The 144,179-nt window shown below is 41.5% G+C and overlaps 1 protein-coding gene across 4 annotated transcripts; it reads left to right on the plus strand.

Moving 5' to 3' along the window:
- Positions 1–23,893: 23,893 nt before the first annotated feature.
- Positions 23,894–118,489, plus strand: EML4 (EMAP like 4). Of its 4 annotated transcripts, XM_056852568.1 has the most exons (24): positions 23,894–23,916; positions 41,152–41,334; positions 59,668–59,797; positions 64,329–64,508; positions 69,055–69,183; positions 70,178–70,203; positions 70,838–70,870; positions 76,464–76,587; positions 79,099–79,248; positions 80,596–80,665; positions 82,732–82,842; positions 84,998–85,093; positions 86,549–86,683; positions 87,678–87,813; positions 92,252–92,403; positions 94,245–94,370; positions 94,463–94,594; positions 95,253–95,320; positions 98,843–98,931; positions 101,486–101,583; positions 110,755–110,842; positions 114,976–115,074; positions 116,058–116,188; positions 117,989–118,489. In XM_056852568.1, exons 1-24 carry the CDS (start codon positions 23,901–23,903, stop codon positions 118,457–118,459), a joined length of 2,973 nt encoding a protein of 990 aa, XP_056708546.1. In that variant the 5' UTR covers positions 23,894–23,900; the 3' UTR covers positions 118,460–118,489. The 4 variants fall into 4 exon arrangements, with proteins under 4 accessions (XP_056708546.1, XP_056708547.1, XP_056708548.1 ...); XM_056852569.1 differs by lacking the exon at positions 70,838–70,870; XM_056852570.1 differs by lacking the exon at positions 64,329–64,508.
- The last annotated feature ends 25,690 nt before the right edge of the window (positions 118,490–144,179 follow it).

The following is a 144,179-nucleotide window of genomic DNA, read 5'->3' on the forward strand; positions in this document are numbered from 1 at the left end:
TGGAGGATGTTGGAGGGTTGAGCTGGATGTTGTAGGGTTGGAATGTGTGCAAGAGTACAAACTGCAAAATTCATATGGTGGACTTTTAAATATTAGTTCGAGTTGTTGTTGTTTTTACCAAGCACTAGAAGAAGAGTTGGTTTTTATACATCGTTTTTCTCTACCTTTAAGGAGTCTCAAAGTGGCTTACAATTGCCTCCCCCCCCCCCACAACAGATACCTTGTGAGGTAGGTGAGGCTGAGAGAGTTCTGAGATAACTGTGACTAGCCCAAGGTCACCCAGCAGGCTTCATGTGGAGGAGTAGGGAATCAAACCCGGTTTTCCAGATTAGAGTACACAGCTCTTAACCACTACACCACATTGGCTCTCATGCACTGCTTTCAGGATCCATTGTTCTTAGGAATGTATGCAAGAGTACAAACTGCAAAATTCATATTCGTTCAAGAGTTTTTTAAAAACAAAACACTATAAGTTATACATCATGTGCTACTTTCAGGATCCATTGTGCTTAGGTTGCCCCTCTAGAGAACAGTACTGTATTCCTGCAGATTGGAAGAAGACCTTCAAGCTGAAGGCAGGCAGTGAGAGAAGTTTGATCCAGACCTTTCTTTCCCCACCAGGCCACGTCACCTACCTGTTCTTCCTGCCTCTGAGACCTGGGATTGAGCAGAGGGTGTGGCTGCATTTACATGCTCTGGAGATGTTGTGAGGGATGCAGTCCCTCTGCTGCAAACAACAGACTGTCCTGCCTTGGTGAAAGTCTACAGCATGTCATTCCAGTATATTCTTTCATTAAAACCTTTAAAACAAAAAGTGTCACTGTTTTCACATATGCTGTGCAGGAATACTACAAACTTTGTAGCACTTAGCATTGGAATATAACATTGTTTGCACTGCTCATTTTGTCTGGAGGCAAATTCTTCCTATGATTGCCTTGATTATTAGCTTCTCGTTGAGACATTGCAGGGAGTTTTGTGTCTGCTCAGTGGCAGCTTTTGGCATGATGGCTGGCTGGGTATCTGATGCTCACACTCATGATTTATCATTGCTATAAACAACGATGGACCATTGCTATAAGCAACACTGAAAACCAGTTTATTAGTATGTGGGTTCTACATTTGTGAGTGCACAGTTGGCAGAGTTCATCCATCAACAGCATTCATTCTGCTATTGCATGCCCAGAACTGACTGGATCAAACTACATTTCCCAGGTGGCTGTGCAAGAACCCATAAATCAGATTAATACAAATGAACACATATATGCTCTGCAGGGAGGCAAAATAGACAAGGCTGGAGCACCTTTCATGCTTTTAAGGGTATATCTAATTTCCAGAAAATAAAAATGCACAAAGAGCAGTTAATTGGTATTATTTGTAGAAATACGTACTGTTTGGCAAATATGTTGTAGCCTGACACATTTTGGTTACTGTTTCTCCTTTTTATCTCTTGTCCATAGAAGAATTTAAATTGCCGTAATTATTTTCCTAATTCAATCCAGTACGAAAACTCATATGATCTCCCTTAACTCCCTGGTGATAAATAAAGTGTCTCCACCCTTAATTGTTCTCAGGCATTGGTATGAGTAGGTAGAAAGTGTCATTTAATTTATATACTAATAACTAAGTCGGTCAAATCTGAGGATTCTTAAATCTGGTGAGTGGAGCTGTGAATGGACAAGGCAGATCTTTCTACAAATCTGAAAAGGGCCCTAGGTTTGCAGAAACAAGTGAAATTTAAAAAACCCCAATGTTAGATTAAAAAAACAAAAAATGATAAACGGAGCGCCTATAGCTTTAAGCAACAGCTTCCCTCAGTGGCTGTTGGTAGGCAACCACAGATTCCAGGCTTGGTTCTGTCACTAAAAGAAGGGGAGGCCTTTGAGAGATAACTGCAGGTATTTGAAGAAGTGAGCTGTGACGCACAAAAGCTCATACCCTGACAGAAGTTTTTTGTTGCTCTTTAAGTTGCTACTGGCCTTATGGTCTTTTCTACGGCCCTGTCCCCTGTCTGGTGTAATAGCCTCCTGAGTGAGATCAGGGCCATGCGAGACCTTCAAGATTACTGCAAGAAAAACGAAGCTATTTTGCCAGGCTTATGGTTGAGGCCAGCTACGGTTCTCCCTATAAATACTGGCCTCCCTAGTCCCCCCCCCACCGCTCCTGAGCTCCTTTCCCCATTTTGGGGGGAGGTCAGTTCCATCTACCGATCTGCAGACATTAGTGATTTTAATGCCATCGGGGGTAGTATTACTCCCCCCATTTATTGGAATTATTTGGGCTATTTTAAATGTATTTAAATTATATTTTAAAGTTTTATTAATTTTATTATTCTGGATTTTGTAAGCCGCCCTGAGCCCAGCCTGGGCTGAGGAGGGTGGGGTAAAAATGTAATAAAATAAAAATAAGTAATTTGGGTTTTTTTAGGATTTCTTTTCATTACTGTCTTAGACGTATCTTGTCTGTCACTTGTCCTGAATGCAAATCCATGAAACATTTGGTTATTACTGGAACAAAATGAAACTCTGAGTTACTTGAATCCAGGAAGCTGAGCTTGCCAAAGTTAATTCTTTTGTCCTGACCATATCTGGTTTTAACAACAATGTCTTTTTTGAGCTGAACTCAGGTCTTCCTTTGTTCTTTCCTTGCAATACGTGGTGTGCTGCTTCTGCTGTAGTAAAGCAACAGCTGAGATGTATTAACAGACATTCTTTGGAATAGCACTGGAAGTTATAAAATTCCTTGAAAAGAGCACAAATTTGTTTACAAGCTTCGTTTTGCTGATTTGTAGCCGCAGGGATTGATGGATTCTGGTCCAGATCACTGTGGCAAGATCGGCAGTACTCTGATCCATTGCAGATGAAGCTTTTATCGTGGAGATTGTTTCAATAAAAATACCTTTAAAATCCTTAGTTTGGGATTCAGTATTCTGCAAATACTTTTAGGCACTGCAAAGTTCCGCATAGCTTCTTTTCCCCCTCTCCTCTGTCACACTATAGCATGAACAAGAAATGGAGGCCAAGATGGGCATATGCAAATGAGGGAGGTGGAATTATGCGGGGAGGTGGAGTTATGCAGATAATGGCAAGCAGGTTTGATTCTCAGTGGGCGAGGCTGGTATCCTCACCATAAGAACATAAGAAAGGCCCTGCTGGATCAGACCAAGGCCCATCAAGTCCAGCAGTCTGTTCACACAGTGGCCAACCAGGTGCCTCTAGGAAGCCACAAACAAGACGACTGCAGCAGCACCATCCTGCCTGTGTTCCACCGCACCCAAAATAATAGGCATGCTCCTCTGATACTAGAGAGAATAGGTATGCAGCATGACTAATATCCATTCTAACTAACAGCCATGAATATCCCTCTCCTCCATGAATACATCCTCTCCCCTCTTAAAGCCCTCCAAGCTGGCAGCCATCACCACATCCTGGGGCAGGGAGTTCCACAATTTAACTATGCGTTGTGTGAAAAAATACTTCCTTTTATCTGTTTTGAATCTCTCACCCTCCAGCTTCAGCAGATGACCCCGTGTTCTAGTATTATGGGAGAGGGAGAAAAACTTCTCCCTGTCCACTCTCTCCAAACCATGCATAATTTTATAGACCTCTATCATGTCTCCCCTCAGCCGCCTTCTTTCCAAGCTAAACAGCCCCAAGCGTTTTAACCGCTCCCCATAGGACAGTTGTTCCAGTCCCCTAATCATTTTGGTTGCTCTTTTCTGCACCTTCTCAAGCTCTGTAATATCCTTTTTTAGGTGTGGTGACCAGAACTGTACACAGTATTCCAAGTGTGGTCTCACCACAGATTTGTACAAGGGCAGTATGATATCAGCAGTTTTATTCTCTATTCCTCGTCTAATTATGGCCAGCATGGAATTTGCCTTTTTTACAGCAGCCGCACACTGGGTTGACATCTTCATTGAGCTATCCACTACCACCAAAGATAAGACTAGGTTTAACTTCATGTGGGCATCATTTTGGACATTTGACTAGATTTAAATGTATGTGACTTTGCTCAAAATACTACTTCAAGGTTATGTTAAGTACATATTATGTTCTATATTTAATGGAAAACAAGATTATACATTCGGTTTTGTCTCCCATAATTAAATTTATTTTTATTATTTTAAAAAATTAATGCATAAGAAAGTGTATTTCTCTAGAACTGCACATTCAAAACATTTCCTTTCTTATTTCTGTGGGTTATGTTGGGATAAAAAATAGCACGTTCTCTTCATTATTTCAGCTTATATCTGTTTCTGATGTTTTATAACAATTCAGAGGATAGTTTGTTAGAAGTTAATATGCTGCAGGGGAAAAATATAAAAAATAAAGCTTAGCCCCAATTTATTATAATTTAATTATTTGAGCAATAATTTAAGAAGGGGGAAATTCCCTGTTTGTTGAGTTTATGGAACTTTACATCATGATATCAAAAGGATGTGTTCCTCTTATGCCTGCAGCAGTACCAAGCAGATCCAAGCAAATGGCTGGTTTGCATGTCAAAACGGTTAGTTTTCCTATTCAAACACTTTGAAAATGTGGACCCACAGGCGCAAATATTTCTTTGCCAAGTTCATGCTTAACACTTTCCCAGCATGTCTAAACATAATTAGTGATGGGGATATTTTTTATAGATGTTGTAAAAATTGTAACAAACATCTTTTTATTCTTTGCTCAGACAGATACGAAAACTTTTTATTGTAAGGCTTCTGCTTCACTGTGGGGTTAACAGAGATTTCCCGGGGATTTATTAAGCAGACTTTGAGAATACTATTTTAAAAACAAACAAACAAAGATAACATGGTCAACCTCTGAGTTCTTCTAAGTTGACAATAAGTTTTGCAAAAATCCTGTTCAGTTGACTGCTGTTTAGTGCAATTTAGGACAACCGCAAAGGAGTTTGAAAGTCAATATTGGGGAATCTGTGAATGGCTCTGTAGTGCAGTTTTTAATGTTAAACAGCAGCTGCGAGGGCCTTAATTTGGATCAAAACTGTAGCAAAGGGTAAGGGAAAGCTACATTCGCAGAGCAGGACCAGTCTTTAATACCTAATCTGAATGGTTTCTGAACATTCAAATTACTGTTGACCTAGTTTATGAGTAATTATTTTGAAGAAGTATTTTGTTTTAGCAGAAGGGCTGTTGCTGAATGGGTAGAACATAGGTTTCACCTACAGATGGTCTAGCGTTCAATCTGTAGCTTTCCGAATTAAAGTATCTCAGATTTGCAGGAATTGGGAAAGACTGTTCTCTGCTTGAAACTTTGGAGAGAGACTCCCACTACTGGGCTAAGTACCGGTAAATTTAAGGCCTGTATCAGATTGTTTCCTATGAGTTTCATACAGCAATTCCTTTAATCAAAGTAGAATTTAGGTAGTTGCACAGCACATAGTTTTTAGTCATCACTTCCAATTTATAAAATATGTTTAAAACTTATTTTTCTTTTACTCAGTCTGGGCTTGGCTATTTGATTCCCTAGCTGGAATTTGGTTACGTTTTTGATATTGTAATCCACTTTGCAACTGGAAAGTCATTACACTGTCCCTTGAAGTAAAAGTTTACAAGGCTTACCAAATTATTCAAGTAAAAGATCATCCCAGTTCAACCCATACATGCACCCTGATGAGTGCACTGAGCTTACTCTTTTGCATGCCAATGGTTTCTCTAATACAGGGATGTCAAACATAAGGCCCACGGGCCGAGTCTGGCCCCTTGAGAGCGCTTATCTGGCCCACGAGCCAGCCAAGGCAGCCACCCTCTCCACTCTCAATCTGGGCTGGTGAGGCATGGCTTGGCCCCCACCAGTGACATTTATGTCATACCCGACCCTTGTGCTGGCTTGCTTAATTATTTTGCTTGATTGTGACATGCTCATTAACATAACAAAAAAGCTGATTGTTTTCTGTTACAGCACTGATGTGTCCACCTGTCGCTGAACATCTTGTGTTTAGCATTCAGATTACAGTTGATTTGCATGTTCTAAGAACAAGAATAGAGTAGCAGCAGGGAGCACACATATATCTGATAAAATGTCAATGGAGGAGCTAAATTTATCCTGCGAGATATTTTTTCTCTTAAAGAAGAGTACATTTATGACTTCTCAGAAAAGTCAGAACCATCAAGGGGACTATTGGATTTCCACTGAGACTCAACAATGGAAATCTGCCTTATCGAGATCAAACCTCAGAGACATAGCATCTGTTCTTTAGATATCAAGAGTTGTGGTTTTCTAAAATAAGCAATGCCCATTATGTTTTATGACACACTGGTGGGCTGGGATAAGGGGTAGTCTCTTAAAACAACGAATGTTCTTTTGAATACTAAGGTCGATTTATGTGCAGTGTTGCAGTTCATTTTTGAATATACCTACAAAGTGGAGCAAGATCCATTTTTTCTTAAGTGATAGCTTTAAGATAAATGCATTATTTTTTATATTTACAACAATAAAATGCTGTAGTGCTTAAACATTTGATCCAAATGTTTTTTAAAAAACTGTCCTGTAGCTTAAAACTTGGTAGATTAAAAAAAAAAAAAAGGCATGGGTGTATTGTTCTGATCTAGGGACCTCCTCTGGAGCACAAAGGCTCTAGCACCATACAAATTGTTCCTAAGCCTGGAATGTCTTCTCAGCTAATTGCAGTTCAGAAAGCTTGCTCTGCTCCATTCGCTGCAATCAATAATATGTACAATCTTTTATACAAATAGTTTATACAAGTAGTAATTACAAAGATTGTTACTGAGAAAGATCATTTTTCCCCACTGTGAATATTCAGTTTAAAATATGGAAAACTTTTTAAAAGATAAGAAACTAACATGCGTATCAGTTTTTCTTTGTCATTTAGTGAGTACAGGAAAGTAGCAGCAAAAAAAAGACATCCAAAATGTGGGGCTTTTTGGAGCCCATATTTTTTCTACTGCTTTCTAGCACTTGTGGAATCTCATCAAAAATATAGACCAACAAGATTTTGGGGGCATAAGCTTTCGAGAGTCAAAGCTTCCGATGTGATGAAGGGAGCTCTGACTCTCAAAAGCTTAGGCCCTGAAAATCTTGTTGGTCTCTAAGGTGCTACTGGACTCAAATCTCGTGTTCCACTGCAGACCGACAAGGCTATCCGCTGGAATTAAAAATATAGATACGCTTGTTGGTTCTTACCTTTTAATTCCCCCCCTACATTTTGAACTGAAAATTCACAGAAAAAACACGGATCTCTTTCTGTAAGAATCATTGTAATTAGCTTTACTCTCTGGTCATCTTGTACTCTTTCTGTTCACTTCTTGGCCTTTTTATCACCCTCCCACACAAATGCTTACTGTTACTTTCACTTCCTTGTTTCGGTTAGTATTTTGCCTTCCTTCCTGTATTAGCATCCTGCTTTAATACTGTAATGGATGAAGGTCAGGAGGTCTAGCTTTATCTGTTTCATTCATTCACAGAGGGATTCAATTAAAAGAAGCTCTAATCATCCATGTTTTGGCGGAGAGAGAAGGGGAAGCTGCTGCAAACCATTAATTCAGTTATGTTCCTGCCTACTCTTTTCAACCACAATCTGTTTTCAACCGCTTCTGAATATAGTATACTTAGCAAAACGGCTAATTCAGACCTGAAGAACCATAGGCTGTAGCTTTCATATAGGTGTATACGATCTATGTAAAAATCTCAAATGAATAGGATTACATTCAGTACAAAAAAATAAAGTGTGTACAATGCAAATATAGAGTGTTTGTGAGGGGGAGAAAAATAATGCTTCTCTGCTTGGTTTTTGAAAACAAATTCAAAGATGCCTGTCTCATTGGCCTTGGGAAATGGCACACACTAGTTCTAATGTGGCGGCTTCTATCTGCTTTTTATATATATACATATACACACACACACACACACACACACACACATATACACAACACCTCCAGGTGTCAAACAGTCAGAGAACATTAAAATCAACTTTAAAAATAATATACATGTGTGTATGTATAACCGTTTTAAAATATTAGCAGGAAAGAGAGTCAATACAGGAATACCAAATAAAACAAAAAGGTCTTCTCCCACTCTTCAGATCTTTTCTAGCCCCAGTGCTCTTCACATTAGGATCATCTCCCGGACTTTGGTGTTTACTATTTAGATATCATACCCCACTTTTCTCTCCATTGGGGACTCAGACTGACTTACAACTAGGGCTGCCAGGTCTCTCTTTGCCAGCGGTGGGAGTTTTTTTGGGCAGAGCCTGAAGAGGGTGGGGTTTGGGGAGGGGAGGGACTTCAATGCCATAGAGTCCAATTGCCAAAGAGACTATTTTTCTCCAGGTGAACTGATCTCTATCAGCTGGAGATCAGTTGTAATACTAGGAGATCTCCAGCTAGTACCTGGAGGTTATGTGAGAGGGCAGCATGAGGCTCAAAAAGAACTTAAGTATATATAGAAAGACAATGCTGGCTTAGAAGGCCAATACATTTATATTAGTATGAGTATCCCAAAATAAGCAAAAAAAATACACTCACAGGTGTATCGTGTTAATGCACACCTCCATTGCCTCGCAGAGCTTAAACTGAAAAATACCACACTGGGTTAAATACAAACTCAACAATTCAAGTTACAGCTCCAAAGGGCTTGATTTGTTGAGTTTGTATTTAACCCAGTGTGGTATTTTTCAGTTTAAGCCCTGCGAGGCAATGGAGGTGTGCATTAACACGATACACCTGAAAGTGTATTTTTTTTTTTGCTTATTTTGGGATACTCATACTAATAAAAATTTATTGGCCTTCTAAGCCAGCATTGTCTTTCTATATATACTTAAGTTCTTTTTGAGCCTCGTGCTGCCCTCTCACATAGTCTAACTATTTCAGCATAGGTTATTTCTTCCCTGAGTACCTGGAGGTTGGCAAACCTACTTACAACGTTCCTCCATCCTCACCTGGCTAGCAAATTACACTTTCAGAATCTTTCTACATTGGTGTAAATGCCCACACTAAATGACCTCATTAGTTTTTCTGAGGTTTGTTAGAACTGGTCAGTCCAAATATTACATTTAGGCTGAGCCACTCTAGCTACAGTTTTCATCTTACATGATCTTGAATGACCCTGGCCTTTTCTCTTCTGTACTTCACATTCCTAGTGAACACTGCATTTGTCTGTCTACATAATACAGACTAAGGCGTCCTTGGGAATTTGACTCAGGAGACGACTCCTCTCAGTCGGAGGAGCAGCCAACCAGGCTTTTTACTGGGGAAGATTATCAGGGACTGTTAGCAAAAGCTATCCTAGCCCTGGATTTAAACGAAGAGGCTGATTCCACAGAGGAACCTAGACCCAAACTAAAACGGGATCAAAGAGTGCTTTCCCAGAAAGAAAGTATCTAATAACCTGGTTCCCTTCCCTGAGCTCTTCTCAAGAAATCAGAGTGGGTTAATCCATCATCCACCAAACAAGTGCCCCTTAATATTAAGAAATTATACACTCTTGCACCATGCTTAAGGTACCACTCGTAGATGCCCCGGTGGCAGACTGGCAGAACCCAGGTCTGGTTCCGGAGGATGGAGTGGGGGCCTTACATGACCAGCTTGACAGGAAATCTGACTCCCTGGCCGGAAAGGCGCACGAGTCCTCGGCTTTAGCATTTCAATCCAGCTCAATAATGTCCATTCAGAAGGAGGGCTTGGAGCTAGAGTTGCAATAAACAAACATTTTGCAGTCTCTCTTTTTCAAAGTCCTCTACAGCTAAGCTTTTGTCGGTTAGCTTTGTGTGTTTTTGTGTGTGCATATATTCGTATATCTTTATTTGACTTGGTTTTGTTGCCGCTGGTTTATTCTGCTTTGTTAATTATTGTCATTGTCCACTGTTTGATTTAATATTGGTTTAAGGTGTTGTAAAACACCATAAATGCCTAACAAAGGGGAGAGAAAAAGGCATATACTTAAAAATAAATAAAGTGGAGGTGTGACTTCCTCTAGATTGCTCTCTCCAGCAGGGACCACTTGCCTTATTATAAATGGAGCCAATTTTTGTGATAGCATGATGTGCAGATGCTGGAATTGAAAGATAAAAGAAGCAGGGATTGCTTGCTTTATTGTATAGGGAGCCAGTTTTTGTGATAGCCTGATGTGCAGGTGCTGGAATAGAAAGATAAAAAATCTCTTACATTGGGAATATGGAAGGCCTGGCAGTATTTGAACTCTTTAGCTGTCCTCATTTTAAATTGTACCACAGTGAACTCAGACATGAACATGTTAGCTGAAACCTAGTCAGATATGTCACAAACATGTCACCTGCTCAACTTTCTGGTGCTAAATAACATCTTGGAGATCATAGTCTAATTAGCATTTGCTGACAGCTACTGTAGTAAAGATGCAAAAAGTGGGAACTGTTAACTGGCAAGTCCCCAGTTCAGATTTTGCCTCCCCTGCAGGGAAGTCTTTGTTGATACCTGTCCCGTTACATGCCTTCTGTAGCATGGAGACTCTAGTTTATCATATGGGGTTTGTCAGATGATGCACAAAATGTATTTTGAACGCTCTTTAATGCTCTACAAATGCCAAATCTCAATCGTATTAAAGGTAAGGCTGTTCTTATCTATGTGGATATGCTGTTGTGAATGTTTAACAAAAAAGAAAAAAGATTAAATAGCCAAATTAGACAAGCAGAACACTCTGGCCTTCCGTTCCTTTATATAATGGGGAGATTTGAAAAATGATTAATGAGATCTACTCCAAGCTGTATGGTTTGCTCTGGAGAAATTGTATTCTTCAGGCAGAGCAATAGGGAGGCTCGGTGGGGCAGGGGGTCAAAGACTGCCGCAACTGCTGTAGGTTTCCTGCAGGGTACAGTTGCATTGGTGGTAACAACTTAGTTTTGATTTATGATGTTTAACTTTTTGACTTGGGAGGAAAAGGAAATGGGTGACATTGGAGACACAAGTGCTACATCTTGCACAAGAACGTCTTGTAACACATTTTAAATTTATCCTTGCTCTGAGTCATCACGCTTGAGGTATAGTCTCTCTCTCTCTCTGTTCACTGGATCAAGAGAATTTGATCCTGTCGTTTTTGTATTCTATGTTAAAAAAATAAATTAAAAGACCAGATGATTTGTGTGGAGGTTTATATCAATTTTTTAGTTTCTGTTTGTGTTTCTCATTCTCACTCTCACACACTATTTCTAATCTAAAAAATGTCTAGGGAAAGAAAAGTTGCCCAAACATCACCCCAAAGCTAAAGCTATCTCTTGAACTTATCTCCTGAAATGTCTGCTCATAGGCACAAATGCTGTAAACCAGAAAAATGTTTATAAATATGTCTTTGCTCTCATGGATGCAACCTTTCATTTTTACCTTGTTGCATATTGTTGGGTGGGGGGTGGGGAGAGAAGATAATACAAAAACTGATTTTGTTGACAGGGCTGCTGAGAGCTATCACAAACCACTGGATAAATGTTCATTCTGGGCCCTTCCCTCATATATTTAAAGAAACAGAAAATTAAGAAGAAAAGAAAGCGTGATGGGGAAAAATAAGGAGCAAGTCTGGCTGACCTCAGTGAGATTTATTTTGCCTTCATTGATCTCCCACATAGGGTTGCCAACTTCCAGGTGATAAGGAAAACCAAAAACAGCACGGAGCTCGAGATGCTCTGTGAAAATACACTGAGACAAAATCAATTTTTAACTGCAATTATTCTCTTATTGTAAACTTAATTTATACAAAATTCCAAAGGTCCATAACATCAGTAGACCTAACAAAATGATTGCACAAAATAATTGCCACGTAATTACAGGTCACAAATATAAAGTGTGAATGAATGCACAAAATAATTGCGTGGCAATATGTATTTTCACAGAGCATCTCAAGCCCTGTGCTGTTTTTGGTTTTCCTTACTTTCTAGTTACAGCATAGGTGTTATTTTGTTTCTAAACTTCCAGGTGGTAGCTGGAGATCTTTTGCTATTACAACTGATCTCCAACTGATAGAGATCAGTTCACCTGGAGAAAATGGCCGCTTTGGCAATTGGACTCTATGGCATTGAAGTCCCTCCCCTCCCCTAACCCCGCCCTCCTCACTCCGTTCCCAAAATCTCTAGGTATTTCCCAACCCTACCTGGCAACCCTACTCCCACAGTATGGCAAACCATGGAAAGAAAGGGATCAGGGTCACCCACCCACCTGCAGATCTTTAGGGAACAGAGCAGGCAGAAACCCCTCTAGAAGTTCAGGTTCTCTCATTTTAACCTTTTGCTTATCTAGAGAAGTTAAAAAGTACCCTTTTTCTGCAGGAGAGCATTTGCTATGATTTCAAGTCAGGCCAAAGGTTAAAGTGAGCAGTTAGGGATTTCTGAAGAGGTTTTTAGCTGTTGTTAAAGCCCAGAGATTAGTCCAGGTCAGCAGGCATTATGCTGGCTACTCTTGCTCTCTCTCAGCGTTGCTAAATGAGGTAAGTACACTACCTGGCTTCCTGCTCTCCTACAGCAATTTGGGCCTGGGGAATTATGTACCTCTGTTCCTGCCCTCTCAGCAGCTTCCTTGTTTCAAGGGAGAAGAAAATACTATTCTCTGTCAATATATGCATAAAGAATGAATCTAGTTATACCAGTGTGTGAACTTTGCTCAGGTTGCTTCAGACTACACTAGGTATTTGCAATTGTGGGAAAGCCTAGGAAAGCTCTAGAGCCTATGAGTGGCAAAAGAAGTTGATCAGCATCTGGGAAGTTTGTAAATCCAATAGTCAGTTATTTATGCAAAAAATCTTTTTTAAAAAAACCTCTAAGCGCTTATTTTTTCACCTTTTTAGGTTACGGTGAGCCAAAAAAAAGTTTCTGAAAGTCTATATGAAATAGAATTGATTATGTTATTTTTTACACCTATAGGGTTATTTAACAGCATGGTAAAAATCTTTTGTAGCTGCAACTGATAGCAATTTTTTTCATCCAGTTTGTGTTTGCAGAGGATTTAAAAAACACTGTTTAAGATTGTGTGTTAAACAGTACCTAAGTTTTATGTTACCAAGTCACACATGCTGCGAACTCTGGAATGATTAGCAGTTAACATTACATTTCAGGGTCACATGAAGAAGAATGAACTTGCGTTCAACAGAAAAAAAGATGTGAGGTCTCAAGTATCTATGGTTTCTAGTTACTTTAATAAGGAATACTTGAAGTGTTGTGCACACTAATGCCACATCCAAGTTGCACCCCAGCCTGTGGGGGGCAGGGAAACGGCAATAGGGGTTCTTCCTTTGAAACTTCCTTTCCAGACTATAGACCAGGCAATAATTTCCAAACTGTGTGCAGTCTGAGGGGCTAAATGGAATTTTGGGGAATTTAAGTCACTATGTTGGAGGCCCCATGTAGCAATGACCCCCATCTCTGGCAATACATGAGCAGTGACATTTCCCTGTGGGAGGAAACTATGACGCATCAGGATTATTTGATGGAGCCATTGCTAGTTGATAAGCATAGGGAGCTTCCAGAGGCATCATCATTGCCCCGGAAACATTGCTTCACTCTTGAGTTGACTGTATAGCAATGTCAGGTGGCAGAGTCCTCAGAGGCAGTATGTCAGTCTGCTACAGCCAAAACAAAACCGAAAGATCTTGTGCCACTTTAAAGACTAACATTAATGGTAGCATAACTTCTGTGAGCCAGAGCCACTTCATCAGATCTATGAATTGTTATTCGTGAGCTGAAGTATGATTATGAGGAAGATCACAATCAGAAGAAGAGCAATATGGTGCAGTTATTGTAAAGAGAGAATGGAAGGCCCTGCATTTGAAGACAGATTTGTACATTACAGTACATTACAAATTTGTACATTACAGATTTGTGCATTTCAAGACAGATGTGTACATTGTGCATTTCAAGACAGATTTGTACATTACAGCATAATCAAAAGAAGAAGAGCAATGTGGTGTGGTTATTATAAAGAGAGAATGGGAGGTCCTGCATTTCAAGACCGATATGTGCATTATAAGGTCAGATGACAATGAGATCTGTTTAGAGGTATAAAATGATCCAGAGTGTGTAGACCACTCCCCACAGCAGCTAAGTTGACAAAGTAAGATGAATATGAGTAGTGCATAAAAGCCAGTAAGGAATGAAAGTTACCATTTTTGTAGAGAGCAAGCCATTCACAGATCCTGTAGAGCCCAAGTCATGTCATGTCAAATCTGCACATGAGTTTGCTCATGTTGTACTGTGAACCACACCAGTAGGTATATGGTAAAAAAAAACACAGTAAAGCAGAAAATCTCTTATTCACAACTTTCTATTTGCACTCCCACTCCCCCCCTGTAGATGTTTGTCATTTAAAATAAATGGGAATGTTTATGGCAGGATATTCTGTTTAAGTAGTTCTGTTAGATTTGTGTAGAGGAAATGGCTAAATCATCCTGTTTATAGAGAGATAAGGTAGCCCCTCAAACCTCTGGAGTCTATTACATGTAATTCACAATAAATGCAGCTGTGTATGTTCCTGCTAAAGCACTGTAACTGAAACAAGCACACCAAAAACACTCCACGACTGTCCTGTGTCTTCATATAAAAACAGTATGCTATTTTTAGTTCTCTACTCTCTCTCTCTCTTTTTTAAACCCAGGTTTATTGAATTGCTGGTTGTATGGATTATACAGGTTTAATTGTATAATTTGTTTTGAGTCTCAGGCAATGAGAAAGAAGGATTATAAATGAATAAATTCATAAAGGTTCCTTTTGGCAATCCTTTTAAGAATTTTGTGACAGGGTTGGATGGATAACTTTACAGTTAAACTTTGTTCATAATTTTAATTATTGAGTATGATTGATGGTTTTGCATACTGTTCTGCTCAGGTTTTCCCAAATAGGTTGAAATTAAGAGTCAGAAAATAATGCTTTTAAAAGGGGAGGAGTAATTCAAATGGTAATTCGCTGATAGCTCATTGAATCTGTTAAGATAAAAATGCAGCTGTTAGAGTGTAAATTTGTTTGCTTTTTTAATGATAGAATGTGATTATTGTAGCCATGTTTTCTGCAATATTGCTGGTTCTTGTTTGATGCCACGTTGAAAGAAAGTTTTAAACTTGCCCGTAATCCATAAATAGCAGTACTGCGGTCTGAGCTCTGCTCACGACCTGAGTTCAATCCCAACGGAAGTTGGTTTCAGGTAGCCGACTCAAGGTCGGTTCAGCCTTCCATCCTTCCGAGGTCGGTAAAATGAGTACCCAGCTTGCTGGGGGTAAAGGGAAGATGACTTGGGAAGGCACTGGCAAACCACCCCATAAACAAAGTCTGCCTAGTAAACGTTGGGATGTGACGTCACCCCATGGGTCAAGAATAACCCAGTGTTTGTACAGGGGACCTTTACCCCAGAAATGCAGGAACAGACTGGTTTAGGTTTTTATGAAATTTTTTGTACGGATTCTCCCTGATGTGATCAAGTATAATGGCAGCCATGAAGAAACACATATGTATCTTGGGAAGCATTGTCTCTGTCTTCGATAACTTCCATCTACCTCCAGCTATAGTTCTGAGGCTCACAGTGCAACCTTTCAGAAACCTGACATATCAAACTATCATTAGCCATATCATTACTGAGAGAATTGAAAATATTTATATGTAACACCAGCAGGGTCTATAAATCAAATGTGCCTTTCCTCCATCACAGCAAACATATTTGCTCATGAGAAAATCTATAAATGCATCCCCATCCCAATTAACGACAGATTGCATGAAAGCGAGATAGATTAATGTAAAATAGATGGGAAGGCTAGAGGGCGAAAAATCACAGAGAGGTTGTTTATGACTAATGCTATGATCCTGTATGGAAAGAACCGACCTTCTTACAGTTACATTTAGTAATGACTAGCAAATATGAGCAATAACAAGCGGAGGGGGCTGCCTAAAACATGTGGATTTAAAAATCCACATACATCAAAGTTTTGGTGTTTTTTTCCTGTCACCCCAGGAGTAGCCTTTTGAGGAACAGAGGCAAAGGTGCAAAAGTTTTGATAGTGGACTGCTGCTGACAGTGCTTTGGGTAGAGCCAGGTGTCTCAAGCCTAAATCTAGTCAGTGAGAATAATTTTGGACATAGTAGGACTAAGAATCATAGAATTGGAAGGGGCCATACATGCCATCTAGTCCAACCCCCTTCTCAGCGCAGGATTAGCCTAGAGCATCCCTGTCAAGTGTTTGTCCAGCCACTGCTTAAAGACTGCCAGCGAGAGGAAAACCAATGGCCATGAGTACAGAAAGATATATTATTTTCACAAGACAGAGATAGCATAAGAACAGTAACTTCCCCTGTGTGTCAGTTTTTGTACAACACCATCTATATTCAAAACCTTAAAATCCTGTGAATATCTGAACACAGTATAGTTTGCATGTGAAGCTCAATTCAGAACAGATGTATCCAAACTTTAATCACATTTTATTCAACAAAATACTTTAATGTTACCACCTTTGAATTTATGATCCCCACAATGTGTTGCGTAAGTATTACTTGCTTTTGCCTTCTTTTGAACCTATCTCAGAGTGATTTCCTGTTTGTCTTGTGCTTGTTACCAGAAATCCCAAAGCAGTTTTGCATGAATATTAAGTTGGCAGTTTCAGAGGGTAGCCATGTTGGGACCTGCAGTAGAACAGCTACACCTGAGTTGAGTAGCACCATTACAGACCAACTGGGTTATGGGGGTATAAGCGTTCAAGAGCCAAATCTCCCTCTCATATCTGATAAAGGGAGCTTTGACTCTCAAAAGCTTATCGCACAAAGGAGATGCTCCCTTCTGAATCTTTGTGTTCAAGTGCTCCAAAGAACGTTATTTCTGTTAATGGAGCAAGCCTAGTTTACTGTATTGATGGAATTCATAAAGCAGTCGAGTTTGTACACATGAAGGAAATGTTTGGGTATGATAAGCTCTCAAGATACTTTAAAGTTAAAAAACCTCATACTCATCATTTACCCAGTAAAGATAGTACAAATACTTCAATTCAGGCTTCACCCCAAACTACAGTGTATGTTAATCATCATTCAGAACCCAAACTATGATTGAGACCTGCTAGTCTGCTTTTTGTTTTCAATCTGCAGAGCAACTCTGAGTTGTTGATTCAGGCCAAGCTGTGATTAAACTTCCCTACCTGAATTAAGCCAGTTTTTCATTCATTTTTGAAATGATGATCTGTACTCTATAAGCTGGGGCTTATCTGTTTGGCTAGCACATCTATTTGGAAGCAAATCTCCTGTTAGTTTGTACTGAATTCTGTAATATATGTAGAATTATATTTAATAATAATGGCAAATGCACAGTATTCACCATGCTTACATGCAACCTTTGGGTAGGAGGGAAATGTGAACACTCCAATTAAAGCTTCAAACATTAAGGGTGGGCCAGCCAGCTCTCTAGGGGTAGTTAATCTTGTGATGCAATTTTCAAATGCATGAATTATGCACCTCTGTACATATATACACACGTACTTTGATCAATTATTTTTATTTGTTTTTCTTCCTACCACCCTGTCCATTCATGCATTTGTTGAGCCAGCATGGTGTAGTGGTTAAGAGCAATGGTTTGGAGCGGAGGACTCTGATCTGGAGAACCGGGTTTGATTCCCCACTCCTCCACATGAGCGGCGGAGGCTAATCTGGTGAACTGGATTTGTTTCCCCACTCCTCCACATGAAGCCAGCTGGGTGACCTTGGTCTAGTCGTACTCTCCCAGGTGTCTGTTGTGGGGAGGGGGAAGGGAAGGTGATTGTAAGCCAGTTTGAGTCTTCCTGAACTGGTAGAGAAAGTCAGCATATAAAAACCAACTCCTACTCCTCCTTTTAAATTGCATAGCTTCCCCCCCCCCTACTACAGATTAGAATGGTAAGTATTTTGTTTGTTTTCAAAAAATTTTTTAGTATATGTTCAAGTGAATGTTTGAAGCGCAGAGGCTGTTAGCATTCGTGAAGAAACGATGCAAACTCTGCTTAATGAATGTCCAACAATACAGAGTTGGACCAGTGAACAAGGAGAGTTGCCTGATGCTCATTGTCAATATTCACTGCAGTATTTTCATTTGTTGGGCGGGGGGAGGATTACCAAATGTTGTGGGAAGAATTTTCAACATTCCTGTGAGACTGTCAACTGTGTCCACATTATTAGCATTTGTTTCACCTAGACAAAGTTGCTTTCATACTTAATATTTCCCCAAAGCAGATCCATCTGGTTTACCTGTCTGAGGAGAAATGTTAAAATTGTGTCACATAGATAACATATAGCTGCTAAACTCTTTGATCAAATGAGAGAGAGTTTATCACTTTATCTATTGCAAAATGACTCCCACTGCTTGGGGAAAAAACTTGATAAACTAGAAATTCAGAACTAGTGTTTAAATGTATCTGCTCTTATGGTGGTTGCCTGAAATACCTTGTCCAGTACTATGACAGTAGCACTCACTTCCATATGAAAGACATAATCCTTTGTGTCAGATGCTTCAAAAACTTGAAGTGATCGAGTCATACATACATGACAGCAAATTCAAGCTTGCCATCCCCAGAGGTTCAATAGAGAGCCACATTAGTATCCAATACTTGTAGGAGTAACATGTAATAAGTGTACGCCTAAAAATGTAAAACATGAAATGGCCCCTACATGTACAAAGCAAAATCCTTCTGTTAAATTGAGCAGGTGATTAATGGAGAAGGAATGGGCTAATTACAGAGATATGGCAGTCATTTGCTTAGCCTTAAAAATGGATTAAATACATTAATGGTGAATGGGTCTATCAGCAGCTATTAGTTGTGGTAACTGAATCAAGCTTCCTGGCTCAGTGGCAGTATGAGAGCTGTTTCCTTGTGGGCTTCCCAGAGCCAGTATGGCACAGTGCTTAGAGTAAGTTGCATTAAGATGTGAGGAACCCGAGTTTTAATCTCCACTATGCCAGGGAAGCTTAGTGAGTAACCTTGGCCAGTCATACCCTCCCCACCTAACCTTCCTCTGAGGATGGTTGTTGTGAGGATAAAATGGAGGAGAACCATGTTGTACGCCACTTTGGGGCCCATTGGAGAGAATGGGGCCCCAAAACCTAAACTCATAAATAAGCAGTTACTGGCCATGTTGGAAAAGCGTTGCTGGATTAGAGGTACCTCAGAAGCAGCTCTTTCTCCTCAGCACTGGCAAAAAAAAGGGAGGAATGGCTACTGTGCATGGTTTTCCCCTCTTCATGGTATGCTGCTTCTGCTGGGTGGCTTTTTGTATCCCGGGAGTCACTTGGTCTGCGCAATCCATCTTTGGGCTTCTCAGAAGGCTTGTGTAGGAAAGGGGAGGTGATGCAATGAATCCAGCCTTAAACGCTTTTTGAAGCATGAGTGTTGCTGCTAGCAAAGTGTTCATAATTTGCCTAAGGAAATCATTGTTATTGAAAATGAAAATGTTTTCTATTGTGTTTAAAGTCCTGCACTAAATTTTGTTTCTCTTCTATGTAATACAAGTTCAGTAGGTAGGTACTCGGTGCTTTCATTCCCCCAAATAAAAAGCATCTTCAGCCTGAAAAGCCAACATTTCAAAGAATTCTAGTGGTCGGATCTTTGTTTCTATTAGTCTGCAGCACTTGCACTTTCAAAAAGAAAAAGAAAAAAGCATTCTCACATGAACAATTTCCATCCCACTGACTTGTCTTAAATCACAAGATCAGCAAATAATAAGATTCAAGTGCCCCATTTTATCCATCCAGTTTCTCTTGGTTCTCTTACAGATTTTTCTAATGGCGTCAATAGGTATACCAATGTGAAGCTAGGAGAACGCTAGTCTAGTTTTTGTTTGTATTTTTTAAATCCTTTGTAAGCCAGAGTAAAATTTTCTTTCTATAAGTGATGAATGGAAGCATGTTCCTTAGACTGGTTTTTTTTTTTTGCCATCGAGTCACAGTTGACTTATAGTGACACCGTAGGGTTGTTTAGTCAAGGGTTGCTTGGAAGTAGTTTTGCCATTGCCTGCCTCTGCATCACGACTCTGGTACTCTTTGGAGGTCTCCCATCCAAATACTAGCCAGGGTCAGATCCTTAGACTATAGCAACAAAAATATCAGTCTTGTCGCACCTTTATATGTACGTATGTATGTATAATTTATGTGCTTCCATCAAAATATTAAAACAACATTTAAAACAAGGGGTGTGTGTGTGTGTGTGTGTGTGTGTGTGTGTGTGTGTGTGTGTATATATATATATATATATATATATATATATATATATTTAAACTATCCAATAAAAACATAGTCACAGAAACACAACACAGCCAGGGAGGAGGGCTAGGGGTATGCCAAACAAAACAAAAATGTTTTCACTCTCTGGGGAAAGACATTGACAGAGGGAGATAGACCAATTTCAAAGGGGAGGTAGTTCCAAAGTTTTGGCACCACAACCAAGAAGACCCTGTCTCAGGTTGCCACTCCTTTAGCTTCAAATGGTAGGGGCACCCAAAGCAGGGCCTCCAAAGATGACTGGAGTGGATGGGTAGGTTCATATGGGACAAGGTGATCTTTAATGTATCCTGTCTTCAAGCTGTATAGGGCTTTAAAGGTCCATAATCTGAACTGGGCCTGGAAGCAAACGGGGAGCCAATGCAGATGACACAAGACTGGAGCATTATGGTCCTATTACCCACTCTAGTCAGCAGTCTGGTTGCAGCATTCTATGCCAACAGAAGCTTCCAAACAGTCTTTAAGGGGCAGCTCAACGTAGAGCACACTGCAGTAATCTAATCTGGATGTTACTAGGGCATGCAACACAGTGGCAAGATCTTTCTCTCCTTGGAAGGGAGCTGAAGCTGGTGAAAGGCACTCCTGGCCACCAGTGGGTGCTTATCAACAGAAGGCCAGAGTCCAGCAGCACCCCCAAGCTACAAACCTACTTCTTTATTGATGCACAAGTGTGAGTGAACCACTGCCTACATTGTTGGATGTATTGCGTGTGCGTAAGGAATTCTGTGAATTTCAGTGTGAACACACGTGGCTGTAAAAGTGTAACCTGTCCAAAGGTGATGATCACATGTGAGCCAATCACTAGGTCTTTTCAGTTCACGCTGAGCTGCTGTGAATGCCCACCAAAGTGGTTTGCATTGAGTTTTTTTCCTAAACAGAGCATGTGCAAAAATGCTGCTGATTCTAATAGATTGCCGGCAGTTAGCGTCTCTAAATACTGCTTAGTCACCAAAGGGTAGGAATTTACTGAAACACAGCATTTATCAATGACTTGTGAGTGAACTAATTGTCTATTTAAACAATTTCCTGCTAAATAGAGTAGTTCTGCAGCAAGGATGGAGGGAGGTAGTAGAACTCAGGTACTGTGTGAGAACGTGCATGCACAAAAAGCCAATTGCACTGTACTGTATGGTTAGTAAGAAAGGGGAGTGGTTCCCAGAGAGATCCCGTACCAGTGGAGGTGGTGGCAGGTATGGGGAGGCAACACCACAACTGTATCCCCCCTTCAAAAGTAAATGAGCAGCATGGGAATGTGATTACAATTTAGGGCTTAAACGTGTGTGAGTGCGTGTGTCAACTCGGAACATTTTCTTCCATTGTATTTTCTTAAGGGTTCTTTTCCGTGTGCATTGAAGCCTTCCGTTTTTAAAGCTGTGTGCTTGGAGAGATGTAAATTACTCATAATATATTAAATAGAAGGGGGGGACCCCTCCACACTGCAGTAAGATTGCTTTGTTTTGACATTTATCTTGCTGTGATCGTTCTGCCAGTTGGCTTTAGGCACGGCTACCAAAAGAGTGAACACATGTTGCATTCATTAACTTTCCTCTGGCTCTGCTCAATTTTGCAAGTCGGACAAAAGCATGATCATATTAAATGGACTGCAGTGCAGTTGTAATATGAGTGCACTGTCTCGCACTTAATGGAATGATAATCTTGCAAAAGCTACTTTTTTTTTTCATTTGGAGATACTGTGGCTCTTCAATGCAGTGCAGACTCCGGCTTGCCCATGTATCTCCTTGGCTACATTGACTTTGTAGTGAGCAAGCATCATTTCGGAATTCTGTAGTGGTACATCTGTTTCCATACGACTCAAACTTATTCATATGCTGTGCTTTCTCCAGCAACCTCAGGGCAATTACATGGGGATAGCCCATATTATTGCCATCCCTGTGAGGGTGATGAGGTTGAGAGATTGCAGTTTGGCATATCCTACTGAATGAACTTCACAGTAAAGTGGGCATTTAAATTCAGGTCTTCGATTGCAGTCACAACATTCTGTTCCCTCAGCCAAACTAGATGTAAACTGCTTGTTTACACAAGTTAGCAAGTATACTTAAGGTAGAACTTGTTTGCTCCATATATTTATCTATTGAAAGGACTCCCCCACCCCTATTCTCTGGATGTGTTCTATAGATTTATTGCTTGGTTACTCTTGGTGTACCAATTGTCTTTATTTTATTATGGTGTTTATACCCCTGCCTTTCATAGTGTTCCAAGTTGCTCAATACATCTTCCTTCCTAATCCTCCATTTACCGCTTGCAAGCGACAACTGGAGAATAGTGTGCACTATACAGATAAAATTCTGAATTCTCTCTAACCTAGTTTACCTCAATGGCTAAAATGCACAATAAACTGAGAAGTGCCAACTCATTATTGATTTCACAACTAGTTGAAAGGTGACTTGCTGTTGTTTCGGTTCCTGCCTTACATTGGCTTTTCCAAGTTATTTGTTTATTCACAGCATTTGTGGGGGGTTTCCCCCTCCAGAAACAGCTTCCAATTAAAACATTTTAAACCAAATAACCATAAAACATCTGTAAAACAGTATGAAATCTAAGACTAGATACCCAGTTCACATGCATGAAAAGTAGGTCCTCCTAAAACATTCTGTTGTTCAAAGTCCGCAGAAGGGCTGAAGGGTGGGAGCTTTCCTAATTTCCTCAGGTAAATTATGATACCAGGTGGTAGCCCTACCTGGAAGAAATGCTGTAGCGGCTATTGCAGTGCATCCTGGTCTGGCCGAAACAAAAGCCTCCAAAATAAATCTGTTTTTGGTGACTTAAACCATGCAAGGTCTTAGATGCAAAAAAAAAAAAAAAAAACTATTGTGTTGCAGTAGACTTGGGCCATTTATGCACGGGAGGTTTTGCCTTGGATTTGCCCCCCTCTGGATGTCTCTTGTTCCCATCTGAATTCTCAGAACTCTGCAGGGGGGCTTATTTTTGAGTTTTGAGAATTTGGACGAGGAACATGTGGATCTGGAGAGGGGCAAATTCTTGGCCAAACCCCCCCATGCGCAAATGGCCGTGGTTTGCGCACGTGTAAAGTGCCTTCAAGTGGCAGCCGACTTCTGGCGACCCTTTTGGGGGTTTTCGTGGCAAGAGACTAACAGAGGGGGTTTGCCAGCGCCTTCCCCCACACAGCAACCCTGCCCTTCCTTGGTTGACGGGTTCGTGGAAAACCCCCATTGGATTCCTTGATCGCGTCCTTTCTTTTTCCAAACACAGAAAACGAGCTGGTAAGCCTTGGGGAGGGGGTGCCTTGTTTTGGAGTCGCAACTTGCGCCGTGTGACAGCTTGCTGGGTCGCGTCTGCGCCGCGAAGCGCCTTGATTCGCGTGCTCGCCGTCGAGGTTTTGGCCCCTCCTCCCGGCAGCCTCGGGTCCCTTTCCCCACCCCCTTCTGCCTCGCGCGCGCGCCAACACGCTCCGAAGGCGGACGCTGCCCTTTGGCTCAGTCGGATGCAAACGCTCGGGAGGCGGCGGCGGCGGCGGCGAGCTTCCCTCCGCGCAGAATCGCTTCTGCGGCCGTCTGAACGGGCAAGGGTCTGCTCCGGAGTCGAAGAATGGTGTCGGGTTGCGAGAGCCGGGGTTTGCCGTACAAACTCTGCTAAGGCTGCAGGAGCTGCAGGCAGGACTGGTGTGCAGCTCTCGTTCCCGTAGGTGGCCAGAATGGAAGACGGCTTGCCTTGCCTTGCTTCCTCGGCGCTCATGAACTTCTGCGCCGGTAAAGTGCCGCTTCCTCTCATTTGTGTGCGAGTGCGTGAGCGGGGCATGCCATGCGATCCCTGCCGTTTCTTTTCCGACCCCAAATCGGGGGAAGGTTTCTCTCCCATCTGCTTTGAAGCCGCTCTCTGAATCGACGACAAGCCCTCCCACGCATGCCTACCGATGAGTATTGACCTTGTGGAAGTCTAGGGATTGTTCTCTTTACCGGTCAGGTTTGGGGCAGCCTTCAAGGAAGCAGATCTGTTTTTAGCGCTAGATGAGTCTCCTGTAAAATGTGAGGTCGACACCAAACATTGTCACTCAGCATGGCTACCCCTTGAATTGTGAAAATCCCCTCCCACTGAGGTCAGTTGTACAGTTTAGAAAGGAAAACCTGGCGTGTTGTGCATTTTAAAGATTCAGTGTGCTTGACTCTTGTCTCGGCATTTCTGTGAAAAGGGGCTTCCTTTAAACTGGCTGTCAGTATTACTTGTTTTGTTTTGAAGAAGGTCGAATCCCTAGAGGAAAGTTTTGGCTTGCATGGGGAGGGGGCTCAGGAAAGTAGCACAGTGAAACATCTATGCACGATAACGTATTATGTATGCTGCCTTCTTGAGCATTCAGAGAACAGTTTGCATTTCTACACATCGTGTGATATTTTGCAGGCCAACTTATTCCCGGCTTTCTTATAATTATTAATCAGCAGTTACTGAAGTATCTCTGTGTGACTGCATTTGCATACCACAATAAGTGGTTTGAGTTCTGACTATCAGAAAGCTGCCAAGAGAACGCTTTTCTCCATTATAAAGTGTGTGGTAGTTGTTAAAAACAGTGGGCCAAGATTAGAGCAAAAACCAAAGTTTCAAGTTTAATCCTATTTTAAATACACCGAAAGATCAGCGAGCATTTATTCATCTTGCTGATTTGTTGAGATCAATTTTGGCACAAATGCATATATGTTTCTTTAAAAAAAGTCCAATGCATTAAGATGAAGAGAAAATTACTTCTGCAGAAAGATATAAAATGTTAAAATAGAAACTGTTTCATGTTCTAAAAAAGAGTTATCTTTCCACACTTGCTTTTATTGGTTGGAAAAAATGCTGCTTTATTATAAATTCCTCTAGGAAGGTTCAGTACTTTATTTGCTACAGAAACCACTGTAGTAAGTACAGACATTAAAAAGCGTGGTGTGGCTTTTTAGGTGGAGAAGGAATGAGAAGTTGAGACAATTATGGCACTTTAGCATAATTAACTAATTAAGCATTTCCCTTCTGAATTAAAAAAAAGCTCTTTCACGTTATGTTAATGCACAGTAGTGAAGAGGAAGAGGTAGATCTTAATTGCATATGCATAATTTCTGTGGAGCGCCAGCATTGGGAGCAGTCCAAAGCTGACTGACACTAATGTACATGAGTTGCATCCACAGATTTTGATTACACTTTTTAAAAGCCATTCCTTACAAATAAATGGTTTAGGCGGATTGTGTTCAGTCCTTGCCCTAAGAGTAGACGTGAAGTCAAAACACAAAATGCTTGGGTTTTCTTCTGGGCTGGGCTGGTGACTTCAGGTTGGTCTGGTTCAAGTCAATAAGGATTTGGTAGATGGTTCAACACACCTGTGGATGTGCCATTCAGTGCACAGGTATGTCAAGTTTATGTGTATCACACATTCGTGATAGTTGTAACACATAAGTACAATGAAATATGCCTTATGTGAAAATAACTAAAATAATTAGTGCATTTGCAATGTTTTTAATTGGAACTATTTGAACTGGGTTGAATACTTAACTCTTGAAGTACTCCTTATCTGTGCCCTAGCCCTTTAAGAGAACAGAAACCTACATAAGCGTGTACTGTGTAAAAATGCTCCCTGGCATTTAATTTAACATGTTACCAATTTTTGTTAGGACCATTTAAGTGTATATCTGTCTGCGCGTGTGTCTTAGTAGAACTCTTTATTTTGTGCCTGAATTTATTTTACGTTTTTCTTCCACTTCAGACTAGCAAATTTTCAAGAGAGTTCCATTTTGGGGGGGGGGGAATAGTTAGGGTTTGGTTCAGAATCATCTTGACTCCCTATATGTATGCATACTTAGTTCTGCAGCCACAGTTAGCATGGAGGAAATATGGGGCATTTCCTGTTACACAGTTTTTTTTTCACTTATCCATATACCAATAAAATGGAAAGGTCATCTCTGTATCAGTATTATGGGAAATCAGTTCAACTATGGAAGAGTCAGGTAGATAGTGCAAGAGCTTTGCAATATGATCTATAATTTTATTATAAAGTTGCAAATGAAACAAGGGACAGAACAAGAACATTACCAACGATACATCAATAATGTTACTGTAGACAGATGTGCTCATACTGTTGCCTGTTGATGCCTCTTTTCATTAGGCTACACTTAATACTGCTCAATTGGAAAACATGAATCTGCACATGCACTTCTTGTTAAGTAGAGATTTCAGTAGGACATATATGGTACTAGTTGTACATGAAACTAAGAGTTTCCCCGGTTCTCAGTGTCCACTGTTTCTGTTGGTGATGGTCACGATTTCTAAATTTTGGAACACATGCACAGTTCAATAGAAAGATAATTGATGTGGTTTACTTGGTGCTACTATAGATACCTGTTAGTCGGACACATTCCAATTCCTTTGTCTTGGTTTCTCTGCTACCTGTAATTTTACCATTCCTGCTTTAAGTAGCATGTATAATGGAAAGAAGGTCTTTCCATATTAGAGGTGCAGTGCTGGGAACATGCTGTGGCCTCATGAAGCCTCTTTGTATGGGTAAACTTGCATCTAAATCAGGCAAACTGTGATTTTCACAAACCACAGTCTGTACCACTCCAAAATCAGAAATCAAGAGGGAAGTGTGGCGTGTCACAAGTGAAGTGAATTTGGGTGCAAGTGGCCAGACCATGGTTTGCTATTACATGGAGCCATGGTCCCACCTTTAAGTCAAGTTCCTAGGAGCTCAAGTTGTTGCTTCAAAATCTGTAGTGCTGATCTGGGCCGTCTGGTGCCAAGAAAATTGTGGAGCTGATGCATAAGAGGCTCGGAGAATGGTCTTGGAGGTATGTAACACAGTTTTATTCCTGAGGTTAAGCTTCATGGAAGAGAGAACTTTTGAGAACTCTGAAAACTGCTCTGAACTACTCTAAGGAAGAACGGGGTATGTGTCAAAATGCAAATAATTGGAAGCACTTTCTTCACTGTGTACTGATGGGCAATTATATTACTTCACAGTTCAAGATTTAATATTTCATTAGGTACAAAAAATGGATCAAAGTCTAGCAGATTGTACTAGGGTTGAAACAGTTGGATATATCATTGAGTATTGTAGATGGTGTAGATGATTGAACATCTCATACATGGATGGATGGTCTAGGGTGGGCAAGGAGCAGTATTGTATAGTAAGACATTTTTTAGCGAATTACTGGTGATCACTTGAGTGAGCAGCTTGTCTACTATAAAACTAATAAGTACATCACATCTACTGTATATTGTGTAGTAAAAAAAGAAGAAGAAGATGATTAGTGTTGCCGAGAGATACAGGTGACTATGCGTATGAACACTTTACATATGCAACTTTCAATCCCAAGGCAAGAAGGGATCAAAAGTCTGTGGATATTCAGGCACAGTCTTGGGAGTGATATTTCAGCTGAAATTGGGAAGGGAACAGAGAGAAACCAGGGGCAACCTTGAATTGAACAAGATTTAATCTTTGTTGAAAATGCACACTCAGAAAAAGCATGGAAAGAGAACAGATGCAAAGGCAATGCAACAAAACACACTAAGGTTTTTAATACATAATAAGTCACATACATGTAAATCAATCAAACTGAAATAAGCAGTCAGCAAGTCCTAGTGGAAGCCATCCAGTGAAACTAGAGTATTCTCCCACAGGTACTCCAAAAACTGGATTCTATCCATGTTTTAATGTTAATGTTCCCAAGAGAGAGAAGGGAGGAGAGGACAATGGTTTTGCTGGGTTTGGAGCAGAGGAATAGGGTGTGGGGTTAAGGTTTTTCCAAGGAGGGACAGAGTGTGAGAGGAGCTGGAACTGAGTAAGGAAAGCAGGGGAATGAGGCAGTGGGGATGGGTGGACACAGAGGACTAAGGGAACAAAGTTTCATATGTCTGATCCTGTAGTGTGGACACAGTCCTGGGCTTCTGGTTTGATGAGGTGGACAGATCAGGGCAGTGCAAATCCTTCTCCTGTCAGAGAGGCTGGAGGATAGGACTGGACCTAAAATGCTGGCTCAAAAGAGCAGCTTAAATATGGAAGTTTCACGCCTGTTCAGGACAGCAGTGAGAAACTGAAACTTGGAGTCTGCATGGGGAATGTTAATGGGGCAGGTGATGATGTTACCTTCTTGAGCAAAATCTTTATTAGGTTACCTGGTCTGCATTGTAAGGCAGTCTCTTGAGTAAGGTGGAATGTGGTATTATTGTCCTGCAAATAAGGGTAGTTCATCTTGGCTTGGCAATGTGAGAATCCCTAAAGGTCACATTAAAAAACTTTCATTGAGGCGTGAGCGATAGCTTTCCCATGGGCAGCTTGCTGTTGTCTCTCAAAAGGTACACTTTCAAATTGCATGTAGACCTGATTGTGATTCACTTCTTTGATACAACATGGAATCTGTAAATGCTTGGCTGTATAGGGCCCAAGGATCTTGGGGAGTTCCAAGGTGTGTGGCTCCTGACAGTTATTTGGGTAACTGTGGCTTCAAAACTTTTTCAAAATTAAGGGCTTGCATGGATCAGGACCCACATTTACATTACACTTACTCTCAGAATGTAGTTCACTTTTGATAGTGTCTCCCTTTCAGTTAACTGATACCGCAGGGCATGTCTTGCCTTTTCCAGCTGTGCCCAGAATAACTTAGACTATGTCAGCACTGTGCAGAATGATGAGGAAAGTCAGCATGGAAGACGAAGCAAGTGATTGTTAGAAAAGTGTAAACCTGAGAACATAATAATGTACATACTAAGGCTTAGCTTCGGGAAGTGCATGGTCTTTTCTCTCTTCTTGTGTTTTTTAAGCCTGCATGATGGTATTTTATTACAATCTTAGCAAAAAGGAAGCAATTTTTGTAAACACCTTAATACTGCCATAAACTAAGTATAAAGAGATTACTTTCATAAGAATTCCAGTTCAGTTGTCACACTTCTCTTTATGCACTGAGTAACATCTGGGTAAACTTTATGTTCACTAATATTGTCTGGGTTTTTTTTAAGTAGGCATTTTAAAACTAGCAAGGGTAATTACAGTGGTAACATTTGCCCTCAATCATGTGCTGTTTGCTCCACCCCCTTTTTAATGACATAATAATTCATCCAAATCATCAAGGGAGGAAGTAGGCCGACTAGAACACGAAAATGAGTAATATGCAAATTTTGAGTAATATGCAAATTTTGAATACGGAAATAAAGCCAATTTCATTTTTACATTAAAAAGTACAGTAATTTGGTCCTCAGCCTCCCTAAATCAATGAAATGTCTAGATCTTTCTCCCTATGTATAATTAAGTGCCTAAAATTGCAGTACAACATGCCAAAATGTTAGCCAGAAGTCCTGGCCAAAAACAAAGTGTGGGCCATGGCTTTGCACATCAGTATCACTACTTTTGCCATGTGAAGTACGGGTCCAGTAAACAAATACCGGTAAGCATTCTTGGTTCCCACCAAAACTGTCACATACAAGTATCTCCTTGCAACTGATTCATAGCTGCAGCACTGTCCCTGGCTAAAGCGTTTCCTGGCCTGTTCCGTTCAGACTACAGGTGGGACAATAGAGAAATCACACATGTTAAGGATGGAGCAAAAACTCCTTATACATACAGTGAGGGGAAAAAGTATTTGATCCCCTGCTAAATTTGCCCGTTTGCCCTCTGACGAAGAAATGACCAGTCCATAATTTTAATGGTAGGTTTATTGTAGCTGTGAGAGACAGAATAACAACAGGAAAACCCCCAGAAACCCAGAAGACAAAAGTCAGAGATTGATGTGCATTATAATTAGTGAAATAAGTATTTGATCCCCTGTCAACCAGCCAGATTAGGGTTAGGGTTCTGCTGTCGACAGAAGCAATCAATCCATCAGATTCCAAACTAGCCACCATGACCAAGACCAAAGAGCTGTCCAAGGATGTCAGGGACAAGATTGTAGACCTGCACAATGCTGGACTGGGCTACAAGACTATTGCCAAGCAGCTTGGTGAGAAGGTGACAACCCTAACCGTCAACCTCCCTTGGTCTGGGGCTCCATGCAAGATCTCATCTCATGGAGTTGCAATGATCATGAGAACGTTGATGAAGCAGCCCATAACTACACGGGGGGAACTTGTCAATGATCTCAGGGCAGCTGGGACCATAGTCACCATGAAAACAGTTGGTAACACACTACGCCGTGAAGGACTGAGATCTTGCAGAGCCCGCAAGGTCCCCTTGCTCAAGACAGCACATGTACAGGCCCATCTGCAGTTTGCCAATGCACATCTGAATGACCCAGAGGAGAACTGGGTGAAAGTGTTGTGGTCAGATGAGACCAAAATCAAGCTCTTTGGCATCAACTCAACTCGCCGTGTTTGGAGGAGGAGGAATGCTGCCTACGACCCCAAGAACACCATCCCCACCATCAAACATGGAGGGGGACATATTATGCTTTGGGGGTGTTTTTCTGCTAAGGGGACACCTTCACCGCATCGAAGGGATGATGGACGGGACCATGTATCGTCAAATCTTGGGTGAGCACCTCCTTCCCTCAGCCAGGGCATTGAAAATGGGGCGAGGATGGGTATTCCAGCATGACAATGACCCAAAACATGCGGCCAAGGCAACAAAGGAGTGGCTCAAGAAGAAGCACATTAAGGTCCTGGAGTGGCCTAGCCAGTCTCCAGACCTTAATCCCACCGAAAATCTGTGGAGGGAGCTGAAGGTTCAAGTAGCTACACATCAGCTTCGAAATCTTACTGACTTAGAGAGGATCTGCAAAGAGGAGTGGGACAAAATACCTCCTGAGATGTGTGCAAACCTGGTGGCCACCTACAAGAAACGTCTGACCTCTGTAATTGCCAACAAGGGTTTTTCCACCAAGTACTAAGTCATCTTTTGCAAAGGGATCAAATACTTATTTCACTCATTATAACGCACATCAATCTCTGACTTTTGTCTTCTGGGTTTCTGGGGGTTTTCCTGTTGTTATTCTGTCTCTCACAGCTACAATAAACCTACCATTAAAATTATGGACTGGTCATTTCTTCGTCAGAGGGAAAACGGGCAAATTCAGCAGGGGATCAAATACTTTTTTCCCTCACTGTATGTATGCAAGTGCCATTAAATCTAAACTGTCTTGCGGTGACCCCAGCAATGGGCTTTCCAGGCAAGTGGGAGAAGCTGAGATGGTTTGCCATTGCTATCCTCTGCAGAGTCTCTTCTTTGGTGGCCTCCCATCTAAATACCAACCCTACTCAGCTTCTGAATCTGATGAGACCAGGCTATGCTGCCTTCCCTCCCTCCTTACATAGGAAAGTAATATGTCATAGTGAGCGTACTATGCTGTGTTAGTGTTTGTTGTGCAGGAAGGTTTTCTTTTTCTCTTGATGGTACATTCCAACATAATTTATTTATATGCATTTTAATGGTTCAGGCCAGGAAATACTATGTGCATGATATTGGTACAAGCAAACTGAAGGAAAAATTATGGGAGGGAACAGCCCTGGTTTACAGGTTTGTTGGATGAGGCCCCTAAGGAAGTCAAAGCTTGTGATAGAGGTTGCCCCCCCCCCCTCCACACACACACACCGCTGATCAAGACATGTCAAGGGTCATGCAGCCATTTACTACTTCACTCTTGAGGGGGGGATGATTCCAGAAGGGTAGCAATATTCGTCTATTGCAGCAAAAGTAAACAGGATTCTTGGTGCACCTTAAAGACCGGCGAGACTTTATTTCATCCAGAGCTTTTGTAATCTGGGATTAACTTCTTCATTACATTTATTAGTCTTTAATGAGACACTTGGTTCCATCTATGTTTTTTCCCCCAATGGAGATAATTGTCATTATAGGCCTACACTGGTTACTGTATCTCTTTATTCTAATCTATGGACAGAAAACCCACCTTAAATTCTTAGTGTGCTTCTGTAAAAAGCAATGATTTTACCATGATATGTGTAACCTACCCCATATTCATCAAGGAGCAAATGCATTCCAATCTCACAAAATGCTGGTTGAATCCAGTGAGGGTAGCTGATCTGGAGTGGTGAAACTGGCCATCTGAGTGCCAAGCTCGACTCTTAACAGTATCGTTTATTTATCTAAACCACTTCTATCCCTCCTAAGAGCAGGGCCTTACATATATAAAATACATGTGTACTACAAGTGTGAATGAATGATATATGCTTGTAAGGGTAAGACAGTTCTTTAAAACTGTTCATCATCAGCCTAACCCTTTCTCAGGTGCTACTTCAGAGTTGCTTTTCAGCAGTAGGCACTTGATTCTACAGGTGTATGCCGTACACTAGTGATAGGCCATGTATGCAATTTAAAAATGGGCCTGTGGATTAGGGCTATCGATTTGGTTTGTCCCGAACCGAAAAACAGCCGAATTTCCCCTGATTCAGCAATTTTTAGTTTGGATGGAACCGAACTCAAAAAAGGCGGGAAAACGGGGAGCCGAATTCAGCAAGTTCGGGGTGTTCGGTGAATAAATTAGGCAAATTCGGGGTTTGGCCCAGCAGCATAACCGTCAGTTAGTAAGCAGCATTCTCCCGCGGCCAATTGGTGGCCAAGCTGGGTCGTCTTCTGGCCAATCAGTTGCGATTGAGTGCATGAGCCCAGCTGCTGCGCGGCCCGGGGAGAGAGAGATCCCCCTTGGGGGAGTGCGTGTGCACATTCAAGCCATTCCGTGGCTGCAGGGGGGCGCATTTTTGGGGGTAGAGCCCCCAAACTTTCAGCATAGATTCAGAGGACCCTTCTTGCAAGAACCCCCACGTTTTGTAAAGATTGGATCAGTGGGGGCCGAAATATGGGCCCCAGAAGGGGTCCCCCCTTAATATGCATTTTTATTCCATTTACAGCACACATTCGCACCATTCCGTGGCTGCCCGGGGGCATTTTTGCGGGTAAAGCCCCCAAACTTTCAGCATAGCTTCAGAGGACCCTTCTTTCAAGAACCCCAAAGTTTTGTAAAGATTGGATCGGGGGGCGAAATATGGGGCCAGGAAGGGGTCCCCCCACCCTTAATGTGCATCTCTGACAATGGGGGTTTGCAATTAGCAGAGCTTGCCTCCCACGCCCAAAGCTCCCAGCCCCGACAAACAGCTGAGCTGCGGGGAGCAAGGGCGGGGCAGGTGCGAAGAAGATGGAACAGAAGACATCCACAGTAAGACCCATTTTGGGGCTTTTCTCTATAATCTTTCTCCTGTGTGTGTGTGGGGGGGGGGGAAGCAGAGTCTGTGTGTGTGTGTGGAGGAAGCAGTTTCTGTGGATGGGGGGGAAGCCAAAGGGGGCTTTCGCCCGTTCTGCCTGGGGGTGTGTGCCTGGAGTCTCTCTCTCCCTGTTTTGAGGGGGTGGAGGCTTCAGTTGTGTGTCCTCAGGTTTTCCCTCATTCATAAGATAGGTTAGGTCTATTTTGATGCTTGCTCAAAAATTGTTTTCAAATTGTGACTTAAAGAATGCATTTGCCTGGTCCTGAGTCTGATGCAAAAGGGGAAATTCCACCCCCTCCTGCTCCTTATGCATAGCGTGCCTCTGTCCCTTTCCATGATTTGCAAACTCCCAGGCATGGTTGTTTTGCATGGTTGCAAACGTGTTGCTTTGCATGGTTTGCAAACTTCTTCGCACCTGCCCCACCCTTGCTCCCCCCAGCTCAGCTGTTTGTCGGGGCTGGGAGCTTCCGGAGTGGGCGGCAAGCTCTGCTAATTGCAAACCCCCATTATCAGAGATGCACATTTAGGAGGAGGGACCCCTTTCGGGGCCCATATCTCAGCCCCCCCTGGCCCAATCTTCACAAAACTTGGGGGTTCTTGCAAGAAGGGTCCCCTCAAGCTATGCTGAAAGTTTGGGACCTCTACCCCCAAAATGCCCCCCCAGCCGCAGAAAGGCACGTTTGTGTTTTTAATGGCTTTATTCGGCCGAATTTCCCCCCGAACTCCAGATCTCATGCCGAACTGCACGGACCCAAAGTGGGGGAGTTCGGACTTCGGCATTTTCCGAATAAAAACGAGCCAAATTTTGCCAAATCTGCATTTTACCGATTTTTTTTTCAACAGCCCTACTGTGGATTGGGGTTACTAAAAGTTGATAAAACTGTTTCTAAGCCCTCTGAGACAGATTCCCTAGAGAGGTAGCATATTTTTTTTCTAAATTAAATTTTTTTAGAATAGTAGTGAGAAGACTGGGATTGCAAGTAACTTTGGTTGGAGGGGAAGAATTTAAACAGCATGCTTCTATTACACTTTAATGTGGCTGATGAATGTGTTCTCCACCTGGCCTCGGTTAGCCCATGTAAACACAGCTTTATGTAACATCTTGTATTAAAAAGAAAAGTCATATTTACAACATCATTCTAAATGATACTCACATGCAAACGAACCCACATAAGTTAACTTTTCTAAATAGACCAAGTCTATAATGTGGTACTAAATTAGAACTCTCCAAGGATGATTAGAGCAGGTACCCTGGGCTTTTCTGAAGTCCAGAGCACTGAAATGCAGCTGTGTGGGGTTTTTTTTAGTAGTATTGGTTGTGTACAAACTTAACACAGATTTCCCAGGCAAAAGTTTTGAAAAGCCTGGAGATAGTATCATTTCTAGGACAGTGAGGAATATTCTCTGTAGAGGGGGTTACCGCACTTTGTATTCCCAGCGATGTATTAAGAGTTTGAAAATGTTGTAAAAAACATCACTTTAAAAGGGTTTTTGGATACCACGGCTTATAAATTGTTGGAAGACGTCTTCACAGCTAAAGGGGCCAAAGTGTGAACAGTATTTTTAATAACGTTTTCAAACTCTCAATACATCGCTGGGAATACAAGTGTGGTAACCCCCAGAAAAGCATAAGAGTCAGAATGGTTGAAAACAATTTTCTAAGCAAGCTTTTTGGAACAGGAAGTCCAAGAGTGGCTTGTCCTGACTTTATGTTTATTTAAAGTTGCATGATTGGGGGTGATTGCCTCAATAGCCTCACCAGGGCTAAATGGCTTTCTTCGTTAGCATTATGTTATCTTAACTTATGTTTAATTGCTAGTTCCCTTGGGCACACATTACCTCATATGTGCCACATGCCACAGTTACTCAATTCATTGAGCAAGCCTTGCACAGTTTGACAGGTGAATTCAGAGCTTGGGGGTTTGGCTGGGAGTGCATGATAGAAATGCTTTCACGGTCACTTTGCAAAAGCTGGGAATTCCCCTAGCCAAACTGTAAGTGTGGGAATATTCTTTTTATCAGTCTAGAGTTGTGTTTATTTAAAAAACAAAAGTAAAGCTAAATATCAACTATTTGTTTTAAATAGTAGTCAGCAGACCAATATTTCTAAGTAAAGGTAGTCCCCTGTGCAAGCACCAAGTCATTACTGACCCATGGGGTGACGTCACATCACGACATTTACTAGGCAGACGATGTTTACAGGGTGGATTGTCTTTGCCTTCCCCAGTAGTCTAAACTTTACCCCCAGCAAGCTGGGTACTCATTTTACTGACCTGGGAAGGATGGAAGGCTGAACCAACCTTGAACCGGCTACCTGAAACCAACTTCTGTCGGAATCGAATTCCGGTTCGTAAGCAGAGCTTTGACCACAGTACTACAGTTTACCACTCTGCACCACAGGGCTCCTAGATTTGAAGTTTAATCTTTCCTAAGAGCTTTACAGTGTTTACAAAGGGGGCATTCCTTGGTTCCCACAACAAACAATGGGGCATTATGGATAATCCCAGGGAAACAATCTTTGCCACGGATTACTGTTCTGAGTTCGGTTCTAGCAGATGGCCACTAGAAGAACCTGTACTCTGCTGCTAGTTCTGTCCCTGTCGAGCAATCTTCCAGCCTGCTCTTGCTGACAAATAAAACATTAATGGATTTTTTTTAAAAAAGGCTAGTTGTTTTTCCTCCTACATAGTGACATTCTTGGCTTCATAGTATATTTTACTTGACATTGATCAAATTAGTACCTAGTTGTCAATATTTGACAAGTCAGTTTGCCAAACTGAAAATTGGCCATATGCATATTCTGCCTGGGGGTCTCATTAAAATTTATGTTTCATACAGACAGCTCCCCACTGTACGTACAGGGTCCTTGGGTGGTGTATGAGTGAACCGGCTCAAGCATTGTGTGGCTTTGCAAGCTGGCTGTCCTTTGGATTTGTTTTGTCAATATACTTCCTGGAGAACTCTGAATTATAGCTAGGCTTGTAAGAGACTTAACTATTTTTCTATGCTTCTCTGAAATTAAAGATGTTTCAGTCTTTTTTTTACCTCCAATAGGGTGATATACATTTTAGCAGCAATAAACACATTTATAATGAATTCTAAGTCTGAATTATCATCCCTGTTGGTCAAATAACAAATAGTTCTAGGCTCAGGTATTGTATAGCTAGTCATCTTAGACATGTGATCCAAAAGTAGTAAGGTAATGCCCAAAAGACATGAATAAGATCTGCATAGTATGGGCATTTAACATTGTTGCCTATAGGACAAAAGATACCATTATTCATCTGAAAGTGGCATAACTCCAGATAAATTTCAACTCTTTAGAAGCACCAATACAATTTCAATCTTTGTCTCATTTTATTTATGAAGGTAGGAAGGGAGCCCTCTACATTCAGAAACATTAAGTAAAGATTTACTGTTGAACCCCTATAGTTATTGATCTCTAGAAATAGTTCAAATGGGTTTCTTCTTCTTTTTTGCCTAATCTGAAAATATTTCAAAAATGTTGCGCTTTTTCTTGGACCTTGGTTTTCCCCCCTATAAAAATGCCAATCCCATAAATTTAGAATTCCAATTCAGACTATTGCAGGGGAATCAAAAGTGCAATTTATTAATTGTTTAGTAACACCCAGGCTCTAAGCATATGCTCTGCATTGTGCAATGTAGTAATTATTGAACAAAACTTGGCATTCAGAATAGAAAATGCAACATGGCATAGGTGTGAACCACCCACAACTTGTTCATTTCAGTGAGATGTTAGCATCAACATTTTCCTGGCACTCTTTCAAGGCTAATTTTATTAAGTGGTAGCATTTTAAAAAAATTAAAAAATGGAACTAGGGTAGTTTAAGGATGAAAATTAATCTTGATAAAATCTCAAACATATTTTGGGCTGATTTGCCTCCCACAACAAGATTTTCCTACTTTACTACCCAGATGAAGTAGCAGTAGGGGATGTTTTCTGCTATTTAAACTTGTCGTTTTGAACAACAGGGCTTAGGCCCTGTAAGCTTTTCCATTTAATCTTACTCAGTATCCCTCCTCATTGCAGCCCTCATCTAAGATGGCTTTTTTCTGTGTAGGACCTGAGATTAATGGCAAAGCCATTTTAATGGTTAGAAAGGACACCTCCTCCCTCTTCTGCTAGCAAAAAAGCTAGGAAGATTCAGCCCAGCCTGTTTCTTAGACTCCTCCTCCTGGTCATTGTTTGGAAATGAAAATGAGTTTACTTACAAAAAAATATATAAAGAAACCTGCTTCTAGAGATGTTTATAAATTGTCAAAAAAGGATACATGCTACTGGGGAAGTTTTTCCAGCTGTGTAAATCTCATTGAAATGAACTGGAATTTCATAAGAGTACGGTGGTGTAATTTTGCATTGTTATGCATCTGTGTCTCATGGCTTTCAATTAGACTTGTCTAGACACAATTATATGCATGGTTGCATCTTTTATTTGAGTTTATGGTGTGCCTTGAGGCCAATTCAGGCATTACGCCTAGTGGGATGGATGTTGGCTAAGAACCCAAATTACATGAGTACAACTCCAAACAGTTACATTCACGTGTGAAACCTCATTCAGGTAGTTAAGGCAAATTCTAACCCTCATCAACATTGGTTTTTGTGACCAAACATCAAGGCTAAGTGACTGCCTGCCCTCTCTCTTCCTCGTCTTTGTAGGCGAACATTGCTTCTCTTTGCAGTGAAATACCTAATTTTTTTGTAATACATCACGAAGGGTGAAGATTTTGAAGGGTGATGTCCAGTCCCAAAGCTGCAAATGATTTGTCCTAAGGGTGTTACATTGAGATTGAAAAGCATGGGGGATAGGATTGCGCCCTGTGGAAATCCACATGATAGGTCCCACACTGATGACAACTGATCTGTGAGGAATGATTTGAACCAGTTTTGCGTGCATCCCCTGATACTTCTGCTTCGAAGTACCTCAACATGATGGTATGATCTACTGAATCAAAGGCTGCAGATAAGTACAACAACAGCAACAAGGAGGCATGGTCTTTGTCTACACTTAGACAAAGGTCATCAACTAAAGCTAGCATGGCTGTCTTTGTCCCAAAGCTGGGCCTGAAGCCATACTGAAAAGGGTCTAGAGCAGGTGAAGTATCCAAGAAGACCTGGAGTTGGTCTGCTACTGCTCTCTCAATCACTTTGCTAAGAAAGTGATTGCCCATAGTAAAAAAAGAAAAAAGAAAAAAAGAACCATAACAAAATAAGATGGAACCTGATACCTGTGCATTGGTTTCAAGGAATAGCCGGCTGAGCTCAAATGTTTTTGACTTGTCAGTTGACTAGCATGCCAACCACATTCTGTTACTTCCTGAGCTCCTTAAAGCAGGTCTTTGGACAGGTATCACATAAATTTTATACATAAGTAAGAACTTTCTGAAGAAGTCTAGTGTTCTGTCTCCAGAGCCAGTGTGGTGTAGTTGTTAGGAGCGGCGAACACTAATCTGGAGAACTGGGTTCGATTCCCCACTCCTGCACATGAAGCCTGCTGGGTGACCTTGGACTAGTCACAGTTCACTCTTTCAGCCCCACCTACCTCACAAGATGTCTGTTGTGGGGAGAGGAAGGCAATTGTGAGCCGGTTTGAGAATCCTTAAAGGTAGAGATGATTGGGATATAAAAACCAACTCTTCTTCTTCCAGTAGAGTACCTATTCCTATTTTCTTGTATTCAGGGGCAAACTGCATCTGAATATAGATGCTTCATTGAGTTATTATGGCTTAAAGACATCTAGGAGTCATATCCTTCTAAGGTGCGTAGGTGCCAGATTTCTGCATTCCTGGTTCAAGGGCTGTAGGGTGCCTTCAAATTTCAGTTACCAGTACAAGAAAAGGGCAGGAATTGATTGTCAGCCATCATTGAAGAGGGAAAGAGTACTTGACTCTTGCTTTCTCATCTATTCACTTTCCTGCTGTTGAAAGTAGCTGTTGACCAGAGACTTAGGCCACCTGTGCAAGTGTCAATAACTGCAACATGTTCAAATGAATTCTGTCCATGCAACAGATCTTACAATGAACTATTTTAGAAATGTTGCCCAAGTTTTTTTAACACAGCTATTAAGAGAGCTTTCTTTCACTTACAAAGGCACACGTCTCTCTCACCAAGAATACAGCTGCTCAAAACCCAAGAGCGTGAGGTCAGCACATGAAATTTAAAAATGTTAAACGATTCTAAAATGTCCTTAACCGTGTGATATTTGTGTGTACATTCGAGCTATTTCTGTCCCCCTTAATGGCATTTGAAAGCCACAAATGTGTATCTGTTGAATCTGGCTCCTGTTGAAATAGAAATAGCACGGGGATAGCAAACTCCCTAGACCATCGCTAGACATAACAGGTGCTTATTCATCCTCTTGATAATAACCTTTAGAGATTCCACAACTTCTGGAATGGTCTGTTCAACTACCCACCTGTCGTGCTTTTCCATTATCAGCTGTGGTTCTTTCACTCTGTGTGGTGACCCACCAACTGCCTACCATATTTCAGCCGAGCTGACTCGTTTGCAAGGAAAATGCTTGACTTTATCTCCTTCATCTTGTACATGATGCTTCTGATAGTAAACTCCGGAACCACTTTTTAATGTGACAGTATCATGTTGCGTGGGTGGTGGTGGTGGTGGTATGCATTCTAATAGTGCACTGTTCTTTTTAGAGTCTTATCTGTGGAACTACCTTCTGTCACCCCCCAACATATATATTTCACTGTTGTTTAGTGTAGTGGTTTCAGTATTGCCTTCTGTATTAATTGCCAAGACTGGTACTGAATAAACTAACATAACTGCTGAAGATGTTCATGCTATAAATCTGCTAATGGCCAAATAAAAAAAAAATACTAGCAATGAACTTTCATATTTGATCAAGAGCATGAAATATGAATCATGTATCGCTGTGCGTCACATTCCCGTAGCTGGGAAACTTACCGGTGTAACTTGAGTAGGTTTATTGTAACAGGTTTACTTTGTGTTCTGAATTTTGAGTCATTTATTCTTTTGATATCTGTATTTCTTATAAATGGGCCTTGAGCTTGTTTGGAGGTTCTAGCAGGGGAGCGCAGCTATCGTATACCCTTGACAGAGGAACGGTACACTCCTTCTATCTGGAATGGTCGTCCTCTTCCAGGCTTGTGTTGTTGATATCTGTGTTTGTATGTAGCTATTACAGGAATAGTTTAAAAAGAGGTCTCTGCATTTGTAAGCTAGTGTACTTCAAATTCTGCTCTCAAAAGAGTCCATTAGTAACCGAAGTGGGGTGCCAGGGGAACAGGGGCAGAAATCAGACACTATTGTACAGCAGGGACATATAGCAAAGAAAAGATTTTTTTTCCAAATTGCCAATCCTAATGAAACTATGATCATTATCCCATTGCTTAATGTATTTGACCTATGAAATCAGTATATTTTAAGGCTGGCGTTCAGACACTATCTTTCTGTCAATACTGTGGGAATGACAAATTTGTTTGTGCTATATCAGTATAGGCAAATGTATGCATTGTGGTTGCTACATGAAATCGGCTTTAAATCATACTATGTGGCAGTTCCCACATGGTGAGCCAGCTGCACAGAGCTGCTCAGCATCCAGATCCTTCTATCTTCATTCTCCGAAGATAAGTGTTTCTGGTACAGCTATTGAAACAGCCTGTTTATGATGGCTGTAATAAATGCTGAACATTTTTGAAGTGCTGATATTGCAAATGCTTCTCTTGACATTTTTTCCCCTGATCTTTTTGTGCTCTTTTTGAAATGTTAAGAAATACTACACAGCTTTTTAAATGTATGTCTATATTTTTTTTCTAAACAGATGACAGCATCTCTGCAGCTAGTACATCTGACGTCCAGGACCGCCTTTCGGCTCTTGAACTGAGAGTTCAACAACAAGAAGACGAAATCACAGTGCTGAAAGCAGCCCTGGCTGATGTATTGAGACGTCTAGCCATTTCGGAAGATCATGTTGCATCTGTGAGAAAATCGGCGCCCAGTAAAGGTAGGAGGCTTCTAGTGCAGATCACTTGCAGTTGCCTTCAGGAACGCTGGGTCATCAGGGCAGGCCAGTGCCCCATGAATTGACTGTACAAGCTAGAATATGGCCCGTAATCCTCTGCAACCGATATGGATTCTATGGGCCTCTGTAAGAGCTTCTTGGCAGAAGAGGCTGTGTGGGAGAGTGAATGATCAGCATTGGCATGCCTAGAGTTGCTTAAAGAAGAGCTCAGATCTTCTTGAGTTCTCCATCTCCCCCGCCTTTTTTATTCTTCAGCTTGTAGCATTTATAGCTAAACAAAACTTATTGACTTTTATCACAGGATCTCAGTATTCTTGGATGGTTCAATTGAGTAGACTGATTAGGCCATTCACTAGGGCATTTTCTTGCATTGGTCTCAAAGACCTGGTGGTGGGCAGGAGAATGTGGTTAAATTTAAAAACAAGCTGGAAGCTGAAGCTGAGAATGGTGAATGGTCACTATGGGTCATGTACAGGGACTGTATCAGGATGCTGCAGTCCAACTGTGCGCCTAAATTTCACTTGCCTGTTACCCAGCGGCTGTCTATTTGAATGTAGATTGCACAAAACCTTGGATTTGTCATGTACTCTTTTTTGTTTGTTGGGGCTATGTGTGTACATTTGCATTATGAGCAGAATTGGCTAAAATAATTTACCATTCTCAAAAGTAGAAATATGATTTTAATTCTGGTTACTACTGCTGTTCAGTTTTTTGGAAAATTGAAAAACCTGGGTGTTAACATTAACTCCCGCTTACATCATTCAGATGTAACATCAAACCATGTTTTGTGGCTATATCAAGGAGCCTGGGGAATCTTCACTTTCACGCATTTCATTCCCCTCCCAACTTCCTGAGATTGCTACTTTTCTGGAAGAACATAGTTTCTAATTGTACTGAAACCACAAGCTGAGGATCCTGATCTTCTGCACGAATCAGGATTCCAGTTTGGTTTGTAGGAAAGAGTACAAACATAATTTGTGGTTTGCAGATAATTGCAAACTATAGTTTGGTGCAGAAGCACTTAATTAGCTGAGGAGGAGGAAGCATACTAGCTCAAGCCTCCCCCCCCAATCAGACAGCTACAAACCAGTGATTGCAATCACTGTGTTACTCAGGTGACCCAACCTTTTCAAACCTGTGGACACTGGTAGAATTCTAACATAGGGTGGTGTGCGCAATTACGAAATGGCTGCCACAGGAGGCGGCGCCAACCACAAAATGGCAGAGAGTGAGGTTATGCATAACTCTAATGGTATCTCTTCAATATTTTAGGAGAAGTGTTATGAATTTAGAACATTTCTGAATAAAGCATTTTTTAAAAGGCGTTAAACTTTAAAAACAAGCCATTAAAAAGACCTCCTGGTCCCATCAACTTTCTAAGAACATTTGGTGGGCGCCACATAGGGTGTTGGCAGGTGTCATGGCACCCATAAGCAGCATGTTGGGGACCACGATGCAGCTGTTTATTTGTAACAGTATGGTATAACTGTTAATCATCGCTGATACACTAGTTCTGGACCAATCTGGTCTCATGTTAATGTAGCACAGTACTTGTCAGGATCTTGATGTGACTGTTCATATCACACAAAAATGTGGGCAGAGATTAGCACTCTTCTTTTTTATTTTTCTCTAAATGCACATTTTGATGAGAGTGAATTGTTCGAGAAAGAATCACTTGAATAGCCCTTTTGAAGGGACCAGTTTTGTGATACTTCTTTTCAGTATCTTTTTCTGCTACAGTCCTTAGCAATGAAATTCTCTAATGTGCCTGTAGACTCCCAGTAAATTAATAGTCATGACTGTATACGAAGCTACTTGAATGGCCTTTGGGTGGTTTTCCGTGCCAATGATGTGAGCAACTTTTAACACGAAGGCATCCATAAAGACTCCTGAGTATTCAAGTAGCTCCCTAGAATGCTATTAAATGGGTATGCCCATTTGTGGCCTTTCTAGGGAACAGTCAGACTAGGATTTGGAGATCTGGCCTGGAATCCCCACAGAATCAGTCACTGTCAGCTTCATAGGGTGATGGTTATGACAATAAAATGGAGGCGGGGAGATCAATGTTGTAAGTTGCTTTCAGTTTTTATTCAGAAGAAACGCAGGATATAAGTATCTAAAATAAATAAATAAATATGAAGTCCTAGAGAGAGCTAACATTTTAGGGGGACTGTGAAAAGCCACCAGAAAAGGAAGCAAAAATTACCGTATTTTTCGCTCCATAAGACGCACCTGACCATAAGACGCACCTAGTGGTCTGGGTGCCAGGTCCCCCTAGTTTTAACCCTGCAGCTGTAAGCATACATTGCAGGGTTAATCCAGCCTCTAGTGGCCGTCTCCCTGATAGCCACTAGAGGCGTTTCCGCGATGCTCAATGTGAAAATGGCTTTCCTGTGGGTAATGCTTTCCTGTTGGCGGTAATAATAATCACGTCCAGCACGCAGCCGGGTGATCCATGAGGGGGAGGGCAGGACAGGAAACCTCTGGCGGCACGTCCAGCGTGGAGTCTGAGGGATTGAGGGCGGGGGGAGGAAAGGCCAGGGGTTCTCCGGCGGCGCGTCCAGCGCGAAGGCTGGGGGATAGGGGGAGGGCAGGGCAGGAGCTCCCCTGCGGTGCGCCCAGTGCGCAGGCCGGGTGATCCATGTGGGGGAGGGCAGGGCAGGAAACCTCCGGCGGCGTGTCCAGCGCGGAGACTGGGGGATCGGGGGGAGGGCAGGGGCTCCCTGGCGGCGCGTCCAGCACACAGGCTGGGTGATCCATGGGGGGGAGGAAAGGCCAGGGGCTCTCTGGCGGCCCGTCCAACGTGGAGGCTGGGGGAGGGGGGGGAAGGCAGGGCAGGGCAGGGGATCCCCAGTGGTGCATCCAGCGCGCAGGCTGGGTGATCCATGGGGGGGAGGGCAGGGCAGGAAACCTCCGGCGGCGCGTCCAGCGTGTAGGCTGGGGGATTGGGGAGGGCAGGGGCTCCCTGGCGGCGTGTCCAGCGCGCAGGCCGGGTGATCCATGGGGGGGAGGGCAGGGCAGGAAACCTCCAGCGGCGCATCCAGCACGGAGGCTGGGGGATCAGGGGGGATGGCAGGGCAGGGGCTCCCCGGCGGCGCGTCCAGCGCACAGGCCAGGTGATCCATGGGGGGGAGGGCAGGGCAGGAAACCTCCGGAGGCACGTCCAGTTTGAACCTCCCCCCCGCCCATCAGCTGTTTGTCGGGCAGCGGGGGGGTATTTGTGGCAGAGCCGCACTCAGGAGCCGCAGTTTGCCGACCGCTGCTCTCGGCGACTCGGCTCCAGTTACAGTAACACACACACACACACACATTCACTCCATAAGATGCACAGACATTTCCCCTCACTTTTGAGGATGAAAAAAGTGTGTCTTATGGAGCGAAAAATACGGTAAGTCAAAGAGAACAGGAAATTAGAAAAAAAAAAAGTGAGTGATCTTAGTTAAACCCAGCATTAATTATATGAAGGTTGAAATGTTCCGGAACTTTGCAGTCACTTTAATGTTCAGAATGGCACTGAAATCAGTCTCTTGTAATAAGGGAAGGATTATTGCTTTGTGCCAAGTGTCATAAAATGAAATTATTTTAATGGATAGACGACCAGATGTCACCTTATTTTTTGTTAATTTAGCTTTCCTTTTCTGGACACCTGGGTGTGAACTTTACATTTGTTTATTCTTCTCTGTCCTAAAAGGCTATCGTGCATTTAAACCTAAACCTGAAACTAAATACAAGACTGCAGACAATTTTTTTAAAAATTGAAGAAATTGTTGTAACTAAAGCTATAAGAGGTGATTCAAACTTTCAGATAACCACGTAACATGCTCCTTATAACTCCGAACTGCTTCAGAATGAACATGAATAGATATTTTTGAATTCTCCCACATGTCACTCTCTGAGTATTTACAACTCAAAGCAAAGGCTTATCACCTAGTCATTTCCCCTCCCACATTAAGGAGCAGGAGATAGACTTTGGCAGACTTTAGACCTGTTTCTATGTCACGCCTGGTATATATGCAGTTGCTTCCCCCCACAAATAACCAATTTGAATCCTTCGGCTTGTGGCATTCTTCAGTTGTGCATTTTGGTGGAATTAAATTAACTCTCCTTGCTGAATCTGTATTTTGGTTTAACTGGGTTAAGTGTGAGGGCTAGCAGTGGCAGTATGGAGAATATTCACTTGCACTTTGCTGCTTTGTGAAATAGACCATGAGTTGGATCTTAGCAGCTCACATGTGCAGACCCCCCCCCCTTTCCTCTTGCAGGCGGTCTGAAAAACTGATGCTTGGAGTCTCAGGAGCCTCATGAACAAAATGCAAGAGGGTATGAGGAAAAGGGAGAAATCAGGCAATATATAGGCTCCTCTAATTCTTCCACAATAGTTTCCACTGATGGAAAGAGGGGAACATTGCCCAGTTTCCTCCTCTTTACAGCAGGAGCCCATGACATTTTGGGCACAGGACTCCTGTTTCTCTGAGCATAAACTTTTTGGACCCCTCAGGAACTGCTTCTTAGGACAATGATTATGACAATAAAATGGAGGCGGAGAGATCAATGTTGTAAGTTGCTTTCAGGGGTGGCAATCATTTTCTCTGCATCTTTCCCATTTCAAAAAGAGAAACTAGCTAGAGACCCACAAGGGCGTTACATTTTTTTGAGGAGACAATATGCCAATAAAACACTTACATTTGCCTCTATTTATGCACCCAATACAAAACAAATCAAATTCTTAAGGAATACATTTAAAAACTTAGAAAAATTTAAACAAGGAGAACTTATAATAGGGGGTGATCTAAATTGGACCCATATAGACAGTATAGATGAAAAAGGGGGGAGAAAAACAAAAAAGAAAAATGGGGAAAATAAATTGACAAAAATATTACAGGAATATGACCTCATTGATGCATGGAGAATAGACAATCCACAGGAGAGGGACTTCACATATTATTCATACAGGCACAATACATACTCCAGAATAGATTTCATTCTAACATCAACAAATCTAATGCAAAGTATTGTGAGAGCAGAAATTGAGATTAAGAAATTATCAGACAATGCACCGTTATGGGCCGATTTTAATATTCTAGGACAACAATCAACCACATATTCATGGAAATTTAATACTATTTTATTAACTAAATTAGAATCCAAGAAAAGATTACAAGAAGGATTACAAAACTTTCTCAAATAAAATATAACAGAAGGAATGCCAATGCATATAGTATGGGACGCTCTAAAATCGGTAATAAGAGGGATATGTATTCAAGAAATATCCAGATTAAAGAAAGAATCCAGCTGTGTAAAAAGAAAACTGCAAACAGAAAAAGTAAGTTGCTTTCAGTTCCTATTCAGAAGAAAAGCAGGATATAAATATCAAAAGTAAGTAAATAAATAAATAAGAATTCCTAGAGAGAGCTGTTGAAAATATAACTTCCTATGAGCACAGCTAAGAGTGTAAAAAGTCTGAGGGCTGAGAAGGAATTGTATTAGCCACTTAGCCAGATAGTACTTCTGGTTTTTAACCACTGTGAACTAACTTGTCGGTTCTTTTTGACTCAACTGAGACATCACACCAAACCAGGGTTAAACATCACTGTTTGCTTTAGCCAGCAGACCAAAACTAGAAGTCATTATTTGAAGTGAAGCTGCAAGTCATAGTTTGTGGTATCCACGATTTGTCACAATGTCTGAACTGATAAGCTGTGGTTATGGAAATAGCTTTCTGTGTGGAGCCAGTTGTACTGTCACAATGGAAGCTCTGAGCAGACAAGCCACTCTAAGCTATGACTTGCCAAATTGTTGGCAGAACAAACCGCCATTTGATGTGATGTCTGAACTGAGCACTTCTCTCTACCATCTACCAGAAATTGCCAGAGGAGGGACATACTGGGGTATGGTAGTTACATTAGTGGTCACCATTAGCAACTTTGCAAATGTACAATAGTCATGCAATAAGCAAATTACGTGAAGGATAAACTGAATAATTAGTACATGGTCTTGTGCAAACAATGTGTTCTCACTGTCTCCACACTGCAAAACAGGCTATAGCCCCTTTGTACTATAGCTGATTCCTAGGAAAGACTCCAGGATTAGCTGGCATTGTTCTTATTAACGGCCCAAACATTTATTATGCTTTTGTACTTGGAATAAGTACTTCTGTATAAGCTGCTGCCAATAATAAGCCATCAGAATGCTGCTAATAGCTCTTAAAGCAACAAAACTTGTTTTTATAAACACAATCCTGCTTCATGCACTTGTCACGAAACCTCTTATAGTATCATCTTACTTCCTCAAACACATTTTCTGAATTGTGTCATAATTTCAGCCAACTTATTGTTTTAATTTCTGAATAGAAAATATTTGGCTTATGTTCAACAATATTCATAGCAGTTTTGAAACACCGCAAGTACATAGTAACTCTTTAATACCCAGATACAGTTGAATATATTCACTAATACTCTAGCAGGTAATCATATCTTGGAATTCTTAATTCACGTTAACCCTGAAAACTAAACAAGGTATAACACCAAGTGAAGTTTTTAAATCACTTTTACAACAAATCATAGGCTATTTGTTTATATACATACAAAATACAAACACACTACAATAGCGTTATGGACTATGCCAAGTCACTAGCCATTTTAATACCAATGCCAAATAACAGTTACAAAATTAGGCACCAGTGATGGAAACACAAATATTTCAACTGAAAAGAAAAATTTGTCTCAATTAAACAGCCTTGCAGATTTAAGCACTTTAATTGATGGTACTGTCAAACCATCCCCCCAACTTGACCAGTGTAGATATGTGAAGATTCAAGGTCAGTTTTAATTTTTACAACTGTTTATGAACAAATGTGAATGAAGCTGGTTTAAATTTGGTGGACATGCTTTATACTGAGCCATTAGTCCTTTTAGCTTAGTCTACTCCAACTGGCTGCAGCTCTCTGGGGTCTCAGTTAGAACATAAGAAAGGCCCTGCTGGATCAGTCCAAGGCCCATCAAGTCCAGCAGTCTGTTCACACAGTGGCCAACCAGGTGCCTCTAGGAAGCCACAAACAAGACGACTACAGCAGCAGCATCCTGCCTGTGCTCCACCGCACCCAAAATAACAGGCATGCTCCTCTGATACTAGAGAGAATAGGTATGCAGCATTACTAGTATCCATTCTAACTAATAGCCATGAATACCCCTCTCCTCCATGAATATGTCCACTCCCCTCTTAAAGCCCTCCAAGCTGGCAGCCATCACCACATCCTGGGGCAGGGAGTTCCACAATTTAAAAAAAGAGTTTTCCCAGCACCTGTTGCCTGAGATCCTTTAGTTAGGGATTGAACATGGGACGGTCTGCAACCCGAGTATCTGTTCTGCTGTTGAGCCACGTCTCTCCCCTAAACCGAAAATACACTTAAAAGAGAAAAAGAGGAGGATTTTCTGACAGAGCAGTTAAAAGGAAGGAGGAGCTGCAGTTTGCTGTTTGGCGAATCACTGAGGTGCCGAGGTTGGTCTTGGTCTAGCGTACCAGCAGCTGTACATGGAATATTGTTCAGCCCATTGTAAGTAGGCCGCAGTTTTTACAGATGGTTTAGTCCCCGAGTCATGTGGTAGCAGCATTTCTTCACAAGCACCAAATGGTAGCAAGAAAACTTGTGATTGGATCGTCTGTATTTACCACAGAACATTTTTGGAGCTTGTTCACTTTCAGTTATGTTGAGTTCGTTAGCAGATCTGTGACCTGTACGCTGCTGCTGTTCTTGTCCTTGGATTCGTTAAGCTTTAGTTTGCGCTCACTGCGTTCTGTAATCTGCTGTCAGCTGTAGACTTTTTGGTCCCTTGATTATAATGTTGCATATTTTGTGGTTCCTGGGTTTGTAAGAATGAAGGAAATGCATCAGAAGGCCAAGCTTACAGGAGGGGAACCAAGTTTACCTTTTGACGTGTGAGGTTCTCATCTAGTAACCTCTGTTTTTAAATTCGAAGTAAAGGTACGGTGGCAAGAGCTGTGGGAGGGCCAGAGCAATGTCCATCTCCTTGAAATCTCTTTGCATTTGTGGCCAGATATTATCTTATAGGAATCACACAGGAAGCTAAGGAGTGAACATGGAATCTGTGCCCATTTGTACCCTGTCAAAGTGTGTATTCTGCTTGAATGTCTGTCTGCTTCTGCTGCCTGCTTCTTAACATAGCCAGTCATCTGATTTGCACCGTCTCTTGGAGAGAAGGCTTCATGGTCTGTTTCTGTTATTGGAGACTGTTGATTGGCTAAATTATTTTTAAACAATGTAAATTAATATAGCCTAGAGCCCTCTGGAATGCAAGTTTTTAAATGGAAGAAAAGCTTCTGGATCCCAATATGGTTCAGTATGGTTTAGGTGCCATCATGCCAGGTCTTGGACTAGGGCAATGTCCAAATGATGCCAAGACCACATTGGGGATCTGGTTGTTCTGGCCATCCCATTGTTCAAGCTGTCAGTTTGGCTTAGTTTAGTGGCTAAAGTCCTTGCTCTAACCAAATCTGTAACCAGAAGGTTAGAAGTTCAAAATGCATCACATATAGAGACTAGAAACATACATTTTCTGTTCACTTCTTCATTTTCAGTGGCTGAGTGATGAATCTGTTCTATAAAGAACTAAGCTAGGGTGGTAGAGGGTGCTAATGAAGAACCACACTCAGTTTTATTTCCTCATTTGTACCTAATGTTTCAAATCCTGCTGTCTCAATTAATGCCGAGGACTCAAAATTCTGTTTTTGAAGAGTGTTTTGTCAGGGTTGAGTTTTGTCTTGCTTTTCTTGTGCTGAAATAATTTTAATTAATCTGTTTTAACCTTTTTATTAATATGCTTTGTCTAGAACCAATTTTTGATGTGGTTTACAATCTTTGAATAGTAGTATTCAGGCTTTTGTTTTAAAAAAATGTGTCTTAAGTATTGGTTATGTGTAGGGTACCTTTGACATATTCCAGACTCATTACAAATAGCCCAACCAGAGTTAGTAGATGGGCTTATATATACCGTATATACTCGCGTATAAGCCGAGTTTTTCAGCCCCAAAAATGGGCTGAAAAAGCCGGCCTCGGCTTATACTCGAGTCAATACGGGGGAGGGAGGGAGGAGGGAGGGGGGAGGAGGGAAACTTACCGCGTCGCCGCCGCCGGGCCCGTGCCGCTTCCTGCCGCCGGGTGCGGCCAGGGGCAGCCTTCCTGCAGCTGCAGGATGGCTGCCCCGGCCCCCCCGGCCCCCGCCGCCATTTTTCCCAGGCGGGAGGGGCCATGGGCAGCCATCCTGCGGCTGCAGGAAGGCTGCCCTGGCCCTTCCCGCCCCCCCCCGCCATTTTTCCCGGGCGGGAGGGGGCATGGGAAGCCTCCTGCAGCCGCAGGATGGCTGCCCAAAGCCCTGCCGCTCCCCCGCCATTTTTTTCGGGCGGGAGGGGCCTTGGGCAGCCATCCTGCGGCTGCAGGAGGCTGCCCAAGGCCCCCCCCCGCCATTTTTCCCGGGCGGGAGGGGCCTTGGGCAGCCTCCTGCAGCCGCAGTATGGCTGCCCAAGGCCCCTCTGCCCCCGCCGCCATTTTTTTCAGGCGGGAGGAGCCTTGAGCAGCCATCCTGCGGCTGCAGGAGGCTGCCCAAGGCCCCCCTGCCCCCCCCGCCATTTTTTTCAGGCGGGAGGGGCCTTGGGCAGCCATCCTGCGGCTGCAGGAAGGCTGCCCTGGCCCTTCCCGCCCCCCCCCCCCGCCATTTTTCCCGGGCGGGAGGGGCCTTGGGCAGCCTCCTGCAGCCGCAGGAAGGCTGCTCCGGGTCCCTCTGGGCCTCGCCGCCGCTTCCTCCCGCCGGGAGCGGCCTGGGGCAGCCTCCTGCAGCCGCAGGAAGGCTGCCCAGGCCCCCCCGGGCCGCGCTGCCGCCGGACCCTCGCCGCTGGAGAGCCCTGTCAGGTAAGCCTGCGGGGGGGGGAGGGGTTATAAGCCGACCCTCGGCTTATATACGGGTGCCTAATTTTTCCCCATTTTTGGGGAGAAATTAGGCACCTCGGCTTATATGCGGGTCGGCTTATACATGGGTATATACGGTATACATGGTCTCTCTGTCCCAGTCTGGTAACTACAATGGAGGGGTGGAAGCCATTAGTTTTTATAGCTTCTCTTCACAGGCACCCTCACTAAAGGGTGTGATAGAAAAGAGTAGGAGTCCAGTAGCACCTTAAAGACTAACAAAATTTCTGGCATGGTATGATGTAACAGAGGTTACTGCAGAGCATATATTCTGCTGTGTTGTGAACACTGGTTCATTCCTTGTGTTGGTAATAACAGAGTGGCTTATATGACAATTATTTAGGTGTGCCTTCAGTATTCTGGATTTACTACAAGATGAAATTGGAAGTTGAATTCTTGGCAGGCCTTTTAAGTCTGGTCTTCTGCACATATTTCCTTTTTTGTACCATCTACTTACCCTTGCAGATGTGGAATCTTATAATATAGCCCAATCTCATAAAATCTTGGAAGCTAAGCAGCGTCGTTACTTGGATAGGAGACCACGAAGGAAGAATTTGCAGAAGAAGGCAAACCATCTCTGTGTCTCACCTACCTTGAAAACCCCATGGCCTCGCTCAAATTCAGCTGAGACTTGACAGCACTTTACACACACCTACTTACCCATGGCAGTTTCATATATGCCCATGTTACCCTAGATGTGGAGATGAGTAATTTCAATGGGGTGACTAATTTATGACTTAACATTGACTATAGCAATCAGGAAGTAAAATGTAATGAGTACTTCTTGTCTTTGTTGAATTAGACTTTGTTGAATTGAGTGTGCAATATGCAATAGGCAGATTTACTAATAGTTTGACCATATTTTATTATTGGAATGAACAAGATAAGAATTATAGCCCTGACTTCTAAAGATCTGAATTCCATTTATCTGTGCTGAAGCCACATTCCCATTGTAAATTTCTACCGTTGTTCTATGAGCTTTACAATAGATGGTTAACAATTGAAATTTAGGGAGAAACTGAAATATATGTAATACTCCCTTTCCTATCTAACCTTAACTTATTTTACTGTTTTGACAACATAAAATGTGTCATTTATAAATTAGCATAGAAAATTGTATTGTGTAATTATGGAATATAAAAGTAAAAATGCCTTGTTTTCTGGGGGCAAAATCGTTGATATACCCAATACCGGAAAGAAAGCTGCAAACTGCTATGCCCTATGCTATCCTAGCACTTGTATCTTAATCTTTGCCCTAGCAGAGGGCTGCTGCTAGTCAGAATAGACAGTGCTATAACCTTGATAGACCAATGGTCCAACACTGTATAAGGCAGCTTCATGTTTTCATAGTATGCAAGTAACATGGCTTTTGATCTTTCATGAGAAGAAAATAAATATCTTAATTTTCCTTAGGAGATGTTTCGTTCCTTAAAATATGTTTTTGTTAATTTAAAATAGAAAGTCATTAATCACAAAGAAGTTATAAAGCTCAGAAGTCAATAGCAGATCTGGGTAACAATTGATAATCAAGGCATATTGGTGTTTCTTTAATTGATTACACCAGTTGACATTTGCATAGTATTAAAAAAAAAAACCTTAACTAGCAGAGAAGAGGAAAGGCATAGATAGTCTAGTTTGAGTCTGCCAACAAGATAGATGGTTTCACAGCTGGGGCCTGAAAAATTCATTAGGATCTCATACTAACAAAATATATGTAACACAAATCCCCAAGCCAGAGTGTAAAGACATGTCTATAGAACACAGTGGCATGAATTAGGCAGTTTGGATTAAATATGTAACCGAGGGCTAAGATGAAGGCTATGGCTCTCACTGAGGAATCCACTTCCTAGCTGAGTGCCTTTAAAGAGAGATAAATATACCATCTCCTCTTACTGAATGGAAGCAAAGATTAAAATTTGGTTCTGGTGAAATCCCGAATGGAAGTACTCTTTGTAGTTTTTCTCTCTATGTAGGAAAGTATAGGAATGTTATAACATTGTCTGGGAGACGTGAATGTCTGGTACAGCTGGACAGAATTGTCTTACAGGAGAATTATAGATAGAAATCAGTTTTACCTTGATGCGTCTGTGGCCACTTCATGCTATTTCTTTCCTGTAGAGGGTTTCCTGTAATATCAGAGTAGATCATATCCTGTCATTACACTGAGCAAAGTTTGAAGTCTTTCAGTTTGTTGTTGTTGTTGTTTAAGAGTTAATAGCATGGATCCAACTAGCCTCTGAGGAGCTTTTCTCCAGCTTAAGCTTGACAAAGTCTCCTTGGAGAATTATTAGATCCACCTTATCAACTGTAGAAAAATAAATCGTTCATTTTGTTTGGGATTATGTGATCCCAAATGACTCAAGTGATATTCTCATTTCCCGAATAGAGTAGTTCGATGCAGATATATGTAGGCTCCTTCCAAGTAAAATAAAGCAGAAGCCACTCTTAATTGTTCTAGATGCCCTTTTTTCCTTACATACCGGTATTGTTGGTAGGAGTTGCCTGAGATGCTTTCTCAGAAGGAAAGGAGTGGACATGCCTTGGGGCGCTTCCCTTTATGCTTCCTGTGCAATCACCTAAGTATGACATTTCGCATCTCCACAGAGAGATCTGTGGGCTCCATGTGCTTTGGATGTTTCGTAGAAAATTTTAAAAACAGATTCCCTCTCCACTGTCATTTCCATTTACTGCAAAACAAACAAAATGCCTGAATTTGTTTCCTAAGCAATTTGGAGATTGTTTCTTGTATAAAAATGCCTTTGAATGTATTGGCAAGTGTATTTATATGAGGAGCAGTGAATAAACTGTAAGCTTGCAGTAATAGTATGCAGCTTAATATTTATAAAATGTGTTACATGTTGTGAAGGGCAGCTGGTAACAAATTTTGTAGTTGAAGTGAAATTTGCTGATCCCTATCTACTGTCTCTGTAAATCTGAAATATACTCACCAATTATCCTTCAAGGCCACACACAATACCACCCAGAAGGGTGTGTAGAAGGCTACCACTCTTATCTTGACTTTTGTTTGGGAGCAAAGGTGGGAGAGTGTAAGATTTCTGAGCTCAGACTGTGAAATAGCAATATAATTTTTACAACCCTTAGCAAATTGCTGTCTGTTCTTTCTGTACAAATAACACATTCTGTACTGTAGCAAATGGTGCTGTACATCTCTAGCATGGAAATATGATTGTACAAGCAGGGAACCTCCAAGGACTTGCTGGGAGCATCTAATTTTCCTCTCCCTTACTATCTCTTCCCTGGAAAGCCCCCATAATTTCTCCTCTTTTCCTGTTTCCTTCTCTCCTTGCCTCCTACTAGACAACTTACTTTTATCCGCTCCCCTGTCTTCAGCTTTCTCTTCCTCTGGCAGTATCTACGTGGGAAAACAATGGTCTAGGTGTGCAGTGCCGGACGCTGAGCTAGGCCTAGAGACCAATTCCAACAACAGGCAGGGTTACTCTTCTACTTTCTATGGATAGCAGTGTCCCTACCTACCATCACAGAATCAGGGAAAGCGAAGGTCTTCAAGGCCCAAATCCAGGTCATCATAACCACAGTTGCCTAAGAACCAGGGGCAAAAGTCTACCTTTTGACTAGAGAACAATACTCTCAACCCTTTGACTGGATTTCTAGACAGGCTGGCCCTTCACCTCCCAGCATGGAGGGAAAATTACCACAAACACATGGGTTTTGTGTATTATCGAGGAGGGGTATCCATTGGAGTTCTCAAAGTTACCTCCACTAGCCCTTCTACAACCTGGTAACTCAATCCTTGATTCAAAGCTCACTGATTTTTTGGTAGATTTCGTTGCTAAGATTGCAGTTGAGTTAATTTTCAATGATGTTGTTGACTAGGGTTTCTACTTGTTTGCTGTTTCTAAAAAAATGGGGGTTTCTGTCCTGGATCTCCAAAAGTTGAACAAATTTCTAACTGCTAAAAAATTTCACATGATCCTGCTTCCACAAGTGCAGTTATTAAAGTTTAATTGGCAGCTTGTAGTTTAGATCTCAAGGATGCTTATTTTCACATCTCTATTCACGCCCTGACCTGGATGGCCCAGGCTAGCCTGATCACGTCAGATCTCAGAAGCTAAGCAGGGTCAGCCCTGGTTAGTATTTGGATGGGAGACCACCAAGGAATACCAGGGTTGCTGTGCAGAGGAAGGCACTGCCAAACCACCTCTGTTAGTCACTTGCCATGAAACCCCCCCCCCAAAAAAAAGGGGTCGCCATAAGTCGGCTGCAACTTGACGGCACTTTACACACACACACGTTCACTCTGACCATAGGAAATACCATCGTTTTCAGTCTGGGGGCCAGCTATTTCAGTATACTGTTCTCCCCTTTGATTTAGCCTAAATGTATGGCAGTGATTACCGCTTATTTACATGCTTAAGGTTACACAATTTTCTGTTATTTGGATGATTGGCTCATTACTGCCCCTATCCAAGAAGAACTTGTCAACCACCTGGAGTTTGTATTGTATTTGGTTCAAAGATTAGGCCTCTTAGTTATTTGGAAGAAATCCAAGTTACAATCTAGAAGTTCAGTCCAATTTAGTGGGGCAAGCTTAGACTTGGATGGTGGCCAAATTTCAGTCCAATAGATACCAGTCTGCCTTACACATCCAGACTTTACTGGGCTTAACAGCATCTACTACAGCAGTTATCCCTTTGGCCAGATTGCACCTAAGGCCGTTACAGAATTGGTTTTTGAGGGTCTTCATCTCTATTGTGCAGTCTCAGACTGTTTGTTTCTCCATTCCCAGAGTGGTCCTCAGTGATCCACTATTAAGGGCTAAAGCCCCTCATCTTGCCCTCTGCCCTTGATCTTAGATTACCTTCTTTCCCTTAAGAATAAAGGCATGAGTGCATCCTCTATCAAGGTGCATTTAGCAGCTATATCTGTTTTTCACCGATTTGTAGATGGTGTTTTGTTTTTTCCCCATCACAGCTGCAAGCAGTTCTTTAAAGGATTGTGTCTTTCCAGACAACCTGCTACGTCGCAGTGATCTCTATCATTGGTTCTCTCTGAAAGGCCAGAACAGGTCTGGAAAGGGCTCTGCCCGTCAACTCTGTCTTTTACTGACAGAGACAATGGCTTGAAGGCAGGCAATACTGTTGTTTCCTAGCAACCTCCACAATGGCCACTGCAGAGGGCATTGGTTTCTTAAAGTGCTGCTTCAAGGTACAAGTGCTTGTACAAGTGCTGCTTAAAGGTACAAGTGCTGTTTTGGAAAGTTTAGATCTTCTTTTAGATTTCAGATTTCCCTCCACACCTAGGGCTTTTTCTTAGGTTTGTAGAAAGATCTACCTTATCTGTGCATGGCCCCAATCTCCATTTTTAAGTATCCAATGATTGGCCACATTGAGAATTAGATATATTGACGTATGTAAAAAAATGCTGTTCTAATGAAATATTTCTCAGCTAATTGCTGCGGCACGTTAGGGTTTCGAAAAGATTCTAAAAGCAACATACTTTATAGACCATCTTTAATGAAATGTTGTTGGCACAAAATTTGCTTTCATTTTCCTCCAATTTTACTAATATAGGCCATTTCTGATCTCTGTTCCTCTAAGCAAAACACAGAGGTTTACACAGGGCTTTGTTTGTGTTATCTTTCATTCGCACACATGAATACTTCAGTCTTTTAATGAAATGTCTCTCTTGAAGTTTGAAGATATTATTCTGTGAAAATTATCAGAATGGAAATGGAATCCATTATCCGTGAAAGGCATTTTTACCACTTTGATCTCCAACAGTTTGGCTTTAATCCTCATCACCCATACACAGGGTCTCTGAATTTTACATTCAGCTCGTATCTGACTCATGTTCTGAGCCAAAAGATAAAGCTGAGTGCTATTCAGGCTGAAACGTTTCAGTCTGTTTATGTTGGTATTTGACATACAGTGTGATGAATTGGCAGATGCATGTATAGGATGCACAGAAACATTCCTGTGTTCAGGTTGTTTCATCTAGCCAAGTTCCAAGCTGCTAGCAAAGCAAGTTAGTTGTTTTTTAATGACCCCTGAAAGTGATGAGTGCGACTACGGTAAGTTTGACTCCACCACATGGCCAGTCAATCATTAATATTGATGGATAGGCTCCCCATCTTGAGTGAACAGAACATTAAAAAATAAATCTCCTCTTGATATATACAATTTTGTTTTGTATTCCTTGTTAACCCAAAACTATCTTTCTCTTTTTAGTTCTGTTGACCCAAAAATACTTGTCCCAAATAACTTTCTTTCCACTCAGGAACTGAAGATGGATGTTTATTTTACACTGAAAGCCAATTTAGACATTTTCAGGGAAATTATAGTCCAAATCTATGAAACTTCTCTGTGACATGATCTTTTATTCATTTGTGAAAGAGAATGCTTAAGACCTTAGTAAAGATACAAAGGGAAATGCTGGTACCCCCTTACTCTTATTGTCATCAAAACCATATATATTGCTTTTTAAATTGTTCAATAAATGTTTGTGCCAATATTAGCTCTTAATTTATATTTCCACATGAAATGTGAATATACCTTGTTCGTAGGATCTTTTTTATGTGAGAGGAAATTTAGAGGAGTTGCAGTTTTGTTTCTTCCTTCCTTGTCTCCACGTAATTGTTTCTATGGCAGTCTCTGAGGTATTGATCTATTACGATAATGCAGAATGAAAGAAAGTTCACTTACAGGTCAAGTGCAGATGAAAAGCTGAGATATAATTTCCAACTTCACGCTCAATAGGAAGGTTCTACCAAGTTCATTTTGCTAATAGTATTCAGTAACACCAAGCCAAACCTTCCTGAACCCTCAGAACATGAGAGACACCTCTTTTGATACTGAAGAGAGGATGGCCACCCCAGTACATAATCACTCCTCAAGCACTGCTGAATTTCTGAGTGTGCACCAGAAAGCTACATTTCTCCAGTGATATTTTAGATTTTTTTTGTTTATCTTTTAGTAATGTGGTAAAGGATAGATAACATGGTTTCCATAAGAAAAGAGGGTGCATGCTAAATGTGGTGGTGAAAAGTGGTACCAAGTTGCTGACTGATGAAGGCCCTGTAGGGGTTTTCAAGCAAGACATGAACAGAGGTGGTTAACCATTGCCTGCCTCTGTGAAGCAGCCCTGGACTTCCTTGGTTGTCTCTCATTCAAGAACTAACCGTGATGACCCTGCTTAGCTTCTGTTGTATGGCGAGATTGGGGTAACTGAGGCCATCCAGGTCAGAGTGAATGCTAAATACAAAATACCAGTACCCTGCATAGCTTATTTTGCATTTGTTGTCATGAGACCAACCTCAAAAATATTGCAGTTGCCACCTTGATGAAGTGTATGTTAGGAAAATTTGATGGATGGTGGCTTGGTTTCTTAAAGGACTGTTTACAGCAGCAGGCAAAATAGCCATCTGCTGGTCAGTAGTTACAAATATGAAAATAGTTTGTGAAACAAGTTACTTGAGCAAGAGAGAAAATGTAAATATCTGGCATCTGTTGCTTGTGTGTGTGTTAAGTGTGGTCAAGTTGCTTCGGACGCTTGGCAACCCTATGAATCAATGTCCTCCAAAAAGTCCTATCGTTAACAGCCTTGCTCAGCTCTTGCAAACTGAGGGCCATGGCTTCCTTTATAGAGTCAATCCATCTCATGTTGGGTGTTACTCTTTTCCTGCTGCCTTCAACTTTTCCTAGGTGAAGTCTATTCAGTCCGCCATTGAGATGTAATGCTGTATAAAGATGCACTTAGGTCTGATCCAGCAACATAAATTCTCTGTTCATTCAATGATATCTGGCAACTGAATGCTCTTTTTATATCCCCCAATATATTGTATTTGAAGGTTTTTGGAAAAACTAAGCTCTCCATTTTTCACATCCAAAAAAGGTAATATGGACATCCTATGTTATTATGGTTAATATTTGTTTTATTAACAGATTTTGTATGAACAGGATTGTGTGGTGGTATTCTGCCTTGTTTTTGAAGTACTGTAGCTATTCACAGTTTTAAGCATAATGAAAAGCTGTTAAAACAAAATAAATTATCATGTTTTATTACGTTTTGAAAAACATTGTTCTCCTACAAAACAAAAAAGATTCCAAATTATAACTGTTATTCCAAATGGTGGTTTTATTGATATTTTTTAAACTTCAAAGAACTGTTTTAGTTGGAATATTCTCAACTGCAGTTGTGACTGACAAGCTGGCCACAGACTTTCCAGATGTGTAGCCTTTTTATCTTTGCTGCTGTTCTATTGAAAGCAATCCCCCAGTGTGATAAATGTCAGTTTGAATGCCCTATGGATGTTTTGAAGGCTGCCACAAACTACAATCTTGTTGCATTTCTTGTAGGTCAGCCAGGCCTCCGTGAAGCCATCTCCATGTCGTGCATCACCAATGGAAGTACAGGAAACAGGAAAACTAGCCATAGTCCTGCTGTACCAATAGCCAGGAAAGAAACACTCTCATCTGCTGCTAAAAGGTATATCTTTTTAAAAAAATTATAAAAAAACATAATTTTTCTCCAAAACATGACTTGTCTAGGTTACTTTGGTGACAGAAAAGTTTACCCACTAAGCTAAGCAGAGGACAAGCAAATCCAGCTGACTTCTTTAAGGGTTTGATTGTGTTTCCTGGAACATACAAAGTTTCCCAATGTGGGCTATCCCAGGCCCAGTAAAATTTTGTAGATGTACGCATGTTAAGGATTTATGACTATTTTAATAAAGCCCCAATCTGTGTCTATATGTATGTACACATGAATGTGTGTATTTAAATGCATCTTTACATGAGTGAGCAGCCTGAATAGCCCAGACTAGCCCAAGTGCATCACAGCTCAGAAGTAAAGCAGGGTTGGCCGTGGTTAAAACTTGGATGGGAAACCATGAAAGAAGACCGGGGTTTCTATGCAAAGGAAGGCAATGGCAAACCAACTTTGCTCATCTCCTGCCTTGAAAACCCCACGAGGGCAACCCAGTGACACTTAATTATTATGTAATAATGTGATTAAGACAAGAAACAGTTTTCAGAGGCTCTTGTTTTGTTACAGCTTTTTGTAAATTATTTTATTGTTTTTAATTGGGGAAAAAATTTCTCCCCCCACCCTTGAAAAAACCCACATACAGAAATATAAGAAATAAACAATGGGTTTCGGTATGCAGATTTATAGTGCAATCCTAAACAGAACTCCTTACAGCCTCCTAAGCCCATTGGCTTCAGATCTGTTGAAATCAGTGGCCTTAGAAGGGCATAAAGAATTCTGCTTAGGATTGCAATATAGCAATAATGTTATATAGTAATAACATGGAGTGCCAGCCGTAGTTTTTACCAGTCGCTTGCCAGTCCTTCCCCGTAGATTTTGGCTCCATGTTACCAGCTGTCCAGTTAGATGCCTCAGATAAAATGAGACTATAGGGAGGAAGGGAAAATGGTCTCTGTGGCAACAAACCACCACCTCTCCTTTTAACCTCCAGTGTCCTACTAAATGGCTAAATACATCTATGTGTCATGCCAGTATTTTAATTTTTTCAAACGTAGGAAGCTGTCAATGTTATTAGAAATACTCATAAGAAGTAGTCTTACATCATAAGAAATACTCTGACAGAAAACCTTTTAAAAATCCTTATTTTCATGTGGTTTTGGTACACCTCATTAGAAAATGAGAAACAAAAACCCTAGGTCAACTGAGATCTGACTTGTACTCAAATCATGGGGTTACTGAAATTGCATATTTAGACTATATATCGGTGTTTTCCACAATGGGACAGGAATGTGTAGTTTCCTTGTTGCTTCAGCTGCCCATACAGCATAGCAACAACAGGGCTTCCATGTGGCAGGTTTTCATGACCCAACCCCCTCCCACCACACCACCAGAATTTTTTCAGTTTTTTTAAATAATTGTAATGGGTTATCTGAATTCCCAGCTTCCATTGTTTTAAAATAGTATGTCTCTAGCTCCCTTCATTGCAGAAACCTTTCCCCTTATGTGTCAGCCGTGAATAATGCTAGACATCTACTCTTTTAAAAAAAAAAATGAAAGCTCAAAAACCTTTTACATATATTGCTATTAAATTTTAAATAGCTCTGGTTTATTTTCTAATAAAATACTAGAATACCCATATTTGCTTATTTTAATTTATTTGTTCTCCACCTCTTTCCCAATTATCACATCCAAGATAGCTTACAAAGTGTAATAAAGCTGTTTTAAAATGAAATTATAATAACTTTTAAAAAATAGACAAGAAAATGGTTGTTAAAGAGATGTAATATAGTAGAGTAAGAGCCCCGTGGCGCAGAGTGGTAAGCTGCAGTACTGCAGTCCAAGCTCTGCTCACGACCTGAGTTCAATCCCAACAGAAGTTGGTTTCAGGTAGTCGGCTCAAGGTTGACTCAGCCTTCTATCCTTCAGAGGTCGGTAAAATGAGTACCCAGCTTGCTGGGGGTAAAGGGAAGATGGCTGGAGAAGGCACTGGCAAACCACCCCGTAAAGAAAGTCTGCCTAGTAAACGTCGGGATGTGATGTCACCCCATGGGTCAATAATGACCCGGTGCTTGCACAGGGGACCTTTACCTTTACTAATACAGTAGAGTAAAAACCAGGGATAATTTATGGAATATTACATAATGCTAGTGAACTTTTTTCTGTTCTTACATTTATGAAATAAAATTTAATCAACCTTCACGTTTAGAGTGATGTAGGAAAACAGAAAATTATATAAGTGTTTGTTCTTTATTATATACTGTGCTATATATAACTGTCATTTATATTTTACTATATTTGTTTTGTTTTTCATTTATAACATTTGTCTTTTGCCCTTTTTTCACTCTAGCAACACAACTCGGTAGGTTGAGCTGTGTAGGGTATAAGAGTAAAACTCAAGGGCAACAAAGGGGGTGCTGTAAAGGAAAGCCAGGTGAAGGTTTAGTCTTAACTGAGGTTTTTTGTCTTAGCATCCCCTGTGGCCCAGTAGCAGTGGTGCTGCTGCGGCTTGTGGTACCACAAATACTGTGCCCTATCCAGGACACCAGTAATCTTTCAAAATGGCTCCAACACATCCTGACATTGCGTAGCTCAGCTGAGCTGAGCTGTATCCTAACAGGCATACATGGGTTTTTCAGTAGCTACTGCCTTCCCTATTTGGAGGCGGGGGGGATGGAGGCTTGGATCTACTGGACCTTTCTGAATGTGGAAGGATTTTCCCAGTCATCCAGGAGCAGTGTATCAGGGGAGTGTATGGAGGAGGGGGGAGATGAGAAATTTGGATTTCATAGGTGGCAATTTGTCCACAGAAATGCTTTGGTGGATCCAAATAGCCTCAGAAAATAGAAGAAAATAACCTATCAACTTAAATTCAAAATCTATCCAAGGTTTTTGAAACAGGTGGCTTAACATATTTTCTCCCTATATTGTAAGGCTTGCAGGTCAGGAATATTGTGGTAAATGTAACAGAAGGGACCTAAGGGTTGAGCTGGGAACTAAAAATTCTTATAAAGTAATATATTTATTAGGTGTACACAATAAAATGGATTAAAACACTGGGTCTGGAATACAGACTTCATATAAAACCACTGTTTTAATCCATTTTTTTGTGTACACCTAATAAATATATTACTTTATAAGAAATTCTAGTTTCCAGCTCAACCCTTACGTTCCCTGAACTGTTTTGGTTGAGTCCTCCCCCTCTTCTTTTTTTGGTTGACTAAATGTAACAGATCCATCAGCTATAGGACAGTAGGATAATGGAAATGATGCTCAATCAGGAGTATTTGTATATAACTAAAAGTGCACAAACAAAACATGAGCAGTCCTGTTTGTAGCATAGGCAAATGGCACCAGTGACAAATGAATCCTAACTTAGAAAGAAAAGTTGCAGGGAGCCAAACAGGCAATCTGATTTACTGTAGGATAACTAGTGTGAAGACTGTCACAATACCAGCATGTAAACGCTGCCAATACAGCTGTCATAATAATACTCTTCAAAGTTATTTTCTTTAGTGGTAAGACATTTCCTACAGTTTGTTTTTCCACGCTCTGTTGCCTTGTCAGAGATTCTGGAAAAAGTGGAAAGTTAACTGCAGCCCTGACAAGTTAAGCAATATAAAGTAAACCTCATTATTTGTACGTGCAATGGGTGTCAGGGTGCCTTGTAAGCACAGAGGCCAAAGATCCAGTGTATTTGCATGGAATCGGAAAAAAATCTAGGGCTTTTTAAAGAACTGTGTTTTTTTTTTAAAGGGCCTCAATCCTGTGGGTTGGATCCACCAGAAGAGTTTTTTCTTGCAACTTTCCCCAAACTCCTCTCTGAGCATCAGGAATGCATTGCGAGCAAAATGTACTACAGGATGCAAAGCTGCAGAAATGAGAGGGAATCAAGTAAAACAATTCTCTCAGTATTTTAGCCCCTTTGTCCTCAGGGAGGAGTTTCGGGACAAAGCCAGGCTGCTTGAAGGTGGTGAAACATCTGTTCTGCCAGCACCTTCTGGGAATGCTTCCAGTAGTCCCAAAGTTATGAATTGCCAGCAGAACACAAACTTACCTTATCAGGGTTCTGCAAACTTAGGCAAGCGCTAGAACAAGACTTCTTACAATGCCTTTGTTAGTGGAAGGACATCTTTGGATGCTGTGAACTCTTCAACTCTTTGCCACAAAATAAAATAAAATTCCATTAGTGGAAGAGCTCTTCTGGCCAGCAAAAGGAACTGTAGGGTCCAATCCATCAATTTCAGTTAACTGGCTGGTGCTTGCAGGAAAAAATAGTATAATGCTATATAACGACCATGGGGCCACACTCCATTTTTTTTAGTAGTTTAAACAAAAGTTCCTAATACATAAAACAATTTGGGGAAGAAAATGATTACGCATTTGGCTTCAAGAGCAATTACTCTGACACATTTAATCATCTTCTCTCTCTTTTTTAAACATATGTGTTATCATGTTTTGTTTTTCATTTTTTCCCCATTGCTTGTTTTTCTTTTTAAACGTTTTTATACCTTTCTTATACTTTCTTTTGCAGCGGTTCAGAAAAAAAGAAGGAAAAACTTCAAGGACAGAGAGAGAAAAAAGAGGATTCTCACTCTAATGATCAAAACCCACAAATTCAAGCATCACCTTCACCTTCTCCCCAGCCCTCTGCACAGACTCTCCCAACACACAGACAGACCCCAGAAGTCAAGAGCTCTGCTCCAGGCAAAAGGTTTCTTAAATACCCAAACAGAGAGCTAGGAAGTGGTTTCAGCTACTAACAAGAAGCTTTGTTCCCAGTTAAAAGCATGCATGTGTTACCTTTTCTTCAAACACTCTGCATAATGGGTTGGAATCTTGCCCATCCCTCTCCCTGAAAACTCTCAAGTTTTTGGGAATTCATCTCTATGGACCTAAGAGGGACTGTTCACTCTCCAAGCCACTCTCATTAAGTCCTGTGCCCTGACTCCCTACTAGGGAGTCATCATCTAGTGTGACATCATCTAGGGGAAAGGGACATTCCTGGGAAGGCAGTGCATTGGCCGCAACGCACCTGCAATGAGGGGTTCCTTTTTGGGCTGGGCCTACATGAACACACCCCACCCCACACAAAGCTTCTTTGTAAAGGCAGAATCCATTCTGGTGGTATAATGGTTAACAACGGCAGACTATAATCTGGAGAACCAGGTGTGATTCCCCTCCACATGAAGCCTGCTGGGTGACCTTGGGCTAGTCACAGTTATCTCCGAACTCTCTCAGCCTACACCTGCCTCACAAGGTGTCTGTTGTGGGGAGGGGAAAGGAAGGTGATTGTAAGCCGCTCTGAGACTCCTTAAGGTAGAGAAAAGCGGGGTATAAAAATCTACTCTTCTACGTGAGGTTATTCACTACATTCCAATCTCTTACCAAAGTAGCAACACGAGATTCTAAATGTATTCAATACACTCTGTAAACATACACAACCAATAATATAACCTTCCTGCCCAGATCTCTCTCTGTGTGTATGTGTGGTGATGGGCTGTGCATACTAATAGCTCTTGACTCAGCTTGGTCTCTTTGGTAATCCTGAATTTCAGCTCCTTGCTTCTTAGAATGCTGTTCAGTGTGAAGGGTGCTTGGATTGTCACCTTTCCCCAGCCTTTGCATGGGGTCCTTGCTTGCACTTCTTGTTCTGTCCCCTACTTTACCATTCCAGCTGAGGGTAAATTTTTCACAACAGGATTAACTTTCCTCCTCCCACATCAAGCAATTCTAGAAAGCAGTGGGCTTCGATCCAGTGAAGTATTCCAATGCAAGCAATAATGTAAACATGCATCTTAAAAGAGCAATAGACCTACAGACGCAGCAGGTGGATTCTGCTGTATCTGTTTAAATGTGAGATCTGCCCTCAAGTGCATTAGGCAGTTACTGATGCTGACTCACCAGGCAGTGCAGTCAGATGGGCAGTACTGTGAGTTCAAATCTGGTTGCTAGTGACCTATGCACTGGCCAGGTGAAAGCACACCTTTCCCAGCTTTTGTTGGAATTAGATGTAAATCCACATCTGAGTTTTGTTCCACTGCCTGCACTTTTCCCCTCACACAGTATTAACACCCTCTTACGTGCAGGCATCTCTGGACCAAAGCTTTTGCCAACCATTTTGTTTCCTGCGATTCATTACACAGTAAACAGTCTTATGAAGCTCAAGAACTTTCGCCATGTCTTGCCAGGGAAGGGGGTGGGGTGGGGTGGGTCGAGCAGAGAAATAGTTGGCAGAATTCCCAGTGACCTCACAGTTGTGGTGCACACCTCTTTGTGAATGAGTACTATAAAGTTTGCAAATAAATACCTATGCAGTTGGTGTCAGACTTCTCAAGGCTTCAGGGAAAATGATTACCCATATAAACTGAAAACTTCAATCATAAAGCTTCATCTGAAAATAACCCCAGTGCAACATTTAATTGTTTTATAAAAATGTATATCCTGCCTCTCCTCATAAAGAATTCAGGAAGATTACCTTTTAAACTATATCCAATATTGCTATCATGTAATTGAGTCAAATGTAAGCCTGCATCGGATGAAGCCAACCATTAGAATTAGTTGGGCCAAATGCCTTCCAGACTGTAGAAGTTCTCATCAATTGCATTGGCATTCAATGAAAGTAGAGTAACTGGGAGACAGGTTTAAATATTTTTAAATTATTTTAATGGATTCTTCTTTTTTTAATGGAAGAAGCTTTAAAATCAATAATGAATGAGATTCTTAATTATTTTTACAATATTGGTTAGTGGCATAGTAAAATGTGTCATCTATCATCAGTGGACAACTTCGATAATTTAAACTACAGATGCTAGCCATCCTTAGACACTGCAGCACAAGAAGATAGTTGCATCATTTCAATGAATTCACACTTGGTTGGGGGGGAGGAGCCTTTATAGCTGCTTCAAATGTTATGAATTTCCTACATGGAAACCCTGTAAATAACATCACATGTGACAATCCACATGTCTTTATCTGCATGCTGTAGATGGCACAGCCAATTAGTGTTTTATGCACAGCAAAAAAATTGCATCTCTTATTGTCATGTGTGATTTTTCTGTGGCCAGTTCTCATTCCCCCCCCCCCCCCCGGGTGAACATGTTTTCTGTGAAGCAAGTTCATGACATTTGACGCAGCTCTAACTAATGCATGTTTAACAATATCTCATGAATTCTTTCTCTGTTTTTTTGTCCAAACTTGCCTGCCCTTGTTCTGCTGTCATCTTATTGTAAAAAAGTGTTTGGTTCTTGGGTTTTCATGCATCATTGTTCTGCTGTGTGAGCAAAGAAGTGTTTAGAGGTCCTTCCCTCCCCGCATCTAACATTTGACTTTATAACTTTCCCCCCTTGCTTTAGCTTCTGAAGTTCTTGTGGAAATAAGTCTTTCCAAAAATGTTCTTAACTGGATGAGTTGCAAGGCTCATTGGGCAACTGCAGGGATCATGACATGAACAAAACCTTCTTTAGTAAAAGTAACACTTCTTACAGTGCATTCCTAAGGAGAGTTATTCCAGTCTAAGCCCGTTCATTTCAATGGGCTTAGACTGGAGTAACTCTCCTTAGGAATGCACTGTTAGTCAAGCAAAAATGTAAGCAAGTTTTTAAGAGGTGCTCAAATGGCAGAAAATAGCGAAGACTTGAAATTTGACTAAACTGAGGCTGTCGTACTTTGGTCACATTGTGAGAAGACAAAAGTCACTGGAAAAGACAATCATGCTAGGAAAAGTTGAAGGCAGCAGGAAAAGAGTTGGACTGACTCTATAAAGGAAGCCGCGGGCCTCAATTTGCAAGATCTGAGCAAGGCTGTTAAGGATAGGATGTTTTGGAGGCAGGATGGTGCTGCTGCAGTCGCCTTGTTTGTGGCTTCCTAGAGGCACCTGGTTGGCCACTGTTAACAGACTGCTGGACTTGATGGGCGGCCTTTCTTATGTTCTTATGAGGACATTGATTCATAGGGTCGCCATTAGTCAGAAGCGACTTGATGGCACTTAACACACACACAAATGATTGTAAATGTAGACAACATGTTTTTTTTTTTAATAAATATTTTTATTGGTTTTTAGTAATGTAGACAACATGTTGAGTAATCAAACCTCTCATTCACCAGGAGAGTGTTGCCGGTAGTATCACATCATACTAAGTATCTGTAGCCCTGACCTAGGTAGCCCAAGCTAGCCTGATCTCATCAGATCTCAGAAGCTAAACAGGATCATCTCTGGTTCTTGTAGGTTATCCGGGCTGTGTAACCGTGGTCTTGGAATTTTCTTTCCTGACGTTTCGCCAGCAGCTGTGGCAGGCATCTTCAGAGTAGTAACACTGAAGGACAGTGTCTCTCAGTGTGAGAGAGGGTCATCTCTGGTTAGCACTTGGACTGGAGACCACCAAGAAAGTAGTTGCTGCGCAGAAGAAAATGCTACAGGGTCACCATAAGTTGGCTGCAACTTGACAGGGGGGGAAAGAATCTGTATGGGGAGATTTATGGGTTGTATCTTTTGTTGTTGGTGGAGCTTTTCCCTGATACAAGGAGCCTTCTCCTGAGCCTCTTGAACCTGTGGAAGGCTCCTTGCACTAGAGGAAGGCATCATTATGAGGAGAATGGATCCACAGGATCCAATCCATAGCACATAATTAGAACTTAACATTTCAATAATTCTTTTGAGTGTTCAGAATGCTTCTCATATAGTAGTACGATAGTTGTTGTTTTTTTAAAAAAAAATCCCTACCATTACTGCTGTGGAGGTGAGAGGAAATGACACTCAGATAGTGGCTTGCCTGAGGCCACCCTGTTAAACTCACAGCTGAGATTTTCTGGTTCAGAGCTCACATGCTCAGCTTAGTTGATTTGGTGCTCCTGCTGCGAGAAGGACTTCTGGCCTTTGTGCTGGGATTTTCCCCGCTCCCTCCATGTCTATGACCAGCATCAAAGAAGCATTATTGTTGTGCTGGTCTATGACCGTAACAATAAAACTAACTAACATTATTGTATTTCATTCCAAATATCTGTATGGGAGCATTTGGGAAGCAGTTAAGAAGTTAAAAAAAAAAAAAAAGTTGCCCTTTATGACCCTTTTTACATATTCAGTTAGAGCATTTTCTTTAATCCTGCTTTCTTGGGACTTTTTTTGGTTTGTTTCTTGGCTTGAAGGATGCCCTGGCACTTATTTCCTCCTGCTGCTTGGTCTCTCCATTGTGCTTCCAGCACCAGCTCTTAGGTTGCCATGTTGGCCTAATAAAGGAAAAAAACTTGTGTGTTTTTTTCAGCGTAAAGAGAGCCTCAACTGTTGAAAAATCACATGGCTCGTGGGAAAGTTCAGAAGATAGTCGCAATAAACTAATGAGGGCAGCTTCAGCATCCAAACTGATACCCAAAGGTGGCAAGAATGCAGACAAGTACGTACTTGATTGCTAGTTGGTGTGGAAAATACTCTCTTGGGTGGCTAATACCAAACCTCTCTAACAGCCCATTCCGGTGTCCCTGGGCCACACTGCCATGATGGCAGTGCTGGGAGGATGGCGTCCACCTCTCGACGCCGGCGTCTGTGCCACTTTGGGCAGCGTGAGTGGCTCAGGCGCCAGGGCAGGGGGCTCGGACACAGGCGCAGGCCCTTCCTCGCCTTCTGTGGTCTTTTGCCCTTTCAGCTCAGGAATGGGCTGCCAGTTGTATGTATTTTTATATGCTGTTCACCCAGATCCAAAGCTCCATGAATGCTTTATGCACATAGTGTTTATAAGTATGTCACTGCCCTCTCATTTTCAGTGGGCAGCGCAGTCCGTATTGGTGAGCTCTATGCATATTGGAGCCGTCCGAATGAATTAGCTGGATTGGTAGGGTTGCCAACTGCCAGGTAGTAGCAGGAGATCTCCTGCTAATTCAACTGATTTCCCGCTGATAGAGATCAGTTCACCTGGAGAAAAATGGCCGCTTTGGCAATTGAACTCTATGGCATTGAAGTCCCTCCCCCAAACCCCGCCGGTTGCGAAGAGGGACCTGGCAACCCTATGGATTGGGGACACCATTACTGCTTGCTTTCAAAGCATTACCTTGCTGGATATTTTTTCTGGTACCTTCCTTGTATAAAAAAACCAATCAATCTTTAGTGAATGTAAGAGTAAGCTTGTATTTGCATGTTTGCTTTAGTTTAACATTTTATATTAAGCCAGGTTGCTCTTTCAGAGCTGACAGCTTGTGTATCTTTAAAGCTCTTTAACCAGTCAAAACTGGATTTTAAGTAAAAGTCCTTTTTTAAAAGCTTACATTTCTATCCATGCTTATTTTATCTAAACCACTACTTTTGTTGTCTGGTTTTATTCTATTTATCGTGTCAGTACTAGTATTTTCATCACTTGTGTTTATATTAATAATGTCATGCATTTCTCCTTCCAGGCACAAAGATGTCATTGTCAGCCAAGGTAACTGGAAACACTTGTTTTTAAATAGAACTTTAATGCTGGGCTAGACAGTTACTCTTTCTAAATGTATTTTTGAAGCATGTTTAGGTGGCTAATTTATGCTAGGTAGTAAACCGGTTTTGTATTTAATATGATATTTGGTGTGATTAAAATATATGGTGTCTAGTGGGCTTGTTTTCACTGATTTCAGTGACAAAGAGCATCAGTTAGTGAGAGGCCTGGAAACTCTTCACACATAACACTTTATAACTCTAAGGACTTCCATATTCAATTTTATGGAAGAAGCAGTTCTGCATGCACATTTTTTTGGTTGGGTTTGGATCTTTATTTAAAGCATTGTCCACATGCTCTCCTCAGAGAACGTATCAGGGTATGGATCAGGGCAACTGACTGGAATCCAAAGTGTCCTGAAATCTGTTGAGTTTTTATCATGAATACCAATGTACAAGATTCTGCCCATCATGTGTTTTATGTCTTTCATAAAATACATTGTTTCTTATTTTCATGTGAAGTGCTAGGGTTGTTTCCCATATGCATATTTACTTTTTCAAAATACTAGACCGGACTTGGAATGTTAGTCTTCGCCCAGGACAGGAAACACCTGTAAGTTGTTTTATTTCTGTCCCATAACTAGCAAAAATGTCAACCCGAGAAAAGAACAGCCAAGGTAAGGATTAACCTATACTAGCTGGTTGCTTTCTAGTTAAAAGCTCTTTTTGATCTTTTATTTGGCTTTTTGCTACTTCAGAAGTCATAGTTTCAGCTTTTTCAATTTCTGCTAAAAATTTATTCTTGTGTTCAACCTCAATACATGGTTGGAATTGGGAAGTGTGGCAGCCCTCCTCCCAAAAAGTTAATGTTAATTAGTATGCATCTAATTTTCCATTTTTTGAGAATGGACCTGACATGTACCTGAGTGAAATATTACTCAGACTGTTACCTCTAATGGTATTTTGAAATGCCAACTAAAAGATCCTCTTGTCCTCAGTATTCTGGGTTACCAATCATGTGTTGTAATGGAATAACAGAAACCAAAGGTGTTAAAAAATAACCTCGTATTATGATACATCAAAAAGAAGAGATAAGTTTCTTTCTGTAAGTAAATCCTGGCTGTCTGGCTGTGGCTGCTGCTGTTTTGTTGAGAGAGACAAAGAATGCCAAGTAATCACAGAACGTTTGTATGCTTATTGTCAGCTGAGGAAATTATTGAGAATTACTGGCTTTGATCTGCAAATTATTCTGAAGCATGAAGCTTGAAATTGGAGCATGTTGGCTCAAGTGCATGGCAATATATATATAGTTTAGTTCTTGCATTTTTAAAACAATCCTGTTTTCGTTGCGTATTCATAAATCTACTTTAGGAAATTTCCCCTGTAACTGTTTGGCTCGGATCAGTAGCTTTCTGCTTTGCAAGCATCTTCTGGTGGCGCACCTTATTTGTTCCTGCACTCCTCTTATGGCATTTTGTTGTCCAGATTATTGCAACATATATGCAATCTCATGGAGCAATGAATAAAATTAGATGGACTTCTAGTGTCTTCCATCTCTCTGGTTCATTATTGGTTTTGCTGTAGGGTTGCCAGTGTCAAGGAAGGGTGTGGAGATGTCCTGGAATTACAGCTGATTTTCAGACTCTAGAGATCAGTTCCCCTGGAGAAAATGGCTGCTTTGGAGGGTGGACTCTGGCATCATAACCTGCCCTCCCCCAGCTCCACCCTCATACCTCCAAGAATTTCCCATCTCAGAACTGGTGGCCCTATTGTGGTCCCAAGTGAAACTGTCTTTTTTCAATTGAACAAATAGTAAATTCAAAGTGGGACTAATATGAATTAGGTTTGATAAGAAGCTGCTGATGGCGCTCTTGCTGATGGCTGTTTTGCTCTTAACGCTGCTTTGTCTTTTTTGTTTTTAATTGTATTGCTATATTTGTTGTCTGTTAGCTGCCACAACAGCAACATTCTTAAGCTAGTTAGGTTCCGAATGTTGAAATGATGTTCATACATCTCCCAATTTCGAATCAAAAGGAAACAGTGTGTTGAGATGTATTGTTGACACTTTCCTGTGATGGTGGTACCCAGAGTCCTCCTCTGTTCAGTGCCATCCAGTCCCTCAAAAATGCACACAGGAGCCAAATAAAGGCAACTCTGCACCCCTCCAAATATGAACAGTAGTTCCATTACATCTCAGAATGCAAAGCATTCAGAAAGGCTTAGTTTCTGAAAACATAATTGCATGCTCCTGTAACACAGAAACAAAAACAATAAGAGAAACCTCTTCTAAACTTGACCTTCATTCCCTCCCCCCCCAAAAAAAAATTCCTGGAACACACAGGTGTAATTTATGAAGGATTTCTTTTGGTTTGCATGTTGCACAGACGTTGGTTTGGTTGGCTGTATGTTCGAGCAATGCAAAAAAAAAAAATCTTTAAGGGAAAGGTATTTTATTTTTTCGGTGTATTTATAAATCTTAAAGAATAATTTCTTGTCTTGCATAAAACCCATTATGAACTTCCTGAAATTATCTTGCTTTCCAAAAAACAACTAGAGAGGATCTCATTATAACACAACTCCACAATCATAGCAGAACGGAACTGAAGAAATCTGTTCTTTCTAGTTGTTTTGGCCTTAGCTGAGTCCAGCATACCTGAAACACTTGAGGGAGCATAGTTTTCTTCACCCTTCTTTTGGTTTCTGCTCTTGCAGCATCTTTACTAGTTACATGTGCATTTACCAAACAAACAAACAAAAAATATATATATATATGAAATCCTTGAAACTATTTACCCAGAATTAACATCAAGAACATGCCATGACTTTTAGAATCTGTTCTGATGGTTTAATAAATTTTCTGCCATGTTTGGCTTTACATCAAGGATATTACCCTATTCCAGCATCTATTTTAAGGACTTTTCTTTTAACTTGACTGCATGTGAAATATGGCCTTCATGCTTCACTGCCAGGAACAGCAGGTCTCTGCATGCTGCTTCCTTTCACAATAAGGGTGGTAAATGGATACAGGATTATCTGTTTGAGTACCTGATAGGAATTCATGCAGTTACTAGGCCCACTCCCATCCTTAAGGCTGATTCTGTCTTTGTATGGCATTCATACTGTTATGTGTGCATAGGGGATTCCCCCTCCCCTTGACAAACGAAGAAATTGATAGAAGAAGCGGTTTTTCTGACATTTAGAATGTTTGTGGCAATTGGTCTGAAAATGTAATGCGGCTCCAACAATTGAAACCATATTCCTGGTTCTTACATTGTACCTCTGTAGTTCTGTTTTGTTTGCTTTTAAGATCATATAGAATAGCAGCTGGAGAATGACTCTGGTGGCCATCTGTATCCAAACAGACAAATTCACATCTCAGACTGTGCACCTTACTTCCCCAAAGTGAATCTGCCAAGTTAATGAACACATGAAGCTTATACTGAATCAGACCCTTGGTCCATCAAAGTCAGTATTGTCTACTCAGACCAGCAGCGGCTCTCGAGGGTCTTGGGCATAGGGTCTTTCACATCACCCACTTGCCTAGTCCCTTTAACTGGAGATGCCGGGGATTGAACTTGGGATCTTCTGCATGCCAAGCAGATTCTCTACCACTGAGCTACGGCCCTTCCCCAATGGCACTGAGTCATGTTTCACTTAGACAGGGCCTGTAGTTGGGAGCTTCATGAAGCAGGGGCAGTCTTTTGTTTCAAAATGGAACTTTTTTATTGTTTGTTTTAATAAATAGTCTGCTTTTCTTCTGACAAGTGTCCAAAAAAGGCAGGGGAAGCATATTTGAAATAAATACGGACTATCTCATCTCGCTGTCTCCTTAAAAAAACTTTACACAGTTCGGGAGGGAACCGGTAAAATTTGGTTTGATGTTTTGGAACACAGTAATTAAACTAATATAAATTAAAAGAGAGTTGGGCTGCTGATTTCTCTTAGCTTGAATTTACAGGAATTTGACCCTGGGCAAGCATCATCTTTTATTGATATGCTGCTATTCTCTGTACACTTTCCAAAAGAGTTTTGCATTAATGTTCTCATTGCCTACGGGCGTGGATACCTAAGAAGACATTTCAATGTTAGATTTCAAAAAGAGAAGCAACGATATGTTTTTTAAGTCTCCTTTGCAGTCATAAATTTGTTTGAGTACGTTTCCAAACATTTCAATTAAATGTCTGCATAGGGAGTTCGCAAGTTTGCACAGTGTACCGGGGAGGGGGGGGACGACACACAATGCCGCTGTTATCTTCTGTCTTTATTTCGTTGGGATGAGGAAGCACAAGCGGTACTTGGGATGTTTGTGGATGCTATTTATAACCTAAACCTCCACAGGCACCACTTTGTAACCTCTCATTTGCCTCTGATGACGCCACTGAGCTCTCTTTGGAGCAGTGTATTACTCGCCTGCAACTATTTAGACATAATGTACTTTGGGAGCTAATGGCCATAATAGTAGTTCAGTCCTAGAAACATGGAATGTCGATGACCTGATCTAGCTTGAATTTTGAAAACGTAAAAATCACAATTGCATATTCACAGTGGAAAGCTTATATAAGCTATTGTCCTGCAAACTGTGCAGGTTGGATCCATACACATGTGAAACTGTTGTCTGTTTTCTGTAGACCAATTGTACGATGCTTTCAAAACTTTTTTTTCTTTTGTTGTCCATCAGTGAGCACTCTTACTATACTTCAATACCTTTTGCCTTTTTATCTCCTTTGGATTTTGTGCCGCATTTACTTATGTCTGCCTGACTGAAACACCCAAGGCAGTCAACAATCTGCAATCATAAAGTAGAACTATATTCCAAAGCTGGTGAGCCAGTCTAAACTGGCAAACAGTTACCTCTGTAACCTGGCTATCTAGGGATGGTGAAACACCCAGGTGTACCCCAGATTGTGAAAGTCACTTTTCATAGGCATCATAAATCTCTTCAAGGACAGGTTGAGACCGATTTCCTTATCACCTTTACTCCCGCCTCACAGCCCTTCCATCTTTACCTGATAATACTGCTATTTGTTTACCATTTCTTCACTCTAGAGACACTTATTATTTCCGCCATCTCCCTAGCTTTAAATGGGTAGGAGTGCTGAGAGCGGAATGTCATAACATATTGATGGCACTTTCCTCAACATAAACTCTCTTAGTAGCTTCATATAGAAGTTGAGCAGTATGGAGGACTAGATGGAAACAAAATACTGCATAATCCATTGGATATGAGATACAATAGAAGATCTTCAAGTGTGATATGTGTGTGCTTTGGTAATTTTTAGTGAGTAATTGAAATGGTATCTGACTGAGGATAACTTTGGTTTAAAGAGCATTATTTCAGTAAGAGCAATGTACACCATTAGTGCTCATATTTAGTAAACCAGCATTCCTTCCTTCTTTCCTTCCTGCTTGTGAGGGTATTTCCATTACGAACTTTAAAAACCACACCAAAAAAGCAAGACAGCTCTTAACTGTCAAACAAATCCCCCCTACGAACATTAGTGAAAAATGTTGGGAATTTTCTGTGAAATAACTGTTGCACTTAATTGGCATGTTCAGATATAGGAGCATTTTGAAACATGTCATGGGCATGCATGGATCCAGTCATTCCCTCACTGGTCTCCTGCTATAGTTATGGATTATGGAGATCTAAGTGGGATATGCAGATCACAGCATTCAGTGTAGGGAGGGTTTTTCTTGTGGTGACAAGATATCGGTACTGAACTGTTGATGTGGAAAGCTGCCTTGTGACCAAAATCCGTCTTTTCTTTGACCTGCTAAATTAAGTACAGCTCACTCCTCATGTTCACTTTTCTTATACTTAATCTTGAAGGGGACTCAAACAGGTTTTTCTTCATTTTTATTGGGTTACTTTTGATGAAATTTGAGAACCTAGCCACACAGGCCTATCCTTTGATACTGTAAAAGAGTGGGGTGACACCAAGTGGAGGGAGCATCCCATTATTAGGCTTTTCGATATGATTCAATAAAGAGGGTGTACCCCATAGAATCAATTCAGATTGCATTTTTTTAGGTTTACATTGGTGGAAGAATGATATCCGGCTCGTTAGAAGCGGGTCCAACACAAGTTGTTCCAAGCCAGATAGATAGTTAACCATTAATTACATGTACGGATTATGTACTTTCATTTTTAAAAGTCAAATCTGTTGCCCTCTTAGTTTTAAACAGAGTTTATTCTCAACAGGCACAGCCCATTATATTTCTGTTTGCAAAACAAGCTCACTCCTGGACATTTTTGTTTTGTTTTGACAGAGGGAGAATACATCAAGATGTTCATGAGAGGACGACCAATCACAATGTTTCTTCCTTCAGATGTAGACAAATATTATGAAATTAAGACAGAGCTGCCTCCTGAGAAATTAAAACTGGAGTGGGTGTATCCTTATCTCAAAACTTAGCAAAAATACTTTTTTTGTTCCTTCTGGTTTTTCTGTTTCCTCTTATGACTGTGAAGTTTACTTAATTTAATAATTACAAAGAAAAAATAGAGCTCTGAATCTAGGAAAGTATTTTTATTCATTAAATAATAGGCTACAAGTTTTCATGCAGCTACCACTCATATTTTCCTTTTGCTGTACATGGTAATTTCTACTTTGCCAAGCTGTGGGGTTTGGCCCAGTTTCTCTGTAGTTTGTTTCAGGGGTGTGTATTCCCCAAATTATTACAACAAAGTTAAAATTCCTTTAATTTGTGAATAATATGAGAGGAAATGACCTGTTCTGTCCCATCCCACCTGGGGAAAATAGCCTGTCAATATGGAGAAGAGCTGGTGTGATAAAGTGGTTTGACATGTCAAACTAAGACCAGGGAAAGCCAGGTTTAAACCCCCACTTTGCCATGAAGCTCACTGGATGATCAATCACCATCACTGTCTTTCACTCTACGCCAGGGTCCCCAACATGGTGCCTACCAACACCTTTTCTGGTTTTGAGAAAGCGGATGGGGCCAGGTAGGGCTTTTGCCCAGCAAGGCTTCTGATTGACTATTGGAGTTTTGACTGACTATGCAGATTTTTTAAAATATTTCTTTGGCAGCAGCTGCCACTAAAGCACAAAAATCTACACTGTGTTACTGCAGCAGCCATTTTGTTTCTGTGCCTACTATGCCGTGTCAGAATTCCAAATGTGCCTGCAGGTTCAAAAAGATTGGGGACCCCTACTCTAACCATCTCACTGGATTGTTGTGAGGATCAAATGGAGGTGGACTGAACCATGCATGAGCATGGACGTTCTTGGAGAAAAGCCAGAATAACATAAAAATAAATAAGTTCATATTAGGACATGTCGAGTATTTCAGTAAGACTTGCAAGAAGTACTAAAGTATCTCTGACTTTACATCATACTCAGCAAGCTGTAAAGAAGATTTCCTATGTGAATATTAAATGCACATAATAAATAAAACATGATAACATCTGGCTGGCAGCTTTAGTAATCAGAATCCTGGACAGTGTAGACTTTGGCCTGATTCAGCAAAGCAATTCTGTTCTTAATAATTTTGGTGATTGGCTTCTCAGCTTATACAAATGTATATATACAGCCTTTCCAATTTATCTTGCAGACTGCCTTGAAAGTACTTTGCCAGTGATCTGCCAGTGATCTGCCTTCATTGTGGGCTTACCAGCTGAAGAGGGGCGGGGGGAAGCAGGACAAATATAAAACAAACCAATTTCGGGCTCTTGGAGTCAAATCCTGTTTTCTTTATTTAATACAAGACAATGTAATGTACATATGGAAAGGTTCCATATAAGGCTTAAAGAGAACTGGATGCCAGTTGCATATCTTATTAGCATCTGCTTGTTTGTTATGCTGTGTATTTGATACCATATGGAATTTTAAGGTTTCTCCAACATGGCTTTAAAATACGCTAATCTTGAAATAAAAGTCCCTATATACCTTCCCCAGTCTAATCTGTTGCAGTCATAACATTGCCTAATCGCCTAATGAGATTTTAGAAGAAAGTAATTTTTCAATTGGGATTTGATCCCAGTTTATTCCTCCACAATGGAAACAACAGTAAAGGAGGCCTATGCTAATGCTACCATGGCTCGAAAACCAACTGCACCCCATGGCCTGGTGCCCTTTCTCCTTGTGCACACAAACTTTCCTCTTCCTTTCATTTTCAGAGGCAACCAACCTGGTTCTCATCATGGTTGGAAATGGTGGTTTGGGCCTAACTGCAGCCAGTGCATGTGCAGCTAAATAAATAAAGGGGAGGACTTGGCCCATCCAAGGGGTGTAGGGAGGAATGTACCAGCACACGAGGCACTCCCCGTCTTCTAACCATGGTTAAGGCTGCCCTGGGACAACTTACTTTCTATTGTGCTTGTTTCTGTTGTGCAAGCCCTAGCTGCAAAGTTACTTTTCTCCTTCAGAAGCTTAAAGATGTTTCCAGTATTCTGGATCTGCTTAGCAATATCTTGCCGCCTTGCGAGGAGCTTTTGGAATTTTCACACACTTCTTTTAAAAGGCCAAATGGAACCGATACACTTCCTCTCAGGAATGCAGCAATGGGAAGGCCTGCTGTCTAATGCAATTCAGTGGCTGCGAAATAGGTTAAGGTAGTGCTGTGCCTTCTATTATTACCTAATGAAAACTTCATATTTTGAGTTTACAAACTGACACTTCTTTTATACTTCATCCTTCGGTGTAGTCTCCAGATGCTTGCTTATAGTCATGGATGCACTCCTTGCAGTGCATTTGTTTCCTTTGCTTTCACACATGCAATGTGCAACTAAAAGGAGAAGAAAAAGAAAATAGGTCTTTAGAGTTCGGAAATCTGGTGCACAGCGCTTAGAGTCAGAAGCAACTTAAGGGAGATGTTTTTACCTTCACAGTATGAACGTCGCAAAATTAAATTTAAAATCCTTGACCTTTTTGCTTAAAAAAAGATACGGTTATCGTGGAAGGGACTGTCGAGCCAATGTTTACCTCCTGCCTACTGGAGAAATAGTCTATTTCATTGCATCTATTGTAGTATTGTTCAACTATGAAGAGCGGACTCAGCGGCACTACTTGGGACATACAGATTGCGTTAAATGGTTAGTCTCTGCTTCCATAATGCCAGTTTGCATGTAATTTGTTTGAGATATGATTTTGTACTGAATGCTCACAAATTACGGTAACACACAGCAAATGTTAATGAAGACAGTTGTGAATCTGGAGTAAAACAACATGTCTGTGGGTGGGGGTGTGAAGAGAAGAATTGCTTCATATGGGTATCCAGAATCACCATCTTGAAAGCTTCTCCACTTCATAGTGGTAATCTGCTATTATCTTAGGAAGAATTCAAGCTGTTTGCTGCTGCAAATTAGTTACTTTGCTGATACTGGCAGGACTGAGGCATCACATATGTGCATGTCCTTCTTCTCAGCATGGTGTGGGGGGACCCCTGTGAGACCAAATGTGTGTATATAGTAGGTTTGTTTATTTATTTATTTATTACATTTCTACCCCACTCTCCCCAACCCGAAAGTCTGGCTCAGAGTGGCTGTACATCTCCTTCCAATTCTAGCTGGAGGATCTGGGCAATTAGTCCTCCACTTTAAAAAATCCTGAGAAGTAGAAGTCAGTCTGTTCCAGTACTTTTAGTCAGTCTGGATAGCACTAAGTATAGGCAAGCACAGGTTAGACATATAAAGATTGCAGTGAGTAATATCTCAAAGTGAATACAGCTGGAAGATACACAAATACATGATTTCTTCAACATTTAGAAGAAACCTTTAATTATTATTTTTAAAAGGATTATATTTTTATAATATTTATTTAAATATTACATAGACTTGAAACATAGGAAGCAAATTTTGTAAATACAGCTACAGCTTATTTTATATAAAGTAACTTTGGTACTTTCAAATACATTAAATCTGTCTGATGATGTTTTATTAGTAAATGAATATCGTCTTTGTACAAAGAAACTTGCGTTGTTTACTACCTTTTACTTTTGTCAACAGCGTTAGATGTGATTATTTACCCAAATAGATTTTCTTATTATTATTGAAGAGACTTAATAATAACAGATCTTCAATATTTTTCATGCACGGTTGTTCACTAAGGTCTGTTTAAGAGACTGATTCTCTGAATAGCTGTTGGTTTGGGTTTTTTTTAGATATGTAAAATCTTTAGGTAATTGATGTGGCTGTTTGCAGCTGAAACATGCAGGCTATGCAGAACCATGCAAATTCTCTGCTTCATCACAAAACAGATGCAGGGTATGCCAGATACAATACTGCACACAAGAGAATTAGCCTGCTACAATCCCAACAGAGATGTATCATTATCTATGATCCTCCTTTCTCCATTTTGAAATGGGCAGTTTTGGTGAAGAACATTTCTACTAGCAAGCTATTATCATGAGTATAATCAATGTTTTGGCATTATTTCTTTAGTCTTGCTGTTCATCCCGACAAAATTAGGATCGCTACTGGACAGCTGGCAGGAGTGGATAAAGATGGAAGAGTAAGTTGAGTGTCTCAATTGTTTGTTGTTGTGTCTGAAAATCAGGAAGAATTGACAAATGGCCCTTTCCCTGTGCCTAATTCAAAGAGCACGAGTTCATGCATACCATTATCTTGAGGTATATGTTGCGTATTTCCCACAGACATCTGTAGAGGGCCATGGGTCTTGAATGTTTATTTTAGGCAGGTTCCCCCCCCCCAAGAAAAAGTGACTCTAAGTAGAACTGTAGCCACCCATGTGCTTTTACACTTCGAAGAAAAGGAAATGTGACCTTGTTCTCCAGTCTAAGCAAGGCCTAGAGGCTTTGGCAAACAACACTGCAGATGCACTGTAGTCAGAGTGCTTATAAATATGCCTGTGAGTAGCCGTGAAAACTGGGCTAGCCTTGGCAGTTAAATCACCGTGTCATCTCTGCTAAGTTGATATGGATGGTAAGCCTTAACGGTGGCATTTGGTAGTGACACTGCTTGCCAGGATCACATTTGATTAATTCACCGTGTGTAGTGTAAGGTTGTCTTTGCCTGTTCAAAATTGACGTAACCTTTGCTGACATAGCTGTTGCGTCCATTGTCCTTGCAATTAACTTTGTATGTGACCTTGGTTTTCTTTTATTAAGTTTATGCTGTGCTATTTGAAATTAAGCTGGTTTTAGCCTGGATATAGTTCCAGTGGAATCATGCCATGGAGGGGCAACATCAGTGGTTTGCAAAAAAAAAATTCCTTCAGGGGAGCCCTTTTCAGAAAAAATTATGTGCCGAGAAGCCCCGGTATGTCTGCCAGGAATGACAGCAGTCTAGTATTCCCCCTCTGCAGAAAGATGATGGGTAGTGCCAGAGGTGGGCAACCCATCTGTTTATGAGAGACTTTCTACTATTACTGATATTTTCATTGTGGTGCCCCTACCAAATATTCAGTGAGCCACACAGTTCTCAGGAATGCAGTTTGGCAGTATTTCTCTGCACCAAGCCAGAAATAGAACTATATTAAAGGAGATTCTTACACCAATGCTCTGATTCAGTCCTGGTCAAAATCATCCTTCTTTTCACTTAAAATACATTATGTCCCATTTTATAACCCCCAAAGTTAAAACAACTTGCAGGAGGGAAAATCGTCAGAATGAAACCACTTTAAAGATACATGACCATGGTTTGTCATCAAGGCAGGAGTCTTAGAAAGCCCAGGTGTCTTAGAAAGCCCCATGTTCGCCTTCTTTCCTTCTGCTTTGGTGGCAAACCCATAATTTGTTGTTGTGTAAAACTCAAACTTTCTTTCCTTCCCTCTAAACAAGTTAGGCATCCTGGGTTGGTAAAGAAAACAAACCACACTTCGTACTTTGGATGAAACTAAATGTGGTGTTCCTGAAAAAAAGATTTATTCTGGCCACATACACTGGAGAAGGGAAGATGAGGCTCAGGTCTGAAGATGTGGAAAGCTTATTCCTGTAATGACAGCCTTTCTCGTTACATGTGAATTGTGCCAGTAGTGTGTCCCAACATTATCAGGCATAGTCTCCTGCCCTTGTTCCTCATCTGAGAGCCAGCGTGGTGTAGTGGTTAAGAGCGGTGGACTCTATAATCTGGTGAACCGGGTTAGTTTCCCCACTCCTACACATGAAGCCAGCTGGGTGACCTAGGTACAGCTCTCTTCGAGCTCTGTCAGTCTCACCTACCTCACAAGGTGTCTGTTGTGGGGAGAGGAAGGGAAGGAGACTGTAAGCCAGTTTGATTCTTCTTAAAAGGTAGAGAAAATCGGCATATAAAACCAACTCCTCCTCCTCCTCCTTTTTTTTTCTTCCACGGTGTGATACCCTTTGTGAACCAATTAAAAGGAAAGCATACATAAAACACAAAAACAACAATTAAAACATATGGAACGAGAGAGGGATCTTTGAGGGAACATCAGCAGTCTGGGGCAAGGGAGCAGGGCTCAAGTTGTTAGATTGCCTTTATTGTTCTTTACTTCAGTTCAGTCAATATTTTATGTGACCAAAATAAACTGGAATGAATTCTGCACATGGCACTTCTTGTTCTTCTGTAACTTTTTTATATCCAATTGCTTTTACTTAGCTTCTACATCCCCATGTAAGAGTTTGGGATTCGGTGAGCCTGATGACCCTGCAAGTTATTGGCCTCGGGACTTTTGAGCGTGGAGTCGGGTGTCTGGATTTCTCAAAGGCAGTAAGCAGCAATTTCTTTAAAAACAAATCATGAACTTTAAGGCTGAAACAAACACCTCTAAGTCTTTATGTTATTTTGGTGATTTAAACAACAAAATCTTGGTATTGTGTAGAACATTTGTAGGTGATGCCAATGTAAGTAGCTGTGATGGTCCACAAGATTGGTTATGGCCAGGTGTTTTTGCAGCAGCATCCAGTGGTCTATTTCTTACACTGCATACGGAGCGTTGCGTCCAAGTGCTTGGAGCCCGGCTGCTGTTAGGATTTCTCACCACTATTAGTGAACGTTGCAGCAGATCAATGACAACTTTGATGAAACAGAACTCTGCCCTATCTGTCTCTGGTGGCTGTTTGCCACACAACCTTCTGATGCAGGCATAGAATCCTGGCTCAAAACTTGGCATAACGCAACACTGCAGCACAGCAGCGTAGGAATTGCAACAATCCTTTCTAAATACACCGGCCCTTGTGCAAGCAAGAGAGCAGGAAAAGGGCATGTTTATAACCAGTTCCTCATTCCGCAGTGTTCCTGCTTTCCTGACTTTTTGCCTTTTGGAAGTGGGTGGGTGCACTGGAGAGTGAAACAAGAAGGAAGAGGGAGCAAAGTTTCACTCTGCTCAAAGTCCCCTGGATCCAAGATGTAATTCTTGGACTGACAGATCTGTGAACAGCTGCCCCAACAATTATGTAGTGAAAAGTATGGCAATAAGTAGGTCTACTCTTTTAGAACTTGATTTTCTAGGAAGTACATACCTCTCTATTGCATCAAACAAATAGGAGAGCAGCAAAGTTACTCACATAAGAGCACTATGAAGTCTGCACTAGATGCCTAGAATAGAACTGAATTGTATTTTAGTTTCAACACACGTTGAAAGATTTGTTTCTCGTAAGGTTCAAGAATACTAATCTTGGGAAGTTCTGAGACAAAATATTAATTTTCTCTCTGTAATGTTGAACTTGAGTGCGCTCCTAGAACAGGAAACAATAAAAAACCCTTGCTTTGTGCTTCTGCCGATTTCAGAAGTAGCTAGAAGTAGCTGTGCCTTTATATAGCAACTGCCTTGTCTCATTACTTCAGCATTGGCCATAAGCTAGAGCCAGCAGTGTTTGCAGTATAAACATTTGTTTTTATAAGTTCATGGGGTTGGCAGTTAAATGATCTTCTGCTTAAATTTGTCAGGTTAGTGTGTGGTTGGGTAGAATAGCAAAAAAAACACATACAATTTCTCCTGCTAAACTGGTTTGGGTAACCCTTTTTTGTCAACTTTAGCAGGTAGATCCCAACCTTAGGCTTTGTGAATGCACTCAGGAGTATGATAATAGTGGGCAAAAATCCAGTCAAAAGAGAAAATGATTTCCTTTGAATGTGATCAGACATTCCAGCATTTCTAATGCTGGGAATATTAGTAGAAAAGAGCAAGAGTCCAGTAACACCTTAAAGACTAACAAATTTCTGGCAGAGAATATTGTTTGCCTTAGGCCTGACTGGAACCACATTTCTTTTAGGGGCAGTTTAGGTGATCCGAAGGTGCGTTGGTTATCACTTGGCAGGTGCTGGAGCAACCCTCAAACTGGCACACCTTCATCCACCGTTAATAGACCTTTTGTGAACCAGAGCCTATGCATGCAATTCTCCTGTTAGATGTAGTCCCTGAGTGAGATATACTCACACATGCACTGAAGATCCAAGTCCTCGTTCACGTTGTTTTCTGTGGTGCTGGACAGGCACAAAAATGTCACCCACCCTACATCCCATGCACTTGCCATGTTACTTAAATGGGGCCATCTCACATGCAGTGATTGTGCATCACAGATCTGAGGCTTGAGCAGGGTGCCCTTCTGGTGTGCTAATGTTGCATGCATCATGGCTGAAGACGAAGACCCAGTTTACATTGGAAATTGGGAGCACCCAATGCTGCACTGAAATGTTTTTTTCTTGCACACCAGTGTCATATATAAATTCTACCTGTGTGGTGGAGGGAAGGCAAATGAGCCTAGGCGTGCTCTTTTAACCTTTAAATATAGATACAACATAGTTTTAAATATTGAATGGGGTATTGTCTGTATCCTAGATTAGGATGCTATCATTGTCTGATATACTTTACTTGGCATGTAAAGATGATATAAAATTACTTTTGTTGCTTTTCTTTTTGAAGGATTCAGGTATGCATTTGTGTGTGATAGACGATTCAAATGAGCACATGCTGACTGTCTGGGATTGGCAGAAGAAATCAAAAGTAGCTGAAATAAAGGTAAATAGTGGCATTCATTTCTGTTTGCAGCACATCCATCTCAAATCTTTTGAATCCATGTGAATTGATTCTGTCGTTACACTAGCATGAAATTCAAACTTTGTGACAAACACAAACTTGGCTAATTGCCAAGTTCATGTTCCCACTTATCTATATGGCATATCAAGATTGAATCCTGAATTCTTCAGTCTAACTCCAGGTTCATCGTTGTGGTACCTGTGCAGTCTCACGTGGGTTCTGGGTGTGCACAGGCCAATCCAAGTGCAAGTGCATTCACTAATAGGTTTATTTCTTTGCCATTACCTGGGAACTAGGATGAAATGGTAAAATTTGAACCAGGAGCCTCCTGAATCGCAGCTCATTATCTTTGCTTCTGTACTATGCCAGCTCCTTTGAGGAAAGTGCATGTTTTCAAGACACCTCGCAAAAGCCTCATGTCAAAAACCAAAAAAACCCAAAACAGCATAGTATCTTCTTTATTAGAATTAACAAGAGTAGCACAAAATAGTGTGCAATCTTTCAAGTTCTCTAGAACTTGTCATCTGGATAGATGTTAAACAACAATAACTGCTGCAAACATCAAAACCTCAGGTTGTGCCCAGAAACTATCTAGAAGCTAATAAAGATGCATGTGATACGAGCACCTCAAGGTACGTTGTAGCACTTTGTGTACCAGTGGAAGCTTTTGGCAAGTCTTCAGAAGCAGTCCCTGCATAAATTGCATTATAATTAGAATACGATATTGAACATGAGAACCTACCTTGAGTGCTGCCCTACACCCTCATGTACCAGTTCCCTTTTACATTTTATATCACATTTTCACCTCACCTGTCTTCTAAGGAGCTCCGAGTGATGTACATAGTGCTTCACTTTCTTATTTTATCCTAACCACAAGCCTGCATAGGAGCCCAGGGTCACCCAGTGACCTTCACGTGAGCGAGGGATTTGAACCGGAGTCTCCAGCCCCTGGTCAGTCACACTCAGCGCTGCACTGACTGCAACAGTCTCAAATGTTTTCTTAAGTGTGTATTCACCTAACTGCATCAATGACATGGTAGTGAAATACGGCTCACCACACGCTAGATCTTAGAACCAGTTCGTTTTGGGCTATGTTTTACTGATGCATATAAACTGTGCCGTTTAGACAACACTTTGTGAATTTGAAGTATGAAAATAAATGTTACAACATTTTAATTACTGTAGTTACTCTGAATCTTGATAATGCCTCCAAGTACTATCAGTTCATATGTTGCTTTTTCCATGTAATAACAGGCATGCAAATGCCAAAGGTTGGATGACTGGACAATAATTTGTGATCAAGACACATTGCCATTAAGAGAGATATTTATTAGTGTTCATGTTATCCTATATGCTTGTGTGTATATAGCACATTCTCTGTTTATCTACACAGACAGGAATATTAATATAAATATTTCCCTTTTTCTGTTTCCTCAGACTACAAACGAAGTTGTGCTTGCAGTAGCATTCCATCCAACAGATAAAGACACAATTATAACATCAGGAAAATCTCATATCTTTTTCTGGACTTGGAATGGCAATTCTTTAGCAAGAAAGCAAGGAATATTTGGGGTAAGAAACTTAAAATTCAGAGTTTTATTAAATTTCTAAAATTGGAGAGAATGGGATTTTTTTCAGAAATGGCTGAGAACCGTGAAGAGCTGTGTTGGATCATTCCAAAGGCCATCTGGTTCAGCAGTTTGTTTCCCGCAGTGACCTAGCCAGATTCAACCAGGCAGGAGGGCAGTAGCCCTACCTGGCTGTTGACCCCTAGCAGCTAGTATTCACTAGCAAGACTGCCTCTGGAGCCATCATAATAAATAGGTATTGATGGAGGTGTCCTCCATGAACATAAGGCCTTACCACAATGTTGCATCTAAATGTATAATAAGTCCCTAACAGTTGCTTTTTATAAGAAAACACACCTTGGAAGAAAGTAGTATTCAGTGGAGAAGTGATGTGGGAAGCAAGTTGATGGTCTCTTTCTTACCAGCCACTTTCTAATTCCAAATCTTATGCACTCACACCCAACTGCAGCTTCCATGTTCTAGATTGGTGTTGGTGGTGAGTAAACATGTACCTGGAGTCCTGAAGGAGGAAAACAATGGGGAAAGGTGATTTTGAATGGCAAAAAGGGACAGTTGAGAGGGTACCAAGCATCTTTCTCTACTCCCAACAATTTTCTACTTCAGTTTGGCCCCTAAAAAAACCCTAGTTTTCAGTATAAAATGAAGACAAAGATTTCTTGCTTTCCTGTACAAAAGGTAGTGCTTTGTGCATGTCTGTTATGGAAGATTTCATCTCAAAAAAGTGCTGTCAACGTCCCATTGCTGGGAGGTAGCAATTTTCATGCACCAATGGATCCCACTTGTGAGTCGGCAACATCCGCGCCCCCTGTCTCAAAGTTTGTTGCTGAGGTATATGTTGACTGGCCCATAGGTTAAAATGGAAAGGTTTTGAAAATGAGGGGCTTTGAATTGGGCTGGCTTTGTATGTTTTCACTTTTGTATTTCTGCCTACACATAAGCTGCTGCTACTTTAAACACATTGTGGTGTTCCTTTTCAGAAATATGAGAAGCCCAAATTTGTTCAGTGCTTAGCATTTTTGGGAAATGGAGAAGTTCTCACTGGTGACTCAGGTGGGATATTGCTTATATGGAGCAGAACTACTGTAGAAACCACACCAGGGAAAGGATCCAAAGGTAAAGTAAAAGTTCAGTTAAAGGTTTTGGTTGTGAACAAAGCCAGTTATATATATAAAAACATTGTGTTGTCTTAGTTTTATTTGTTTAAGGTGCCCCTGTGGTAGTACTGATGCCCTTTCCCTTGATGGGCTTGCTAAAGCCAGTGCATTTCAGTGAGAACCATTAATGAATTTGCCCCCTTGTCTGAATTATCTGCCCTGCTTGCCCTCTCTCTTGTGATGTTTGGTGCAGCCGTTGTTATACTGAGATTAAAAGATTTTGATTAATCTTAGGCTGGAGTCCCAAAACGATGGAGTATTACAAAGAGGTATAAATCTTAATGCAAAAGATGTGGTGAAATAGTTGTAGCAGATAGGAAAATTGATAGGCAGCCTTATAAACGTGGTATGAATGATCCAGAGGGATAAAGCTGTCTTTTAGTAATTACCACTTTCACTGGTTGCTCTTCGTTCCTACAAAAAAAGAAAGAACGTCAGATTTTTTTGGATATAGCTTTGTGCTCATTTTTAATTAAAATGCAGAAATAATCAACAAAGCTCATGTGTTTCCTAATAATCCCCCCAAACACACACACATCACTCCTACATCTGTGACTACCTTTATAAGTCATCATTTTTCTACAAAGGAACTTACAAAGGTACAGACTCCTGTACAAAATTTCTAAATTAGAGTTTAAGTTTGATTCTCTTCCCTTTGGGCCATAAATGGGACAATGATGTGCTCTCTCACATTCATTCCAGTTCATGAGACTCTATACACAGCAGCATGTACATTTGTGCTATTGGAGTAATCCATGAGAAATCATGCGAAACATTCCATGGACTGGAATTGTACTACAGACTATGCTCCAGAAGGATGCTTGTTTGGCAGTTTCCTCATTTAAGTAATAAAAAGATCCCGTTTTACAAATGAAAACAAACAATGCAATACAAACAAAACCCATAAACACCTCTAAAATTAGTACATTCTTTCCTTCTGTTCAAATTCCTCAGCGGTAATCTTTCAACATATTAAAGGTACAGTGCTCATCCTTGTTCTCACTCAGGCTATATGGCAGATTCTGTAGCCCCTGTTCACATGTTACAGTGAACACATGTATTTTCTGCATGTGTATGCACACATCTGTCAGAAAGAGCCAATGTGTGTTCACTTTGCAGTTGCAACCAGGGATCGGTATCTGGATAAATTGGGTTTGTATCACACTTTCACCTGTACGTGCATGGAGTGTAATGTGAGAATGACTCAACACATGTATTTTTCAACAAGCAACTGCACACTATACAGATTGTATGTACATTTGCTGTAGGTTTGCAGACAGGGCTTCTGATGTTGGTATGAAGGAGAGTGTATTTTGTTGTCTGCGCAGCCCTACAAGTAGACTGTGCGACTTGTTTCAATTGATGAGCGCTTAGGAAGGAATATTCCTAAGATACATACAAGAGCAATTGCTTAATATAATATTTACTGCACAATGGACATGTACAAAAGAACCATGTAAATAAAAATACTATGTCAAACTTTACCAGCTCCTCATCTGGCAAAGTGTTGTCCTGGCATTAAATCGTGCTTTAATTTTACGTTTCTGGCTTTTAAACTGAACTTGCTTTAATAGTGCGAGCATTTTGTTTCAGTTTAAAAATTTAAAGAAAAATTACTCTTTGAAACCAGGCATATGCAGGTCTGGCACTGCTGAGCCCTAAGGTAGCTCTTAAATCCAAGGATAATTATTTTCTTTGGCAGCAAATTAAAATGTTGGGGCTGAAGTATTCATGCCAGCAAAAACAGTGTCAGAAGAAGACATTTTAACTGCAGAATGTATGTTTAAACAAAACTTTTTGTTCTAAAGCAATGAAAAAACTGAAAATTTAATTATAAGATTTGATCAGACATTTAATATTTTAGCCTTTCTGAAGCAAATAGCTTTTTGCTGTGATTGTCATAGCAGGTATTTCGTAATGAAAAGAGGGCTCCTTTAATTATTTTAAATAGATGCAGGATTTTGTTGAGTCGGATTTGTTATAGTTTGGGTGTGTTGTTGAATAGATCTTAGGTTTTATGGTTTAAACCTGCGTGTGTCAGTAGTGGGGGTTATGTAGACTTAGAAATACCGTAAATGGCTCCCAGAGGACAGACTGTTAAGTAAAATTGGCACCTTGTACTTTTTCTTGGCTTTGATGGGGAGCTTTGAACCTAAACTCACATTTGCGTTATATTTTTGTATCGTGTAACAGATGACAATTTGCACCTAATAGCATCTGCCCTTGGAATATTAATCTTGAAGATTAACTAAACTCTTTGCTGTAGCAGCCAACTGACACAACATTATTCTGCAAGGTGTTCTAATTAAATATTTGGGCATATTGTTATGTGACAAGCCTTTACCACAGTAATCCAATTTATATCTAATTGCTCTTAATGGAGGATTTGTAGTTTTAAATGCAGTTTGTGGCTGTTGCATAAAGATGAAAGAACAGATAAATTTGAAGCAATTAGAGGTCCTGACCATGGCATACTGAGATTACCATCTGGGTAATCTTCAAACCAATAACTTCTTCAGTTCAGTTTTCTGTATAAAGACTTAATGTTAAAGAAAGGGGTAATGGAAGCTGCCTTCTAAGTACTGAAGAAAGACACAAGAGGCTGTGTTCTGATGCTAACTAACTCACTGTGTGGCATAGTCCAAAACTTTGCTTGCTATATGATACCTCAGATTATCTTCACAGATCTCATTTGGTTTTTAGATAATGTAGATGCCATTTACAATTCAGAGCTCAAAACGATCTGATCACCTGTCTTCTACAAGCATTCCAGTTGGAATCCAGATTTGAAAATAATGGCTATTTCTTAGTTTACCTTGCAGTATTTCTGTGAGGAATTTTTACATTGTTCTCTATGACCAGATTAAAAAATAAGACACTGAAATATTAGAGAATCTGTCAGCAAGCAACTTTAAAGGTATTTTGCTTTGCTTACTGTGACAATTAGATGATTTAAATATTCTGTATCATTCTGTCTTATTACTACCTTACTTGCACTGTCCCAGTTATTATTTTTATTTATTTATTTGGAAAATTTGTATCCCACCTTTCTGCCCTTACAAAGGCCTCCAGGGTGGCTGGCAATTTAAAACATACATGATGAAATTATATTTCAAAACCATTAAAATCAACCCACTTCCCCAACACACATCATTAGAACAAAGTTTTAAAAAACAGAGTTAAAATACATTCAAAACAGAGCTAAATACATACAAAACATAAAAGTATTGGGTAGGAAGAGAAGGCCCATTGAGGGAATACCAAACAAAACAAGTTTTCGCCCACTGGCGGAAGACAGCAACAGAAGGGAACAGACGAATCTCCCTCATGAGAGAGTTACAGAGCTTTGGTGCCATGACCATGAAGGCCCTCTCCTGGGTTGTCACCCACCTGATGTCAGAAGGCAGATACCCGAAGCAGGGCTTCCGAAGATGCCCATAGTGGTCAGGCAGGACCTTTAATAAAATATCAAGGAGGCAACATCCAATAAGATCTGTTCATGGATTTTCCACCATCTCATCTGGTTATATACTGAGGAAGGGGGTTTTCACATTGGCTACTGTTCAGGGCTTTTGTATCAATTTCTTAAGGCAGGACAAGCTCCTCTTGGAGCTCCATTGGAGCTCCTGCATTCTGATGCTGCAAGTGATTCAAGCACAGAACCTGTTAAGGTCAACTGGGGCTTAGTTTAAGTCGTGATGCACCAGAGTTTAGCGGCAGAGTGTGATCTGAGAGCCACATTTCAGCCCTACTGGGAATGTATGGAAAGGTCTTTGAGAGAGTACTGAAAACATATGACATCACCGGGTTATAAAAGCAAGCCCCCTCCTTTCCAAGGTGGCAAAGGATTCCAGGGTACAACTGAGTGTACTGTCGAAGGCTTTCACGGTCATAGTTCATTGGTTCTTGTAGGTTATCCGGGCTGTGTGACCGTGGTCTTGGTATTTTCTTTCCTGACGTTTCGCCAACAGCTGTGGCAGGCATCTTCAGAGGAGTAACAGAGGAGTGTTACTCCTCTGAAGATGCCTGCCACAGCTGCTGGCGAAACGTCAGGAAAGAAAATACCAAGACCACGGTTACACAGCCCGGAAAACCTACAAGAACCAACTGAGTGTACCTTCAAGAAGGCTTGAACCCTTGAATGTCTCTTACTTTAGAAATTAAGCACAGAGGACATGTTGCAAGTGGCCCAAATACAATTGGAAGTTATCTGGATGACTTCAGCAAGTCTCAATTTCGCAGGATAAAAACCTTGCCATTGTTCATCCAGCTAATTGGAAGAAGCACACAAAAGGTTTAAATTAATTGTGTGGCAATAAATAATTCTTGCTCCCTTGTCTGTGCAGGTTGGCAAAATCGTTGCAACAATTCAGCACTATTTCTTTTATTGACCACAGGTGTGTATCAAATAAGCAGGCAAATCAAAGCTCACGACGGCAGCGTGTTCACCCTGTGTCAAATGAGGAATGGCATGTTGCTGACCGGAGGTGGAAAAGACAGAAAAATAATTTTGTGGGATCATGATTTGAACCCTGAAAGGGAAATAGAGGTAGGTAAGACCTTACTAAATGGAGGAGAAATGGAGGCAAAAAATCACTTTCAGAGGACTATTGTTAACGTTATTTAAATTTTCATATACACTGTCACTGGTACTTATATTTTTCCCCATTTCCTTCAGTGGCACCCATGTACTTTTACCTTGATCACTTGCAGACTGTTCCACTCATTTGAGACCTTAGGTTGCAAGCTACAAAGTTTTATGTCAGATAAACTTCTTGTCGCCCAACCCACTGGGAAGTTCTCCTTTGGACTGAATTGGGGCTGCATAAAACTATCCCATGTGCTAATGCAATAATTTCAGTGGCTGTTATGCAGGAGAAGTACTTTGAACTCTGTCCTCTTTAAGGTGTCTAGTTAATTTGTCTGTGAAGTGAGAATCTGTGGCTCCCATTTTAGCAGTGGAGAATTGCGTCCTGGAGAGCATGGCTTACCTTAACAAACGTGGATTAGTAGGATCTGAATCCAGGTTTTGTTCATCCCAATTCAGCACACTTCTCTCCCAATTGCAAGTGGTCAGTCATTTATAAAAACAAATGACATTTTCTCTTTAGCAAATAAACATCTTATCACAATGATAAATTCATAGCCTTTGTGCAAATTAAATATAGCCATCAGGGAGGGGAAATAATCTTTTTAAAGAACTGTTTTGAAGCTAATTAATAAAATCAACACAGAGATGCCAACTGGATATAAATCACCATTGTGCTTTGTAAACAGTGACTTGAGTGGTATAGATTGTTATCTCCCCATTCGCTTTGTTCGGGTGCCATGTACTCTCTACAAAGTCATTATTTGATCCTGAAAAATCCAGCCAGCTCTTTGAATAAAAAATAGTTACGATAGTAATTTGATTTATCTTTCTGGCATCTGTTCAAATGAATAGTGCTCTAACAAGCTGCATTTCAGAATATGCAAAGCATTGGTAGAACACGAATTCTTATAGTACCATTCAAGAACGTGGTTGTTTTGTTTCAAAATCCTAATATCAAGCTGCATAGTTTCAGACCTGCTTTTGAATCTCAAAGTGGGGTATCTATCACCTCTAAGATACTATACCTTGGCCTACCAAACCTTTTTTTTTACCCAGGTGCTGAAAAATAGTTTTTAACATTGTCCAGTGGAAAAGTCCTCATTCAGTTCTTCTGCTGGGACAATTCAAAGACTGGATATGTCGATGGATTCACTAGAGGATCTGCAAGATGCTTAATTGCATTATACCCTTTGAAAACGTTCTTATATGATGCTACCTGGCTTCAGATATGCAAGCGAAGAGTTATTTTTAAATCAGGGGTAAATGACAAAAGAAGTTGAGTGCACAGTGTCATAATTGAGAAATATCTTGATGCTTCACCCGGTCTTGATTGGATTGTACCTACAGTTAGCTAGCTTGTAAATGGCATGTGTTAACTGTAATCCATATTCCATTGTTTTGAGAATGTTTTCTTAAGAGACAACATGGTGTGGTGCGTTGGGCTGGAAATAGCTGAGCGGGGCTTTATTTCCAGACCCAAATCTTCAGTTCTCCATGAAGTGTCCTGTAAGGTCTTGGACAAGTTACAGTCTCTGAGCCTATAACCTGCATCACAAAGATGCTAAGACTCAATGGGATTAGCTCAATATTTTTCAGTTGGAGCTTCTGAAAGGAAGTTGTGGGGGTATCTAAATGGGGAAAATAAACAATAAAACATAAAAACACATTTTCATTTACCCTTTCCCGCACCCCTGAGAGGTTGAAAACAGTTTGCTTGAATATTATAAGTACAGACAATTGTAACCCTTAAAATACTTGGTGGTTGTGCATTATAGACAATGGAACTATGGTTTTCTTAGGTTCCAGATCAGTATGGAACAATCAGAGCAGTGGCAGAAGGCAAAGCAGATCAAGTTCTCATTGGCACATCGCGGAACTTTATTTTGCGGGGTACATTTAATGACGGTTTTCGAGTGGAAGTGCAGGTGAGTCCTCACCCCCAATTAGGGGGGAAAGGTTTGGTTTGTTTCTCAGGTACAGAGTTTTGTAAAATAATTCAGATACTTGTATTTGGTAGGGTCACACAGATGAACTCTGGGGCTTGGGAACACATCCCTTCAAAGACCTATTCTTAACATGTGCTCAAGATCGACAAGTTTGTATGTGGAACTCGGTGGACCACACACTAGAATGGACCAGGCTGCTAGATGTACGTGAGCTTCTTTCTTTTTTTTCCCTTTTTTAAATTAATTATTATTTCAAACATAACAACACACACAACATTATACTATACACTTAATAATCATATGTTTGGCACATTATCCCAAACCTAACTAAAACAAGATCTTCCTTTGCATCCCTATGAGCCAAAGTACTACGTTCCGTAATATTATATCCCCCCGCATACAAAATTATCCATGTTAACATTTCATTTTAATACTTTAAATTATGTCAGCTACTACATCAACTGCTATAGAGGCTAGCAAATAATTAACAATACATATATAGTATTCTTTAATCAATACGTGAGCTTCTTTCTGTTCAGGAACCAGCAGTAATCATAGGAGGCTTCCGTGCATGATCAACTAAGGCTTCCTAATTCCCAGTTTCGGGTAGAGGCAGAGCTACTTTCATATCTGCCTGCTGTGATGAGAAATAAGTCACCCCAAAGATCCCAGGTAGCAGGTGCTTAAAAAAGCATTCCTGTTCCTTTGAAAAAATGTAGCTGTAGTGGGATTGATGGAGCAATAGCTCAAGTCAATGTTAGGCAGCTTCATACTTCATTTCTTCTTCCAGTCTGAATTGGGAAGTTCGCTACATATCTCTACATAAATGGTAAATCAATTGTGTCTAACTGTATCTTTCAGGAACCAGGGCATTGTGCAGACTTCCATCCAAGTGGAACTGTGGTAGCAATAGGAACACACTCAGGAAGGTAAATGACTGATATTTCTGTACAGGTGAAACATCCCTCTTGAAAAGATCCTTCCCTGGATGGTTATGATTTTTTTTTTTTGCCCTAGCATTCAGTCTTTTCCCTATATGTAACCTAATGCATAAAGGGAAAAGAAAAATACAATATGGTTGAGAAAGAGACCATGAAAATATAACATCACCCAAGTTCCGGTTTTCACATCATTCCAAAGAATGTATCCAAATTCAAGGAGGAATAGTCTGATTTACTCCAGATGGAGATCACCCATTCATATTTTCTTCACTTTCTTAATTGTAGTAAAATAAAACCATCTGTGTCTTGGAAACAAAATATAATTCTTGAAATAATAAGATATTTTCCTCATTCTATATAATTAACTTTTTGAAGACTTGGTGGACTGTTTGTTCCTCTGCTTTGTGGGTGGTAGGAAGAGAAAATAACAGAATTCATTGGAACCTCATGCGTGGATGATTTAAATTAAAGCAAAAACTTTCCAGTGTGAGGAAAGGGATTTTGAATCTTATTGAGAAAGACCATGGGGCCATGGAAGGTGATAGTTAAGAATAGATTCCAATGGGTAGGATTCAGTGACAAAAATATGGACAGCATAAAAAAAATAAAGCCCTCAGTACTGAAGTTGGATAGAGCAAGTATTTTATTTTCATCAGTGTTCTTTGACTTTCCCTTTTCTTATGCTATTCCAAACTATTTAAAAGACCTAAGGATCCCTCATTATAGGAGAGTATGCATGCTCAGTTGAACTCTTTTCCCTCTGCCATACTGGAAGGCTCATTCGCAGGGATAGCGTATTTGGGCAGAGTTTTTAAATGTGGGTCTGGTCAGCTTGAGGCCTTAACACATATTTTATTGGACTGTGAAATCTGCTCTGACTTGAGAGAAATGTATTTGACCCTCTTAATAGGTTATGTGAATTTACCATCTCAAAAAATCGTCCCGTTTTTCCTTATAGATGAGGATTGATGAGGATTCAGTAGTTGCTAAATATTTAGATGCAGTGATTCCTTTAGGTACATGGTAGAACTGCCCAAAACAGAGATGATTTCTCCCATCTGTTGAGGGCTGAGATGATGCAATAATACGTCAGATGTCAGATGTGGCTATTGTGGTCAAGCTCCTGCGACAGATAAAATGTTAAATTGACTTTACGCACAATGTATAAAATGTCCCTGATCAGAAGCTTCTTCTGGGTGTATAGACTCCAATTTGTGCATGCATGCCTAAACCTGAGTTGGTACACAATGCCACAGCCCAGTTACTATCAAGCAGTAGGCAGAACATGCATACCATGCCCATTCTGCAGATACTCCATTGGTTACTGTTCAGTTACTGGGTTCAGTTCAGGGTTTTCACCTACAAAACCCTTAGTGTCCTTGGACCCACATACCTGCAGGATTGCCTCTCCTACCATGCCCCACCCCAACCACTTCACCCATCTGAGCTAAATCTTCTGAAGCTGCCACCCCCCAATTGCACAAGACCTTTCCGAGTGCATTCTGTGTGGCGGCTCTGACCCTGTGGAATGGTCTGTCTACTATCATTTCACAGAATGTTCAAAATCGAAATATTCAGGGGGGCATTTTATACAGGGGTTAGAACGATAGTATTAATGGAACTTGCTATTTTTATATCGTCTGTGGATCGGTTTTCTATGTGAATATTTTTGGTAATGTGTGTATTATTGTGCTGGTCTGTGACCGTAATAATCAACTCACTCATTCAGTATAATGGAACATCTGAGGAGGTCTCTTTGTAAGGGAGAGGATCAGAGTCTATTGCAATGCTTGTTATATTTTATTATATCCTTTTACTGCATTGTATTCTACCTTCATAACCCACATTCTTCATTATGGTACATCATACCTACATATTATTTTTTCCATTGTTGTTTTTGTTTTTTTGTTTTTGTTTTTTTTTCAATTATGTAATCTTTGCAATCTGATTGAACTTTTTAAAAAAATTCATCTGCCTTGAGTCTCAGTGAGAAAGGTAGGCTAAAATAAATAAAATAAAATTATGTGTGTGCCTTAGCATGCACAAATCTGTGCCTTCCATTGAATTGAATAAAAAAGTTCTCTTGGGGTCTTGAGTTGCATTGTTTTCCTGACCCACTAAAATCTGTATACTTGGCCAGTCATCATCTGTCATAATTTATTGTGTCAATTTTATGGTAACAGGGGTGCAACTAGCCATTCTTGAATAGATTTTTCATTACATTCACCTTCCATACTTGCTATTCCATGCCCAAAGGATAGATCCAAATGAGCCACTCTTTCTAAAGGAGTATAGTGGTTTCATATGCTCCAGTAAGAATTTATCACCTTCCCTATTTTGGATCTGTTAGGATTTAACACAGGTGACAGAAGAAAACACTTCTAGTAATTTGGGTAGCGTAAAAAAACAAGGGGTTTAAATGTAATTTAATACTGAAGCAGCAGCCTGAAACTCTTCATTCTTCCAGCTGCAGTACAGAATCAGCTGCAGGCAAGCCCACTTTTTTATGTTGCCACCAATGATATTATTATAAGCGGTTTCTGTTGCTGTCCAATGAAAACATTTCAGCTATTTTTTCCACTGGTTCCATCCATCTTGCACACAGCGTATTCACAAGCTGTGGTGGTATGTTGAGCTGCTTCATGTTTTATGCTTTTCATGTGGTCCCTTAACCACAAATTTGGTTTTAAGCCATTTGGACCAGGCCATTTTCCAGATATCTGGTTTTTAAAGCTTGGGGCTTTTGAAAATAATGAGAGATGACTTCTTCTAGAGACTCAACTCTGATCGGCCTTTCTCATGATGGGATTTTTAAATGTCAAATTCATTTTGCTGTCCATGTTTTTAATTTATTTATGATGCTGGAACAGCAGCAATGTGGTCTACACATAGTGTAAGTAAATGACCCCAGCAGTTGGTTAGTCTCAGTAGAAATGTAGAGAATTCATGTAGCATGAATAAGCGCAAATTCAGCAGCTTTTGAATAAGCTGGCTCTTTGCGCTTCAGAAAAAATGCGTGTGTGGGAGCTGGTGCCCATGCAGTTGTTGTTCAGAATGGTTTCCTGTCACGGCTGTTCCATGCAGTGGCCTCTTGGTGTACAGCAGCTTGGTATACTGATCCAGTAGACATCTTCTCACCATACTAAATCATCCAGGGGGTGGGGGGAGAAGTAAAATAATGGATGTAATCCATTATCGTTAGTAAAGAACAGACTTTATCATCATGCATCACTAGGGGTAGACATGAGAAGTGGTTGTGGTGGAAAGTGCCATCAAGTCACAGGCAACTTATGGTTTTCAAGGCAAGAGATGTTCAGGGGTGGTTTGCCTGTCTCTGTGTCATGAGCCTGGTATTCCTTGGAGGTCTCCCTTCCAAATACTAACCAGGGCCGACTATGCTTGGGCCATCCAGGCCAGATGTGAGAGGTACCAATACTCAAATAGGTTGTTTGAGGCTTAGGGTATTTAACGTTCCCTACATTTTCTTCAATTTCTTCTTTTCCTTAACAGATGGTTTGTTCTGGATGCTGAAACAAGAGATTTGGTTTCAATACATACAGATGGCAATGAGCAGCTGTCAGTGATGCGCTACACAGTAGGTAGGCAGAGTGGTAGCAAACTTACAGTCTGGTCTTCCTTCCTTCCTTCCTTCCTTCCGACCGAGCCAGCGTGGTGTAGTGGTTTGGATCAGTGGACTCTAATCTGGAGAACCGGGTTTGATTCCCCACTCCTCCACATGAGTGGCAGACACTAATCTGGTGAACCAGGTTGGTTTCCCCACTTTTACACATGAAACCAGCTGGGTGACTTTGGGCTAGTCACAGGTATCTTGGAGCTCTCTCAGCCTCACCTACCTCATTGGGTGTCTATTGAGGGGAGGGGAAGGGAAGGTGATTGTAAACCGGTTTGATTCTTCTTTAAGTGGTAGAGAAAGTTGGCATATAAAAACCAACTCCTCTTCCCCTTCCCCTTCCAGTTGCACATTTAATTTTATCTAAATGGGTGCATTTTTCAAGCAAGCTTTGGATTGTTTCAACCTTTAATATGCTTTAACATCTACTTTACAATATTGCAAGGTAATTAATAACATAGGCGCAGAAATTGAGAATTAATTGTATGTTGACTGCACCTAAATTGACAGAACTGGTTATTTGGCCCATTTGCATGAACTTTTGGGTAAATTAATAATTAAGAGGTATGAGTTCATATAACAAATGTAAAGATTTTGCCACTGAGTGCAGCAAGAGCTGTGTAAGAGGCGGAGGTGTCCTTGAAATTACAGAAAGAAATCTGGCAACTCCTAGCAAAGGACCTGAGCTAACTAATGTATACCTCTGTGAAACAATCTGTGGTTTCAGTTTGCCATGAAACTGTGGTTTCAGTTTGCCATGTGGTTTCAGTTTGCCACTTAAGAACATGTGCAAGGTTGAGGAGATGCAATCATGGGCAAAAAAGACAGGAAGGCGATCTCACCCCTTCTCCCTGCAATACCCCAACCTGCATGAGTCCCACAATCCTGGGAATCAGCTTTCCAGGGGTCAGAAGAGATTGCTGCAGGAAGAGAAATACAGAAAATATGTACAGCTGTCATCACCTTCTCTTGATAGATCTTGGGATCCAATCCTGTAGACATTCACTAAAAACAACAACACAACAATCCTGCAAACCACTTGCACAGAGAGCAGTGAGCAGAGTAACCCTTCATAAAGCTCATAATCCTCCTTCCTTGCTGCTTCCACCAGGCATACTGTGGCATGGCAGAGCCATTCATTTCAATCAGACCATTCCACGCCTCACCTTTGAATGTGTCCTTACCAGTGCCATCATGAATAGCAATTTCTGCAGAGAGTTAACAGTATGTTGGACAGGAAGGAAGTCCTGGCTTTTCCAAGGGAGCTGCAGGACAGGCGTGGAGGCAACATGACTTGAGATGAGAGGAATGTTCCCCATGAAGAGCAACTCTGTGGAAATGGAACACAAAGTTGCAGCCTTAAGCTTTCAATTTGTGGGAAAGGTTCTCTCTGGGACCTACATGATATAATTGCAATAATTACCATTTGCCAGCACTTTGAAGAAGACTTAAGAAGAGCCCTGCTAAATCAGACCAGTGGTCAATCTGTCTCTCACAATGGCTTACCAGTTCCTGCTGTATTGTGCACTTTATTGAATGTATTGGCAGCAATCCAGCTAGTCAGTTCAAAGTGCTCAATAGGGCTGGAGTATATGAATTGCTTGATCCCCATGAGATTTTTCCTCCATAGCCAACTGTAGGCATAACCACATGGGTTTTGGACCCACTGACATCAACTTGCATGTAATAAATGACAACAAACTGAAGAAGTCTGTAGAACTAATTGACCTGCTCCTCACTCCATAGCTTCTTACACTCCCTGAAAAGCTGCTTGTGCATGTTGGTGGCTATCAAGAGCGGACTGGGCTGCAGCACAGGGGGAAGGCAGGGGAGACTACAGCAAGGAGTTAAATTGTTAAATTGTGGCATAGTTAAATTGTGGAACTCCCTGCCCCAGGATGTGGTGATGGCTGCCAACTTGGAAGGCTTTAAGAGGGGACATGTTCATGGAGGAGAGGGGTATTCATGGCTACTAGTAAAAATGGATACTAGTCATGATGAATACCTATTCTCTCCAGGATCAGAGGAGTAGGCCTAATATATTAGGTGCTGTGGAACACATGCAGCATAATCTACTGCAGTTGTCTTGTTCGTGAGCTTCCTAGAGGCACCTGGTTGGCCACTGTGTGAACAGACTGCTGGACTTGATGTACCTTGGTCTGATCCAGCATGGCCTGCCTTATGTTCTTAAGGAGGGTGAATTGACAGAAATCTCTTGCACAGGCTTTTGCTCTGTTCACAAAAGAACTCATATAAGAGAAGAAGGGATGATTTCTGCCAAAACCCTCTTGAGCTGCAGCTTACTGCAGCCCACTCCATTGTGTGTGTGTGGGGGTGTCCTCTGAACCTCAGGAGCCAAGTGTGAGGGGGTGAAGGGCGTGGAGGGACTGGGACAACGGGGAATGAACTCAATTCATGGTTCATCAGATCCATCCAATCAAGCCCTTCAGAACGGAAGAGCTAGACACTGACACGAACTGTGGTCATTTAGCATGCTGTACTGTTTCTGATTTCTGTTATAGATGGCACCTTCCTTGCAGTGGGATCCCATGACAACTTCATTTACCTCTATATAGTGACAGACAATGGAAGGAAGTATAGCAGATATGGAAAGTGCACTGTAAGTGTTTTTAATAGCATGACTTAGTATCAAAATGTGGTTTGTAAAGTAAGATAACTTATTTGTTACCTTCTCCATACAGAACACTTTCCAGTGCAGAAATACGTTATAATTTTTATTATTATTTATCCTGTCTACATGCCCTAATAGTGATCAGCTCATAAATGAGTTGGTGAATGTCATACTCAGGAAAGGATTTGAAATGGAGGCTTCTAGACCCAGAACTCCATTCACTGCATCAGACTCACAGTACTTACAGTTATATATTTGTTTTTAATTCACAAACATCTTTCATTCATCACTTTTAACCAGATTTTTGTATATGAAGTCGTACTTGAAAGGATATTCTGAGCTTCAAAGCCTTTTCATCTAATATCACCTCGCCTTGCACTCACATTCTCCATTTACACATGGCATAGAGTTACTGTTATGGATACCTGTTATGGTTTGGCTGCTGGAAAGGGGTTGCTGGAAAAGGGTAAAGGACCCAAGGTTTGTGATAGCACCATCTGGAGTGCGTACTAGATTCTTAAGAGGAGTGAGTTCTACAAGTTGGATGAGATGAAAGAACATACTGTCTGTATAGTGATCTAGATCTTCCGCTTATACAAAGTGAGTAGGGAAATCTGCCATTTCTGTGCATTCCCCTCCCATCTCATGACATTCCTAAGGGTCACCGATCTTCAGATGCAACTTTTCAGGCAGAAAAGATCTGTTATGAAAACAACGCTCTGGTCAAGGTTCTCTAGTTACCATCCTGTCTACAGAACTTTGAAGTTAATGGTCCAATGTTCCAATTTTTCACAGAAACCTTCCTTTTGAAGCTATTTAACTAAGGGGCTATCTTTCCCCCCCTCTATAGTATCTTTTCACTCTCTGTGTTAGCGGTGTGAATGTGCACATTGAAAAACTGCTACCAAAAGCAATCTTGATGTGATTATGTGTATGGTTATGTGTACGGTTATATCAAGATTTTTATAGAATTATAGCGTTGGAAGGGGCCATATAGGCCATCTAGTCCAACCCCCTGCTCAATGCAGGATCAGCCTAGAGCATCCCTGACAAGTGTTCATCCAGCCACTGCTTGAAGACTGCCAGAAAGGGGGAGCTCACCACCTCTCTAGGCAGCCAATTCCACTGCTGAACTGCTCTCACTGTAAAAAAAAATTTCCCCAACATCCAGCCAGTACCTTTCATCCAGCCAGTACCTGAAGTGATACTCATTATTGTGAGTCCTATCCTCTGCTGCCAACAGGAACAGCTCTCTGCCTTCCTCTAAGTGATCTTGTTCACACACAGTATTACCCAGAAGTGTATCCCCCATCCAGTATGAGTGCTTCCCATTTTTGTTACCCAGATGTAGAATTCTGAATTCTCCTTGTTGAACTGCATCTTGTTCACATTGGCCCACTTTTCAAGTGTGTTCAGATCTCGTTGAATTCTATATCTTCTGGTGTGTTTACTACTACTCTCAATTTGGTGTCATCTGCAAATGTAATTAGTAGACCCTCCACCCCTTCATCCAGATCATTTTTAAAAATATTGTTAATTATGCATGGCGCTATCCAATTGTACACTCACAAGTAATTGTGAAGAATCATGTCCATCATTAAGGCCACTAACATGGAGGTAGCGTAAGAGACTAAAACGATGTGACACTCCTTGCCCAAGTCAGCTTGCTGCTGCTCTACTGTTTTGCCGGGCACTGGGGCAGGCCTTAGAAAGGGAAGTAAAGGGGGTTGCTTCACCTTGTTCCTTTTTTCTTCAGGAACAAGGAGCATAGAGCTGTGCCTGCCCTTTTGTCCTTGGATATTGTTAGGAGCCTTCTTTTGAGGCATCTACTAGTTTCACCCTGCCAGTTGCTTCCCAGTCCCATCACTGGCCCTGCAAGGCACTCTGACCCAACCCTGGGGAAGGCCACCTGCCTCCCTTTTACTCTCTTCCCCACTGTGTCCGCCTTCTGACTTCTCCCCACCTTCAGCCTCTCCCCATTGGCAAACCAAGTGCCCAACTGGGGAAGGTTACTGGCCTCTGGGCCTGCCCCTGCCTACCACGGGCTCGCCCTGCAGACATTCTCCTCAGCCTCTAGAATGTTGTGGGGCTGCTCACCATTGGGGCCATTTTCACCAACTCAGTCCCAGCCTCTTCTGATCTCATGGCTGCCCAGCTGGACCATGGCTTGCTGCTTGTTCCCCTTGAGGCTGCTCCTGTCTGCCCTCCTGCTCCCTTCTCCTCCAGAGGTAATGGCCTCAGGTAAGGGCATAGCCAGCTGGCTTTCCCGCCCATCCTGGGCCTGGGCTGAGAGTCCTCCAGTTCTAGGGGCACAGGAGTGGCCTCTCCACCCTCAACGGTAGCATGGATGCCACTGCCAGAGGAGTAGCATGGATGCCACTGCCACATCTGAAGTGGCCACTGCTCTGGGGCCGGCAGGGTAGGTGGGTCCCAGCCTGGAGCCCATATTCTCAGCCACTGCTGCACCAACAGAGCTCTAGAAAACCCTGCTGGGAATGGAAGCAGCAAGGGAGTTGGTTGGGGGAGGCAGCTGATGTGGGGGTGGGCGCTGTTGGTCCAGGCTACTCCTGGACACAAGGTTGCTTTGAATTGGAGAAAACAGAGGCATGATTGTTCTGCTTCAAAAGATGCAAGCAAGGACTGGGAAGGAAGAGGGGCAGGGAAAGAAAGAAAAGATGGACAGGAGAACGGCATTTGGTGTGCTTCCCTGATTCCTGAAGCCATTGTTATAGCCTTTGTCTTCCTCTTCCCATAGCTGTGCTGTGATACAGCTTTATGGGGTAGAGAAGCAATATAGACATTTCTTTCCTTCACAGCTCTGGTCAAGTTCATAGGATCCAAGCAAACGAATCACGTCTCCATTTTTCTTCCTGTCAGTGTGGAAGCTTTTCATTCTCCATGTTAGTGGCCGTTAACAAGATGGGACTCGTTTCTTCCAAGTTACCTGTTGGATAGTGTTGCATCTAGTTAGACTGTAGGCATCTGTACCCAGGGTGATTAAAGAGAACTGTGGATTTCTCCCCCTTTTTGGGATCCACCCATGTAACTGCAGAAGCAAGAGCAGCTTCCCCGTAGCTTCATCCCGCTCCAGTCTGGTAACAATGGAAAGTTGAAGGCCTGTCAATTAGGCTGGTTTGCGCTCTTCTCACTCAGTTGTCCTCTTCTATGTTTGGACTTCCTGAGTACATTAGAGATCATAAGATTAAGACATGATAGCTGATCCAAATTGAAGACTACATGCTGATCTTACATATGTGGTGGTAGATATATCACAGGAGATGCATAAAACATTTCTGCTCAGATTACTACCAGTTGTTGTTATGGCCATACCACCAGAACTCACTGTGTTATCTTCTCAGTGCTTGAAGTTTATGTATCTGCAGTATCTAATGCCCTCTTGTGGGGAATTTATAAATTTTGAAATAGATAAAAGAAATAATTTTTAATGATCTGCAGTCTTAATTTCTCTTTTAAATTGGATAGATACATAATTATTTGTCAAAAAACATAAAAATGACTAAATGCTGAAATCATTCTCCTCAGACTTACTTATAACAGATCAGGTTTCGTCGGGTCAATTTTCTTTCTTTATGAATGATTCAGGATGCTTTTTTGTGTAGAGAGAGTTGGGTTGGGGAGAAGCAATGAGAAGCTAAAGGAAAGAGTTTGAGGAGGTGTGGCGTCTCTTCTTGCTGCTACTACTTTAACAGAACGGGAAGGTGAGAAATGGCCATGTTAGAGATTGCTGCTCATCCAAGCCCTATGGTTTCTTTTATTTAAGCGGAGCTAGGTCTCCACTGGTGCTCTCTTCTCATTGGTTCCAGTCTCTTCAAATCTCCCATTAAAGGAACAGGAAAAGAAAGCTGGCCAACAGTTCTTGCCAGGAGTTCATTGCCTTTATTTCATGCAAAAAATATCTATTGCTAAACCTGTCTTTTGCTGTGGTGTTTGGGGGTTTTGTGTTTTTATTTTGGATTTTTAATTGCTTCTTCTCCCGTTCTTTCCTTTCTCTCTTAGAAGCTCCTTGATTCATAAAGCTTGAGCAGCATAATTCTAATTCTATTGTTTAAGGGATACAAGGACTGAGATAAATTTTGCCACTGCCAATGTAACCTTAGGATTGATGTTACTTAATAAATAGAGTATTAACTCAGACATAGAGGTCCTAGTACAATCTGTTAGAAGAGGAATAATATATCTTAATCTTAGATGCTCATAAAAATGTCATTCCAGGAGGACATGTGCTAGAGAATCAATAGAACCAGAAGAACACGGGCAGGTTATTTCCTTATATGGTAGGTTCATGTATCTACCTTGCATAACCATAGAAGGGTTAGCAAGAAAAAAGCTCTTTAAGAAACGAGGAATTGTCAAGAAATAGCTTTAAGCAGGCAAGCAATGTGGGGGAGGAATTCCAAAGAACTGAGACGAGCAAACACGATGAGCACGAAACGATGTGCTAACATAATCAATCTCTTTAATACGCTTTTTTATTTCAGAGAAAACCTCTGATTTCCCAAGATCTCTTGTCATATCCCACGATATGCCCATCAACAACCATTTGCCATCATTTTTTTTTTGCCATGAGGATCTATACGAGTCATGTTTCCAAAAAACTACATATCCCTCAGTGCTAAAAGAAGGCCTAAATTGTAGCTTAAAGGCAAACAACCATGCCCTAGCTTCAAGTGACATTGGGCCAAACTCAGAACAGAGGACAACACCAGCGAAGCAACGAGGGGCATTTAACAACCTCCATAAAAACTGAAGCAGATGATGATCTATAGATTCATTAACAGCAGTTACCAAATAGCAACCCCCAAAAGAATAATGGGAATAATTTTTAGATTAAACACTTGAATTGCTCCAGGGATATATTTTCCACTTTGGGTATAAAAATAATTAAACAATTGTCCCAACACCAGGTTTGATTTTATTAGACACAGCCTCCTTCTCCAGTTCTATCATTTCTGTAAACCATTTCCTGAGCTTGTCATCTGCCTTGAATCCCTCCCTAGCCCTGTATGAATGTCTGCCTCTTTGCCTTTCTACACAGATGCAGGCAAAGCAGACTTCCAGAGCTCTGATCCTTGTACTGCTATTCACTTTTTATTGTGATCAGCCAAAGTCTGCAAAAATGAACAGGCTGTGAAATCAACTACCTTGCAAGCCGCAGTCCTTGGCTGGTTGGCTGTGTTGGTTTTGTCAGCCACACAAGCTGTTCTGCAGACAGGTTTAAGGTATATTATTTGCTTTGAAGGACTAGTCTATCAGAGGGTCTAATAAGACCTCCTTTCCAGCATAGTATGTCCCATGACAAGCTCTAAATCACTTTTCTGTTTTATTTCACTATCCTCAGGTCCAAAAGAACGCTTTCAGATGCAGCTTTTGTATCTGATATCATGTTGTAATTGGCTAGCTGAACAAAGGCCTGGCTTAACTTGACCCTATGGTATTCTGTTTATTAGTTTACTTGCAACACAATTGCTCCATCTCCATTTGAGAGATATTAATGAAATTTGATAACGGGCATTCAGAGCATTCTGTATTTCTGGTTTGCATACCGGCGCAAACCCCCATGCCCATTTTCAAAGAGTAAAAGAAAATTCAGTGTTGTGTGAAAACTCCCTTGGCAACTGAAGCAGCAGAATAGAACTCTGTCTGTGTGATTGTTCAGGACATCTTTTTGAATTTCAGAGATGAACCCCAGCTCATTTCCGAGGGAGCCCTAAAACACATACAGTACCTCCCTGGATGATTGGGGATTTTGGAATGAAAGGTCGGGCGCACATTCAGGGCCAGTTCTGCTTTTCACATTCAAATAGGAATTCAGGCAAAGACAAGGCCAAGAATGATCCAGGCCTCTCAAACAGTGCACGATTTGCTATTTGTACATAGTAAAAATGGGTCGGATTCTATGAACATTCCACTTGAACAGCTGGATTCCCCCCCCCCCAGAAGCCCCTGTGACCCCCTCAAAATTCAGTGCTGGGACTTCGGGGAAGCCTTGTTGACAACAATCTGTGCAACACAGAGATATACAATGAGTGGGAATTCAGGGAAATTGCCCACCCCTCCCTTGCATGAAGAGAAAACTTGTATGACCCAGAAGGAAGTAGTAGGCATTCAGCAGGGCCTGCAGTGGCTTTGCATATGCGCTGCCAAATTGGTTGTTACCATTTGCTTCCATTTCTGAAGTCTGTATACACTTTGATTCACTGAAGATGGGGTGTAGCGGCTGTGTCTGTATAAGCAGGCATCTGCTCTTTGCATATTTTTGCTGTCCAAAGAAGCCAGTAGTAACTACGCTCACTGTGTGTACAGTCTATCCGAGGGAAAGCATGAAATGTCCTTTTCATTGTGGGGTAGCTGCTGAACGGAAATTTTTTCCATTGGAATGTGAAGCTCCGCTATTTAGACTGTTGCAATGAGACGTTCAGATTGTGCCTGTCACAGTTACTTGCTCAGAGGGATTTTCCACCACAACAGACCCCCTTCCCAATTGCTTTGTTCTGTCCTCCCACCTCCCGCAGGAATTTTAACAGCTGCCAAATGTCAGGCAGGATTTAGTAAATGGTTGTATCCTTTCCCGTCCCTGTGCTTCTGTGTTAGAACTGGTTTCCGGGATCTTTAAGATTTTGGGGGGTCAGATTGTATACTGTAACTTCAGTATTTTTTTCTCTTTAATCCCCCACTCTTTGTCTTGAAGACCATTTGAGAAATCAGAGATGGCTAATACATGCAAGGCAATTGCTTATTTTTATTTTTCTCATTTTATCCATTTTTATCCTTCCTGTGCATGGAATCCTGTAACAAAACTTGCAAAACTGGCAAAACAATACCATACACCGATAACAGCCCACATACCAAAACATTTTCACCATCAGTGTGACCAGGAGAAATGCCCATGCTGTTGTGAAAATCACTGCTGCAAACTGTCCCCTTAATTATGCCTGTCCATATAGAACACAGGGAGATTTCCAGTCAGCAAAATGTCCAAATCCTTACTCATGTCCTTGACAGCGGCATTAAACTTGTGTAGACTGAAAGTATTGCATGTCACTCCTGGATGCAGGACAACTATAAATAGGGTTACAGTAATCTTTGTTTATGGGTTTTGCAGCATTGCTTCCGCTGAAGTAAGCATCCAGTCCTCCCATTGACATTAAAAAGAGAAGGCTCTGTCCTTAAAAAAAATTCAGCATCCTGTTTCTCACTGAGAGCTTATTGGCCACCATAATGACCTTGGAAGGAATAATGTATGAGCAGCCCACATACTATAGGACGCTTATTTCTCTTCTTGTTCCTGCCCAGCTTGTTCCTGTAGCAGCCTAAATTAAACAAGTATTTCTTGACATTCATATTTCATGCTGTCCCTTTTTACATAAAAGCTGGGAAACAGCTCGGGCGTATGCTTTAAAAAGTTTTTGCTTAAAAAAAATAGCCTGTGTCACATGATACTCTTTCGGTATACATAGGCCTTTCAAAATGCAACCAAGGGGAAATACATATGTGCATATGCTTTGCTGAATCACAGTCTTCTTTATTGCATTGATATAAGATAAGTTGGGGGGTCTGCAAGGAATAGCAGTTGGAGGGGGGTTGGAAATGTATATATTTATTTAGAAAATTTGTATTCCACCTCTTCAGAGCTGCTTGAGGCAATTCACAGCTATAAAACAAACAAACCACACAATAAAACTAATAAAAACAAATCATAACAACAAAAACTAATAAACCTATTGAAGTCTATAATAATAAAAAATACAAATGAAAATCATCACTAAAAGCAAGCCAAGGCATAAAAGGCACGTAAGGCAACAAAGTGGTCTAAAACAGTGTTAATAAAACTCAGACTAGGATCCGACCATAAAATTATATCTCCAAAATCCCCCCCCCCCTTTCTCTAAGCTCTCAGGGGTTGAAGTAAACTGATTCCTCCTCCCCATCCCTTTCCCCCCCACCTTTAACTGATACCAAGTTCTATCTCTTTTGGATAATATTTAATAGTATTTAGTCATTATCAGGCCAGTGTTTGAGGGTCCCCCCCCCATTGGTAAACTTACAAAGTCATCTTTTTTCAGCTTACCTAGGGAGTCTCCTCAACTGTGTAGAGACCCGTGCCCTGTCTGTGCAGCGGTGTCCGCAAAGAGGATGGCAAATTTACTATTGGATGTAGTGATTTGTGGCTTAGTGGCAAAGCATTTGTTGAGTGTACAGAAGGATCCAGCTTCATTCCCTGATGTCTCCAGTTAAAGGGTCTCAGAAAGCATGTGTCGGGAAAGATCTTTCTCCGCACAAGACTCTGGAGAGCAGCCGTAGAAACGTATTGAGCTAGATCCCCCAATGGTCTAACTTGGCATAAGGAAGCTTCATAGGTCAATGAAACTATGCTTTCACACACGTCAAATAATGCACTTTCAATCTACTTGCAAATGATCACTAAAGTGCATTGAAAGGACATTATTCAGCATGTGTGAAAGTCCCCTTTTAATAAGTGTATAGTAAAGAAAAAGAAATTGTACAGTCCTGGTTTGATTGCCATTCTCTTCCATTCTTCCTTTCACTACTGCATTGGGTGAAAATTTGTCTCATCTCATTTTTATTGCAGATTTGTCCAGCTTTTGGCCTCCTTTCTCAAATTATATTTGTTATTGTAGATAGGGTGAAATGTCAAAGCAAAAATATCAACAATTGGAGTACAAAAGCATGCATATAACCTGTTCAAAGGACCTCTGCCTGAGCCCTTTGAAACGAACAGATTCTGTGCAGCAGCAGAATTTGATGGATTGCTTTTGTGGTTGGTTATTGTTGTTTTAGTATGAACCTTTGGAAGGGGAAGGGTTCAGAATTGTGTCTGGTGATTTGGATTTGCATTGTTGTCCCCCCCCCCCACCTCAGCTTGTTTTTGTTTTGTTTTAATTCAGTCCCAGTAGGAACAAAAGAGCTAAATTTCATCCAGTGGCACCTTAGAGACCCACAAGATTTTCAGGGTATAAGCTTTCAAGAGTTGCTGGACTTGAATCTACCTTGGACTTGAGCTACTGGACATGAATCTAGCTCGCCTTCTGCAGACCAGCGCAACTACCCTGCTGAAGCTAACTTAATGGGGGGGAAAGTCTCATGTTTTCTTCTTTTTGTGTTCTTTACTTTTTTTAGGGACATTCCAGCTATATTACACACCTTGACTGGTCCCCAGAGAATAAATTCATAATGTCAAACTCGGGAGACTATGAAATACTATACTGTAAGTACAAAGCTATATCTACTTAGCAGCCTGAGCGATCGTAAAGTGGAAAGGGGAGGTGGGAGAATCTAACACAGACTGAGACATTGGTCCTTAACACTTGCTGACAGGGAAAACTAGCATGACCTTCTGTAACCTGACCTTCTGATATGATTCTGAGCTGTTTCTTACCTAATGGTGCTTCCAAATATAGCTTACATTTCTGCAAGGGCATCAATCAGTTTAACAGTTTGCAGAGAGGAGCGGCGCTGGCGTGCGATGTGTCATGAAACAGGCTTTCAGCTTTGAAAATGATAATAAGCCTACCTCATTAGAGACTCCTGTCGGGTACTGTTGGAGATGCATATCGACACTCTAATATCCTGTCATTTAATAACTGTATGTGGCTGAAAGCCCTTTGCATATATGCAACTCCTGGGTCTCCGAGATGGAGGTCACCCGTTAGCAGTGTACAGGTGGCCCTCTAGGGGCTTCATAAACCTCCTGGTTTATGTGCTGCCTGCGTGGGGCTTTAAAAAGTGGGTTGGATTGAGGGAAAGAGTTCATCGGATACTTGGCACCACTCGGTACATGTCTGCTGGGCTGCATTCGGCTTGGGGAGGTTCCAAGTGGTGCATGCCTTGCATACGTTATCTTGGCCGTTGTTCCCACAAGCCATTTTGTGAGGCCAATGCTTGTAGATCCAAATGAGAAAGCGAGAGAGACAAAGAGTAGCATGTCATAGGTTACATGTGAGCTTGTGGCCGAGCTGAGATGAAAACCATTGTAGTACATGAAAGATGCTGTGCACGGTGCTGGAATTGTTGATCATTAGGGCCCTGAGTGGAGTCCAAGGTTCCAAAATGGTGTTCAAGAACAAGGTAGAGTTTGGCTTTGACTTACAAAGTCCCAAACTCCCTGGGGTTCTCAGGTAATGCCTGTCCCCATTTGAGCTTGATACCCATTAAGTTCAGCAAGAGAGCCACTCCTCTGAATACCAACTCCGTAATTAATGTCATCTATGAGAGCCAGACCCTTAGCTGGATGGCCCAGGCTAGCCTGATCTCAGAAGCTAAGCAGGGTTGGCCCTGGTTAGTACTTGCATGGGAGACCACCAAGGAATACCAGGGTTGTTATGCAAAGACAAACCACCTCTGTTAGTCTCTTGCCTTGAAAACCCTACTGGGTCGCCGTAAGTCAGCTGCAACTAGACAGCATTTTACACATACACACACGAGAGCCAGAAGCCATACCCCTCTCCCTTGCTAAGTATATAAATTTAAGTTGATTCATATGTAGATAATTTTATGTTGGTTTTTGTGGCTTCATGATACTGGTTTTACTTGTAAGCCGCTTCAAGCAGGTCTCTGAAGAGGCAGCATATATATTCCCCAAATAAATAAATAAATACGCTATTTTAACCTCTCTCTCTGAAAGTGGCATACAAGGCCAAACAAAACAAAACACGGTGTAAACAAAAAGGTGATTTAAAATATCAGCAGTTACTAAAACCACAATACCAGCAATAATGTAATACAAACCAACTTTAAAGTCTATACATTTACAATAACTGCAACAATATAATGACCACTGAAAGTTATTAAGACTAGTACAATATTCCTACGCTATGGCTATTTAAAACCGGAGCAAGGTAAGGGGGAATTAGATTGTCAGCTATCAGATCTGTCAAATCACCTGAAGGCTGGAAGAAAAAGTTCCTTTTCTCTGGTACCTGAAGCTAGACAGCTTTAGTGGAAACCAGTGTGAGGAGGGAATTTCGTAGTCTGAATGCCTCAACAGAGAGCTTGCTGTCTCTAGTGCTTACTCATCTCTTTCTACTAGTGGAAGTGCCCACAACACGGCCTTTGATGAGGTGCTTCACTGCTGGACAAGTCTTTCTTTATATATTAAAAGCCACATTGAGGTGATCATGCATAACTTAACACTGTTTAGAATTAGCACACCCTTTCCCCTTATTTTTGGGTTTTGCCAGGCTTTGCTTAATCTGAAAGACAAGCGACTGGAGTAACAGCACATCTTTTTTCAAGTGTGTTAGAAATGTACTGTGAGAAAATATGCAGTCTTGGAGTACACCAGTCTGGGCCTGATGAGTTTCAGCTCTCTTTAAACAAGCAAACAGCAGAAGTATTTCTGGCATTTTTTTATGAGCTTTCTCCAACCCTAGTAAATTTGCTTTGGCCTGCCAGTAGTTTTTGAGCTTGCAGATGAGAATTCAAGAGGCAAATTGTAATTCCCCAAATGTGCAGACTGAGAGGTAGGAAATCCACTGGGATATAATATATAACATTTGCCTTTCTAATGAAGGGATTTAAGGGCAACAAAGTATGGGGGGTTTAATTGCCATTCACTTGTATGAGAAGAAAATAGCACTGCAAGATGCCCCTAAACCTGACAATGGGAGGCAACACTGATGGATCTCCTGGGAGCAACTTGGTAATGGGCATTTTGCTTATGTCATAATTAAGTGATAGCTCTGATAATTTCTGAATATTAAATAGAGCAAGGGTTAAGGGGCCAAAGAGGAAAGAGAACATTTAGGATTGTATTCTTTTCTGATCATCAGTACAAGTAATTTTAAATTCTATTAGTATCAGTTATGAGTAACAAAGGTATAGAATCATAGAGTTGGAAGGGACCACCAGGGTCATCTAGTCCAACCACCTGCACAATGCAGGAAATTCACAACTACCTCCTGCCCCCCACATATCACCAGTGACCCCTGCTCATGCCCAGAAGATGGGGGGAAACCCCTTCAGGACCCTTGGCCAATCTGGCCTGGAGGAAAATTGCTTCCTGACCCCAAAGTGGTGATCAGCATTACCCTGGGCATGTAAGAAAGGGCCACGAGAGCTGAACACAGACACAACCCTTCCTGCCCTCTCTCTCATGATCTGCCTAAGTTTACAGAATCAGCCTTGCTGACAGATGGCCATCTAACCTCTGCTTAAAAAATCTCCAAAGAAGGAGAGCCCACCACCTCCTGAGGAAGCCTGTTCCACTGAGGAACCACTCTGTCAGAAAGTTCTTCCAAATGTTTAGCCAAAAACTCTTTTGATTTAATTTCAATCCATTGGTTCTGATCCGACCTTCTGGGGCAACAGAAAACAACTCCACACCATACTCTGTATGACAGCCCTTCAAGTACTTAAAGATGGTTATCATAAGGACATAAGCACCAAAGTCCAAAATGAAGTTCTCAGTGGCAGAATGCTGCCTATTCCTAAATTCTAGTTTGGGAGACTCGTACTGGGGTATTTTACTGACCATACAGCTGAGGACCATTAGGCGTGTCACACTTGGGTTTGTTTCCACTAGAAAGTTACGTGTATACATTGAATTCTGAATGCTACACTATGGAAAACATATTTTTCATTCCACTAAGGTCTCATCTCTCTATTCCTTGGGGTTGCAAGCTGTCAAGCCGAATGTCCTTTCCTATCACTTTAAAAAGCTTGGAAGCAATAAAAAGCTGAAAGAGATGCAGCTCCTTTGTGTGTGTGTGTGTGTGTGTGTGTGTGTGTGTGTGTGTGTATCCCTTTATATATAAGCTTCCTTATGATGATGTGGTAATTTCTGGATATAATCAGATTATGATGGACTTCTAGCTTTGGTTATTCTCCAAGTAGTCATTAAATACTGAATGAGCCCAGTGGAGGTACATTGATGAGAACAGTTCACTTTCGGCAGGCCCCACATTGCTTCAGTGCCAGTTGTATGATCATGTTAAATATTATGCAAAAAAAAAATAATCCTAATGGAGGTGTATTTTCCCCCAGCCACATATCAAGGAAGGTGGTTAATAAAGTACTCTCTAGGCTTATGTAACTCAAAGATGCCAAAAGCTGTTCAAGGCTAATAGTTTTTTTCTCTGTCTACAAGGGGGCTTGTGTGCTTTTGTTTATTTCTGTCATCTCTGGGCCTTCCCATAGTGGATGATAGATACAGTATAGCATAAGTTGCTGAATCGTCCTTACTTTTGTGGCATAAAATATGAACTTGGGTGACAAAATGTTCTCGAATCAGAGGACATTGGTACAATTAAGCACTTTCAGATGATTTTTTAAAAATAAAAACAAAAATAAATGTTACTTGTTTACATAATTCCATTGTGTGTTTTGCAATCTTTTTAAAAGGGAACATTCCAGATGGCTGTAAACTAATCAGGAATCGTTCTGATTGTAAGGATGTAGATTGGGTCACATACACTTGTGTGCTGGGCTTCCAAGTATTTGGTGAGTTCTAGCTTTCTTTTAAATGCTACTGTGTGTGAGTTTAAAACTGTGGGCTTTGGGTTTAGAGGAGGAGGATTTTGCTTATCATTTTAAAAAGTATTTTGCAGAGCTTCATCCTGTTGCTTTTTCACAATGAATGGAGGTACATTGTGTAAATATTATCATTTAATTACCTGCAGAACAGTTGTGTATTATATCTTCTGTTGTATTTAGCACCTATATGAACACACAATACTGTTATTTTTACAAAGTGTACAGTTTCTATTTGATGTGCATGTGAGCGAAGTGTGAAAGTGCAGGCTGATTAACTCGTATACCTTGTATAACAGTCAGATATGAGTTGTGAGTTCTCAGTTCCCATTTGTGCACTGCCCAGCTCACATCAGGACCACAGCATACATGGCAAAGCAGTTACAGGAAACACGTACCCAAGGACGTGTAGGTTTCCCAAATGGGCCAGATAGTGCCATCACTCTGGACAGTTTCAAGTCCTGAAAACATCATGAGGGGAGGTCATAACCTTGTTCTCCATGACCACCATCATCCTTGTCCAAATTTGGACTGTGTATGCAGAAATTGACGAGAACCTGCGACTCATATCTGACTGTTATTTAGAGTGGGGATCTCAGATATAGCTTGTTTACTCTGTTAAGTGTGTATCAGCCTGTGCGCCTTCTAAGATGCTGCCTGCTGGGGCTTGTGAGTACATCTGAAACAGAATGCTTTTTTGTCCTGCTGAATTTAATCTTCTTAATATTCAGCTTGATCCAAATGTAGTCAGTTAATCTAATAAGACTCGTATACTTTACTAAGATGGTTCTTGTGGGTTATCCGGGCTGTGTAACCGTGGTCTTGGTATTTTCTTTCCTGACGTTTCGCCAGCAGCTGTGGCAGGCATCTTCAGAGGAGTAACACTGAAGGACAGTTTACTAAGATGCTTAAGCAGGAGACAGTCCTGATTCATTTATTTTCTTATGTTGAAGGAGTGTGGCCTGAAGGATCAGATGGAACCGATATCAATGCTCTTGTCAGATCTCATAACAGGAAGGTGATAGCAGTTGCTGATGACTTTTGTAAAGTCCATCTATTTCAGTATCCCTGCTCCAAGGCAAAGGTATGTCTGAATGGCCTAGTTTATGAGGCAACAATAAGACTGGGTATAAAGTGAAATGCCTGTTCATGCGTACATGTGCACACTCACACGTATGTAAATGATCTGAAAGTGTAATTATTCCAGCATCACGTATGTACTCACCATCCCTGTTACCTGCATCTACCATATGTTAGACAACATGGCTGGATGGTGGGACTGACCCAGAGGAATTTCTGTTGCCTGTGAAGTCCCAAAGTGTGAGTGAGTGCCACTCGGATGTATGCAATAAGAATATGCATTAGCCCTTTCATTTAGTGCAGTGATGGCGAACCTTTTAGAGACCGAGTGCCCAAACTGCAACCCAAAACCCACTTATTTATCGCAAAGTGCCAACACGGCAATTTAACCTGAGGTTTCCTCCCAGCTGGGCTGCGGGGAGTCCAGGGAGGGGGGGGCTTTGAACAGGCAGCGCGGAGCAGTTCAAGGTCCCCGCGGCTCAGCTGGGCAGCGGGGAGTCCAGGGAAGGGGAGCAGTTCAAAGTCCCCGCGGCCCAGCTGGGCGGCGGGGAGTCCAGGGAAGGGGGCGGGCTTTGACGGAGCAGTTCAAGGTCCCCGCGGCCCAGCTGGGCGGCGGGGAGTCCAGGGAAGGGGGCGGGCTTTGACGGAGCAGTTCAAGGTCCCCGCGGCCCAGCTGGGCAGCGGGGAGTCCAGGGAAGGGGGCGGGCTTTGACGGAGCAGTTCAAGGTCCCCGCGGCCCATCTGGGCGGCGGGGAGTCCAGGGAGGGGGGGGCTTTGATGGAGCAGTTCAGTCCAGGGAAGGGGCGGGCTTTGACAGAGCAGTTCAAGCTCCCCGCGGCCCAGCTGGGTGGTGGGGAGTCCAGGGAAGGCAGCCGCTATGGCTGCTCAACTTACCTGCGCGTGCCCACAGAGAGAGCTCCGCGTGCCAAGTCCGGCACTCGTGCCATAGGTTCGCCAACACGGATTTAGTGTATCAGTGTGATTTTGCTTCTGGTACTTCGTCAACATACTGAGGAAAGGACAGATGGTAGAGAAGGCCTAACTGCAGTTCATGGCACAGTCCATTAGTTTATAAGAGGCAAGACTTTTGACTATCTTTGTTTTTCAACCAAAGCAGCATGTACATCTTTTGTAACCCACAACTGTTTCCCTAATTATTCCCAAATTTTCCTATATTTGATCATAAAGTTTAATAATTCTAAACTTTCCCCCAGGTGTTGTACAAGCATTAAATGTTGTTAATGGTGAGCCTCTCCTGTGTTTAAATACAGCATAACCATAGCTAAAAAGCCAGAAATCTTGTTGAAAAAATATTTAGTTTTCACTGGGGTTGCTCAGAGAATCAATTAAGAGGAGTGGTAAATGGATTTCCTACAGCTACCGTACCAGTATTTGCATGAAGGAGAGGGCAGTGATTGATGCTGCTTGAATTCAAGTCCCATCAGATCCTAAGAGTGACTATTATGCAAGTGTTCATGTGTGCCAAGACTGCCAATGTTATGTATCGATTTAAAATATTTATATCTCACACTCTCCCTAAAGTGCATTCTAGGCAGCTAATGGAGTACCATATGGTCATTTCAAAGAAGCTTAAGTAGAGTTTATCCTTGGTCTTGCAACAAGTGTAATTCACAGTGATATGGTCAGATTATTATTTTTTTAATCTGTGGGCTCCAATTAGAGAGGGAGGAAAGTGGAGGAACGTTCTTAATACCTGATGCTGGGATGTTGACATGAAACCACTGTTGAATGAATATATTGTTCCTTGTCAAATACATTTTCATTTCCTGTTTTGTTTCAACAGGCCCCAAGTCATAAATACAGCGCCCATAGTAGCCATGTGACAAATGTGAGCTTCACTCATAATGATAGTCACTTGATTTCAACTGGAGGCAAAGATATGAGTATCATCCAGTGGAGACTTGTGGAGAAAGTAACTTTGCCACAGAATGATATTATGGTAGACATCGGCACAACAAAAGTGTCAGTAAATCCCAGTGAAAGCTTTGTACAGCCAAGCACCCCCCTTCCCCTTGCTCAGCCACTTGATGAAACAGTAATTCATGAAAGTGCAGTGGATGCCTTCCCAGTATCTTCGGAAGATAATCTGGAGCAGACTGTAGAAGCTAATGAGGAGCAAAGCGAGGAGCAGAGCGAAGGGAGCAGTCTGGATCCAGGTGAGCCAAACTGTGAAGATCCATCCAATGAAACGAGCGAGGAGCAGAGCGAATCCACTATTACCGAAGACCAGCCTGAAAACTCTCCAGTGTCTTAAGAGCTCAGAATCAAGATGGTCTTTTATATATATTTTTTTCCTCTCAGTGCGAGTACTTTTGTAAAAAAAAAGGAAGAAGGTTAAAGTTGGGCAGGAGAAGCAGCCCCAAATTAGGAGCCACTCCAGTTGTTGGGTTTCAGTTGAAGACTTTTTGGTCTGATCTTCTGTTTTCAGTGCATGGAGCCATTACAAGGGAGCCACCTTGGTAGTTCCAGGCGAAAGCTAGTCCAGGTGGTAGGATGTAAACTTACATTAGATATAGCTATGAAAATTGTTGTCAAAAAGAGGCATGATGCAAATGATAAGGGGGAGGAGGGGGATAAATCAGCTTCAGTAATATCCTTGGTGGGAGAAAAGAAATTGTCTTCTGTACAAAGAATCTTAACACCAAACAAAAGTGCTGAGTAATATACCCCAGGTGCAGGAAATAAAACAGCAAGGCCTTTGCGGAGCTCTTATTTCTTTTTTTATATTAAAAAGAGGGGGAGGGGAGATAAGGACAATGTCACAATAGAGCTGTGTAGTGGGGTGGTGCTCGCTGCCTTCTTGATCAATACCTATGCAATTTTCTGACACTACTAATTCCTTCAAGGCTCTCGACATGCTGTTCCCCTGGATGCTCTTAACTCTTAAGGCAAGAACTATTAAGGAACATGCCTTGTTCCCTGATGACAGGCCTTAAAAAACTGAAGTGAACCAAGCATAGCTTAGGTTAAAAACATTGTCCAAACACATTATAAGAATGAGCTATTTGCCTAGATGTATAGAAACTCAAGTGTGCCCACTGTGACCTTTATACAAACTGTCCTCCATGTGACCTGACTTGACTGCATGGCGACAAAAGTTCTGATTTTAGAGTTAAAACTTTGCCTTCACGTATCAATTCCTTCCCTCGATAAGAGGCTAAACATTAGGAGGATACCATTGAAATGAAATGTGGTGCTTGGGACAATTGTAATAAATCAGTCATGAAAACTATTTAGGGGTGACTGTCAGAATATGAAAATTTCAAATGGACTTTTTTCCCTACAGCCTCTATTTAATAGCTGTAATATAAATGTCACGTTAACTTGGCTTCTGTTTGATATTTGGGGATTTTCTCTTGTGTGTTTGATTTTTTTTTCTTACCCAGTTGCTGTAAGCCATGCAGCTCTGAAATGGCTAGACCTGGCCAGTTACAGGATATCATGGCATTTTGTTAAGAAATTGAAATTAAAAGGACTTTTAATTTACGCCACACACAAAAAACCCTCTCTTCTACATTTTTCTTAAGAACCTAGAGTTTTCCTCAGTGTTTTTTTTTTTAAGTTTGCAGAAAAGAAATTCCTACTTGTTTATATTTTGATTACATAGGGTCTTTTTTTTAAAAAGTGCTGATATTTTAGGATTTAGTTAGCAATTGTGTTTAGAAACTTTGGACGAGTTTGTTAAGTCTTAAGTGTGCAAGCGTTTACGTGATTGTGCCATTCCAAAGTGCATCAGAACTGTCATTCCCTTCTAGTATCTTCTCAGGAGCAAATGCTGCAGATCAGGTATCTAAGTCATCATTAGTAACATTGAAAACTCAAATGGACTCCCAAAGAACACACACACTCACACACACGTATCTAGGTCCTCTTGTTTACATCCATTCCAGAAAAACCTCAAAAGAATTCTCTCCAAATGGAGAGTGATGTAGATTCCGGGCAGCCCATCTCTTTGTTAAACTGTGCTCTGTTAAATAGTGATGTTGGAGAGCTTGTTCATGTCTTGCAGATTTTCCAGATGTCAGAGGATGATGCACATGCTCGTGTCAAAGTAATTGATTCCTTCAGAAGGAATACACTAAAGTTAGAAGGTTATATTGAGCAATGTCTGCTGAACCTCATGGGGCACAGAGCTTTCTTTCCACCACGAAAGAATGCATTTTGTTTGGAAATATCTATTACCTGGGAGTTGCCATGTAAAATGAGAGTTAATAGTGATATCATCATGCTGTTGTTTAAAGGACGTTTTCTAATATGCAAGGGAAAAAAGCAAGCCTTACAGCTTTCAATTGCTGGCAACTGCTGTTTAATGGATCTGTGATAATGGATGGAAATGGGTGGGATTATGTTAACTGTAGATGTTCTAGGGGAAAATTGTGAATGAAATATGGTTTAAGAGTGTGTCATGTGAAGATGTTTGAGCCATTTCTATCTATCATGCATTCCTGTCTCATGGCAGAAGAATTTGAAGATTTAAATGAAATAAAATTATAAAAAATGATGTGATGTTGTGTTCTGGTCATCTCCACTGTATTTTCTTACACACCTGTTTCCTTTGTGCCAGTTTCGGATGACCCAAATAAGAGTCATTCTAAAAGGCTGAACTAGATTTGAATCCAGTAGCACTTTAGAAACCAACAAAAGCCTCCTGAAGTGCTCCCCTCACCATTTCAGGGGGCCCAATTTTCATAACAGGAACCGTGATTGAAAAGAATCAGGCTATGGTCAGTGCCTGACAGGCCACTCTAAGCGAGGCAACAGCCTGCAGGTGGTAGCCTGTAGTTGGTGTACAGGAACACAGGCGAGGGCCCAGGTCATGAAGAGCTTTAAAGGTCATAACCAGCCCCTTGAACTGAACTCAGAAGCAAACTGGCAAGGGGGTAGCCGATGTAGCTTTTTCAAAGAGGGCATTGTCAGGATACTCAAGGTTGGTTAACGTAGTTCGGCCTTAGGTGCTTGCTTCCGAAGTAAAAGAACAACTCATTTCTCTTCCAATCCCAACAACTGTCTTCTTTAATGTTCAGCACCAACTTGCGAATAATAGAAAAATGCAGAACTGGGTGCAGGAGAACGGTCTTTGTTCTTATTCTATATTAATTCCAATTTACAATCTTCTGGGGCCTTTTTGGCCAGTGCTGTGATGGGGAGGGGAAACTCCTCTTCCCAGGACTTCAGTGTAGTAGCTCCCTTTGTTGACTGCCTTGAGAGTGGCTGTAATCAGGCTCCTGGGGCCTAGTTCTCTCCCAACTATTCAGCCCTCCCTGGTCTACAGCTTCCTCAGCTCCTGAAGGAATTCTCTGCTGCAAGTATCACGACTTCAGCTCTGTCCCAATTTTCTGAAGATCTTCAGAGTTCTTCCTCAGTCTCCACTTGCTGACCAAGCTAGTTCTACATATAGTTTGAAGGGGGATTGAAAACTCTAACTAGTGATTGGCTCTAACAGGGCCAATAGGATTGCTACGTGCTCCCTGCTGTCTGATTGGTTCTTCTCTTACCAGAGTAAGGGTACAAAGGCTCTGGTTTCCCTCCGTGTTCTCTAATTGGCTCTCTTTACAAGCCCTGAATTTGCATGATTGTTCAGCTTTCCACAACACATAAAGTAATTTGTAAGTAAGTAATTTATTGTTACGGCCATTGGCCCGCATAAAATAACAAAGCAATACAGGTACCTAGATAACATTAATTAAAAATAGAAGGAAAAATAAAAAGTAAAATAACATGGCCTAAAATAAACTGATTAAATACATTATCAGTATAATAAGGTACCAAACATTGCACATTGTACATTACTTCACCCGTCATCATCTGTTGAATCACTAATAATATAACCCTTTTTATTTTGTAGGAAATAGCAGGGTTTTTTATCTTCAAGCAAAAATTGTATAATTGAGCTTTCTTCAATTATAGATTGATGTGAGTGACCAAATCGTTGTAACCAAGGATCAATTGTAGATCTTCTAAATTCCTCATAAATTCCTCATAAAATGCACAGTATAATAGAATGTGTGACAAAGACTCCTCTATTCCCTCAGTACACGAACATTTTCTCATCTCTCTCGGTTGATTTGAAAATCTACCTAGAAGAACAGTCAATATGTCCTGCATACAGGATGAATAAATCCTTGGCTCTGTGCTTATCCAAAGGTTCCTTAATTATGGAAGTGCATATAAAAGGACTTCAGAAAAAAGTACCTTGGTGTGCACACTTGATGGACACCAGGGAACTTTGGGGAAGTTATGAGGTATTTTAACCTGATTATACAGACAATGTGGGAACGGGTCAAAAATTACTCCTAGTTCATCCCTAGTTCAAATCATTTTGCAAATGCAGGAATGGGTATCTTCTTAAATTATAGGGAAACATGGTGAAATCCACACACCCCACCTATGACTCCCAACAATTTTAGCCCATTTCACTTCATAAGCCACATCCCCAGCTCAGTTGCTACTGGGTTTGTATACATTATTTCTAAAGGATATATTGCCCTCTGGGGGAAAGTAAGGAGCCGTTTATGGTAAGTAATAACCCTTTTCAATTTTGCTCTCAGTATGCTTGGGAGAGGTAGCATCTAGAAGGGGATTCCTCCTCCATGCAGGACTCCCCCAACAGATACAGGGTAGTGGTAGGTGAAGGTTAGATGTCTTCAGGTGACAGTGATGCACAGTGGACTATTCCTTTTGCTAATCCCTTTGGTCAGCGAAATCTCTGAAATGAACCTGACTTCATGCAGTGTAAAATACCATTCACAGGGGGGCCCAGTTCTGTGCTGGAAACTGCCCTGCTATCATACCCTTGAAGCCCAAAGGGAATTGTCAAGACTTCGTTAATTACTTTCATTCCACATTCTGAATTTTCACAAAACACAGGGAATGGTTTGTTGCAAGCATTTCTTCTGCTGCCAATCCAGAGAAACAGAATCCAATACCCCCATTGTGGCTTCTGATGATCAGTTGGGTTTGTCTCCCCACCCCTTTGCTGCCCATCCCCCTGCTGGAGTTCAATAATGTGTACTGCTCGCCTTCAGGCCAGGTTTACCTTGTATTCTGGCACTTGCCTGAGATCAGGAAAGTTTTAAATTAGGAAGACACTTTCCACTTGGAAAGCTCCTTCAGCCAATATATGCAGTCCATACTTAGGTGGCTGGATAATGAGAGATCTTACCTGAGGACATAAAATGGGTGAATCTGAATAGCAGCAGTGCAACGCTGCGTCCATTCAGGCTTCCCTTGAAGAAAAATGAGAGGTAAATTGTGGCTTCCACGAGCCTTATTAAACTCTAGCAAAGGAGCCAATTGCCCCCTTCTCCCATATTTTGAGCCTTAAGGTTTATTTGTTCTTCAATCCCTGTACAATGCCCCGTTGCAGATAGAAGAGGAAGCTCAAGTCACCTGTGCTTCCTGAATCAACATTTCTATAGAAATGGCCCATACACCAGTTGGGATATTGACCTAAGTAGACTTGGGCATGCGGCAAAACATTCACTTGGCTTTACCAAGTGACTAGTCTGCAACTCTGAAATCAATCAAATAAGGGGGTGACCTTGGAGAGTATGGAAAACAGAACTGAAATAAGCCTAATGCATTTTGAATGTAAAATTCTCCTTCAAGGGCAGCTGTAAAAAACTTCTATATAAATAATAATTGTCATCAAGTCACAACTTATGGTGACACCTCATGGGTTTTTGAAGGCAAGAGATGAGCAGAGGGTGATTTGCCATTGCCTTCCACTGCATTGTAATACTGATCTTCCTTGGTGGTGTCCCATCCAAGTGCTAACCAGGGCCAATGCTGCTTAGCAGCCAAGTGGCGGTGAGCTTGGGCTATTCAGGCCCAGACTGCTATATAAATAGTAATTCATAAACAAGCAATTAAATCTGCTCTGGTATAATCGTAATCTAATGTTACAGATTAAATCATTAAGTAGTAAAAGTGTAGTTTCTTGAAATCAGTGCAGTAGTATAGTAGTAGCTTGAAATGCAGAATTTTTCTCTGCCACATTTGGTTGGAATCATTTTGAATGTATCTTAACTTTGAAGATTTCTAACCTTTACACAGGAGCAATATCTTTCTTTCCACCTGTTCTTAGACCGAGGTCTTGAACAATAAAACCATAAGACTTAAGTAAGACCCATCTCTAAAAACACCTCCCTTCGTCTCTTCTCTGCAGCCTCCAAAAAACGAGCAACAAAAAAAAGTATGCTGAGGGAGTCCACTAAGAGGAACTGAACCTTTTGTTCCAAAGTTGCTCGAGAAGATGTGGACCATTTGTTAAAACATGGTATAATCCATTTTAGCCTAAGTTGGTATATGTAAGGACAGTGCAAAAGGATATGTCCCAAGGAGTCCACTGACTGAAGAGGGCAGGGACACAGCCAGTCTGAAAAAAGGATCTTTAGCATAGGGCCCAGCAAAACAGGAGCAATATCTTAGTGATCTGTTTATTCAGAATATTCTCTGATGGATATAACCCTGTTCCTTTAGAAGTTATTGGACCTTTTCTGGTGATTTCAAAGAGGTTGAATGGCACTTATGCTGTAGACCCATGCTGTCCTAACAGTCAATTTACAGAGATGCTAAGTTGTCAGATGTGAATGGGTGAAACCAAAGATCTGGATCCTGTGATCCATCAATGGGAAGCACTGACAGTTGAAGACCTTTCCCATGTTCCCCCCAGCAGTTTCTCCAACCTCAGGAAAGCAAGTGCCCAGAGTTGTGGTGCCCACATGAACAATTTATCACAGAGGTTGGGAAGCTCCAGTGGAGAGGAAGAAGGGGATAAAATTGCCCCTTCCTCTCCCTTCCGGCAGCACAGCTTTGCTAACAAAAGAGGAAGAAGGGAATGATTTTGCCCCATTCCCATTGCAGCCTCCTGTGTCACATGGCTAATTCCATGCAGGTCCCCTAACTCCAGGAACGAAAGTTCCCATGATCAGCAAGGGGAAGGGAACACAAGCAAGATCTGTGAGTCTTCTATCTGCAGATGTATCCAAGCTGTCACATTTAATGCCTGCTCTCCAGCAGCAGCTAGCCAGATGCTTGTGGAAGCTCATTCTGTGGTATTTGGCACCCACATTTGGGTTATCAGTATTGCACTGCCTCTGAGCATGGAATTTCCATTCTGTGCTGTTTATGATTTAACTGTAGCCAAAGATGCCATTGTGTTGTGTTTGGAAAAAGAAGGCAGCAAAGGCTTCTGGCATCTGGAGAGTTAACCGTGGATGGAAAAACAGAATGCAATTACTCGCTGTTTGTTCATTCACATTCCATAAGAGATGGAAGGGACTTCATTGTTTCAATCTTTTATTTGTGACAGATGTTTTGCTTGGGTTTTAATCATTAAAGAATGGGGAAACTGCATGTAGTTGGATTAAGTAATGCTGAAGAATAAATCATACATACAGCCATATCTAGCATATGGGAAAGGCTGTATTGGATCACAGAGAGGTTTCCTAGGAGGCCTTTTACATGCAGTCTCTTCAGTCACCTCCTCAAACCCGTTGCTAAACTGAGCACCCTTGTGCCATTGTCTATTCCCTCCTACCATCCCTCATAGTGTTCATTTCATCCCTTCTGTATACTGCATGGATGCCAGCCAGATGTCCAGAATTTCACTCACAAAGAACGAAGGTGATGATAACCTTCCTTTGCTGCTTGTCTCCCGCATCTGCTATCCCAAGATATAGTACCATGGAATATAGACGTTTTACTGAGATAAACTAAATTGATACCCTTTTTAAATATGTATATCTTTTTAAGCTGTTGGTCATTGTCACATCTTGGAATGTCACCCCATTTGCCTAAACTATAAATTTGTAAGAGCATTATGACTATCTTGAGTATCTGTCATATTAAAAAAAAATCTTAGCCTAATGTTCACCATTTAGACCTCTTGGTATCAGTTCTCTGAAATTGTTCATAAAGAACCACTGGGTTCCATTGACATGCTATCAAAGGAAAGGAAAATTAACATTATCAAAGCCACCCTCTGACACCTTTCCTGGTGTCCTACAAGAGTTTTTAAAAAGTGGGTTTGGCCAAAGGGGGCTCCTGCCCAGCAGGGCTTCTGATTGGCCACTGGCTGGCTGTACAGGTTACAATAATATTGTTTTGGTAGCAGTTACCACCTCAAAGTTGGTTCCATTTTCTCTCTCACTCCTCTTTTTCAGGGGTAGTTTTTTTAAAAAAAATTACTGCTCTTTCTCCTGCTCTTGGGCTTCCTTTGTGTGTGTGGCTGTACCTTCTGTGGTAGCCATTTTGCAGTTGCACCTGCCACCCAGTGATGGAATTTCAAAGGTATCTGTAGGCTCATCAAGGTTGTGGACCGCTGATCTAGAGTGTTTTGTAATGTTCTGGGATTCTGTGTAAATATCAAGGGATTCCTTGGATGTTGAAGGCCTAGCTTTGACTGAGGAAATAAATGAGTCACCTAAGCCACTTTAGACAGTAAGTAGGGCTTATATAATTGACTGCTCTCCTTCCCCATAGAAAACTACACACAAAAAAGGGGAATGTGAAGCAGGGGCTGTGTTTCTAGATCTTGTATTTCACTAAAAAAAACACACGTTATCTTGCTGAACCAGCCACTTCAAGCAATGATACAACTTTGAATTGTGTTAGAATTCCTTTTTATTGTTAATGCTTCAATATTATTAATGAAAAGTAAAAAACAACAACACTAGTATATATGGAATCTATGAAAATTAGAATAAATGAAAAAAATCTAACAGATTAAAACAAGTTATAACAAATCTGAAATACAGTAAAAGATACAATAAAAGTTCATACCATTAATGTGTCATGTCGGGAAAATTCTTAGACAGACAGCAAGCAAGCATACCTGACAAAGAATTCCCAACCTCTTACTATTTTAAGTCCCTATATATACCTTTTTAGAGGTTACTTGTTATGAGAACCAGTAAAATATTGTTATGAGAATATTGGAATATTCTCATACATCAAAACACATAAAATGCATTAATAAGCAAATTTTCCCTTAACAAACATTTATCCTTAACCTTGATCTCATGTCAGATGGACAGATGACATAGGAAATAATATATAAACATAGATATCAAAATGTATTCTCAAAATAGGTTTTCCACTTCACACATCCTTCTTCAAAGTCAATTGACCACAAAGACAAATAAGTCATTATTAAAATTGCATATAGTGCAGTTATATTAAAAGCCAGGGAACATACTTAAGAAACCACAAAGGCAGAACATTTCCCTCCTATCCTTATTGGGGGCGGGAGAGAGAAGTGTAAAGAGTACCACTTTTAATTTTTTCTCTCTACTATGAACTATCAACAATCCTGTCTGGCTCTGTTCCCAGGCACCATCTGATTTTAGCTGACTTCTCTCTGCGGTTTTTCAAAGTCCTTCCAGGCTTCCTTTCCCACAAACAATTCACTCTCTTAAATGTCACTTTCCCATTCAGGAGAGTCAAAAGAGTCAAAAAAGTTTAAATCAATGCTGACATTTGTCAGTATTTATACTTTAAACCCTAAGTACGGTATATTGAAAACCACAACAAATGTTTTTGAGTAGGGTTGCAGGTCCCACTGGCGGGAGGTTTTTGAGGTGAAGCCTGAGGAGGACAGAGTTTGGAGAGGGGAGGGACTTCAATGTTAGTTGTTAGTTTCCTGCATTGTGCAGGGGGTTGGACTAGATGACCCTGGTGGTCCCTTCCAACTCTATGATTCTATGATTCAATGCCATAGAGTCCAATAGCCAAAGTCGCCATTTTCTCCAGGTGGACTGATTTTTATTGGCTGGAGATCTCCTGCTAGTACCTGGAGGTTGGCAACCCTATTTTGTAGGGAAGCAGATTTACTATACCAGTCAAACTACATCTTTGGTTGCAAATCACTAGTCAGGGCCAACACTGCCCTGAACTATCTGTCAGAGGGTCTGTGTTATATTCAGCCACCAGACAATTGAGGCACTCACAGATGATTTGCTGATGAAATGCAAAAGAAGGTCCAGATTTCAGGGAAGTTTGTGTGCTTAAATTTGATAAAGGGAAATTAATTTGGTGGGACCTATTAGCATAAGAGGTGGCACATTTAATGTAACATGGCAGCTCTAAGCTGTGATGTTCTCTGTTCAGCTTAGTTGTATTCATGGGTGTGCCACTGTACCCATAATTTTACCTACTACATAGATTGCTGGGAAACAACTAAGTGCATATTGACTGAGGGAAATATGGTGTACAAAATGAACAAGAATTGTAGGTGTCATCATTGTTCTAACCAGGCTTCATCCTGTACCAGCAACTGCAAGTTTGTCAGCATCTTATTCCTAAGTAAAAGACCCAAGGGCCCTTGTATAATAGCCTAATATGGTTCCCAACCTCCAGATGGGGCCTGGGGTTCTTCCAGAATTACAACTGATCTCCAGACTATGGAAATCAGGTTCCCTAAAGAAAATGACAGTTTTGGAGGGTGGACACTGTGGCATCATATCCCTGCCAAGCTCCCTCCCTCAAACTCAACCCTCCTCAAGGTCTGCCCCCAAAATGCCAGGAATTTCTCAACCTGGAGTTGATTGCCAGTAGAAATTGCAATTATATTGTCTCTGAAAATTCAGATTCCATCCTTAGCTAACAAATATTGTACACCATAAATTTTGTTTGCTAAACCAGTGCAATGTCGTAACTTACAATAATATAGCAATGTAAGAATCCTGGCTTCCAGCATTGTCCTCCTTTCAGGTTAGGGTTGCCAAGTCCCTCTTCGCCACCGGCGGGAGGTTTTTAGGGCAGAGCCTGAGGAGGGTGGGGTTTGGGGAGGGGCTTCAATGCCATAGAGTCCACTTGCCAAAGTGGCCATTTTCTCCAGGTGAACTGATATCTATTGGCTGGAGATCAGTTGTAATAGCAGGAGATCTCCAGCTAGTACCTGGAGGTTGGCAACCCTAATTCAGGTTGCAGAGCAGACATCAGGCCTGTGAAGTGTGATGACTGATAAATTAATCTTTCAGGGCACAATTTAGAATTAGGCAGAGTTAAAGTCCAATTGTGAGCTGAGAACTTTGTGAGCTGAGAACTGAGGTTGGAAAGCCTGAGGTACTTCCAAAGATGTTATCAGGAGGATCATGGAATTCTTTCTCAGGGAGGGGGAGACTTGTTCCTCTTCCTGCTGACTGGGCTTCCTCCACAACAGCAGCTCCTAAATTAGGGAGGTCCTCAGGATTTAGACATTAATGGGCAAGAAAATTGTGACTGTATAACATTTAATATGTTCAGAGTCTCACTTATCTGGCCCACTGCACATACAAAATTTCTATGTCAGCTATATTAGTGTGACCTGAAGTTCTGTCCATGTAAGCAGTTTAAATGCTGTGTCAGTGCAAAGTAGCACAGGTGAGTTCTCCTATCATGCTAGCAATGCATTTAAATTAGGCCTAAGACTTAGTCTGCATGTGCAACAGAATTAAGCGGTAGCATGCTGAGATGGCCAATGAATTACTTCAGGGCATGAATGGAAGAGTATATTTTAAATTGTTTCCTATTTAAAGACTCTGAAAATGGAAAATCAGACCCTTCCCCCTACTGTGCTAGTTTTCTGAGAATAGGGAGGATTTTGTTTTACTATGAAGGAATTATTATAGATGGAATTCTCTATACGATTTCTTGGCTTGGGAAATTCCTGGAGATTTTGCAGTGGTTCCTGGGAATGGTGAAGTTTGGAGAATGGAGGGAACTCAGTGAGGATGTGATGTCTTTCCAGAACTTCTGTTGCTCCTAGACTCTATGGTATACTATTGGGCCCACCCTCCGAAGCTGTCATTTCCTCCAGGAGAGCTGATTTCTGTAGTCTGGAGATCAGCTGTAATTCTGGGCAAAATCCAGGGCCAACCTCGAGGTTGGTAATTCTCAACCTGCAGTCTGAAGGGGTGCAATTCATTCAACCCACCTCATTCTCCTGGCAGATGTAAAGCCTGCCCCCATAGTACAATCCTAAGCAAAGGTGCACCTTTCTCAGGCCACAGAAGTTGATAGACTATCAATCTCTTGCACATAAGTGGAAGCAAATTTTTGCTATAGGTAGGATGGTTTTGCAAAGAGGCAAAGATCCATTCATAAACCCATTGACACGCTGAAAGACACCCAATGAAAAGTTGGGCCTGAAACTTTTTTCTTTAGCTCTGAAGTTCCTTATGATTATGGATGGGAGACGTGCTTGGACTAAGCCCTGTTGCTCATACTTTATATGCACATGTTTTCATTACAGTTCTTCCGTGCCAGGTCTTGTCCTGAAATACATCTTTGTACAATAAAGAGCGAGAATGAAAATCAGATGCTCTGTGGAATTGCTGCAAGTTTTTGACGGGCTCAGTGCTGGCATTTCATAACTCCGGATTGATTTATTCTTGTGCCTCCAACTTGCATTGGGCTCCAGGGCTCTCTTTATTTCCCAGTCTCAGCTGGGATTTTTGGGAGAACTACCATTTCACAATATTGATTCCATATGACAATGGCGAAAGAGCTCTTCGGAGTCTGCTCATCAGCAGGTCAGCTGTAATAGTGGCAAATTCAGTTCTTATCAGAATTCATCAGGAAGTACTCGGGAATCTGGGGGCTGGGAGGGATTGAGAAGAGAATACAAAGGATTTGGATTTATAAGGAGGAAATAAAAGCCAAGCCCAGATTAAGCGGTAGACAATAGAATGATCTACTAAAGTCAACAACTGTTCTTTTGTGTGGGATGCATGTAAGCTGTAAATTAAATTCCCTTTCCTAAGCAGCTGTGGGGGGAAAGCAAATGACCCTATGATGCATTCTTCTCCAATTAAGAGCAGAAATGTGCAATCAGAGAGGTGGCCTGACGTTGCTTTTGCAAGGGTACAGCATTTTAGGCTGCAGATGAGAAGCAGCACACTTGAACAGCTCTCTCTCCCCTCACCCCCAATTTTTTTATTTTTTTCTGTAGAGAACAGTCAAGCAGTCTCACAGGCAGGCAACTGGCAGCCCATTCCGGAGCCTTCGGCGGTCAGGGACAGCATGGCCGAGGAACCGCCACAGTGCCTCCAAAGCCGTTTCCTGGCTGCCGAAAAAGCCTTTCGGAGGCTTTTTATTGTTTAAATGGGGCATTTTGCCCCATTGAGAACAGCGAGGCTGTGCCAGCAAAAAAGCTGGTGCAGCAACGCTGTTCTCCCCATTGGCATACCAGGCTGAAAGGGGACAGGAAGCTGCCTACAGGCAGCTCGCCCCCCCCCCCCCGGCACGCCACGGGAATGCCCCGGGATGCTGGCACGGGGCAGCACTGGGAGACCGGCATCTGGATTCCACCACTGGCATCCATGCCAACCTGGACGGCATAAGTGGCCTCAGTGTGCCTCAGTGGTAGAGCACAAGTTTTCATGCAAAAAGTCCCACAGGTTCAATCCATGATGTCTTTAGTTAAAATAAAGGATTGGGTAGTAGGTGATGTGAAAGACTTTTCTCTGCCCGAGAATCTGGACAGCAGCTGCGAGTCCGGGAAGGTAATATTGAACTAGCTGGACCGATGGTTCAGTTTGACATATGTACTCTGTAATGGTTCAGTTCAGCAAGAGCTATGTCATACAACTGGTTTTATATTTGACCATGTTATGCTTTTGCTGTATCACTTTGGCTGTATGGGGGGGACGGGGGCAGCCTACAGGCCAGTCCCGTGCACCCACTGCCCCTACTCAGCATAGTGTGAAACTAGCAGGACCCTTCCCCCTAGACAGGCTAATTATATACATGCAGGGTGTTTTTGCCCTGAGAGGAATGTCCAAGTGTCCAGCTCAAAGGGGTGAAGTCTATGCAAAGCTTTCACCACTTCATCCCGTTGCCTCTTTAAGGACATGACTGGAAAAAGGAATATTCCGCATCATCTCGCTTTTTTGTGGTGTTGCAAGTGATCTCCGTGGCTGCTTCCGTATGGTTGTTTTTCTCCACCCAGACTCCCTAACAGGGGGTAGTCTTTCCCCCAGCGCCATCATGCACTTGCGTACCTTCCAGCAGTTCCTCCACTTTGCCAACCTCCAGGTACTGGAGTAAGAAAGACTCACTAAAACTGTAAAGCTAAGCTGTGTCAAAAAACAGTAGTAGGCTCTAAATACAAGATGACACTGTGTAATTAGAATAAGCACAAACAGTGAAGGACAATATATACAAAAGCAGTCAATGAAATTGACAAAAAAGTAGCAAGCCTCAAGCAAGCAACAAGGTGTGCCCAAAATGGTTGCTTGCTTGAGGCTGGCTACTTTTTGTCAATTTCATTGACTGCTTTTGTATATATTGTCCTTCACTGTTTGTGCTTATTCTAATTACACAGTGTCATCTTGTATTTAGAGCCTACTACTGTTTTTCGACACAACCTCCAGGTACTAGCTGGAGATCTCCTGTTACTACAACTGATCTCCAGCCGATAGAGATCAGTTCACCTGGAGAAAATGGCTGCTTTGGCAGTAGAACTCTATGGCAATGAAGTCCCTCCCCTCCCCAAACCCCGCCCTCCTCAGGCTCTGCCCCAGAAACCTCCCCCCGGTGGCAAAGAGGGACCAGGCAACCCTAACTTTGATGCACTCTTTCCTTAACCTGCTATTCAACTCTCTTTTGGGGGAGGGGAACAGCAGGCCAAGGGTTGCACACCAGCGTGGATGGAAAGGTGCAGCTTTTCCAGACTCTATCCACACTCACACCATTTCCTCTGCCTAGACCCCTATGCAGCCACTATCCTCCCGCCACAGCCCGCTGGAAGCTTTGGGGGGACTTTAAAAAAAAAGAATCAGAAACTGACATATTTCTTTAGTGTATTTATAAATGCTATTAGTGATATTTAGATTTTTTTAAAAAGCCTTGAGGCAACGCAGGACAGAGTGGAGGCTGTGGGGGGTATGAGGCAAGGAAGGAACAAGGAAAACCGCTGAGTGGGTGCTCTGTTGCCACTGAGAATGCTCCTGGATCTGCAGCAGCCAATGAGAGCCACACAGAGAACTGTCACTGTATGTAAATATCCCCTGTACCTACCTGATCACTGCGGTCATCTTTGGAGGCCCTGCTTTCTGAGATTAGGCATGTGGCAACTCGGGAGAGGGTCTTCTTGGTTGTGGCACCAAAACTATGTAACTCTCTCCCCAAGGAGATCTATCTGTCCCCTTGGGTTGACATCTTCCCCCAGCAGGTGAAGACTTTTTTGTTTCATTTGACATTCCCTCCGTGATCCCTCTTTCCTGCCCAAAGTTGTAATTTTTAAAATGTTTTAACTGTTATTGTTATGTTTTTTCGTTCTTGTTTTAAATGTTTTGATTATATGCTGTTTTTTTGTTAGTTTTGATGGTTTCAAAATATGATTTTACTTTGATTTTTTTTTAAATTTCATAGCCGCTTTGGTGGCTCTTTTGAGGGAAGAAAGATGGGATATAAATGTTGTAAAATAAAGATAAATAATATAATAAACAAATGCAGCAGCAACCTCACTACATAGGAGAACACCTGTCCTGCTTCCCAAAGAAGACAGAGCATATTCTCTGTCAGACCCCAATGGAAAGAAACTGTACACACTCTACAGCTAGAGCAGTTAAACCCCTTCCATCCCTACTGGGATGCTTTGATGCTTATCGGAAGCTTTCATTGATTGCTGGTGGCTGTTGAACTCTGGTGCTTGACCCAAATGTTTTATCATGTGGAACCAAAATGAATCTGCTAGAGCTGAGACGCATGTACTGCTGGTGCAACACATTTGAGCATGCAAGTCTGTTGCAATCGCATCATTAATTCTGTACACTCCTTGTATTAGTTAGATAAGCCTTAGTCTCATTTAAGAGATGGGAGACAGGCTAGATCCAGCAAACTTTAATCCCGTCTAAGACCAACTGAAAACAATTTCTCTAGAAGGAGGAATTTTAAAAAATGGTGTTGATGAAAGCAATTTGAAGAGGTGGCTGATATGAACGGGGGGTGGGGGAGTATAGTTCACTGACATAATAAATACACTGGGCCCAATCCAGCAGAATGCAGTTAACTTCATTGGGGCAGTGTTTTAAGCTTCTGTCTTGCCTCCAAAACTGCAGCATGTTTTTTGGAGTTACCACCCATCATCATCAAGTCATTCCCTTCCAGATCTGCTCTGCAGTTTCCCAAACCTATTCTGTTATGATCTTTCATAAAAGATTGTATTCAGTTTAGGGAAAGTGCGGAAGGTAGGGTGTGGATTTACTTCCTTAAATGAATGGCTCATTCGATTCAATGAACTAATAAAGTTAAAAACAATCCTAATAACCTGACGCCATACTCATTTATTCATTCATATTATATTGGGAATTTATTTATTTATTTATTTGCAGCAGCCCAAGTGGCCTTGTGTTCAATGCCTGCTAGAAGCACTCTCAGTTTCTCTCTAATAGGTAGCCAGCTGGTGTAGGAGAGCCAGCGTGGTGCAGTGGTTAAGAGCAGTGGTTTGGAGTGGGAGAGTCTGATCTGGAGAACTGGATTTGATTCCCCACTCCTCCACATGAGCGGCAGATGCTAATCTAGTGAACTGGATTTGTTTCCCCACTCCTACACTCCCTGCCCTAGGATGTGGTGATGGCTGCCAGCTTGGAGGGCTTTAAGAGGGGAATGGACATATTCATGGAGGAGAGGGGTATTCATGGCTGTTAGTTAGAATGAATATTAGTCATGCTGCATACCTATTCTCTCTAGTATCAGAGGAGCATGCCTATTATTTTGGGTGCGGTGGAACACAGGCAGGATGGTGCTGCTGCACTCATCTTGTTAGTGACTTCCTAGAGGCACCTGGTTGGCCACTGTGTGAACAGATTGCTGGACTTGATGGGCCTTGGTCTGATCCAGCAGGGCCTTTCTTATGTTCTTATGTACACACGAAGCCAGTTGGGTGACCTTGGGCCAGTCACACTCTCTCAGCCTCACTTACCTCACAGGGTGCCTGTTGTGGGGAGGGGAAGGGAAGGTGATTGTAAGACGGTTTGAGTCTCCCTTAAGTGGTAGAGAAAGTCGGCATATAAAAACCAACTCCTCCTTCTCCTTCTTCTTCTCTCTTCTGCCCTTTTCTATCTGAGTGAAAAGCACATTACAAAAGACAATGCTCCAATGTATCAACCCACCCCGATTGACACAGACATAATCTATGCGAGTAAGGAAGCTTCTCACACAATACCTTCTCAGGTGATGGACAGATGCTATAAGAAGCTCATAGCATGTTTCCATCACCTGAGAAGGTTTTGTGTTTAATCTGGCTAACATAAACGCTATCGTGGAACAGTTAAATATTTTAAATATTCAGGAAAGGCCCCTGGATATGACAAACCTAAATAAAAGGAGAAGCAAACTCTATGTGCTCTGTCATAAGAGTTTAGGAAATCCAATTCGTACAAACGGCTCAAAATCAACATTTGAGTAGCTTCCATCCCCGATGACGTCAGGTCCTCAATCTGAATTCCCAAAAAGGGTAGCTTAGATTCAATCAGTTGTATGCAAGGGCTTACATACAGGTCTTCCCTCAACAAGGAAAGATCTCATCAAAGACCATCTTCACCCACATGCAAAATGCAGCAGCCCAAGCTCGTGCTTCCAAAGAGTGATTTCCCATTTCTAACCACAGCGCAGTTCCTGCTACGCAACCTGGAATCCCAGCGATTTGATCTAGAATTTTTATTAAGATGATACAATCTAGTGATTCCTATCCATAGTGGAGCTCTGAATAGCATCGGCGTTACTACTTTAAGAGTTGAATTCTATAAGTGCTGAGGGAAGATATTGCCCACCCTTACTGAAAATAATTGAATTGCAGCCTTAGTGGATATCCAAGCCGTTCCCCTCACATTTTCAAGATGGACCTTCTATGACAGATTTGATTGGAAATAAACACCCAAATGACAAAACTGATTTGTTTGCTCCAAAACTTGTTCTCTAATTTTCCAAGTAAATTTTTGGAGTATATGACTTAGAAAAAAATCTGATTTTGACATATCAGAATTAACAGTAAGTCCCTCTTGTCTACAATAACCAGTAAAAGCTTTTATTAAACATTGCAGCCCCATAGGGGTTCTGGAACACAAAACAGTGTTGTAGAATCATAGAGTTGGAAGGAGTCATACAAGCCATCTAATCCAACCCCCTGCTCAATGCAGGATCAGCCTAGAGCACCCCTGACAAGTGTTTGTCCAGCTGCTGCTTGAAGACTGCCTGTGTCAGGGAGCTCACCACCTTGCCAGGCAGCCAATTCCACTGTTGAACTACTCTCACTGTAAAAAAAAATTCCGATGCATTTAATTTCAGCTGGCTTTGTTTCATCCATTCCACCATGGCCTTCAGATACCTGGAGCTTATAGTCCACCCATACCCCAAGTAGAACTTTACACTTGTCTTCATTGATTTGCATCTTGTTCATATCCACCTACTTTTCCAGTGTGTTCAGATCTCATTGAATTCTATCTCTATCTTCTGGTGTGTTTGCTGCTACTCCCAATTTGGTGTCATCTGCAAACTTAATGAGTAGTCCCTCCACCCCCTCTTCCAGATCATTTATAAAAATATTGAAAAGTACCAGGCCCAGAACCAAGCCCTGTAGCACCTTACTGGACACCTACCTCCATTCAGACAACTACTTGAGTGCGGTTCTCCATCCAGTTCCCTATCCACCTAACTATCCTAGAGTCCAGTCCACAGTCCAGTTTACCCATCAGAATATCATGGAGAGCCCTGTCAAAAGCTTTACTGAAATCCAGGTAAACAACATCGGCAGCATTCCCTCAATCCAGTAAGCTTGTCAGTCGATGAAAGAAGGAAATAAGGTTGGTCTGGCAGGACCTGTTCGGGACAAATCGTGCTGACTTCCCCGGATCACCAAGTTGTCCTTCGGATGCTTGCAGATAGATCCCTTTAAAATCTACTCCAGTATCTTCCCTGGGATAGAGGCCAATTAACCCTTTCTCAAAAACCCATTCTTTAAGCTTTTGTTGAAGTCACGAAGCATATAATTTCCCAATTACAGAGAGAAGACTAATTGGTCAATAGTTATGGGGAATTACCCCTGTGAGGAAGCAGTCTAAAACTAGAAACAGTGGACTTTGCCCAGTTAACAGAGAAGTTTCTGAATGTTGTCCATTCATTGTGACCTGAACTCCCATTTTCAACAACTGATAAAAAGAATTCCTGTGCTCTTGACCAGGCCCGTGAATGCACTAGCCACTTACCTCGCAAGTTACACGCATCCAGTACGCAAGTATCCAAAACGCCTTTAAATTCCTGTTCCCACCGCGCCTCCTTTCTCCACTGCATTTGATAATCCACAGACCGGCAAGCTCCCACGCATGCCCAGTCGGCCCTCCAAGCAAAGACGGCGATTGGTCAGCATTAGTAAGGGAGGCGGGGGGAGTGCGGGGATTGGCTGGCAGCAGGAAGTGGGCTGGCAGCAGGAAGTGGATTTAATACTCATTACATGTTCCCACTTTAAGGCTCCGGAGGTGGAAGACGTTTTATTTTTTTAATTCGACGAATAAGCGGATGCGCTTAACGCGGAGGAATTGTGTTCTGGAGACGTCCTTGGAATCCTTCGGGTGAGATGAAGTGGGAACATGCAAAGAAAGCCCACAGAAATCGGAGCTGCAAATGGTAAGTGCGGACATGGCCCAGGTTTGTACTGCAGAAATCAGCCCAAATTTTTCATGGCATGGAACTAAGAATAATCATCTACTAAAAGATGCAGATGCTGAGACCAAGGGGAAAAAATGTTGTCTGTTCTGTTTTTCTATAAATCAAGTTTAACTATTCCTGACGTAAGACCTTATCTTGAATGTTCCCCACAACACTGTTCTTAAATGTGCCTCAATTACAACATTCATACTTTTTTCAGTTTAATCTTGACCATATCCAAGGACTGGGCCCTTAACTCTTGCTGAGAACCCTAACCCTTTAACTTGTCTCCCATCCCCCAGACTAAAATAAGAAATGGTAACATTTCAGACAGACAAGGAACTCTTACAAAAATCATACTACAGAAAGATCAACCATAGAGCATCCTGGGAAAGACTTCCCCAGTTTTATGACAGCTCAAGCTAGTTGTCATCAGAGACTCCTTTCCAGCAACAACAACAAAAAAGTACTTCCTTTTTCAATAAAACCACAAGCAAGTATTTGCTTTCCTCCTTTTGCCCCAGCTGGAAGATTGATGGCCATCCACTTGATCCTTTTTCTTTCAGGAAGTGGATTGCAAATTGTTCAGGGATTACATGAGGACTTTCATATACAGCTGTTATTTGTGGGACCTTTAAAGCTCAAAGGCAAATCGCCTGGCGCTTTCCCCTCTGCCGTGACCTTAAAAATCAGTGGTTTTACCAGTCCTGGAACAGTGTGTATTTATGTGCTGAGAGAGTGAACAGCACAAGACTTCTAGGGTCCCTCATTTAAAACGTGCAGGCTTAAAGAATTGGGTCACATCTGACTGCTACCATCTGGCCCGCTTTTCCCAAAGATTACCCTGGAATGCATTTCACATGCGCTTTCGGAACAAGATCTCAAGCTGCCAAAAAGGAAAATACTTTACAGCTGAGCAAGGCCCCAAAACCCAAAATATTTCAAATGCAATAACCAAAAGAGATTTTCTTGCACAGCACCAGCATTCTAAATTAACCTCTTTTTTGCCTCACTGATTTCTCATGGATTTTTATATGTGCCTGCCTGTAAAACACATCAGTGATTTTTTTTAAATCCATTTTACTTTAGTAAAACATGTTAACATATATTGTAATTCATTTTTTGTTTTTGGCTATCAAGTTGCAGCTGATTTATGGCGACCCCGTAGGATTTTCAAGACAAGAGACGTTCGGAGGTGATTTGCCATTGTCTGCCTCTGCATCACAACCCTGGTGTTCCTTGGTGGTCTCCCATCCAAATCCTAGCCAGGGTTGACCATGCTTAGCTTCTGAGATCTGACGAGATCAGGCTAGCTTGGCTATCCAGGTCAGGGAATTGTACTTCATACACTATCTGAATTCAGAGATTGTAAAACCGACCTGTTTGTTTGTGATGGGAACAAGCCATAAAGCCTTTGGTTTACAGTTTTCTGCCCCCTGTTCGTATGCTATGTTGAGACTGAGAGTTTTCTGGTTTAAGAAGTCTTCAATTTAACAGCAGTTTGTTATGCTGTACAAGCTTGTTTCTTGCCTGCACCCTTAGATTCCCAGACTTGGTCCAATTCTGGTTTATAGATTTGTTAAAGCACCCAATTTGACAAGACATAAATTGCTGATGAATTAGGGACTTCTTATGCCAGGAAATCTTCAGTCTCAGTGCTGCTGTACATAAGAGTTGCAAAGAGAGAAGGAACACTCAAGCCTAAGAATTTCTGACATGCTCTCGTTATAAGACACATTGTAATTTATTTGTGGCATCTCAATGCAGCCACAGAGATTAATCAGTGAGAATTAATTAGTGCACAAAAACTAGTTTTATTGAAACAATCTGGATAGAAAAGCAAACATTCATTTACCATACTTAATGTGGTCCCTTCATCCATATGTTACCACAGCTTTATAAACATGCCTCCAGAAGCTGCCATCTCTGTCTGGGGCTGGTGCCTGGATTCTGCTGTGAAATGGCTGATGGTAGAACAAGCTGAAACTAAATCTAGATAAGACTGAGGTGATGCTGGTTGGTACTGCTGCTATTCTGAAGGGAATTGTGCTTCCTGCTCTCGAGACGGTGTGACTTTTTTTTACAGACACAGTTAAGACCTTTGGAATCCTACTGCTTCTCTTGGAGAAAGAAAAAGAAAAGGAAGAGTAGGAGTAGGAGTTGGTTTTTATACTCCACTTTTCTCTACCTTTAGGAGTCTCAAAGTAGCTTACAGTCTCCTTCCCTTCCTCTCCCGACAGCAGACACCTTATGAGGAAGGTGGGGCTGAGACAGGGTTGCCAGGTGCCCGCTGGTGGCAGGCAAAACCCCGGTAAAGTGCCCCTCTGCCCACCGACCAGCTGAGGGTCAGCGGGCAATCTGTGCAACTGGCGACATGTCACTTCCGGTTCACAAGGGGCCATTTTACACTCAAACTGGGAGTATGAGTGGAAAATGCCCCCTTGTGATGTGTTTTATGCCCGGAAGTGCCGCATTGCAACAGGCCTTTACCACTGGGAGTTTGAGTGGAAACCGGCCCTTTGCAATGCAGCACTTCCGGATGTGAACCGAAGTGATGAAGCACTTCCAGGCGCACCCGACCCCCCCCCCCACTCTAAAAATCTCCCGCCAAAGAAGAAGAGGGACCTGGTAAGCCTAGGCTGAGAGAGTTCAAAGAGAATTGTGATTAGCCCAAGGTCGCCATATTAATATAATATGGTAGGAAAAAAATGCTTTTCCTGAACTATATCTAACATAGAAGTTTATCTTCAGTCAATCTAGCCACACTGATCCATGCCACGGAAAATTCAAAAGTAGACACTGTCTGGGTTGCCCTTTGAAGACAACTGCAACCTGTCAAAAAAGCAGCTGTTCAGCTACTTATTGGGGCTAGACATTTCATGCGCATTTTGAAGTCTCAACACCAGCTGCCTATTTCTTTCCAAGATCAATTCAAGATGTTTATCCTTACCACTAAGGCCCTTCACAACTTGGGACCTTCATACTTGAAGGGCCATCTGTCCCTGCATTAACTGAACGGACGCTTCAGAAACCTTGTCTCTTAGCCTGATGTACTTGACAGGGATATTAGGAGCATAAAACAAGAGGAAGGAAAAGAGGCCACATCTGTGCCTGGTGCTGAGGGAAGAGCAGAATATAATAATTCCTGCACCAGATTTATCGTTCTACCCACATAGCCTGAGAAGGGACTCTTTCCCCCTTTTTATTTCTGCTGTGCTATTCTATCTAAAGACCATGGCTGTGCGTGAAATGCAAACAAAGGGCTACAATATGATCTGGGTAAGAATTCCAAGAGCAGGCTTTAATTAAAAAACAAACAAAAAACCCTTCACAGATTTGTTAAACTTTAATGAAACTTTCCACAGCAACTAAGCACTAGGTGGAGCTGTGCTATAATGTAAGGGCTACGATTTTCTTGTCCATGAAACTGGTCGGCCAAAGTGCCTTTGAATTCAGTAACTCGGAATTGTCCATTCAGTTAGCTTTTTGCTTGAGCTGAAGCTTACCTGTCCTTTAATGAGTACCTTGAAACTGGTCTTTTCATAATTACTTTTCATAATTACTTCTCTTAAATATTTTCACCTAAACTGGCAGGTCACAAGGCTCAAAACGTGCCCTGTGACCAGTGAGGGTTGCACCTGGAAAGGGTCCTCCTCTTATGGAAATGAGTAGAAGGGCTACCTTTGGCTCCAATAATTAGAGTATTGCAGTAGTCAAAAAGGGCAAGAGTCCAGTAGCACCTTAAAGACTAACAAAAATATTTTCTGGTAGGGTATGAGCTTTCGTGAGCCACAGCTCACTTCTTCAGATCTGAAGAAGTGAGCTGTGGCTCACGAAAGCTCATACCCTACCAGAAAATATTTTTGTTAGTCTTTAAGGTGCTACTGGACTCTTGCCCTTTTTGACTACTGCAAACAGACTAACACGGCTACCCACTGTAGAGTATTGCAGGTTTGGCCTCATAATAAAGAGGCCAGCAGGCATTTAAAAAAATTTTTTAATCCTTGTAAATTATTTCAATGGGCTGCTCCCTGGAAATTGAGCCTTTCTTGGAATGCTTACACCTAATATTTCCAGCCTCCGGGTGGAACTTGGAGTTTGCCCAGGATTACAACAAATCTCCAACTACATGATCAGTTCACCCGGAGGAAATGGCAGCTTTAGAGGGTGGCTTTTAAGGCACTATGTTCCCACTGAGCTCCCCAAACTCTGCCCTGGCACTGCCCCTCAAATCCCCAGCAATTTCCCAAACCCGAGTTAGCAATCCTACGTACATCTGCAAAGCATTTCCTTAGCCTTCCGTTGGTTCCTTTACCCCCTCCCCCCAATCCTGTGCCATTTTCCCAAATGGAAATGGCCCATTTGGGGAAACCTAACTGTACCTATGGGCTACCCATATATTTCCTCACTGGAACAAACACCAAGGGTGTTTCAGGTGTGGAAAATGGCATGGGGGGGAGGCTTAAGCCCATCTATACTGAATCAGATCTGAATCAGGTTCTTAGGCACCTACAAGTTTCATAAATCATTTGGAGCTCCAAACATTGAAAGATGAGCAAGTGAATGAATCTGAGATGGTATGGCTGGTGTTGCTGGTGTGGTTAAGATGTGTGTTACATATCACTGTACAGTGCTCACTGTGCAGGTAAAATGCATACTAAAATATAGAATAGTGACAAAAGGTTTTAATGTTGGGGAAAAAACCAATAAAACCCAAACAAGCAATACTAACAATTGAACAAAATAGCAGCAGCAACAACAAATAAAACAGCAAAAGCAGCAACAATAACCTTTCTAAAATGCAATAACCCCCTTTGACAAATAAATTTAACAAATTATTGTGGAAAATAAAAAACAGCAGTCAGGTCACAACCATAACTACTAATGAATGTTATTTTATCATTGGATCTGTCTGCTCTCCATTGCCCCCATCAAGACAAGGAAAATAAGAACGTTTAGATTTGTCATTGGAGAAAAAAGTGACAGTTCATGAATCCCCTGCTGATGAGGTTCTGTAAGTTAAGAACGGCCTCACTTCAATGCCTCACTGAAAGAAAACAGTTCCGGCATTAATTAGAGATTCTAGTAAGTGCCAGACCTATTTGAACATAATACAATACACAGAACAAGGCCCATAAATATTAATTGGAGGCCAGCCAACAAACGTGATCTAGATTGAAAGAAGAAGCAAAATAATTTATGAATTATTACACAAACCTAAGTGATGTCCATGCAGCATTTGGACAAGTATTTTGGAGAAGGTTTGGTCGAATACGGACTATTTTCAAATACTTCAGATACATTGAAGTTACAACTCCTAGCATCTGGAACTGATAGGTAGACGGTTTCTGAACTGGGACGTCCTTTTTGAAATCAGGTCTTTTAGAGCCAAATCACACATTATTGCAAGAGATCGTCCAGCTTTTTTGTTTTTTTAGCTGAATGTAGCTACTGGCTCAACTCTTGCTTGGGAAATTCTTGTAAATTTGAGGGAAGTGCCTGGGAAGAGAGGAGTTTAGGGAGAGGCAGAAGTTCATTGGGGTAGGAATGTGGTGCCATGATGCCCACCCTCCAAAGCTGCCATTTCCTCTAGGGGAACTGATCCCTCTAGTCTGGAGATCATTTGTCTCTCCAGGAGAACTCCAGTCCCCACCTGGACTTTGGTAACCCCAGCTGTGGGGGTTAATGCTAATTTGATTGGGAACGTAGCATCCTTCCCTCTGTGCCATTTTCCTGATCTAAACTGCACCAGCAGCCACCCACCCCAACCTGCAATTTGCTCCTCTGTGGAGAATATGCGGATGTGATACAGGGCTATGTGCATTTATTTCTCTCACAGAACAAATAGCAGTCAGAGGATCTATATGTGTTTGGCTTAGATAAAGGAGTCTTGCACGGGAGAGATGTGCTAAGCCCCTCCCCCAGCACCCGCGCAGCTTTCTTTATCAGGTTAATAGCACTACACCCAGCAAGCTTCATTTAGTTAAAATAAATAGTCAGCGGCTCAGTCATGGATCTTTGGTAGGGTTGCCAACTGCCAGGTAGTAGCAGGAGATCTCCTGCTAATTCAACTGATCTCCAGCCGATAGAGATCAGATCACCTAGAGAAAAATGGCCGCTTTGGCAATTGAACTCTATGGCATTGAACTCTAAGTCCCTCCCCTCCCCAAACCCCACCCTCTTCAGGCTCCGCCCCCAAAATCTCCCGCCTGTTGAGAAGAGGGACCTGGCAACCCTAATCTTTGGGGGGTGGAATCTGTATTTTGGCCCTTAAAAGCAATTGTCTGCCTCCAAATATGCTTGTCCAACCATTCTGCTGAGATGTCTGCTCTTAACGTTATGAC

Source organism: Euleptes europaea, chromosome 7 (genome assembly GCF_029931775.1).
Source record: "Euleptes europaea isolate rEulEur1 chromosome 7, rEulEur1.hap1, whole genome shotgun sequence".
NCBI lineage: Eukaryota > Metazoa > Chordata > Lepidosauria > Squamata > Sphaerodactylidae > Euleptes > Euleptes europaea.

Bases quoted from the DNA above. Each gene is read 5' to 3' on its own strand.
- EML4 (XM_056852568.1), top strand. The intron at 69,184-70,177 runs GTACGTACTTGA...TTCTCCTTCCAG, and splicing joins GGTGGCAAGAATGCAGACAA to GCACAAAGATGTCATTGTCA. The intron at 98,932-101,485 runs GTAGGCAGAGTG...TTTCTGTTATAG, and splicing joins AGTGATGCGCTACACAGTAG to ATGGCACCTTCCTTGCAGTG.